At 49.0% G+C, this 138,135-nt stretch overlaps 4 protein-coding genes across 5 annotated transcripts; 3 read left to right on the top strand and 1 right to left on the bottom strand.

Annotated features, from left to right (window-relative positions):
• Positions 1 to 5,514: 5,514 nt before the first annotated feature.
• LOC309574887 (UDP-glucuronosyltransferase 1A6-like) lies at positions 5,515 to 46,227 on the bottom strand (the record flags this gene model as incomplete). Its single annotated transcript, XM_082284868.1, has 5 exons — positions 5,515 to 5,812; positions 6,954 to 7,173; positions 7,906 to 7,993; positions 8,100 to 8,231; positions 45,379 to 46,227. The coding sequence occupies 5 exons, from the start codon at positions 46,225 to 46,227 to the stop codon at positions 5,515 to 5,517; spliced, it is 1,587 nt and encodes a 528-aa protein (XP_082140994.1).
• Positions 46,228 to 49,255: 3,028 nt separating this feature from the next.
• On the top strand, positions 49,256 to 75,009 carry USP40 (ubiquitin specific peptidase 40). The gene is made up of 32 exons (XM_082285065.1): positions 49,256 to 49,313; positions 51,216 to 51,432; positions 51,666 to 51,733; positions 52,500 to 52,613; positions 53,398 to 53,562; positions 53,997 to 54,143; positions 55,528 to 55,671; positions 56,704 to 56,832; positions 57,089 to 57,190; positions 57,765 to 57,872; positions 58,525 to 58,846; positions 59,285 to 59,366; positions 60,200 to 60,371; positions 60,852 to 60,936; positions 61,700 to 61,770; positions 62,638 to 62,957; positions 63,405 to 63,531; positions 63,856 to 63,913; positions 64,172 to 64,225; positions 64,986 to 65,074; positions 65,498 to 65,584; positions 66,073 to 66,109; positions 66,594 to 66,658; positions 66,774 to 66,848; positions 67,271 to 67,397; positions 68,502 to 68,596; positions 69,745 to 69,863; positions 70,350 to 70,415; positions 70,635 to 70,845; positions 70,969 to 71,064; positions 71,805 to 71,899; positions 73,054 to 75,009. The coding sequence occupies exons 2-32, from the start codon at positions 51,234 to 51,236 to the stop codon at positions 73,157 to 73,159; spliced, it is 3,735 nt and encodes a 1,244-aa protein (XP_082141191.1). The 5' UTR covers positions 49,256 to 49,313; positions 51,216 to 51,233; the 3' UTR covers positions 73,160 to 75,009.
• Positions 75,010 to 77,457: 2,448 nt separating this feature from the next.
• TRAF3IP1 (TRAF3 interacting protein 1) lies at positions 77,458 to 107,941 on the top strand. Of its 2 annotated transcripts, XM_082284959.1 has the most exons (15): positions 77,458 to 77,630; positions 78,635 to 78,703; positions 80,587 to 80,748; positions 82,143 to 82,283; positions 82,428 to 82,898; positions 83,557 to 83,634; positions 89,402 to 89,477; positions 91,877 to 91,975; positions 93,683 to 93,764; positions 94,001 to 94,084; positions 94,398 to 94,509; positions 95,034 to 95,070; positions 95,628 to 95,704; positions 105,966 to 106,189; positions 107,624 to 107,941. In XM_082284959.1, exons 1-15 carry the CDS (start codon positions 77,508 to 77,510, stop codon positions 107,787 to 107,789), a joined length of 2,001 nt encoding a protein of 666 aa, XP_082141085.1. In that variant the 5' UTR covers positions 77,458 to 77,507; the 3' UTR covers positions 107,790 to 107,941. The 2 variants fall into 2 exon arrangements, with proteins under 2 accessions (XP_082141085.1, XP_082141086.1); XM_082284960.1 differs by lacking the exon at positions 82,143 to 82,283.
• A 20,686-nt stretch (positions 107,942 to 128,627) lies between these two features.
• Positions 128,628 to 137,211, top strand: ASB1 (ankyrin repeat and SOCS box containing 1). The gene is made up of 5 exons (XM_082285090.1): positions 128,628 to 128,685; positions 128,802 to 128,948; positions 130,660 to 130,962; positions 134,032 to 134,417; positions 135,907 to 137,211. Exons 1-5 carry the CDS (start codon positions 128,651 to 128,653, stop codon positions 136,038 to 136,040), a joined length of 1,005 nt encoding a protein of 334 aa, XP_082141216.1. The 5' UTR covers positions 128,628 to 128,650; the 3' UTR covers positions 136,041 to 137,211.
• The last annotated feature ends 924 nt before the right edge of the window (positions 137,212 to 138,135 follow it).

Here is a 138,135-nt window from a genome sequence, read left to right as displayed (position 1 = left end):
GGACCCTGGCCGTCTCCGGCTGTTCTTTTTCATCCCTGGAAATCCCTGCTGCAAATCAATGGATTTGCTGCCTTCCCAGCTCTTTGTGGGAAGCCTCTGGTGGATTATCAGGACACCACGTGAGGAGCTGCTTGTGAGTGCTTGGAAGAGCAGGGTTGTTCCAAGGGTTGCTCCCAACTCTTCCTCAGGTTTCTTTGGCCACCAAATCCCCCCTTTCCCAGGGCTGTCCCCTGCACCCAACCTCCTCTGAGGGCCATTTCCCCGTGCCAGCTGGAGGCTTGATGGATGGTTTTGTGGAAAAACCGTGGTAGGAGCACCTCCAGGATCACAATGGATCCCTTGGAATCCTGCCCTGGGATTTGCTGGTACTCCCAAGTTCAGCAGTCCTGTTGCAGGTTTGGGTTTCCTTGTTTGCTGGATCCTTCGTTTTTTTTACCTTAATAGCCCGGGGTGACTTCATCGGCCTGACCCCTCCCAGAGCAAGGCTGGAAACAAAGGGAGATGATGATCATCCCAGGAAATGCAGCTCCCATTCCGAGTTCAAGCATCCCCTGGGGCTCCCCTCTTCACAGCTCAGCAGGTTTCATCCACTGCGGGAATCCAGGGGCTTCTGAGCAACAAATGGCACCTTTGGGCTTTTTAGTTTTGTTATAATGGGGGGGGAAAGAAGGATGTAAAGGTGTGTTTTTCCCAAGGGGTGGCTGCTTGCTGGACTTGGGGTGGAAGGACCCTGATGTCCGAGTGGAAAGGAACAGGGCTCTCTCTGGCTGGGGGGAGGAAGGTGTGATTTTTTTTCCTCGTTTCACAGCCCCACTCGGTGTTGGGATGTTGGGAGTGACATGCTGGTTATGGTTTCCCCTTCCTCCCCCTGCCCCTCCCCAAATCACCCGTCTGCCTCCCTCCTGCTCTGCTGAAATCATCTCCAAAGGGGTTGGGATCAACCCAGGCCCCCTTCAGCACAAATCGAGTCACTGGGATGCTCCTCAGTCCCTCACCGGGACAATGAACCATAGAGGGACGCTTGGATCTGCCCCAGGGAAGCAGGGACCATGCCTCCCCCTCCCCTGAGATAATCCAGACTGGTGGCATTCCTGGGAAGAAATCTGCTCCTTTGATTCAGGCTGGTTTTTGAGGATATTAAGTAATCCAGGCAGGAGCTGGCTGGGGGGATTTGGGATTTGCTTGATGACTCGCTTTTATCATCCTAAGCAATCAGATGTGAGACCTTTCACCCTTCCTTAAAAGAAAGGGAAATGGTGCTGGGAGCCCTCGGTGGTTCCTGTCACAGCAGAGTTGTGTGACAGTGGCTTTGTGTGTGAGCTGTGACCTTGTGGCTCTGCACAACTCCCTGACAGGAGGGGGCAGCCGGGGGGGAAATCGGGCTCTGCTCGCAGGGAACAGGGACAGGAGGAGAGGGAACGGCCTCAGGCTGGGCCAGGGGAGGCTCAGGGTGGACAGCAGCAGGAATTCCTCCATGGAAAGGGTGCTCAGGCCTTGGAACTGCCCAGGGTGGTGTGGAGTCCCCATCCCTGGAGGTGTTGAAGGAGCACGGGGATGTGGCTGTGGGGACACACGTGGTTTAGCTGGGTAAAGGGTTGGACTCGATGCCCTTGGAGCTCTTTTCCAAGCTGAAGCATTCCCTGGCTCACGGAGCTGCACTCCTGCAGCTGGGGCACTTCGCTCCTCTCCGGGTTCAGCTGAGCACGTTCCTCCCGTGCAGGGAGAGTCTGTCCTGCCTTTCATGTCAGATGTTTTGGCAATCCCTTTTCCCCAGGTTTCATCCCACTCTCCTATAAATAACTCCTAGAAACACCTCTGCAGGTGAGAATTAATGCAAGGGCTCGGTGGCTGCTCCAGCTAAAAGTGCCTGGGCTTGCTGCTGCCAGCTCCCTGTGCCCCTCAGGCAGTGCCAGGGCCCCAGGCTGCCGTGGGATGGGACATCTCCAGTGCCAAACCCTCTGGAATGCTGCAGGGATAACTCTGGGGGATGATGCAGGGGCCAAGGCACGTTCTGGACCACTTCCCATGGTTGTTCCCACAGCATCAGTCCTGCACTGCTCCCCAGGCTGGACCAGCACAGCTGCCATCCCAAAGCCACTTTTTTTGTGGGTTTGGGGTGAGTTTGGGTGGTTTCTGTTCAATGAGGCTGGTGCTACTCCTGGCAGGTTGGCTTCCCTCACCCACACTCCTTCTTCAGGGAAGTGGGATGCACTCCACATCTTCCCCTGCCGTGCTTCCGTGATTTCCAGAGTGGGAAATGAGTTCCTGGCAAACCTCCCCAACCAGGAGTCGTGGCTGGGTACCAGCAGCAGTGAGTATTTACTTTCCACAAAGCCACCTGAAAGGTAGATGATAAAAGAAATAAATTAAATAATTAATTTCAGCATACAAGTGAGAGTGTCCAGGGCAAGGGACTCGCCTGTGGGTGGAGCCCTGCACAGGTAAAGAAGATGGAGTGTTCCTGTGCCTGTGGATAACCAGGATATTTATAAGGATGTATTTCTAAAAGGGAATGGCTTTCAGCTGACAGAGAATGGATTTAGATGGGATATTGGGAAGGAATTGTTCCCTCTGAGGGTGGGGAGGCCCTGGCACAGGGTGCCCAGAGCAGCTGGGGCTGCCCCTGGATCCCTGGCAGTGGCCAAGGCCAGGCTGGACATTGGGACTTGGAGACCCTGGTGTGTCCCTGGGGCCCAGGGATCTCCAGGGATCCCCACACTGTTGAGTTGGAGGAGCCCAAGATCCGCCCGGAGCTCCCATGGCAGTGGAAAAACCTCACTGTGGCCCTTGAGGGCTGGGGTGAGGCTGAGGAACCCTGTGGCTGCAGAAAAATGCCAGCAATTCCTGTCATTTCCCGTGGTGTGGCTGGTGGGAAGCAGGGAGAGATGCCGGCTGCATCCTCCCGCTGGAGCCAGGGCTGCTGTGCCCCATCCCAAACCCAAAGAGCCTCGTGGCCGTGTTTTGCAGCTGGGGTGGGTCTGAGCAGTCCAGAAGAGCTGGGAAGCAGCACTGTCTCTTTCCCAGACTTACGGGATGTTAAAATCCAGGGAAAAATAAGAAAAACACTCAAAAGGTGCCTGGGTGGGAGCAGAAATCACCAAGCTCCGGGGAGGGTTTACCTGAGAGCTCGGTGGCGCTGGGGTGGGAGGTGTTTGTACCCCCGTTCTCCAAGGGCAGCGAGGGCACTTTGGCTGCTGCTGCCTTTTCCCAGAGATTAGAAGGATTTGCTGGAAAAGCTCAGCCTGCAGTGCCTGGGGCTCTGGGAAGCTCGGGGAGAGGAGCAATGGTTGGCCCTGCCTCAGTTTCCCCTTTCAGGGAGGTGCCCCAGTCTCAGATGGGCTGTGGATGTTGGAATTCCCCAGCTCCCAGCGAGGGAAGCTGGGCTGGAGGCTCTTGCCCTGGTTTTTGGCTCTGTATGGCCCCAGTTAAGGGGCAATAAGAGGGGACATCATCCCCTGATTAACCCTTCCCCTGGGAATGGGGGCACCGAGCTGTGCTGATGATCCAGCTCCTTCCTCTCCACCAGAGCCACTTGTCTCAAGTGCTTCGGCTCCCAATTGGCTCTGGAAATGCTCTCCTAGCAGCAGTGTCCATATTCCTGGAGCACAGGAGGATAAACGAGTTCCTGGGGAGTTCCAGCCACCCTCCCGGGCTGGCTTGGAGGGAAGTGTGGCCTTTTCCCTGCTCCTGCCTATGGATGATCCCAGAGTGTCCTCTGCTGGGCACAGGGGTGCTTCTCCAGCCCCGGCCCCACACGTCCTTTCTCCCAGGGAAAATAAAGAGCAGGATAAAGCAGCGAGGGTGAGGAGAGCGAAGGGAGGGAGAGGAGGACGCCTGGTTTCTGCTTGATTTCCTTCGGCTGTGTTAAAAAACGAAGTAAGTCGTGGGATGGGCATTTTGCTACTTGCTTCCTTTTAGTTTTACTTGCCCTGCACAAGGGGGTTGGAGCTGCAATTGGGGTATTTTAATGGATTTTTGTTTTCTTATTTGTGCTGCTCTGGTCTGAAATCAGAGAGTTTTCCCCTTGCCCACGCAGAGAAACTCACTGGGTTGATGCAGAGCCAGTTTGCAGCAGGGCACTCGGAGAACTTCTCCTCAAGAGCATTTTAAAGTGGTTTTTGTTTTGGCACTGGATGCTGCTGGGAGCCAGGGATGCTCAGAGGGGACTGAAGGCACCGTGACTGTGCTGTGACAGCACTGAGAGGTCTGGCAGGGTCTCCTTTCCATGCTGTCACCAGAACCACGGGGACAGCCAGAGCTGTCACCTCAGGAACGTGTGGAGCTGCAGGAGCTGCGTTTTCAAAGCAGGGCAGCCCTCACACACCATGGGGGGTCTGCACACCCCAAAGAAAGGTCTCCTTCTGCTTGTGGTGGGCAGGAGCAGGGGCAGCAAAGCCACAGTGCTGGGTGGGGTGGGTGTCCAGGAGATTTGGGGACAGGCTGAGGACGGAGACCGCCTCGAACTTCACAGCTTCCTCTGAAATTCCTGCTTTTCCAAACAGCCAGAGAAAAGAGCAGCAGCAGCAGGGACTCAGCAGGACACCTGTGCTGCTCTGAGCTACTGGGATACCCCAGTTCTGAGCCCAGAATATTCACTGGGAGCTCTGGCAGCCTCAGGATGTCACCTCTCAGCATGGACCAAGTCACCAGGCAGCGGGGTAGGAATGCTGGGAAGGGGTTTTGGGTCTCAAGGCGGCTTTCACACCATGGGGGACTGAACCTGTCCCTTCTCCAGCTCTTTTTCCATGAACAAACAAGCATTTCCCCCATTTCTCTCAAGACAGACAACACAGGAGCCTTTACTTTCAGCGTTTGGGGTTTATTTGTAGGGCTGGGGTTTGGGGCCTTTCCCTGAGAATCACTTCCAAAGAGCAAATTAGTTGGGGTTTATAAGCAATGCCTACAAAGGTCTCCTCACCAGCAGGTGAGCTCCAGGTACGGCACATCTGCCTGATGGGGAATTTGGGGGAAACATCAGTGCTTCCCTGGCAGCTTCCCTGCCAGAAACCTTGGTTTTGTTCAGCGTCTTGTAAACGCACACGAAGAAGTGCATCAAGCTTGGTTTGCCTGACAGCAACTGTGAGTGTGCAATGTTTGCCTCTCCTACAACAGCAGCCACACAGAGATTTCAAACAGAAATCTCACCAGATGGTTCTCCTAAAGTCATCCAGAATCCTTCTGTATCTCTGCTGCATGTCAAGGTCAAAAGGAAAAGTCACTGAGAGTCCTCTGCACACCGAGAGGTGGAAGCCAGGAGCCTTGGATTTCACACTCAGACCTTCCCAAGTGACTGCAGCACTCCTAGCCAAGGCATTTTTAACAACCCATTCTTAATTAAAAGGCCAAAATTAGATCAGCGGAACAACCCTTCTCGTGGTGCTGTTTCAAAGGATCCCTATCATTCCTCGCCTGACAATCGCAGTGTTTCATTTATCGCAGTGAAATTTGAGCTGTTCTCTGACCCCGCTGCTGCTCTGGAGCAGGAGCTTTGGCACCTACTGCTGCTTCCAGGTGTTAGTGGGACTTGGCTTTGGCCGCCTTCCTCGTCCTGCCCTTCTTGCAGAAGCACCTGCGGCAGCAGCAGAGGCAGCACTTGAAGGAGATGAAGAGGGCGAGGAGCACCACGGCCGCCAGGAAGGCGATGACGTCCAGCGAGTGGTACTGCACCCAGTTGAGGTCATGGGCAGCAGGGCGCAGGTGAGGGGCCCCCTTGTGCCTCATCACAAACTCCACCCAGTGCACAGCCAGGTCCAGGGGGTGGATGGGCCTGTCCAGGTGCAGGTCGGAGAGGCGCTGGATGTTCTCTTTGTACCTGCCGAGAGAAGGGGGTGGGGGGGGTCAAACACGGAGTCACGGGGTGGGATGGGGTGGAAGGACCCTAAAGCTCATCCCTCATGGGCAGGGACACCTTCCACCTGACCAAGTTGTTCCAAACCCCGTGCAGGACACTTCCAGCAGCTTCTCTGGGCTCTTGTGCTACTGAGTCCCTTGGGAAGGACAATGACAAAGTTAGGGGCCCAGGAAGTGCTGTTTCCAGTGACAGAAAAAAAAAGAGGGAAAGCTTAGTTTGAGCTCTCAGCAAAACCTCTGCGGTGAAGGTCTCTGGCTGAAATGGGAGACTGGGGGTAGAAAGGCTGGCCAGCTTTTCCAGCTGCATTATTATTACTGCTGTTAGTAGTAATTGTAGTAGTATTACTGCTATTAGTGCTATTATTGCCATAAAAACTGCTTAGGAAACAATGCCAATAAGCTGCTGTTTCTCAGGAATATGATGGAGTCTCTTAGCCCTTGGCATCCTGGAAAGGGAGCATTTCCTTATGTCTGAAGGAAATCTCTGTGCTGCCTTCAAACCCCTTGGGTGTGCTGACTGCAGCGCTGTGATGTTCCCTGAAATTCCTCCTCAGTTTATCCCTGCACGTTCCTCCTGCTCTGTGCTGGGATTGTCCAGCCTTGCTGAGCCAGGCAGCAGCTCCCTGTGCTCACAGAACTCCTTATGAGCACTGGGGGGAGGAATGTCTAAGAAAACTCACCTGTGAGATAAATGAGTGATAAATACCTTAGATAAACCCTTTTCAGGCTCCCCACTGACCTGTGCCAGCACAGGTTTGGGAACAAAAGCTGTTTGCCACTTGTGTCAAAGCCCTGTGTGTCACTGCCTTGGCTTCAAGAAGGTGGCACAGTTTTTTGGCAAACTGATTTCTTTCATTGCATTCGTAGCCCATCTCCCCCTGATCCCTGCATCCTCCCCTCTCAGCCACTCCCTGTCTCCTAAAGGGGACAGCCTGAAGTTAACCCAGGGCGAGCATCAGCTCCTCCACGGAAGAAGCTGCTATCAAATCCCTAATTTTGATAAAAGAAGCCATTTAGGGACAGAGAAACCTCGTGGTAAGCTGGTAGTGAACGTGCTGGGGCCACACAGCAAGAGGGAGGAAGGCTGTGCCTCTGGTACTGACTTTTTATCGTTGATCACAGCTTTCAGGGCGGTGGAAATGTCGTTGGAAGTCATCTCCAGGATGTTGAGGGTCAGCCCTGCTCCGCGGGACTCCACTCGCTTGGCGTTGTCCATCTGGTCCCCGAACAGAGGCATCAGCACCATGGGCACCGCGTTGCAAATGCCCTCATAGACCCCGTGGGAGCCTCCATGTGTGATAAAGGCACGGGTCTTGGGGTGGGCTGTGGAGGGAAATGCAGGCTTGCTTAGCTCCTGGAATTAGTGGCTCCCAGCAACACATCCCTGGGGGAAAAACCTGCACGAAAGAGGGCCGTGGCTGGGGTAAGTCAAGGATTTGGGGCTGTTGTGAGTGTGGCCAGATGTAGGGATTGGAAGGTTGTAGACCTCTGTCTTGGTTTTGGGTAATCCTCCAAGGCTTCTCTGACTTTAGGATTAAACCAAAGCCAGGAGAGGCTAAAAAGGACGTTACCATCGATTACTTTTTTACCATCTCTTCCACGGCTGTGAATCTCTCTCACAGCCCAGCCTGGTCTCTAACCAACAAGTGCTCTCCTGGCAGCAATTCCACCACTTTAAAAGCCCAAAGACCTGTCTGGAAGTGCTCACTTGAGGACCATAAATTTCCTTTTCAGGCCAGAAGACAGGACAAAAACACAGCCAGGTGTTGAGACTGCTTAGTCAGACATTAAGACTCCCATTTCTGACTGGTACTCAAGTGTTGGAAAACCTTTCCAGACAGAGCTGTCTCATAATTCAGCACTTTCTAGCTCAGTTCCTAAAGGACAAGCCCTGGCCCCAACAGCAAAGGCTGCAAGGAAGGTTTGTGACCCACAGTGATGGGTCAGGGGGTGGTAACTCACACCTGACCCACAGACGATGCCCTTGGGGCCTCACAGCAGCAGCCCTGGAGTACCAGCACCATGCTGGAGTCAGCCCAGGTGTGCCAGACCTACCCAGGAGGTCGTTCTGAGGCAGCCACTTGACGAGCTTCACGTTCTTGGGCAGGTTGGGGGGGGCCTTGCCCGTGTACCGCCACAGGACCTGGCAAGGGGAGCAAAGCCCACGTCAGACGCCAGCAGGAGAAGGGAGGGCAGACCTGAGAACAGCGGGGAGCTGCTCTGCTGGAAGGGGAGGAGGGAGATGGTACCGTCTGAGGGACTGTTCCCAAGGCCTCGGCGATTTCCATGGCTTTCTTCATGGGAATCTCAGAGACCATGGAGCCCAGCGAGAAGACGACGATGCCGTGTTCTCCAGAGGCGTTCACCATGGCTTCAAATTCCTGCCAAGGGAAAGCAAGCCTTTAGTCAAAGTCCCTTCTCTTGTCAGAGACTGGAATTGCTGCCATGCTCCTGCAAAACTCTCTGGAAAGGCAACAAAAGAAGCAGTGAGCACAACAAAATGAGGATCAGGAAAATGAGTTGTTAGTGACAGATCTGCATCCAAAGCAGCACAGCCAGCAGGTCCAGGGAGGGGATTCTCCCCCTCTCGTGAGACCGCACCTGCAATCCTGCATCCAGCTCTGAGGTTGTCAATGTGGGAAGGACGTGGAACTGTTGGAGCAAGTCCAGAGGAGAACCATGGAGTCCACAAGGAGACAGGAGCACCTCCCCTGCGGGGACAGGCTGGGACATTGGGGCTGTTCAGCCTGGAGCAGAGAAGGTTGTGTGGAGACCTCAGAGCCCCTTTCCAGTGCCTGAAGAGGCCCAGAAGGAAGTTGGAGAAGGACTCTTCATGAGGAACTGCAGTGATGGGACAGGGAGTAATGGGTTCAAACTAAAAGTGGGGGAATTTGCGTTAGATATTGGGAAGGAATTGTTCCCTGGGAGGGTGGGCAGGCCCTGGCACAGGGTGCCCAGAGCAGCTGGGGCTGCCCCTGGATTCCTGGCAGTGCCCAAGGCCAGGTTGGAGCATCCTGGGACAGTGGAAGGTGTCCCTTCCCATGGCATGGGGTGGAACTGGACGGGCTTTAAGATCCTTTCCAACCTAAGCCATTCTATGATCCTACAGAAGAATAAGTCCTGGGGAAATAAAAATGGGCACATTTAACCCAAGTCCGGATTTAGAGCTTGTTTTCTTTTTTTTTTTTTCCCCCTTGATGTTCTTCTTTTCAGGCCACACAGCTACAAGAGAGAATTAAAATCCTGGAGAAGGCTTCTGACGGCAGGTAACTCACATTTCTAATATCTGGATTGATTGTATCTGCTTTGGGTGTGATAACACTGAACTGCTGCCAGTTTTGTCTCTATTTTGTTTGAGTGATTTAAATAATAGAAGGAGATGTAGCACTGGAAGCCAGGAACAAAAGGATTCCGATGAAGCAGAAAAAACAGCCCAAGGCTGGAGCAAAAATTCTTTGAAATAGAAAAATGTTTGGTCAAGCCAAGGAAGGAAAGGCAAAACTGGAGGAAACTGTTGCAGGCGTCAGAGTTAAATAAGTGCAATACAATGAACTAAATGTCCCTGTAAGTCTGGCAATCGCTGTGTTATCTCTGGGATCTGAGGGGATAACCAGAGAACCATGGAATGCTTTGGGTTGGAAGGGACTTTAACGATCCTCTCATTCCAACCCCCTGCCATGGGCGGGGACAACAGAGACTGACTCTGTCGGTGTATGCTCTTTTCCATATTTTTGTGGCTGTCTAGAGGCATATTTAGCCCTATTTATATTCTGTGGGACCAGTCACAGCAGTTTTACTTTGTTTTTTAAGATGTTTTTGAGTTCCAAGGTCTGACTTTCTGCTCAGAAGTGCTCCTCCTATGAGGAAACTTTTTGCAGCCCTGCTTTGGGGATATGCAGGTTATTTTAGCAGTGGTTTTAATCAGCACCTGCTCATACCTTTAGGAAATATCTGCAGTGGCCACTCATGAAAAGATAAGAGAATTAGGAGGATTTCTTAATGGAAAGAGGGAGACATCCCTTAATATGAGGAAGTCTGGCACAGCTGAAGCAAAATACAGTTGCAGTGCACAGTATTTTCCACAAAAGTAGAAGTGCTGCTCTGCTGCTGGTGGGGATTTCATTCGGGCCTGCCTGAACTCTCTGAAGTCCATGGAATCTCCTGAGCTGAAAGGGACCCACAAGGATCATGGAGTTCAACCCCTGGCCCTGCACAGACACCACAAAATCCCACCCTGGGCATCCCTGGCAGCGCTGTCCAAACGCTCCTGGAGCTCTGGCAGCCTCGGGGCCGTGCCCATTCCCTGGGGAGCCTGGGCAGTGCCCAGCACCCTCTGGGAGAAGAGCCTTTCCCTGATCTCAGCCTGAGCCTGCCCTGGTCCAGCTCCAGCTGTTCCCTGGGTCCTGTCCCTGTCGCAGAGAGCAGAGATCGGAGCTGTCCCTCCACTCTCTCTCTTAAGGAAGTTGTAGACAGGAAAAAGGAAAAGGGAATGGAAACAGACAGGAAAGAATGGAAGACAAAAAGCCCTTTTTTTTTTTTTTTTGGCGCAGGTTTGTCTGGGAATGCAGAGGTGTAGCACAAAGTAACTTTTCCTCATTGCTCAAGGGATGCAGAGGAGCAAAACGCATTCCCAGCCACTTTCATCCGGCATTATTTATTCCAGCCTGGGAGCTCCATCTCCTGGACAGAGCTCACAGCGCACCCACAGCTAAACTCGGGCCGGGGGAAAAAAACGGGAACTAACCTGGGATAATCTGTTCTCCCGAGTGCAGCCTATGCCTCCGACCAAGACCATGTTGGGCATGAGGGGCCTGGGGTACTCAAAGACGAAGTCGTATTTCATGAGCCAAACAGCGGCGTGGCCGAACAGCTCGGGCACGGTCGCCTCCCGCTGCAGGAATTCCCGGATCAAGGGATCGTAGGGGGAATAAAGGACAGAGCAGGCCAGGGAGCTGCCCAGGGTGGCCAGGAGGTTGGCCAGGCGCCGCAGGAAGGACATGCGGTCCGTGGAGCGCGTGAAGAACCGCGGGACGTAGGAAGGAGGGCTGGGACACAGAGTGGCCTGGAATTCCAGGCTGCACGGCAGCCCCCGCAGGAAGTACACGGAGGGCAGGGACAGATGTTCCGCCAGTATCTGCCCACAGGGGAAGAAGGGATCCATGAAGACGGCATCAAATTCGCTTCCCTCGAGGTACCGGATCAGCTCTTTGTCGGACAGGAGGCGTTTGCAGGAATCCAAGAACATGCTTGTAAAATTGGCTATTTTGGAGAGTTTTTCCAAGAAGGGCTGAGGTGTGAAACTCCTGTGGCCCATCTGTTTAAACTCTGCCTCCACAAACTCCCTGGTGTAGGAGACGGGGTAGGTTTTCAAGGTGTAAAGAGGGGATGAATGGATCCGCAAATTTATCTCCGGCGCAACCACCACGATTTCGTGTCCCTTGTCCCTGAGCTTCTCCACGACCGGGCGCATGCTGAGCCAGTGGCTGCCATCGATGGGTATGACCAAGAGCTTCCCACCGTCACAAGAGGCCCACAGCAGCAGGAAAACCACAGCCCAAGGGGCAGGAGAAAGAAATGCTGGCTTTGGAGAAACCATTTCCCTGGTGCCACCAGTGAAGGTTTAAACGGCGGTGAAACCGCAGCCGGGCATGAGGAATGGATTGCAGGGAGCTTCCCACTTGAATTTTAACTAAGGTGGGGGTTTAATTTTTAACAGGCAGAAATTGGGGTAATTTTTAACTGTGGGTAAATACTGGGTTTATCATCTGTGCACAGGGAAGGCTCTCAGTGAGTGGGTGCTGCGAGGTGAAGTTGAACATTTGGACTGAGCCAGGAGGGAAGAGTGACCAACAGCCTCTGGGGCTGAGAGGCTGAATGAGAGCCATGAATGGGACTGAGCCAGCAATCACTACATCATTGACATCTAGTTAATGCTCAACCCCCTGCCTTGAGTCCACTGCACTGATTGGACACGGAACTCGGCACAAATCGGACCTTTGGATTGCTCTGTGCCCCCGGAGTGTGACCAAGAAGCAAAGATTGACAGAAGTTTGATAGAGACTGGGTTGGAAAGGTTTATCTCCAGATTTGTTGCTCTATCATGGCAGTTATCTGAGTGAAAGCCCTGAGTTTACAGTAGTAAATATGTTGTAAACTCAGCAATAACTCCTGCTGTTCCACACCACAACGGTTTGAAAGCAGAATGAACCAGGAACATCTGCATTGTTTGCACAGCACGAGGCAGATCTGAAGGAGGCAGAGTAGTTACAGTCCTGAAGGCTTCCTTTCCCAACCATCCTATTATCTGCTATCTTGCACTGCTGCTTGTGCAAATCCAGAGGCAACAGAGCTCCCTCTGCCGTCTTTGCACGCCCCTAGTTTAGGGCTGTTGGCGCACATGGAATCATGGAATATCCTCACTTGGAATATCCTGGCCCTCAAGGATCATCCTGTCCAACCCGTGGCCCTGCACAGACACCCCACCAATCCCACCCTGGGCATCCCTGGCAGCGCTGTCCAAACGCTCCTGGAGCTCTGGCAGCCTCGGGGCCGTGCCCATTCCCTGGGGAGCCTGGGCAGTGCCCAGCAGCCTCTGGGGGAAGAACCTTTCCCTGAGATCCAACCTAACCCTGCCCTGATGTTCTGTGCTTCCCCCAGCTTCATGTTCTGTGGCACAGCAGAAGTGCCCGGGTATATTCACAGAGTTAATTCCACATTTCCAATTTTTGCCCAGTCAAGTCTCCTGCGATTAACTGGCATTCCACATCCCTTAGGAATATTAAATCCTGTGACCTAGAATATTTTGTCATTTACCTGCCACGTGTGTCTAACATGATGGGGACAACTCAACCTAAGCTGTCCTGGAGAGAAACCCTTCAGCAATCCTTGTGCTCATCTCTCAAAGCCTAAGATTCCCACTCCTGTGCCATCCTGGGATTCGATTGCACTCGAGCACGAATATCACGGCAGGAAACACTTAAGAAAAGCCCATCTTGGACAAGCACCAACACCACCCTCGGGGTAAGCAACAACAAACCTTTGAGAGGGGCTTCTTTTGCAGACAGTTGATGCCTCCAATATAGACCATGTTGGGCATGATGGGGCGTGGATACTCAAAAACAAAGTCGTATCTCATCAGCCAAACTGATGCTCGGCCGAACAGCTCCTGCACTGTTACCTCCCTCTGCAGGAACTCGGAGGCCAAGCTCTCGTAGTTCAGATAAAACAGGTGGCAAAGCAAAGGCTCTGAGAGCCCGATCAGGAAGTTCTTGACGCGCTCTGGGAATGTCATGTGGTCAGAACTGGATGAGAAAGTCCTGGGCACGTAGGATACAGGGCTGGGACACTGCGTGGCTTTGTAGTCTAAGGTACACGGAAGGCCACGCATGAAGTACACGGAGGGGAGAGAGAGATACTCGGCCAGAATTGGCCCACAGGGCAGCACAGGGTCCATCATGATGGCATCGAATTTGCTGTCCTGGAGGTACCTCATGAGTTCTTTGTTGTACAAGAGATGCCGACAAGCGGAAGAGAACATGTCGGTCATCTTTGAGATGTTGCTGAGTAAAACTGAGAGCGTTAACTCAAAGCTCTTTGTTCCCAGCTCCTGGTACTGTTGATCCACAAACTCCTGGGTGTAAGGCACCGAGTATGTTTTGATGGTGAAGGATTGGGGGCTTTTCAAGAGCAAGGCAGCATCAGGAACCACGGCCACGATTTCGTGCCCCTTCTCCCACAGTTTCTCCAGGACCATGCGCATGCTCAGCCAGTGACTTCCATCCTGAGGCACCACCAAGACCTTCCCACCATCTGCCAGACTCCAGAAAGCAAGGAAGAGCACAAGCCCAGCACGTACCTGGTGCCTCCACATAACTGTCGTGGGGCAGGAAGAGAAAGGAGCTGTTCCTCCTTGCTTTATTCAGCAGCAGATGAAGCAAAGTCTCCTTGCATCTCACTTATATCGTGCTGGACTTTAATGTTTATCTCTACAAAATGTTTACTGAGACAGGTTATTGGAGTTCAAAAACCACATTGCTGATAAAAGACTTGATTAAAGTGCTATCAAGGCACCTGAAGAAGCTTTTCCATGCATTTACGTTATCTCGAATGATTCAGAACAATCAGCAGGGCCACTGATTAGCAGAGGTAGCAGCTGTTTGTGGAGGGGTTTTGCTGTGTCAGGGTTGCTTCAAGTGGCTCGCTGTGCACTCGATTGTCCCAGGCAAGACTGAAGTCAGGAATCAAAATTTATGGCCACTAAACTTCTCCACAGAGCTTATGCTATAAGAATTGTGTTGCACTGTTGACATGGAAGACCTAAACCTCCAACCTTTGCTCAGGAAGGTTCACAGAGAATGCTCTCCACAGCAAGCAGGAGCTGGCATGTGGAGCAGCGGAGTCACCAAAGTTCGGGTAACACATTAACCAACCACCTTTCACCTTTTTTAGCAAAACAGTGATACAGCAGAAAACAGTTTGTGCTCAAGAGGGGCCATCAGACTTCATAGGTGAGTAGCTCGAGGCCAAACATCTTTCTGAAAAGCAATGGTGCAGCAGAGGATGTGGTTCTTGCTCAAGAGGGGCCATGGGAGTTCAGGGGTGAGAGGCTACAGGACTGAAATGGGTTTCAAAGTTCTTAGTTACAGTCCCTTTCCCAAAGTTCGGAAGGTTTGGTTGTGGTATGAGCCAAGGAAAGTCCAAGCTCATCTCCTGTGCTCACCAGAAGAAGGGGAGAACAGTTCCTGAGGTGCTTCTGCCAGTTCTATGAGATTTTTAAGACAAAAACCCACCAAACCCACATTAGAGTCCTGATCTTGACCACAGGCTACAGCTACTTGATCACAGAACCACAGAACATTGAGGCTGGAAAAGCCCTCCAAGACCATCAAGTCCAACTTGGGACTGACCCCCACCTTATCACCCAGCCCAGAGCACTGAGTGCCGCGTCCACGTCCTTTGGACATCTCCAGGGATGGGGACTCCAAACTGCCCTGGGCAGCCCCTTCCAAGGCCTCACAACCCTTTCTGTGAGGAAATTCCTCCCGATGACTGAGCCAAGCTCTTCTGGGTAGCAGTAAATAAATCAGGGCAACAAACAGCAGTTTGAGAGACCTGGACTGAAAATTTGGAAGAAGCCTTTTACCCCTGAAGTTTTGCAGGTTTGCCTGTCTGACATGGTCGATCTGATGTGGAAGACAGTCCCACTCCAAGGACTTCTTTAGATATCCAAATCAGGTTGATTGGAAGGGCATTTAAGTGCCCAATTATTCCTGAGAGCCTGGGTTGAAGCTGCAGCAAAGGATGCAATGGGAACCCAAGGTTTAGACAAAGGGTCCCTGTAACAGCGTAAAGTTCTGGGATAGGGAGCATGGGCAAAGGCACGGGACAACTTTCAAGATAAACCCAGAAAAGCTGATATCTGCAGTTTGTGCCTAAGAGAAGGGCCTGGCCAAGCAGATCTCACCTGATATGAAGGCATATTCCACGTGGATATGGAAAAACCGGATGCCAAATGTTTGCAAGTTTACAAAAGCAATACAAGACACAAGAACGGTACCTGAATAGGAGCTGGCTGGAGAAGAGAGATTCTTTTAGACCCCCCAAGCAAGCATGCCTTAACAGAGTGAACTCTGAGCAGTTTCTCCAGGCTTGGAAGATTTCTCTTGGAGCAGGTAGGAATGATGGGAGAGCTGATCCATGGAATGGCTACCTTTGCCAAAGGCACCTGAGTGTGGTAAGGATACTCCAAGGCTAATCCTAAGTGTTATTCCAAGATTAAAACTAAATGTGTCCTAAAATGGAGAGGAGGTTCTCCATGGGGCCTATCAAAGAAAAGGGATTCTTATAAGCCAGCAAGAAGGACTGTAATGTTTACAGAAAATGCACTAAATAGGAAGGAATTTCAGACATCAGTGGGGAGGTTTAGATTGGATATTAGGAAAAATTTCTTCATGGTAAGGGTTGTCAAGCACTGGAAGGGGCTGTCCAGGGTAGTGCTGGAGTCACCACCCTTGGAAGCGTTCATAAAATGTGTGGATGTGGCACTTGGGGACACGGTTTAGTGGTGGACCTGTCAGTGCTGGGGGAATGGTTGGACACTGATCTTAGAGGGCTTTTCCAACCTTAACAATTCCATGATTTGATGCAGTCCCATTCTGCAGCTGGTGAAGCAAAACTCTGCCTGTAGCTGGCAGTGGGGTAGCACTGAAAGACCAAAAACTACAGGACGTGGAGGGAAGGGATTCTTACCTGCCAGGACTCCATTTCCACATTCGTGTGGTAAAAAGATCTCAGGTAGTGAGAGGGAAGGTGAAGCAGCATTAAACAAGCCGTAAGGTGGCAGTACACACTCAGGTAGTAAAGTCAGAGTTGCAAACACACTCTTACCCTGCATAAAGGCCTCTCAAATCTCCTATTTGATACATAATCACTCCCACCTAGTTAAGTTCTGCTAACATTTCGGCCAAACGTGTATCATGTGTGAGACACTACGACAAAACCTTATAAAATGACACTAAAGAGGTAAAAAACCCCCTCAAGCCAAACCCTTGAGGCCAAGTTCAGAAGAGTTCAAAAAAAAAAAAAGTTCAGGAAAGTTCAGCAGAAGTTCATAAAAGTTGTGACACTGGATTTTGAGCAGCACACGAACACCATTTGCATGTGTTTACGAGTGCAGAGACTGAAGTCCACAAGTCCAGCCCATTCCAAAGGTGAGATTGCAGGAGAAAGTCAAGCTAAAGTACAGAGCTGAGTGCCAAGGTTGTAAGCTGGAAATGGTACAGCAAATATCCGAGCTAAGGGAATCCATGATTATCTCTCCTCTAAGCCTACAAATCCTGGCAGGCAGCCTGTACCTCTTATTGACCCCCTAAATCCCTTCTGAATTCCAAGGGTTTGTCTACAAAAAAGAAAATCTGCGGCTCTTGAGAGGCTGATTTGGGGTTTTTTTGGGCACGGTGTGGAAAAATACTCCCCTTTGTTTGCTGTAAGCTTGCTGCATTTCAGTGTTAGTCACAGGACAAATACTGGGAGAAAATATCAGTTCCCCTTGCACCTTTAGCTCTGATTTTCCAGATTTTATAGACCTCTGTCATAATTCTTTTCATAGGTTTAGCTGCATTTTATTCCATCTCTGCTTTTCTAGCCTGAGTGCCAAGTTTGAATCCTCTTAAAAACGCTCTGTTTTTACTGTGTGAGATTGGGCTTTTTCTGAGAAATCAGCCTTATCTCACCATTTTGCAAAGCAAATAGCTGAAAAACCCAACAGGAATAGTTATTATTAAAAGTAGAATCTATGATGATACTCTGCAAAAATCTATTTGAAAACACATTAAAAAAAGGCTGACATGAATCCAGCATTCATTTTAGAAGAATAAAGTAACTTGCACTTTGTTTTTCAGTGCTGGATGAAACTTTAACTCAGGAGCATCACTAGCCTGGGATATACAAGCTGGAAAAATGAGCCAATGGCAGCATCATGAAGGCCAGCAAAGGCAAAGTTCTGCCTCTGGAGTGGGATAATCCCGTGCCACAGGACAGGCTGCACTACAGCTGGACTGCAGGAGATGATGAAAAGTTGGAACAAAAATATGAGCTTGACAGTGGCAGGACAAGAGACAACAAACACAAGCTGCAACATGGAAAATTTGGACTGAATGCAGGAATTTTTGGATATAATAAGGTGTGTTCACTATGGGAGATACTTAAAATTTGACAAGACAGAGAAAGGAACAACCTGACCTGGACATGTTCTGACGGGAGGTTCTCAGACAGACCTCTAATGACCTTCCAGATGACAATGTGTGATCAGTCTATGACAAGTCAAAGCACAGAGAATCCTTCTTTAAGGAAAAAAAAAACAAAGACAGAATGGTAGAGGAAATCAGCCAGAGGATAAAGACCTCCTCAAATCAAAGTGTGTCACCGACAGCCTACTCCAATCCAAAACTGGCTTGGAGCAGAGGCACAGGACCAATGGGGAGTCTCCCAGAGCTAATTCCATATACAACACTTTCTCCACCTTTAGACTCTGATAATCCTTCACGGATACCAGAACCAGCCCCTCTGTGCAAAGCAAGAGCAGTTTGAAATCCACCTTCCTCACAAAATCCGTGCTTCAGCTTGCCAGAGGATTTCAAAGCCTGCAAGAACAACAGGAAAAAACAGAGCGTGACCCACCTGATTCAGCTTCTTGTAAGCACAATTTACTCCACTAATCAAAACCATGTTGGGCATCAAGGGTTTTGGGAAGTGCAAGACAAAGTCCAGCTTCATGAGCCAAACTGAAGCCTGGCGGAGGAGATCCGGCACGGTCACCTCCCGCTTGAGGAATTCCGAAGCCAGTTCTGCGTAAGGTTGGAAGACAACATCGCAGAGGAAAAGGTTTGGGATGTCATAGAGCAGATTCTTCACACGCTGGAGGAAGGTCATGCGGTCTGTAAGGCCTGTAAATACTCTGGGGATATAGGAAGGGGGGTTGGGGCACTGGGTGGCCGGATATTCCAAACCACATGGAATTTGATGCAGGAAATACACGGATGGCAGGGAAAGGTGCTCTGCCACTATCTGCCCACAGGGGAGAAAGGGATCTGTGAAGACAGCATCAAACTTGCTCTCCTCAAGGTATCTGATGAGCTCCTTGTTGTGGAGTAAGTGGGAGCACGTGGCCAGGAACACAACAGAGTTTTTTTTTGCCTGTTGATAAAGTCTAACAACTCTTTCCAGAAAAGATCCTCCTTCAAATACCTCCTTTATTAATCCTTGGGGAACTTCATCCAACTCTTCCTGTGTGAAGGGCACTGGGTACGTTTTCATCACAAAGTTCTCCGATGGTTTGATGTGCATAGTGACTTCAGGTGCCACCACCACCACCTCGTGTCCCTTCTGCTGGAGCATTTCCAGCACTTCCCGCATGCTGAGCCAGTGGCTCCCATCCACCGGCACCACCAGGAGCTTCCCAGCAGCAGCCAGACCCAGCAGGGACAAGAACAGGACCACAGCTCGTGGAGAAGCTCTGAGCCCTGGGGCCATTCCTGCAGGGAACGGGCGAGTGCCTCCAAGGAAGGAAATCTGCAGCAGCACTGGAGCACCCGAGACCGCTCCGCGCTTTTAAGGAATCTCTGCTACCGATTAACTTCTGATCCTTGTTTTATTTGCTGTGTGGTGAATGTGTAATCACTGGTATGATAAAAGGCTGCAGAACAAGCAGCAGAGTTCAGGTAGCTGATAAATGTGGGGGTTGCACCAGATACGCCCAGTGTTTCTCTAATAAAGCCTTTGGCACTTCTGTCACCTTTGGGCAGGACTTGTCAAGCCAACTTAGCCCCTTGAGACTCCTGGAATTTGCTGTTAGTCCTCACTCAGCCATCACCCAGCCAAAATTCTCCTAGACTTGCCTGCAAACAGAGACACTGCTTCTCAGCCTGAGAGCCCCCAACCTGCCACATTCCTCAGGATTCCAGCTTTGGAAATACCCGTGTGAGGAAGCGGAAACAGTCACCGGCAAAGAAAGAAGTGGCGAGGCAACAAGGACAGAAGCCGGAGGTGCATTTCTCAGTAAACACCAGAGCCGACTACAACAATTCGCTAATTAGGGATTACACCTGACTGCAAGGCTTTGACAGCCCCACAGACTCGTTCATCATTCCCTAAGAGAGTACCAAGTTACACAAACTTACACAAAATGGCTCTTTACACATGTAGAGCCCTCTTTAGAGGTGCAGAGGTGCAGCACAGCTGCCTGCAAATGCAAAGGGAGAGAAAAATTCATGAGCATTCACTCAACCCACCCAAAACAGGAACCCAATTCCTATTGCAAGACAAAATTTGAGCCTCCTGAACACAGAAACCAATCAAGGCACATATTAAAAACACACCCACCTGAGACAGCTCCTTGTGAGCACAGTTTACTCCTCCAACTGGAATGATGTTGGGCATCAAGGGTCTAGGATAGTCTAACACAAATTCCAACCTCAGGAGCCAAACAGAGCCCTTCCGTAAGAGATCCAGCACAGTCACCTCCCGCTGCAGGAACTCCGAAGCCAGTTTTGAGTAGGGTTCAATGGCAAAATCACAGAGAAAAAGGTTTTGGGTGTCAAAGAGCAGATTCTTCACCCGCTGGAGAAAGCTCATGTGGTCTGTAAGTTGTGAAAATCCCCTGGGCACATAGGACGGCGGATTGGGACACTGAGTGGCTTCAAAATCCAAACCACACGGGACTCCTCGGAGGAAATACACGGAGGGAAGTGAAAGATGCTCTGCCAGGATCGCTCCACAAGGTGATACAGGGTCTGTAAGGAGGGCATCGAACTTGCTCTCCTCAAGGGACCTCATGAGCTCCTTGTTTTGCAGGAGATGTTGACAGCTGGCAGCTATCATATTACTGGCTCTTTTCATACCTTCATACACGTTAAGAAATCGTTCCAAAAAAGATCCTTCTTCAAATGAAGTCTGTGAAAACGCCTTGAAATTTTTGTCCATCTCTTCCTGTGTGTAGGGGACCGAGTACCTTTTCATCACAAAGTTCTCCGATGGTTTGATGTGCATAGTGACTTCAGGTGCCACCACCACCACCTCGTGTCCCTTCTGCTGGAGCATTTCCAGCACTTCCCGCATGCTGAGCCAGGGGCTCCCATCCACCGGCACCACCAGGAGCTTCCCAGCAGCAGCCAGACCCAGCAGGGACAGGAGCAGAACCACAACTCGAGGAGATGCTCTGAGCCCCGGGGCCATTCCTGCAGGGATCAGGTGAGGGCCTCCAAGCAAGGAAACCCCCAGCAGGACCAGACCCCACTCAGCGCTTTCAAGCAATCTGTGCCACAGCCCAGCTGTGGATCCTTATTTAATGTGCTGGGTGGTAAATGTTTAATCCCTGATATGATAAAAGGCTGCAGAACAAGCATGGAACTCGTGCCAAGTCCACAGAATCACCAGGTAACTCTCCTCTGTCTCTATCAGGGGATCAGTCCAGAGTGCCCTAAAAAGGAGGCAGAGGTGGCTCTGGGACTGCACTTCGGATTCCTTCCCTCTGGCTGGACCTTCTGCACGTGTCACATGCAGGAGATGACACATGGACATCACCATTCAGCCCAGCAGAGACTTCTCCATCACCCCAGGCAAGGCCTGTCCCCTCTCCCTGTCCCTTGGAAAACTCCAGGCCAGGAGACCCAGACCCCACGGCAGCTGTGGGACAGCTCTTTAAGAGGGTTTCTAGACTGGGAAGACACAAGAGATTGGAGGATGACACCAGGTTTCTGAGAGGAGGTTTATGAGCACTCTTTGAGGGGGACTTTCCACACAACAATTCAGGGCCTAATTCTGGCTTTGTTTTTGTCACTGACAAAGCACCAGTGGTGTGCAGCAGTGCTGGAGTTGTGGCAATGCTCAGGTGGCCAATGCCAGAGTGTACAGGAGGATGTCTGTCAGATGTCACAGCTGCCTCTGCACTTGGGGATTGGTGGAATTGACACAGCAGCCTTGTGATCCCAGCCTGCAGCACACCAATCCTAAGGAACACGAGTGAAGAGAAAGCCAGGGCAGCAAAAGAACTCACACAGCTCTCCAGGATCACCACTGGAGCAGCAGAGGAGGCTCTCCAGGTGGAACTGTGCAAATGGCTGATTCAGCATCAGTGGGACCCAAAGCTCGGCATCATCACCAAGGCTGCACCCAAACCCTCAGTGCCAGAGAAGCAGAGCTGGATGTACCATACCAGACCTGCTCCAGGCATCAGGGCGGGGCTTTGGGGCCAGCAAAATGTTTTTCAGGGACTTCCCATTGGAACTGCTCATTACACCAATCCAAAACTTTGTCCTACTGTCCACAAATTCAGATGATCCCTTTTGCTGGTGGAATCAATGTCCCATCACACATGACTCTGGTGTTTCCCTTCAACTGAACACCCTTTAAAAGCCAGAAGGAACAGCTGCCTACCCAGGAAGGGGAAAGTCAGGAAGAAAGAGAGTGAACAACATTTCCTTTCATGAGCATTCACCTCACGCACCCAAACAGGAACCCAATTCCTATTGCAAGACAAAATTTGAGCCTCCTGAACACAGAAACCAATCAAGGCACATATTAAAAACACACCCACCTGAGGCAGCTCCTTGTGAGCACAGTTTACTCCTCCAACTGGAATGATGTGGGGCATCAAGGGTCTAGGATAGTCTAACACAAATTCCAACCTCAGGAGCCAAACAGAGCCCTTCCGTAAGAGATCCAGCACAGTCACCTCCCGCTGCAGGAACTCCGAAGCCAGTTTTGAGTAGGGTTCAATGGCAAAATCACAGAGAAAAAGGTTTTGGGTGTCAAAGAGCAGATTCTTCACCCGCTGGAGAAAGCTCATGTGGTCTGTAAGTTGTGAAAATCCCCTGGGCACATAGGACGGCGGATTGGGACACTGAGTGGCTTCAAAATCCAAACCACACGGGACTCCTCGGAGGAAATACACGGAGGGAAGTGAAAGATGCTCTGCCAGGATCAACCCACAAGGTATTACAGGGTCTGTAAGGAGGGCATCGAACTTGCTCTCCTCAAGGTACCTCATGAGCTCCTTGTTTTGCAGGAGATGTTGACAGCTGGCAGCTACCATATTACTGACCCTTTTCATACCTTCATACACATTAAGAAATCGTTCCAAAAAAGATCCTTCTTCAAATGAAGTCTGTAAAAACACCTTGAAATCTTTGTCCATCTCTTCCTGTGTGTAGGGGACCGAGTACATTTTCATCACAAAGTTCTCCGATGGTTTGATGTGCATAGTGACTTCAGGTGCCACCACCACCACCTCGTGTCCCTTCTGCTGGAGCATTTCCAGCACTTCCCGCATGCTGAGCCAGGGGCTCCCATCCACCGGCACCACCAGGAGCTTCCCAGCAGCAGCCAGACCCAGCAGGGACAGGAGCAGAACCACAACTCGAGGAGATGCTCTGAGCCCCGGGGCCATTCCTGCAGGGATCAGGTGAGGGCCTCCAAGCAAGGAAACCCCCAGCAGGACCAGACCCCACTCAGCGCTTTCAAGCAATCTGTGCCACAGCCCAGCTGTGGATCCTTATTTAATGTGCTGGGTGGTAAATGTTTAATCCCTGATATGATAAAAGGCTGCAGAACAAACATGGAACTCGTGCCAAGTCCACAGAATCACCAGGTAACTCTCCTCTGTCTCTATCAGGGGATCAGTCCAGAGTGCCCTAAAAAGGAGGCAGAGGTGGCTCTGGGACTGCACTTCGGATTCCTTCCCTCTGGCTGGACCTTCTGCACGTGTCACATGCAGGAGATGACACATGGACATCACCATTCAGCCCAGCAGAGACTTCTCCATCACCCCAGGCAAGGCCTGTCCCCTCTCCCTGTCCCTTGGAAAACTCCAGGCCAGGAGACCCAGACCCCACGGCAGCTGTGGGACAGCTCTTTAAGAGGGTTTCTAGACGGGGAAGACACAAGAGATTGGAGGATGACACCAGGTTTCTGAGAGGAGGTTTATGAGCACTCTTTGAGGGGGACTTTCCACACAACAATTCAGGGCCTAATTCTGGCTTTGTTTTTGTCACTGACAAAGCACCAGTGGTGTGCAGCAGTGCTGGAGTTGTGGCAATGCTCAGGTGGCCAATGCCAGAGTGTACAGGAGGATGTCTGTCAGATGTCACAGCTGCCTCTGCACTTGGGGATTGGTGGAATTGACACAGCAGCCTTGTGATCCCAGCCTGCAGCACACCAATCCTAAGGAACACGAGTGAAGAGAAAGCCAGGGCAGCAAAAGAACTCACACAGCTCTCCAGGATCACCACTGGAGCAGCAGAGGAGGCTCTCCAGGTGGAACTGTGCAAATGGCTGATTCAGCATCAGTGGGACCCAAAGCTCGGCATCATCACCAAGGCTGCACCCAAACCCTCAGTGCCAGAGAAGCAGAGCTGGATGTACCATACCAGACCTGCTCCAGGCATCAGGGCGGGGCTTTGGGGCCAGCAAAATGTTTTTCAGGGACTTCCCATTGGAACTGCTCATTACACCAATCCAAAACTTTGTCCTACTGTCCACAAATTCAGATGATCCCTTTTGCTGGTGGAATCAATGTCCCATCACACATGACTCTGGTGTTTCCCTTCAACTGAACACCCTTTAAAAGCCAGAAGGAACAGCTGCCTACCCAGGAAGGGGAAAGTCAGGAAGAAAGAGAGTGAACAACAGTTCCTTTCATGAGCATTCACCTCACGCACCCAAACAGGAACCCAATTCCTATTGCAAGACAAAATTTGAGCCTCCTGAACACAGAAACCAATCAAGGCACATATTAAAAACACACCCACCTGAGGCAGCTCCTTGTGAGCACAGTTTACTCCTCCAATTGGAATGATGTGGGGCATCAAGGGTCTAGGATAGTCTAACACAAATTCCAACCTCAGGAGCCAAACAGAGCCCTTCCGTAAGAGATCCAGCACAGTCACCTCCCGCTGCAGGAACTCTGAAGCCAGTTTTGAGAATGGCTCAAAGGCAAAATCACAGAGAAAAAGGTTTTGGGTGTCAAAGAGCAGATTCTTCACCCGCTGGAGAAAGCTCATGTGGTCTGTAAGTTGTGAAAATGCCCTGGGCACATAGGACGGCGGATTGGGACACTGAGTGGCTTCAAAATCCAAACCACACGGGACTCCTCGGAGGAAATACACGGAGGGAAGTGAAAGATGCTCTGCCAGGATCAACCCACAAGGTATTACAGGGTCTGTAAGGAGGGCATCGAACTTGCTCTCCTCAAGGGACCTCATGAGCTCCTTGTTTTGCAGGAGATGTTGACAGCTGGCAGCTGCCATATTACTGAGCTTTTTCATATGTTCGTACACTTTAAGAAATCTTTCCAGAAAAGATCCTTCTTCAAATGAAGTCTGTAAAAACACCTTGAAATCTTTGTCCATCTCTTCCTGTGTGTAGGGGACCAAGTACCTTTTCATCACAAAGTTCTTTGACGGTTTGATGTGCATAGTGACTTCAGGTGCCACCACCACCACCTCGTGTCCCTTCTGCTGGAGCATTTCCAGCACTTCCCGCATGCTGAGCCAGTGGCTCCCATCCACCGGCACCACCAGGAGCTTCCCAGCAGCAGCCAGACCCAGCAGGGACAGGAGCAGAACCACAACTCGAGGAGATGCTCTGAGCCCTGGGGCCATTCCTGCAGGGATCAGGTGAGGGCCTCCAAGCAAGGAAACCCCCAGCAGGACCAGACCCCACTCAGCGCTTTCAAGCAATCTGTGCCACAGCCCAGCTGTGGATCCTTATTTAATGTGCTGGGTGGTAAATGTTTAATCCCTGATATGATAAAAGGCTGCAGAACAAACATGGAACTCGTGCCAAGTCCACAGAATCACCAGGTAACTCTCCTCTCTCTCTCTATCAGGGGATCAGTCCAGAGTGCCCTAAAAAGGAGGCAGAGGTGGCTCTGGGACTGCACTTCGGATTCCTTCCCTCTGGCTGGACCTTCTGCACGTGTCACATGCAGGAGATGACACATGGACATCACCATTCAGCCCAGCAGAGACTTCTCCATCACCCCAGGCAAGGCCTGTCCCCTCTCCCTGTCCCTTGGAAAACTCCAGGCCAGGAGACCCAGACCCCACGGCAGCTGTGGGACAGCTCTTTAAGAGGGTTTCTAGACTGGGAAGACACAAGAGATTGGAGGATGACACCAGGTTTCTGAGAGGAGGTTTATGAGCACTCTTTGAGGGGGACTTTCCACACAACAATTCAGGGCCTAATTCTGGCTTTGTTTTTGTCACTGACAAAGCACCAGTGGTGTGCAGCAGTGCTGGAGTTGTGGCAATGCTCAGGTGGCCAATGCCAGAGTGTACAGGAGGATGTCTGTCAGATGTCACAGCTGCCTCTGCACTTGGGGATTGGTGGAATTGACACAGCAGCCTTGTGATCCCAGCCTGCAGCACACCAATCCTAAGGAACACGAGTGAAGAGAAAGCCAGGGCAGCAAAAGAACTCACACAGCTCTCCAGGATCACCACTGGAGCAGCAGAGGAGGCTCTCCAGGAGGAACACTGCACAGGGCTGATTCAGCATCAGTGGGACCCAAAGCTCGGCATCATCACCAAGGCTGCACCCAAACCCTCAGTGCCAGAGAAGCAGAGCTGGATGTACCATACCAGACCTGCTCCAGGCATCAGGGCGGGGCTTTGGGGCCAGCAAAATGTTTTTCAGGGACTTCCCATTGGAACTGCTCATTACACCAATCCAAAACTTTGTCCTACTGTCCACAAATTCAGATGATCCCTTTTGCTGGTGGAATCAATGTCCCATCACACATGACTCTGGTGTTTCCCTTCAACTGAACACCCTTTAAAAGCCAGAAGGAACAGCTGCCTACCCAGGAAGGGGAAAGTCAGAAAGAAAGAGAGTGAACAACAGTTCCTTTCATGAGGATTCACCTCACGCACCCAAACAGGAACCCAATTCCTATTGCAAGACAAAATTTGAGCCTCCTGAACACAGAAACCAATCAAGGCACATATTAAAAACACACCCACCTGAGACAGCTCCTTGTGAGCACAGTTTACTCCTCCAATTGGAATGATGTTGGGCATCAAGGGTCTAGGATAGTCTAACACAAATTCCAACCTCATGAGCCAAACAGAGCCCTTCCGTAAGAGATCCAGCACAGTAACATCTCTCTTGAGGAACTCCGAAGCCAGTTTTGAGTAGGGTTTAAAGGCAAAGTCACAAAGGAAAGCATCTGGGATGTCAAAGAGCAGATTCTTCACCCGCTGGAGAAAGTTCATGCGGTCTGTATTGTCTGTAAATCCCCTGGGGATATAGGATGGCGGATTGGGACACTGAGTGGCTTCAAAATCCAAACCACACGGGATCCCTCTTAAGAAATACACGGAAGGAAGTGAAAGATGCTCTGCCAAGATTGCCCCACAGGGCACGAAAGGGTCTGTAAGGAGGGCATCAAACTCATTCTCCTCAAGGTACCTGATGAGTTCTTTGTTTTGCAGGAGATGTTCACAGAGGGAGAACGTAAAGTTAGCGATCCTTTTCGTACCTTCATATACTTTAAAAAATCTTTCAAAAAACGATCCTTCGACAAATGCAACATTAAAAAATGCCTGGAAATCTTTTTCCATCTCTTCCTTTGTGTAGGGAATCGAGTACATTTTCATCACAAAGTTCTTTGATGGTTTGATGTGCAAGGAGACTTCAGGTGCCACCACCACCACCTCGTGTCCCTTCTGCTGGAGCATTTCCAGCACTTCCCGCATGCTGAGCCAGTGGCTCCCATCCACCGGCACCACCAGGAGCTTCCCAGCAGCAGCCAGACCCAGCAGGGACAGGAGCAGAACCACAACTCGAGGAGATGCTCTGAGCCCCGGGGCCATTCCTGCAGGGATCAGGTGAGGGCCTCCAAGGAAGGAAACCCCCAGCAGGACCAGACCCCACTCAGCGCTTTCAAGCAATCTGTGCCACAGCCCAGCTGTGGATCCTTATTTAATGTGCTGGGTGGTAAATGTTTAATCCCTGATATGATAAAAGGCTGCAGAACAAGCATGGAACTCGTGCCAAGTCCACAGAATCACCAGGTAACTCTCCTCTCTCTCTATCAGGGGATCAGTCCAGAGTGCCCTAAAAAGGAGGCAGAGGTGGCTCTGGGACTGCACTTCGGATTCCTTCCCTCTGGCTGGACCTTCTGCACGTGTCACATGCAGGAGATGACACATGGACATCACCATTCAGCCCAGCAGAGGCTTCTCCATCACCCCAGGCAAGGCCTGTCCCCTCTCCCTGTCCCTTGGAAAACTCCAGGCCAGGAGACCCAGACCCCACGGCAGCTGTGGGACAGCTCTTTAAGAGGGTTTCTAGACTGGGAAGACACAAGAGATTGGAGGATGACACCAGGTTTCTGAGAGGAGGTTTATGAGCACTCTTTGAGGGGGACTTTCCACACAACAATTCAGGGCCTAATTCTGGCTTTGTTTTTGTCACTGATGAAGCACCAGTGGTGTCCAGCAGTGCTGGAGTTGTGGCAATGCTCAGGTGGCCAATGCCAGAGTGTACAGGAGGATGTCTGTCAGATGTCAGATCCCTTTTGCTGGTGGAATCAATGTCCCATCACACATGACTCTGGTGTTTCCCTTCAACTGAACACCCTTTAAAAGCCAGAAGGAACAGCTGCCTACCCAGGAAGGGGAAAGTCAGGAAGAAAGAGAGTGAACAACAGTTCCTTTCATGAGGATTCACCTCACGCACCCAAACAGGAACCCAATTCCTATTGCAAGACAAAATTTGAGCCTCCTGAACACAGAAACCAATCAAGGCACATATTAAAAACACACCCACCTGAGGCAGCTCCTTGTGAGCACAGTTTACTCCTCCAATTGGAATGATGTGGGGCATCAAGGGTCTAGGATAGTCTAACACAAATTCCAACCTCAGGAGCCAAACAGAGCCCTTCCGTAAGAGATCCAGCACAGTCACCTCCCGCTGCAGGAACTCTGAAGCCAGTTTTGAGAATGGCTCAAAGGCAAAATCACAGAGAAAAAGGTTTTGGGTGTCAAAGAGCAGATTCTTCACCCGCTGGAGAAAGCTCATGTGGTCTGTAAGTTGTGAAAATGCCCTGGGCACATAGGACGGCGGATTGGGACACTGAGTGGCTTCAAAATCCAAACCACACGGGACTCCTCGGAGGAAATACACGGAGGGAAGTGAAAGATGCTCTGCCAGGATCAACCCACAAGGTATTACAGGGTCTGTAAGGAGGGCATCGAACTTGCTCTCCTCAAGGGACCTCATGAGCTCCTTGTTTTGCAGGAACAGCTCACAGCTGGTGACCGACAAATTACTGAGTCTTTTCATATGTTCGTAAACTTTAAGAAATCGTTCCAAAAAAGATCCTTCTTCAAATAAAGACTGTAAAAATGCCTGGAAATCTTTCTCCATCTCTTCCTGAGTGAGGGGGGCTGAGTACTTTTTCATCACAAAGTTCTTTGACGGTTTGATGTGCAAGGAGACTTCAGGTGCCACCACCACCACCTCGTGTCCCTTCTGCTGGAGCATTTCCAGCACTTCCCGCATGCTGAGCCAGTGGCTCCCATCCACCGGCACCACCAGGAGCTTCCCAGCAGCAGCCAGACCCAGCAGGGACAGGAGCAGAACCACAACTCGAGGAGATGCTCTGAGCCCTGGGGCCATTCCTGCAGGGATCAGGTGAGGGCCTCCAAGCAAGGAAACCCCCAGCAGGACCAGACCCCACTCAGCGCTTTCAAGCAATCTGTGCCACAGCCCAGCTGTGGATCCTTATTTAATGTGCTGGGTGGTAAATGTTTAATCCCTGATATGATAAAAGGCTGCAGAACAAGTATGGAACTCGTGCCAAGTCCACAGAATCACCAGGTAACTCTCCTCTCTCTCTCTATCAGGGGATCAGTCCAGAGTGCCCTAAAAAGGAGGCAGAGGTGGCTCTGGGACTGCACTTCGGATTCCTTCCCTCTGGCTGGACCTTCTGCACGTGTCACATGCAGGAGATGACACATGGACATCACCATTCAGCCCAGCAGAGACTTCTCCATCACCCCAGGCAAGGCCTGTCCCCTCTCCCTGTCCCTTGGAAAACTCCAGGCCAGGAGACCCAGACCCCACGGCAGCTGTGGGACAGCTCTTTAAGAGGGTTTCTAGACTGGGAAGACACAAGAGATTGGAGGATGACACCAGGTTTCTGAGAGGAGGTTTATGAGCACTCTTTGAGGGGGACTTTCCACACAACAATTCAGGGCCTAATTCTGGCTTTGTTTTTGTCACTGACAAAGCACCAGTGGTGTGCAGCAGTGCTGGAGTTGTGGCAATGCTCAGGTGGCCAATGCCAGAGTGTACAGGAGGATGTCTGTCAGATGTCACAGCTGCCTCTGCACTTGGGGATTGGTGGAATTGACACAGCAGCCTTGTGATCCCAGCCTGCAGCACACCAATCCTAAGGAACACGAGTGAAGAGAAAACCATGGCAACAAAAGAACTCACACAGCTCTCCAGGCTCACACCTGAAGCAGCAGAGGAGGCTCTCCAGGAGGAACACTGCACAGGGCTCCTGCCAGCATGGGAGGGACCCAAAGCTTGGCGTCCCCAAGGCTGCACCCAAACCCTCAGTGCCGGTCAGGCTGTGCTGAACGTGTCAAATCAGTCCTGCTCCAGGCAGGAGCTGGTCACATTGCTGGTGGAATCAACATCCTACCACAGACCTTCACCAGCTGACCCTGGTGATTCCCTTCAACTGAGCGCCCTTTAAAGGCCAGAAGGAACAGCTGCCTACAAAGGAGGTGGAAAGTCAGGAAGCAAGTGAGAGAAAAACTGTTCCTTTCATGAGGATTCACCTCACTCATCTAAAATGGGAACTCACTTCCTATCGCATCAAATAATTCCACCCTCCTGAACACAGAAACCAATCAAGGCACAAATGAAAAACACACCCACCTGAGGCAGCTCCTTGTGAGCACAGTTTACTCCTCCAATTGGAATGATGTTGGGCATCAAAGGCCTTGGATACTCTAAGACAAATTCTGACCTCAGGAGCCAAACTGAAGCCTGGCGTAAGAGATCCTGCACAGTCACCTCCCGCTGCAGGAACTCCGAAGCCAGTTTTGAGTAGGGTTCAAAGGCAAAATCACAGAGAAAAAGATCTGGGATGTCATGGAGCAGATTCTTCACCCGCTGGAGAAAGCTCATGCGGTCTGTAAGTTGTGTAAATCCCCTGGGGACATAGGAAGGGGGTCTGGGACACTGAGTGGCTTCAAAATCCAAACCACACGGAATTCCTCGGAGGAAATACACGGAGGGAAGTGAAAGATGCTCTGCCAGGATCGCCCCACAGAGTACGACAGGGTCTGTAAGGAGGGCATCAAACTTGCTCTCCTCAAGGGACCTCATGAGCTCCTTGTTTTGCAGGAGATGTTGACAGCTGGTGACCCCAAAGTTAGTGATTCTTTTAATACCTTTGTATGCTTTAACAAATCTTTCCAGAAAAGATCCTTGTTCAAATGAAAAATGAAAAAAAGCCTGGAATTCTTGCTTCAAGTCTTCCTGTGTGTAGGGGACCAAGTACCTTTTCATCACAAAGTTCTCCGATGGTTTGATGTGCATAGTGACTTCAGGTGCCACCACCACCACCTCGTGTCCCTTCTGCCCGAGAATGTCCAGCACTTCCCGCATGCTGAGCCAGTGGCTCCCATCCACCGGCACCACCAGGAGCTTCCCAGCAGCAGCCAGACCCAGCAGGGACAGGAGCAGGACCACAGCTCGTGGAGAAGCTCTGAGCCCTGGGGCCATTCCTGCAGGGATCAGGCAAGTGCCACCACAGAGGAAGATCCCCAGCTTAGTGATTTTAAGCGATCTGGTCGCTGGTTTTTATGGATGATCTTTAGACTTATTTGCATTTGGTAAATGTATAATCATGGACATGGCAAAGATGGCAGAAAATCTTTTAAAGTTCAGACACAAATCAGGACAGGATCTGCCCTGGGAAACACCCTCCTCTTTGTATTGGAGGAACACCAGGTTAGGAGGAACACTGCCTGGTTACATCAGGAGGAGGTCAGGAAGTCCAAGGTGCAGCTGGAGCTGAACATGGCAAGGGGTGAAAACAACAACAAGAAGGGCTGCTACGGGTCTGTCAGCCAGAACAGGAAGGTCAAAAGAAGTGTATCCCCCCTGAAAAGCAAGACTGGGAAACTGGTAACAATGGACAAGGTGAAGGCAGAGGGACTCAAGAACTTTCTTCCCTCTATTTTCACTGGCAACCTCTCTTCCCACACCTCTCAAATGGACAGACATCAAGACGGGGCTGGGGGAGCAAAATTCCCCCACTTAAGAGAAGATCATGTTGGTGACCACTTGAGGAACCCAAACATAAGGGCACCTGATGACCCAAACATATGGGACCCCATGAGATGCATCCCAGAGTCCTGAGGGAATGGGTTGATGGAATTGCAAGGTACTCTCCATGGTATTTGAGAAGTCCTGGCAGTCAGGTGAAGGGGAAAGTATAGGTAAAAAAAGTCAGGTAACTGGGAAAAGGGAAACATTGCACCCACCTTTAAAAAGGACAGAAAGGAATCCCCTGGATTAGTTCCTGAACTACCAACCGGTCAGCCTCAACTTTGTGCCTGGGAAGATCATGGAACAGACCCTCCTAGAAGCTTCTAAGGAAATGAGGGATCCTTCAACAAATTGTCTGCTCAAAAGAGCTAATTATCAGATCATTAATTTTCCAAACAAGAATTTTCAGTATAAAATCATCCCTCCCCTCCTGCCAGTCCATATAATTTTCTATTTGCAAAAGATTAGAAAAAATATTAAAGCTTCACATGGGAAACAGTCTGGACTCTTCGTCTGTTTTATATCATGACACTGAGGAAAATGAAAAATTGGCTATCAAAGTTCATTTCCCTGCAAGGCCTCTTTTTGGAAGGATGAAGTAGGGGCTGGAAGGAGGAAGGACACGGGCATGGCTTTGGCCAGCTGTCACTAAAACTGAATTAGCAACTCAGAAATACCATTTTAGATGAGTCTGGGAAGAGTTTGCCCCTGAGCCATGAAAGCAAACAACATTAATGAACAGGCAGGATTTGCAGACAAGCCCTAATAATGGAAATTATTGCACAGAAGCAATTTTGACAATAGAATCATTTAGTACGGAGATCAATAGCCTACACCAGAATATTTTTAAGGACATTTATCAAACTACTGCAGCTCTAGGCACACCCTTTGTAGGGAAACATTTGGGAAGGCAGCATAAAGCTGTTGCAGATGCAGCTGCTGCCAGAGCAACCAGAGCATTATCTACCACTTGGTGCATTATGGTGCTTCATTTCTAAATTATGAACGGGTGGGTCTATTAAGCAAAGAGATTCCCTGCTTTTAAAAATCAATTGTGAAAGCAAAACCAATTCATGTACAGAATTACAGACGCACAAAGCATTAAACATTCATGTAGTTTACCACGGCAATCACTGACCTGAGATAATGGCTTTTTCTCTCCGCAGTTTAGACCTTCAGTAAAAACTATGCTGGGCATCAATGGCATGGGATACTCAAACACAAAATCCATTCTTCCAAGCCAAATGGATCCATGGCATAAGACCTCCTTCAGTGTTACTTGTTTGTGAAGAACACTGGAGGCCAGAAGTTCAAATGGCAAATAGGCAAAACTGCCAAGAAAGGTATCTATGGACTTCAGAACTGAGTTTTCCACATGCTGGACAAACGTCATGTGGCCTGAGCTGTCCGTAAACGTTCTTGGGACGTAGGAAGGCAGGTCTGGGCACTGAGCAACCTGCAAATCTGAACTGCACGGAAATCCCTGCAGAGGGAAAACAGACGGGACAGAGAGATGCAGAGCCAGGATTTGTCTGCATGGTACAAGAGGATCCGTGAGAACAGCGTCGAATTCACTGCTTTGGAGATACTGCATCAGATCCCTGTTGTGCAGCAAACTGCCGCAGGAGGAGGTGTAGAGATTGGAGATGAGCCGGACTTTCTCAAGGAGAGCAGTAATTCTTTCACAAAAAGGTTTTCTCTCAAACAGATCATTCCCGAGGGAGTGCACGCGTGCTCTCATCTCTTCCCTGCCTAAGGGCACTGGGTACCTTTTGAGGGTGTGATATTCGGATGCCTCCACGCTTGAGTTCACTTCTGGTGCCACGGTGACAATTTGGTGGCCTTTCTGGCTGAGGGCCACCAGCAGCGAGCGCAGGCTGAGCCAGTGACTCTCATCCATGGGCACCACCAGCAGCTTCCCACCGCCGGCCGAGCACAGCAGGGACAGGAAAAGCAGAACGGAGGCTGAGGAGCTGTATTTACCCACAGGAGCCATGTTCCTAGAAATCCAAACAGTGCATCCGCCCCGACCTAGCAGCTTTTAAATACAGCCACAGCTCCCTGCCAGATTTCCACATTCCCCCTTAACGACCCGGCTGCTCCAGCAGAACCATTCACTGGTAACCATTTAAGGCATTGATGAACCATTGAAGTGATAAATGAATTTGGGTTGGGCAGAACTGGGCTGGGTATGTGAGGCTCCCTTCCGCTTCAACCTGTGCTGATTGATGTTAGATTGAAAGTAAAATAAAATTTTGGCTTTGCCAAAATAAAACCCCAAGAATAGAGCTGGCACTTGAAAGTAACCAGGCTTGCTGAAAGCAGGTATAAAATGCTTTATTTCTTTCCTTCTTTTTGAGAAGCATTTTACAGCTGCTCTGAAATGCTTGGCGAGTTTATGTTTAAAATTATACAACTGTGCCACTCTACAGCACAGTATCTGTGTAAACCCTCAGGAGGAGGCTCTGGGATTCACACACGGCTCAGCACTGGAGCCAGGAACACCACCAGGTACGAACTGCATCCACTGGAGGAGCAGACGGCTTTGCATCAGTGAAGGAAAACCACTGAGCTGATGCCGTCACGCACAACACTCCTTGTTCTCACCCTGATCTATCTCTCTCCATCATTTTCTCCTCTCAGGAGCAATAGGAAGAAATCAGGAGTGAACAATCAGTATTTCCACAATAAATATATATTCCTGCTGGACTATGATCTTTACACCCTGGGGAAAAAAAAAAAAAAAAATGAGAGAGCCTTGCCTGCGGAGAAGAGTTTGGTTCCAAGCTGGAGCTGCTCCATGGCTTTGCCCGCAGGCAGGACGTCCTGCTGCTTTCCCAGAGGATCTGCCTGGCATTGTTCCTGAGGAGCTGTTAAGCAGCTCTGATGGACAGAACAGACTGGGGAAAGCACTGCCCTGATAAGAGGGGCTCGGGAACAACTTGCAAGAGACTTCTGTGAGAAAGCAGAGCAACAGAAACAAACAACTCAGTGCTGGCATCAGGGACGTGCAGGAGTGAAGCAAAGCCCGAGGGTAGGGCAGGTTGGCTCTGGGGAAGGTGGAGAAAGCAAATCTCTTTTCTTGTGAAGCTTCTCTCCTTCATGTTCACAAAAGCCTAAGAATCTGAGGGAAGAGTAAGAGAAGAGTGGTGATAGCAGGAGGAATCCATTCCCGAGGGCTCTGGGAAGGCTGGCAAGTGAAAAAAGTTCGAGGGAAGACGAGAGGAGAGTTTGTTGATTTTCAAGTAATGTTCACAAAGATAAAACTTCATCCTTTTTAGGAAACCAAGTGATTTATTGGTGAGACAGCAGGATGACACTAACTACAGATCCATCATTGCTGAGGAGAGTTCCCTACTCCTTTATCTCCTCTTCCACCTAATCCCTGGCTGACAGCACAAGCAAGCACAAATACACATTGCACGCAGCTAATGTACATCCTGAGCACCACTGAGCTACTCAGGGGCTTTTTATACCACGGATTCCCCAGCAACCATCCATCAACGTTTCCCCATCCAAACTGGATGCCTCCTAAAATTGCAGCTGAGATTTCAGCTCTTTGTCATGGAAAGCTGTTACACCAAAACCTACACACAAAATATGAGCTTTTGACTCAAAAGCTGCAGGTGCATAAAATAGAACGTGATGCTCTTGCACATCACACAGTGAGTTACTTTTCTGACTAGATAAGCAGCTAATGGTCTTGGAGAAATATTCTCCTGCCTTTTACGTGAGGCAAAGAATTATTGGAAGAGCTGTTATAACTCACCAGCCCTTTTTTCTTGCCTGAGGATTTGTGTGCCTGATTTTGGCGGGAATTAAACACAACACAGCACATGACGGCCTCACCAAACAAAATCCCCATGTTGAGCAAACCCAAAGTAAGGAGGTGGAACGACATCTTGTGCTCCTGGCCTGGTTTTTATGTGGATTGGCTGTACAGAAAGTCTTAAAATAAATTATGTCCTTAGGTAGAATCTCAGAATGGTTTGGGTTGGAAGAGACCTTAAAAACCATCCCTTTCCACCCCTGCCATGGGCAGGGACACCTTCCACTGTCCCAGGCTGCTCCAAGCCCCAGTGTCCAGCCTGGCCTTGGGCACTGCCAGGGATCCAGGGGCAGCCACAGCTGCTCTGGGCACCCGGTGCCACGGCCTCGCCGCCCTCACAGGGAAGAATTTTTTCCCAATATCCCATCCAATCCTGTCCTCTGGCAGTGGGAATCTATTCCCCTTGTCCCATCACTCCAGGCTCTTGTAAATAGTCTCTCTCCAAGAGAGAGATGAGATACATCCCTATCAAATACCTCATTGGATCATGCAGGTGTGTGACTGCCACAACCCTTCCCAGCCAGCCACTGACCTGAGATAAGGGCTTCTTCTGCCCACAGTGGATGCCTCCAATGAAAACCATGTTGGGCATGACAGGCATGGGATACTCAAAGACAAAGTCGATTCTCTTCAGCCAGACAGATCCATGACTTAAAAGCTCTGTCATTGTCACCGGCTTTTGGAGGAACTCCGAGGCCAGCTCTTCGAACGGAGCATAGGCAATACTGCAGCTGAAAGACTCGGAAAGGGCAATCAGGAAGTTCTTCACCCTCTCGGAGAACGTCATGTGGTCCGTGTAGACCGAGAACATGCGTGGGATGTAGGAGGGCGGGTCCGGGCTCTGAGCCGCATGAACGTCTATGGCACACGGAACCACCCGCAGGAAGAAAACACTGGGGATGGAGAAGTGCAGGGCAATGATCTGCCCACAAGGTGACACGGGATCCGTGAATATGACATCAAAGTGACTGTCTCCAATGTACTTCATCAGCTCCTGGTTGTACAGCAAGGACTTGCAGGAAGCTTGAAACATGGCCCCGCTCTTCCGGTAATCTCCCAAAACCTTCCAGAATCTCACCAGGAAAGGTTCTTGGCTGAAACATCTTGCAGCAGTGGAGTGTATGTGTTCTTCTATATCCTCCCTCTTGAACGGCACAGGGTAGGTTTTCATCTTGTAGAAATCCGAGGAATCAATCAGGAGCGTGCTGTCTGGTGCCACAACCACGATTTCATGCCCTCTCTTGCTCAGCTCGACCACCACTTTCCTCATGCTGAGCCAGTGGCTGCCCTCCATGGGGATCACCAGCAGCTTCCCGGCACCGGCCGGGCTCAGGAGGGACAGGAAGGGGAGAAGCAGTGCCACCAGCATGGCATGGGCTGTGCAGAGAGGAACCCTGGCACAGGAGAGGCCGGGGTGCTTTGCCGGCTTTTGTAGCCGTCCTCCACCTCTGCCCTTCTGACTCACCTCCCATTTCAGGTCCGCACACCTTAGCACGCAACAAGGTCGTGGCAAGTAATAAATGATTATGAAAGGTTCAGAGAACGTTTGGACTTCAAAGGAGGCTTTGTGTGAGCCAGGAAAGGTGTGTCACCTTCACACACGCCAGGCTAAGGTTATTAGGTCAATGCCACCTTCTTCCCTCAGCAGGAAGGGAAGAAGGTTTGTGGCACTTCTTGCCACTGATGCCTTAGGTTTTAACTTTTCCACTTTTCACATCCTGTACTGCCTGGTGTGTGACTCTGAAGTTTCTCATAGCCTGTTGACTTCTGCTCTCTCATGCCAGGCAGACATAACAAAGCCTCTCCAAGGACACTCAGACTGTCCTAGACCCAAAAGTATAAACCAAAAGCTTCTAAGGGGGGCAAGCGGAGGGAAGATTAAATTATTAAACTGAAGCTTTAATTGGAGAATTAACCCTGCTATGAAAATGAACCAAACTTAAAAAGTGTGAAAAGCTCATGACCTGTTGACCATCTTGGGGTCCATTTTGGCAGTAGACTCTGGCTCCCCAGGGGGTACCTTTGAAGGCCTTTCAAATAAATACCTCTTTTATTCCCTTACTCCTGTCCAGTCTCTGTTTCTCTCAAGGTATCACCACCAGCCCATCACCCCCAAGGTCTGACAACAAAATGCAGGGAAAATCCATGGAAAAAAATGCACCCACGGAGTGGGTGGGCAGAAACACTGCTGACCACACATGGGAGGATTGAGCCTATAAAGAGAGCCCTGAAATTACTCTTTTCCATCAGTGCCACTGAAGGCTGACAGAGTTGTCACAGACTGAGGTAATTTAGCATTTTTGAAAGCATTTTCTTTTCTAATGAAACTGATGAAAGTTGTACAGTGAAGCATAACTTATAGTAAAGATAAATATGAGAAATCAGTGTTGCAATACCTGGATTTTGGTTTTGTTTGGGGTTTTTTTCAGTAGCCAAAACCAGTTGGCACCCTTGAGAGAAATTAGTTTTTCTTTATGCAAACTTGCATTTTTTCGAAGATAAGCAGCCAACAGAAAATCTTTCCTCATCTCCCTATATACCTTTCACCTAACCCCTTATCCTATCAGGTATAAAATGAAGTTGCAAAAGAGCAGTTCACCCTTGTACTGCAGATAACAAAAACCAACACCACCTTCCACAAAGTCACGAGTCATTCATGGCCAATGAAGGGTCAGTTCATGATGCCAACCCCGTGTGTCCAGATCCTTCTTGGTTATAAATTGCTGGGGGTTTAATGCTGGTGTTTACCGCCCATAAAAGTTTATAAGCAGGTCAATATGGGAAACAATTTCCTTCTCCAGTGTATTCCAGGCTCTTTGTCCTTGCTGGAGCTTTCTTTCCCATGCAGTTTCTGCATGTTCCTTCCTAAGCCTGGTGGGAAACCTGGGACTTTGCTGAGAAGCTGCCCTCCAAAAGGAACAGCAGCTCCATCACCCACACTGATCCCAACATGGATTAACTTAATGGGAATTTTCAAGTAGCTCAGAGGAAGGAGATGTACAGAAGATCGTCCACAACCTCAGACAAGGCTGCCAAATGAACACTGGAATGTTGGTACACAAAAGCCCAAAGAGAAATTTAGAGAAGATATCCATACCCAGAAAAGCTTAAAACCTAATTCAATAGCCTACAAAAGTAGGGGAGGATGGAACTGAAGATAATTTCTTTTTGGGATTAGATACTGACACCTTGACAATAAAGGCAGATGGAAAGGAATCGATCTGGTTGATGGCTGTGATAGGAAATGAGTAAAATCTTCAGTCCTATAACCTCCATTGTGGATGAAAGGAGAAGGGATATATGGAAGTATGGACAGACAGTCCATGAGACAGCTGGGAAAGGAGGACACCAAAATTCTTCGGTTCAACAAAGGATCTTATCATTTCCATAAAAGCTACACGTCACCTAATTAAGCCCGATAAGGCTTTAGGTTTGCCAGGATGTGATATAATCTGAATGCTGGATACTAGGAAATAACATTTCTGCATCATGCAGGATTTCTCTCTTTAAGCACCAAGCTGTTGTCAGTCAGGATTTGATGTAAGGATGTGAGTGACATCCCCTGCCCAGGATGGCAGGGAGTTAGAATGAGATAATCCTGAAGGTCCCTTCCAACCCAAACTGTTCTGCCATTCTATGATACATTTACATTTTTGCCCTTTCAGTATAAAAACGGAATTAAAGTTTGTACCTGAGACAGTTTTTTCTTCTGAGCACAGTTAATCCCTCCGATAAATGCCATGTTTGGCATCACTGGTCTCGGGAACTCAAACACAAAATCGTATCTCATCAGCCAGAAAGATCCACGGCTCAGGAGTTCTGTCGCTGTCACTTTCTTTTTGAAAACCTCATATGCAAGTTCTTCAAAGTTATCATAGAGAGGCTTACAGTAAAAGAGCTCCAGCAGATGGACCAGCATGTTCTTCACCCTTTGGGAAAACGTCATGCTGTCTGAATTATCCAGGAATAATCTGGGGACATAGGAAGGAGGGCTTGGACACTGGGTAGCAGCAGAATCCATCCCACAGGGAAAGCCCCGCAGGAAGTAGACGGAAGGAATGGAAAGATACTCAGCCACCAGGGGCCCACACATCAGGATGGGATCCGTGAAAATCAAGTCAAATTTGCTCTCTTTCAAGTACTGCATCAGCTCCTCGTTCTGCAGAAGGCTCTTACAGTTGGTGAAAAAGACTGAGGAGATTTCTATCGTGCTTTGATACGAGGTGAGAACAACATTCAGAACAGATTGTTCAATAAAATGAGCATTAACGTAGGTCTTGAGCACTTCACCCAAGTACTCGTCTGTGTAAGGTATTGGATACACTTTCACTGTGTAGTTCTGAGGCTCCTTTGACTTCATGTACAGACTGGTTGAGGGTACAAGCACAACCACTTCGTGCCCCTTTTGCTGCAGTTTCTCCACTACTGGGCGCATGCTGAGCCAGTGACTCCCATCCTGAGGTACCACCAGGATCTTTCCACCTTCAGCCAGGATTAAAGACGATGTCAGGAGGAGAAATATCCATGTACCACGGTAACAAAGAGCCATTTCGGTGGCAGTGAATCAGAGAGCTCTGCTCCAGACAGATCCACACAGTCCCTTATATGACAGTCCATGCAACTAAGCAGGGAATTTATTTGCCACAGAAATTAATATTTAACTTCCCAGTACAGTTGTGGTTAGCCTGCGACATTGCAGATGTTTGTGGAAGGGAAAGGAAGCCACGTCCTTTGTAAAACATTTGTACTTTCTGTTAGTGTGTAAGCTTGGAAGTCTGTCAGTACATGACACTAAGAGCAGGGGTGTCATGTTGTAAAAATAATTGTGGTTAAAACCATTGACCTGGTAAATAGTGGGTGAGAAAATAATAAAAACACACCCAGCAGAATGGCTGCAACTCCATTCCTGAGGATGTTAAATTCCCACCCACTGGAAGCAGCCAAACCTGCACCTCTTACGAATATGTCACAGCCACCAGGATGCACCACGAAATCGCAAATCCGAGGAGAACATTCCTGATTGGCTTTCTTCCTCCTGGTACCACACCAAAACAATGAACTAATTGATGGATTCAGGGCGAACAAAGGGAAAGGAGGCCGGCACAGGGACACAAAGAAGGAGTCTTGGTCTTTTGAAAACCCTTTTCACGTATTGTGAGCAAGACAAAATCCAGGAGGAGGTGTGATACCTTATACTAATCCCACTGGTAGCGCACACACACACGGAAATCCCCCCCAGGCAAACCAGGCTGCTGAGCTCTCCTCCTCTCGCAGACACAGGTGAAGCAAACAACCACATCCAGGTGCCTCCGGGACCTCTTCAGCCAGGAGCTCCTTCCCTCTCCCACATTCCCTTCTGAGCAGCCCAACTTTGATGAGGAGAGATCCTTTCCAGATTAAATTAGCCAGCAAGTCTGTTGGACCTGTGGGTTTGAATCCACTCACAAGGAGGCAAAAACAGTCCCTGAAGTTCACCTTTCCTGAGGGAGGAACTGATTGCTGAGGTGTTAAGAATAAAATTAGGTGCTAACAGCCCTGCTTGGGTTTGATTAGGGTGGTGTGACCCCTTGCTTGCTGCCATTCGCTGCAATTCCCTGGAACCCTGCAGTGAACCGAGGCCCTCAGGGCTTTGCTGCAGGAATATTTTGTCTTTGAGCGAGTAAAAGCAATGCCAGAGCGAAGTCTTTTGGGTGGTGCCAAGGAAGAAGTCCTTGTGGTGAAAAACTATCATCAGCACAAAGTTTTTCCTGTTCTTTTTTTAAGTGGTGGTGGAATTCCCAGCATCCTCAGTCTGGAGAAACAAATCCTTACAGCCTTAGGCAAAGGGATTTTTCTCCTAACACCCAGAGGGTGCTGGGACTGCCCTGAGTAGCTTCACTCTGTCACACTGGACAGGGAAAACCAATTTCTGGAGACGCCCAACACAGGAGAGGTGGGAGAGGGCACAGAATGAAAGCAGGAGACTGAAGAGATTTACAAAAATTTCTCAATAAATGCAGGAAATCTGGATGCAAAGGGTTTATTGCAACTGCTGTGACAAGAGCTGACCAAATGAACTTGGAAGCTGCTCCTTGGTGCATTTTTTACTCTGGACTCAATCTGATTTTCAGTAGCAAAACCAGTTGGCTGAAAACAGCCGAAACAAATTCATTCCCCTTGACTATAACAGAAACAGTCTCGTGACAGGATGGCCACACTTTCTTACGGACTCCACAGACTCCCTACTTTTTGTACCAGACCATCAGAGCAAAAACCGTGGGAAAAGTGAGGCAGCAAAAGAAAGGGCAAGAGAAATTAGAGATGAAGGGAGGACAGACAAAGAAAGGAGGAAGTTCTTATATTAACTCAGGATCAGCTGAGGTCAGATCTAAGCTGGGTAATTATTATTGAGAAAATTAACGGCCAGGCTCATTTTTTCAAGGCAACAGGTAAGTTTATACGTGTTTGCTTTTCATTATGAGTAGCAAAGGGCACCTGGACCCCTCTCAGCTCGGAAGGGTGTGGTGGTCGTTAACAGCTCCCGATTTATGTGTAAACAAAGAGCTGAGGAACTGAGGATTCTGAAGGTGAAGGCCCGGTATCTGCATGGAGGAAAGCTTTCCCCACTGGATACTAAAGGACACCAAGGCTTGGGTGGGCCGGGACTGCAGGTGCTTTCCTCTCAGAAGTGATAAAGCTTGTGAGGGTTATTCCAGGGAGCCTCTTGGAGCTGGTAGGGAGGGATGGAGCAGCCTCTCCAGGCTTATCCATGGAGGAATCCTCGTGTAATTGAACCCAGACCCTTTTCTTGGTGCTAAGCAGTGTGTGGCAAATGCAGGTCGGTGGCTGCTGATGGGAATCTGCCTGATCCCCCCTCAGGTTTTTCGCAGTGTGGAGATGCACTAACTTCAGGGGAAAAGCAAACGGTAAAAGCAATTATAGGAGTTGGAAAGGAATCGAAATTTTTGTGAGAGCAATAAGCAAATCACAGAACACAGATCATTTCCAGGGCAGTTGTGTCCTAAGCCATAAATAGAAACCTTGTGAAAAAGAGAGGATGTGATCCTGAAATTAACGGCTGTATCCTCAAGGAAGGGTGACACTGAAGGCTGCTCAGGTAACTTTCATTGGAACATTTCCTAGCCCTGACTTCTGTAGGGAAAATACCAATTTATTTGATATTTGTATATCTGATACTCTGACAAGCTTTCTAGGTTTTTGTGCACAGACCTCTCTCAAATATTGTACATACCTTGGAGAAGGTGTTCTAATTCAACCAGAAGACAGAGTTCTTGCAGAAAGGGAAACTGAGGCAGCAGCTCCCTCTGATAGGAGGGGATTTTTGTTGAAAGAACTGTGTTTTACAGCTTCCTTCAATATCTCTTCTGTAAAACATGGGAGATGCAGGGAACGAGAGGAAACGAGGCGACAGTGGGATGAACTGCTTGGATAGAGCAGCACTTTCAGGCTGATTCAGTTTAATTGCATCTTTGGAAGGACCAGGTAGAAATGTCTCCTTATCAGAGCTTCCCAGGTGCCGCTGGCTCTGGCTGGAGGGTTTTAAAACAGGACCTGTACTCTTAAGCCTTGTGCTGGAGGGAAAAATTTGTTTATTCAGTAGCACTTTTCATTACTTGAGGAGCTACCTACTTAAACCCGGGGTTAGTTCAATGTTTTCAGTTCAGCAGTTGTTTCAGTAAGTATTGGGAGGTTTGGGTTAGAAAGAACCAGGGAGAACTTTGGAAGGTGGCTGCAGCTTAAATTCCCGAACTGAACTTTGCTTTGATCGAATCATGCTAACTTTGCTTTGCTGAGCTGGCCAAGAAAGCAACTTTGCATTGACCCTGGCTAAAGATGAGATTGTCACCAGCGTGTCTCAGGGCTCACAGTTTGAGTTTATTTGCAATGTCACCACCAGCCTTCAGGTACTTCTGGAGTCAAGATATTGGTTCTGATTCCTGCCAGCCTTGTGTTAAACTTCGTTCACTTGAAGAGTTGGCAACTTGGGATTTCTCTGCCTGTTAACGAAGGTGTAATTGCTGCCGAGACAGACGCCCATGCAAAGTGCAGGACAGGAGGAAATCAGCCTGAGGCAGCTTAGCCAAGGTGTAAATGCAGTTTGTGTTCCCCCAGGCCCAGCCCTGTGGTCTCCTGTTCCCCCACAACCTCTGCAGTGATCCTTACGGAATTTAGGATTGAATTCCCAGCTGGATACGACACGTAGGGCCACTTCTGCACAAGCGTGAGCTCCTTCAGCTCAGAGCAGCTCCTCCACAGGAGCACGCTGATACAGTGGAGAGGAGCTCTTACCTGGAATGAGACCACAGTGCTCCATTCCCCTGCCTGTGGAAAACTCTGGAAGTGGTGTAACAGAAAGGAGTGTGGATTCCTTGTCTGATAAAGAATCTGCATTTTGAATCTCTTCTTCTCTCTCCCTCTCCCAGTAATCCTTTTTCTTTTCTTACCAGTTGAGCAACGGGTTCAATAGGCTTTGGGGAACTATTTGTTCTCCTAGGATTATGTTTCTGAACAGTAATGAGCAACCCAGGGCTTTACCAGTGTGTGTGAATAGGCAGATTTCATTTCTCCCTTTGACTCACTTTACTCTTGTTTGCACTCTGCTGCTGGGCACTATTCAAAGTAAAATAGGAGAAATTCCCCTGCTGTCTGTAGAAAGCGTAGCTAGGAAAGGAGACCGAAGAAAGGAGAAATGCAGAAGATTTTTCCAGGTGTGGAACATGTGATTTTCACCTAATGGGAGTGTGAAGACAGGAGCCGGCAGGGATAAAACGAGGGCGAGATGTCTCTGCCCTTGTGGCAAAGTTACAAACTCTTTGCAGCTCTGAGATCTTCAGGATATAAAAGCAAAGAGTCACATTGTGCAACCAGCAGGAATTTGCATCTTAAATCTCAAACGAGTGCCACTCTCAAGAGCCCGACGTGAGAGGATGCCTTAGATATAATATCATTCTAATATTCTACTTTATAATATTATTCTTTGCCTTATTTATCAGGTTCGGAGGGCTCTTCATAAGGCTGTCAAAGAGCACAAAAGAAATCTGAAATAAGAAAGAAAAAGCCCACCCCTTCAGCTCAAAGATATAGTGCAGAGATATTGTGTGGCCGCAATTCAGAAGCGAGGGAGCAATTTCCTAGGAAAGAGATTTGTGTCCTGCTTTGTGCCTGGAGAGAAATGCCCGGTGTTATCATTTTAGAGATTACACGGTGACTATCCAAATAGATTGAGATTTCTGGATTAGCTTTAAAAACCCTGCAAAAGAATTCTGGTAAAAGCAAATGTCAAGGAATAGATACGAAAATTTATCCGAGTTCTGCATTCAAGCGTCTTTCACCAAATCCACGACTGTAAGGTTATTTGTTGCGATTTCAACGTGACATTTATGTTTCACCCCCACAAACAGGAGTAACTTAGCACAGACAGCCTGTTTGGAAAGAATCTGTCATGAAAATACAACTAAAGTGAATAAACTGATGCTGATGAGCCTGGAGTTAAAAACAAAAGATGACTCTTGGGTTTTTGGTCAGATGAAAGAAATAGATGTCAGGTTCCATTAAAATGAAATCAAAACTGGATCTGGTTGGTGGATAACACACACTCACTGAGGACAGTAATTTCCATCTGGTAGATGAAATCCCTTTTTGTTGGTTTTGTTAGAAAACCCTCATTAATTCAAATAAATCTCTATCGAGGTACTTTGATTTCAGCCTGTGGAAAACAACTGCCCAAACCTGGCTGAATTAAATCATTACCAGAAATTTAAAAAACAAATCAATAGCGATAAACTTCCTGAAACAACACAGTGGCTTTTCAACGGAAAATGTACAGTTTGGAGGAGAAGGAACATTACCTTAGGCAGTGGTTTCTTCTTGGCACAGTTGATCCCCCCAACAAAGACCATGTTGGGCATCACTGGCCTGACGTAATCGAACACAAAGTCAAACCTCAGGAGCCAAATGGCAGCGGAGTTCACGATGTCCATGAGGGACATGTCCCTCTGAAGAACTTCTGAGGAAAGCTTGAGTGCTTCTCCATAGAAACCATTGCAGTAGTCAAGCTCCAGGAGGGAAATCAGGGCGTTTTCCACCCTCTGGAAAAAAGTCATGCGGTCCGAGTTGAAGGTGAACAGTCTCGGGATGTAGGACAGAGGGCTCGGGCACTGCGGGGCTGCAAAGTGCAGGTTGCACGGGAATCCCCTCATGAAGAACACAAAGGGCAGGGAGAGATGATGGGCCAGGATGGGCCCGCACATGAAGGCCGGGTCCGTCAGGATGGCGTCAAAGCTGCTTTGGTTGAGGAACCTCAGGGTCTCCTGGCTGCGGAACATGTCCTTGCACTGCCCAAAGAAGGTGCTGAAAACGTGCACCGAGGCCTTGTACAGTGCCAGGGCATTCAGGGGGAAAGGCTTCTCTGTCAGGTGCGTGGCGACGTATTCCTGAAAGGAGTTATCCAGCTCTTCCAGGGTCTGTGTCACCGGGAACGTGACCACCTTGTAGGCCTGCGTCGTCTCTATCTGCCAGCTCACCTCGGGAACCACCACCACCACCTCGTGTCCTCTCTCGCTCAGCTTCTCCACCACTTCCTGCATGCTCAGCCAGTGGCTTCCCACCATGGGCACCACCAGGAGCTTCCCTCCGTCCGAGAGGCCGGGCAGGAGGAGGAGGATGGAAATCCAGGCACAGCAAAGCCTCAAAGCCATGCTGCTGTGGCCACAGTAGGGGCTGTGGAAGAGAGTCCTGCAGGTTGTAACCTGAAGATACTTTGGAAAGCAACTGATGAGTGGATGCTTTGGAAAGCAACTGATGAGTTGTACTTTGTGATAATCCTTTAGTTAATGATTCACTGCTTTGAATTGTGGGTGGTTTACTGTTTTGCCTTCTCCCTCCTCCCTTGGAAAGCCAGATTCGGTGACCCTCTCAGTGCTGAGTCACTGGTGTTCGATGAGCCCTTCCACCTGCTACTTGGATCCCTCAGGACTCCTTGTCTTTGTTGTGTCTCGTGTTTCACCTTGGCCAGGACCCAGGGAGGCAAACTGGGTGTGAACAACTCTCAGCACAGCAGTAACAAATGAAAACAGCCTCTCTGTGCTGGAGACACAGATCCTCAGAGGATTCCTCCAGGGATGGAGCAGGAGACCCTTAAGGCTCTTGTGAGCCGGCAGGAATCTCCTCGGTGCCAGGGACACCACGAAGAGGTGCTGAGAGAGGCTGGCCTGGCAGCTGAAGCTCAGGTTCTCCCTTTACAGAGCTGTTTCCCAGCCTGGGAGGTGGCCCTCAGGTAGCTGAAAACTCCTCCCCACAGGACTAAGCACTAAATGTGTTTTAGCAACCAGAGGAGCCTCAGGTTTGAGATCTGACTCAGCAAAGGAGCAGGTTCCGCACAGATGAGATTTCCCAAGATCCATCAGCCTCACAGCATTGCCATTGATGCCAAAACTAAAAATAATGCACCCCAGGATATTCAGAGCCATGCAGCTTCCATCCCTCAGGCACACGACTTATCTCCCTTCGTGCCACAGTCTGTGCACCAAAATGAACTGCATTGTTTTCCTCATATCAGCCTTATTTCTTTTCCCCGTTTTACCAATGTCTTTAATTATTTCTTCACATGGAGAAACTACTGGAAAAGTGGCAGAGAGCAGTTTTCTTTCAGAAAATAAAATATTTGAGCTTTAGAGTAGGGGGGAGAAGCTCTGAGGTAAAAGTGACTAAAATTCTCTCTGAACCTTTCATTATAAACTGTAAAGAAAAAGCATAATAATAATAATAATAATAATAATAATAATAATGATAGCTACTAAATATATTGAGATTTTTATAAAGCACACTTAGGGCTGGTTGTTGGGGAGCAGACCAATTTAGCAAGCAGCATTTTCTCACAGAAAAAGGTTAATTTATGTGTTCTGTGATGGCACCCCAGCTGTTTGCTGAAGTGGGGTGAGCAGAGGGTTGGCAGGGAAATGTCCCGCCCTCTCTCCTGATGCAGGATGATTTTTCCATCCAAACCTTCAGCCTCAGGAGTGGGTGCAAAGGCAATCCCAGGATGGGTGAAGTTAATCAGTACCTCAGTTTGTTTGTGAACTTGCCAAAGGCTCCCTCAGTGGGCCTGGTTATCCCAGGTTATCTCAGCCAGGAATTCTGGATGAGCTGGACTTTGCTGGGTTCAAGGCAGGGCGAGGTAAAAGTCACTCCCTGCTTACATGTGAGCAAGGGGACAGTGGGAACACTGGATTTGGGGCAAAAGTCACAAATTTGGAGGCAGCCCTGTCCAGGGAGGGGCAACAGAGCTGGGGAAGGGGCTGAAAAATCTCCTGAGCTGAGGGAACTGGGGGTGTTTATGGAGAAAAGGAGGCTCAGGGGGGACCTTGTCGCTCTCTACAATTCTCTTGACAGGAGGTGGGTTGGGATTGGGCTCTTCTGCCATGTCCCAAGGGAAAGGACGAGAGGAAATGGTTTCAAGGTGCACTGGAGTGGGTATTAGAAAAAAGAATTCCCTGGAAGAGTGGTTAAGCACTGGAAGAATTTGCTCAGGGTGGTGGCGGAGTCGCCGTCTCTGGAAGTGTCCATGAGGAGCCTGGATGTGGCACTTGGGGACGTGGTTCGGGGGTGATGATGGCAGTGCTGGGGTGAGGGAGGGACTGGGTGATCCTGGAGGTCTTTTCCAAGCTTGATGATCCTGCCAGGTGCAGGGTGGGCCATTCCAGGCTCAGGAGGGAGTTGTTAGGGTAGCTACAACACACCTGCCAAGGCTGGAATAAATCCATGGCAGGAGGTCCCAAACCCGTCTAATAAATCCATGAAAAGAAAGTCTCAAAGCCCTCTAATAAATCCGTGGCAGGAGATCCCCAAATCCCTCTAATAAACTCATGGCAGGAGATCCCCAAATCTCTCCAATAAATCCATGGCAGGAGATCCCAAACCTCTCTAATAAACCCATGGTGGGAGGTCCCAAACCCCTCTAATAAATCCATGAAAAGAAAGCCTCAAATCCCTCTAATAAATCCATGGCAGGAGATCCCCAAACCCCTCTAAAAAACCCATGGTGGGAGGTCCCCAAATCCCTCTAATAAACCCATGGCAGGAGATCCCCAAATCACTCTAATAAATCCATGGCAGGAGATCCCAAACCTCTCTAATAAACCCATGGCAGGAGGTCCCAAACACCTCTAATAAATCCATGAAAAGAGAGCCTCAAATCCCTCTAATAAATCCATGGCAGGAGATCCCCAAATCCCTCTAATAAATCTATGACAATAGAATCCCCAAGCTCCTGTAGTAAATCCATGAAAGGTGAACCCCAAGACCCTCTAATGAATCCACAGAGGAGATCCCAAAATGCTTTAATAAACCATGGCAGGACGTCCCAAAACCCCTGTAATAAATTTATGAGAGGAGATCCCAAATGACTGTAATAAATCCACGCCACAAAACAACTGTTTGTTTGAAAGAAGGAGCTGGTCTTTATAGAATCCCAGGATGATTTGGGCTGGAAGGGACCCTAAAGCTCATCCTGTTCCACCCCGTGCCATAGGAAGGGACACTTTCCACTATCCCAGATCGCTCCAAGCCCTCATCCAGCGTGTCCTGGAGCACTTCCAGGGCTGCAGGTCCCACAGCTTCCCAGGACGCCCCCTGCCCTCACGCAGGGGAAACTACAACTCCCAGCATGCCCCGCGCGCTTCCAGCCCTCCCCGCGGGCCGCCGGTCCCGGCGTGCTTTGCGCGGCGCCACACAACAAACATGGCGGCGGCCGCGGGGCCGTGGCCATAGGGCCGGGCCGGGCCCGGTGAGTGAGGGGCTCGGAGGGGCTGGGGATCGCCGGCCCGGGGGAGGCTGCCGGGCTTGGGGGGCTCCTGGCATAGGTTTGTTAGAGGGGCTTGGGAGTCTCCTGTCATGGGTTTGTTAGAGAGGTTTGGAGGTCTCTGCCTGGATTATTGGCGGCTTCTGGGGTCTCTTGGCATGTATTTCTTAGGGGGATTTGGAGATCTCCTGCCATGGGTTTATTAGGGGGGTTTTGGGTCTCCTGCTATGGGTTTATTAGGGTGGTTTTGGGTCTCCTGTCATGGGTTTATTAGGGTGGTTTTGGGTCTCCTGCCATGGGTTTATTAGGGTGGTTTTGGGTCTCCTGACATGGGTTTATTGGAGGGGTTTTGGGTCTCCTGCCATGGGTTTATTAGGGTGGTTTTGGGTCTCCTGCCATGGGTTTATTAGGGTGGTTTTGGGTCTCCTGCCATGGGTTTATTAGAGGGGTTTTGGGTCTCCTGCCATGGGTTTATTAGGGGGGTTTTGGGTCTCCTGTCATGGGTTTATTGGAGGGGTTTTGGGATCGTTTGTCATTGATAACTTAGAGGGGTCTGGGGATCTCCTGCCATGGATTTATTAGAGGATTTTTGGGATCTCCTGTCATGGATTTATTAGAGGATTTTTGGGATCTCCTGTCATGGATTTATTAGAGGATTTTTGGGATCTCCTGTCATGGATTTATTAGAGGATTTTTGGGTCCCCTGTCATGGGTTTACTAGAGGGGTTTGGGAATCTTCTGGCTTTACTAGACCACTTTGGGACCTCTTCCATGGGTTTATTAGAGGGGTTTGGAGATTGCTGCCTGCATTTATTGGATGGGTTTTGGGGTCTCCTGTCATGGATTTACTACAGGATTTTGCATCTCTTGCCGTGGATTTGCTGCGGGATTTGGGATCTCTTGCCATGTGTTTAGTAGAGGGTTTTGGTTTCTCCTGCCATGGCTTTGTTAGAGGGGGGGTTGGGATCTCTGGCTGTGGATTTATTGGAAAGATTTGGGGATCTCCTGCCGTGGATTTATTCCAGCCTTGGCAGGCTGAGGCCCTGTGCTCTGAGGTGTCCCTGCTCTGTGAAAGCACTGGGCCATCCAGAATTCCTTGCAGGCGACATTCCTGTGTGGTTTTTAAGGAAAGCAGCGCTCGGAGGATCCAGAAATAAGGAGCGAGGGAGGATTTGGCACTCAAGTGCCTCTCTGGAGCATTGGGTGGGTGGTGTCTCCTGGATATATGGCCCTTTTTTGGGATAAACAATCCACTCAGGAGCTGCTGGGCATTCAGGGAGGAGAATAATCTGAATGCTGAAGTGCAACAGGCCTGACTGGAACCAGGAATGAAGGCTGGGAGACAGCTTGGAATGAGTGCCAAGGCCAGGAATGACATCCAGCAGCTTGGGAGGAGGGGCCTGTACAGAGTTTTTAAGGCAGTCGAGGGGTAAGAGCTGCATTCAGAGGAGGAAAAGCCAATGCAAAGTCATTTATTTCCTATTTATGTTCACTGGGAAAGCGAAACTTTAAAGTCTTTCTGCTTTAATGTCTCAGGTGAAGAAGTTCCAGGGGTTTGGAGGAGGTGGATAAGGATAATCCAAGGAAGGGGCCAGTTCACGTGTAGGAATAAAAAAGAACTTTGTGCAAAATGGAACTGTGGTGGGTTTGGTTCTGGTTTGTTCAGACCTGTGGTAACAGAAATGCTTTTAAATCAACCTTTTTTGTTACATTAATTTACACTTCTACGTGGAGCTGGCACTAATTTTTAAAATAACCAGGAAAAGAGGGAGAAAAAAAATAAACAATTTCTTCAGTCAGGGCTCCCGGGTTCACCTTGGAGGATTTGAGGTGGGCGGGTTCAGCTGCATTTTTTTGGTGGTAAATGCTTGTTTTATCTTTTTAAAGGACTCTTCTGCCTTCACGATGTTTGGGGACTTATTTGAAGAGGATTTTTCCTTTATTTCGAACAATCATTGTGGGAAAGGGAAGAAATCCAAGCCCAGAGAGTCTGAGCCTCCAGCTCCCAGGGATTCCACCAACCTCAGTGGCATCAAAAACCAGGGTGGGACCTGCTATCTCAATTCCCTTCTGCAGACTCTGCTTTTCACACCTGAATTTCGAGGTGAGGGGCTCAAAACCTTCTTAAGATAACGCTGGGGTTGGTATTTTAGTGAGAGTCGCATTTCTGGTGATTTGTTAAAGAAACATAATGAACTCAGGTAATTTTGGGGTACATTTCACTTCAAATAAATTATTGCAGAACAACATCGTAATGCCTCACGTTGAAACACATTAAATTTTTAAAGAGGGGATGTTTTCTTTTTAAATAATGATTTTTTTTTTTTCCAATTGCAGAGGCTCTGTTCTCCCTGGGACCTGAAGAACTCGGGACTCTGGATGACAGCAGGAAACCGGATGCAAAGGTGTTGGGAATTTCCTTGTCTGCCACTGTCCGATGTTGATGTGGAGGAATATGGTTCCAATTGGTGGGAAAGTTATGAAAATGGGTGAAAACCTGAATTTGATACTGAGAGGTAGTTTGGGCTGGCTGATACTGGATTTTCACACAGTTCTAAGCTTTCATTGCCATGAGGTTTTGCTTCAGCAATCAGATATTGAATCTGTTGCTGCTGAGATGTTCTCCCTCCTGTCTCATTCCACCCCACCACCAAGCCCTTCAGGAGAGCTGGAGAGGGACTTGGGACAGGGGCTGGAGGGACAGGACACAGGGAATGGCTTCCCAGTGCCAGAGGGCAGGGCTGGATGGGATCTTGGGAAGGAATTGTTCCCTGGGAGGGTGGGCAGGCCCTGGCACAGGGTGCCCAAAGCAGCTGTTGCTGCCCCTGGATCCCTGGCAGTGTCCAAGGCCAGGCTGGACCTTGGGGCTTGGAGCAGCCTGGGACAGTGGGAGGTGTCCCTGCCTGTGGCAGGGGTGGAATGGGATGAGCCTTATGGTCCCTCCCAACCCAAACCATTCCAAGGTTCTGCTTGGCCGTGTAAGGTATGGCACTGCAGGTTTTTGGGAACAAAGTCTGACTTGGTGTGAATTGAGTAGCCTGTGGTCTGCAAGTGATAGACAGGGGTAGTTTATCACCAACTTTGTAGTAAATTGCTTCTGGTTTTGTTGAAATGCCTGGTTGGAAGGCTGTGTCTGAAGTGCTGGCTGTGTCCTCTCCTTGCTGTTTCCAGGTTCGGATAATCCCGCTGCAGCTGCAGCGCTTGTTTGCTCAGCTCCTGCTCCTGGACCAGCAGGCTGCATCCACCACAGACCTCACCGAGAGCTTCGGCTGGAGCAGCCATGAGGTGCCAATCTCTGTCCCAACACGCTTCTCCCTGAATGGAGATGGGTTTTGGAAGTCTGGCGTTTAGGAAATACCTTAAAATCCCTCAAGCTGTGGAGGTGACTTGGACTGGGTCAGCTCTTGCTGTATCCTGTTGGATCTCCACGTGGAGTCCATGGCAGTTATTCACAGGAAGGAGCAGAAGATGATTGTTCTCTTAGATACAATCCCAGTTGCTTTTCCTTTGTTTTTGCAGGAGTGTTTTTCCAACAGGCTTCTTGTCCTTAGATACTTAGATTCTTACCCAAGTTGAACTGTGTTAGTCAGAGATTAATCTAAATCTAGGGAATGGCTTCAAATAGAGAGCAAGTCAGTTTAAATGGAATTTTTAGAAGGAATTCCTCCCTGTGAGGGTGGGCAGGCCCTGGCACAGGGTGCCCAGAGCAGCTGGGGCTGCCCCTGGATCCCTGGCAGTGTCCCAGGCCAGGTTGGACATTGGGGCTTGGAGCAGCCTGGGACAGTGGAAGGTGTCCCTGCCCATGACAGGGATGAAGTAAAATGAGCTTTAAAGTCCCTTCCAACCTAACCACTCTGGAATTCTGTGGTTGTACCCAAGTGAAAGTGTCTTAGGTGGGTTGTAGCATAACCAGATTAAAAATAACAATAATAAAGGCAGTAGTTGATTACTCAAGGAGGAAATGTATGAGTAGTCAGTGAGACTCTGTGACACTCCGTATATGTTGGTTTGAAGCCCTAAGCCAAGTGCAGCCCTGTTTGATTCCTTCCTGTTGGGTTTCCTCCTGCAGGAGATGAGGCAGCACGATGTGCAGGAGCTGAACAGGATCCTGTTCAGTGCTCTGGAGACTTCCCTCGTGGGGACGTCGGGCCACGACCTCATCAACCGCCTGTACCATGGCATTGTTGTCAACCAGATTGTCTGTAAGGAGTGCAAGAACGTCAGTGAGAGACAGGTAGAGCCAGGGATCTTCCATGGTGGCTTCTCTTCAGTCTGTTGACTTCAAATGTTCTTGTTTTTAAAGTCCAGAAATAATGTCATCTTTGTTGGATCCCGGTAGTGAGTGTTGGACTTTTAAGTTTCGTCTGCATTTTCTAAACCATCTCCATCTGGGGTAAAAGCCCAAATGTTTTGCATCTTCTGAGTTCACAAGCAGTGCCTTTGGTGGTTGTAGTTAGCAGAGAGCTGAGGTAACAACAGCAAACCATATCTTTGCTCTTTAATGCTCTTTGTAGTTAAAAAAAAACCCAGTTTTTAAAATCAATTTCTCTTCTGTGAATGTATGAGGCGTTTTCCCCCATCAGCTGTGATGAATAGGATGAGTATCTTTCTAATCACCACAAACTTACAGCCCTCAGAACCTCATTTCTTGTTGTCCTTTCTGCACAGGAAGATTTCTTAGACCTCACTGTGGCAGTGAAAGGTGTGGCTGGCTTGGAGGAGGCCCTGTGGAACATGTACGTGGAAGAAGAATACTTTGAGAAGGACAACTTGTATCGATGTGGAGCCTGTGATAAACTTGTTGAAGCTTCAAAGGTAACACCTTGGGGTGTGATGATGCAGGGTTAGATGGGATATTAGGAAAAAATTCCTCCCTGGGAGGGTGGGCAGGCCCTGGCACAGGGTGCCCAGAGCAGCTGGGGCTGCCCCTGGACCCCTGGCAGTGTCCAAAGCTGGGTTGGAGCAACCTGGGATAGTGGAAGGTGTCCCTGCCCATGGCAGGAGGTGGAATGGGATGGGCTCTAAGGTCCCTTCCACCCCAAACCATGTTGGGATTCTGTGAAACCTCAGCAGAGATGTCAGGAAAAGCTCCTGTGGCTTATTTTCCAGCTATTGCTGCAGGTTTTTATGTCTGCTGCACCCTGGCTCTGGGCATTGTGGAGGATTGGCTAAAAGATAAGTTAGAGCATAAAATAAAAACAAACAGATCCATGCAATGAGAAAAAAATCATGGGAACTGACTCCTGGAGAACCCAAATGAGAGAGAAAAAACAATGAGCAGCTGTTGCTCTGTTTTTGGGGAGGGAAGCAGACTCAGGCTGTTGGTGCACTCTGCCCTCATCCCAGCAGCAGAGCTCCTTGGCCTCCTGCAGGAGGAGTGAAGGCCAACCCCTGCAGCCCTAAGGGTGTGCAGGAAGTAGGCCAAAGGGAAGCCAAGGACAGGCCAGGGTAAGTTGTATCAGAAGTGCTCATCCATGCAGGGGGAGAGTGGGAACTCTGAATTTTGGTAGGAAATCATGTAGCTGGGGGTTGCCAGGCTGTGGGTGCAAATGGAATCTTTGATTCAGGAGGTTTCTTTAAACCCTGTGTGTGTTCCTGGGGCCTCCCTGTTAAGGCTCTGCTGGTGGAGGAGAGGGTGGAGACATTGGAAAGGCTCAGAAACTTGGCCATGGAATCCACACCTGCAGTCAGAGGTGCTACAGCATGGCTGGTTTTACTTCTCACAGGGGTTCTCTCTGTGCTCACACATCAGGTGGTTGGATCTGGATTGATACCCTTCCTCACTGAAATGGATTCTCCTGGCTCTCCTCCCTCGAAGGTGCTCCCCTGACCAATGAGGGAGACTTCAGCTCCTGGTTGTTCTGTGCCTGCCTGTGTAGAAATGTGGGCTATGGAAATGTCATAACTGACTAGAATGTCACCAATGTCCTTTATTTGCTGTGGCAGGACCAAATATGGGGCTGGTGATCACCAATCAAGGAGGATGTGGGGCTTAGCAGGGGGAAAGATCTGGATTGCTTTTAGGTTGTGTAGTTGGAAGAGAAATTGAAAATTAATGAAGGCATTTTAAAGATGAGGGCACTGATCTTGTCTGCCTGGTGATTACAAAGCTGTTTGGAAAAGGATTTGTCCACAGCAGCATGGAAGCACAGTTCTGTTCTAACCCTGTGCTTCAAATGTCTTTTAAATCCCTTCCCAGTCTGCTAAGCTACGCAAGCTGCCTCCCTTCCTCACCATTTCCCTGCTGAGGTTCAACTTTGACTTTGAGAAGTGTGAGAGGTACAAGGAAACGAGCTGCTACACATTCCCCATCCAGATCAACCTGAGGCCTTTCTGTGAGCAGGTGGGTACTGTTTACATTGGTTAAAAGTTGCTGTATGCTCAGCAGAGAGCCCACATCTCAAGGAGAGGTTGTCTTTTACTTTGCATTTTGTCAGGGCAAGGTGTTTGTGGAACTTTGTGGTGTCCTCCTCCACTTTTGAGCTGAGTGGGAAGTACCTTATAGCTACAGGGGGGGAGGGTATAATAAATACCCAGAAGTTATCTAACCTTTTCTTGACGGGAAGATTATTATCTGGAAATGGAAATTGAAGTGTATTTTTGTGTTGTTATTCTCTGATAACATCCTGTATAAATTGAGCTATATGTGCTTTATTTGCCTGTGGTTATTCCATTTTTCTCAGGAATCTCTGTTTGCGTTCCTAAATATGATTCTGGTTATAAACTGAGCTGTGCCATTGCTTGATGACAAATTTTGGCCCATAAACAACATAATAGAGGCACTGTTATGGAACAGACGTTTTTCTTCTTGAAGTGTTGCAATGCAAGCTTGGAAATTTCTCAGTGTTTGCATTTGAGGAAGCTTTTTTTTCCCCCCTCAGTTTTCGTGTTTCTAAGTGTTGCTTCTTTTTGCTCTTCTCTTTTAAGCAAAACAAGCCTGGTTGTGAACAAACATTGAAATTGAAAATATTTTGGATTTCCAGTGTTGTTCAGCATCCTGCTTGTTTAATAACACAGGCTGCCCAGAGCAGCTGTGGCTGCCTCATCCCTGAAAGTGTCCAAGGCCAGCTTGGACGGGGCTTGGAGCACCCTGGTCCAGTGGAAGTTGTCCTTGCCCAGGGCAGGGAACCAGATGAGTTTTAAGGTCCCTTCCAACCCAAACCATTCCTTGATTTTATGATTTGTCAGCCTGTGCCTTGCTCCATGGCTTGTGTCAGTCCTTCCTTGCGTCCCCAGCCCTGAGAAGCCCCTTCAATCTCTGCACATGCAAAACACACACTGAGAAATGTCTGAAGTGATGCTGAAGGTGTAAAGCTGTCCTTGAGTGAGAGACTGACCTCTGCTATTGTGACAATTATTGTTTTTCTTTTTAAAGACTGAAATGGATGATTCAGAGTACATGTATGAGCTCTTCTCTGTTATTATACACAAAGGTGGCTGCTATGGAGGACACTATCATGTTTATATCAGAGATGTGGATCAGTTAGGAAACTGGCAACTCCAAGTAAGTCCTGAAGGATTTTCTTCCTTGCTTTAGAGGTCGTATTTTGCAGAAAAGTGTTAAGAGCTAGTGGATGAATGTGCATCCAAACTTAACTAATATTTTAATGAGGCTTTGTGTGTCTTGCCTCATGGAGAAGGGCAGTTTATCAGAATGTCCTTCACACTCCTCAGTTGTGCATGATGATGTCAGCACGGAATAATCCGACCCTCTAATTGTGTGTGAAACAACAATATTTGTGAGTGTCTTTCTTCCCCAGGAAGAAGAGGATGGGCTGATTGAAGATAAGGCTTTAAGAGACACTGAGAATGGCAAAGAAACAGAAAATCCATTGGCAGTCTTAAAAGGGATTTTATCAGAGGTATGGTATGTAAGGAGTTCATTGCTTTGGCTGTGGAACTAGGGAACCTTCGAGGGGTTGCTGTTGGTGAGAGTGGGCAGGTTTAAGTGTCCAGAGCTCTTCTGAACCTGCTGTGAAGCATTTAAAACTTGACTTTAATAGTGGCTCTTCATAGAGAAAAAGCTCCTTTTGGAATATTTCTAAAGTTGCTCGCCAAAGCTGTTGCAAAAGGAATCCCAGAATATCCTGAGCAGGAAGAGACCCACAAGGATCACTGATCCAACCCCTGGCCCTGCACAGACACCCCAACAATCCCACCCTGTGCATCCCTGAGAATGTTGTCCCGGAATTCCTGGAGCTCTGGCAGCCTCGGGGCCGTGCCCATTCCCTGGGGAGCCTGGGCAGTGCCCAGCACCCTCTGGGGGAAGAACCTTTCCCTGCTCTCCAACCTAACCCTGCCCTGACACAGCTCCAGATGATGCTACAGCAGCTTATTAAAAACCAGGAATGATTAAAGCACTTTAAAACTGGCTTCTTTGTGTTGATCCTGTGACTTCTGTAGCCTTTGCTACCTCAGTTTTTCATTTCTCTGTAGGAAGAAGCTAAACAAATCCCCGTGGATCAGTTAGGGCAGAAATTACTGGAGAAGAAAGGGGTGTCCTGGAATAAGAAATACAGAAAACAATACGGAGCATTACGAAAGGTAATCACAGGTTTGTTGGTTTTGGTTTTAGGTAACTTTTATAATCATTTCTATTCCTGTTGAATAGTCAGTAGGATGACAATTGAGAATACGGGCCCTTGGATTAGCATGTGCAGGGAGAGGTTTGTAAGGTGAACTAGCAGGCTGGGAAACACAAGATTCCCAAGGAATTGTCTGCCTGAGAGTTTGTGTATTTTTTTTTTTCTAACTCCATGATTTGCCTATAAAAAATTAATCTGAGCTACAGAAATGAGGATTTGAAAATGTATCCCACTTTTTGGTTGGTTGGAGTATGTCCATGAAATTAATACTCCAGTAAAACCTTGTTTTCCAACTGTATTTTATGATGTTTTAAGAAAAATACTTTGGCATTTGTGTTGTAGGTAGGTGGAAAACTGATGTTTGCCTGTTTTCTGAAGGGAGCTACCTGCAGTTTCCACAACAACTATTTAAATGTAGGTGTGAAGTGTGGATGTGAGGCTTTTGCAGAGATAAACTGAGAAAATACACGAGGAAGCACCATAAAATGAGGGTTGAAGTAATAATGGGATGTGTGTTTTCACTTTGAGGAGAATCAGGTGAAGCAGCCTAATGCAGGCTGCTGCATTTAAAACTTGGCATCTTCTTCATCCTGTCCTTTATTTCCTTTCAGTATTTGCAGAATCATCCTCAGATATTCCAGCTGAGCCCTGATGGAAATAGGGTAGGCCTGAAGGAAACCCACAAGCTCCTGTTGAAGCTGGATTCTCGTGGACGAGATCTCCAGAGCCCTCCCCAGAAGAATGACGTCCAGTGGAACTGTGAGAAAACCCCCCCAAGGCCAAGGGCCACTTCTGCTGGGTGCCACTGGTTTGACCTGAATGATTCCAAAGTCCAGCCCATCAAGGAGAAGGATCTTGAGAAACAATTCCAGGGTAAAGAGAGTGCCTACATGCTGTTCTACAGAAAAGCTCAGCTGAAAAGGCCTCCTGAAGGTACACAAAGCTCATCTGGACATTCTGGGGGGGGGGCTCTTGGGCTTTTTTGTCCTTTCCAAGCTTTTTTCCACCAGTTTTCCTTGTAATGATCATTTGAAAAAAGATTTAAATGAAGATACAAGGAGGTGGTGACCTGTTAATTGGCTCCAGTTGACTAATTTATTTTAGTATGCTCCAGAAGTAACAGCAGAGCACCAGCTGAAACAAATACAAGTTGCTGGTAATGGCATTTATGTGTTAATTTCCCTTAAAGAAAGATTGATTGGAAGGAGTAAAAGCATTTGTTTGTTCTTTATATCACCTTGCAGTTGAGTTTTCTCTATTATGAACATAATTTCTCTGGGTTTCCAGTGATTATTGTACTGTAATGTCTCATCTTGATCACTTTTCTTGTTTGCCAAACCACATTTTGAGCCTGTATTTTTTTTGTTGCAGCACGAGGAAATCCAAGGTACCAAATTCCTGAGCACCTGCTGAATGAAATGAATGCTGCTAATACAGAGCTGCAAAAAAAGAGGTATTTTGGTGTCACTGTACCCATCTGAAGCAGCTTTTATCTGCAGGACTCCCAAGGGATTCAAAAGGAAAGAAACTCATTGAGCAGAGTCATAGGGGTTAATTGAAGAACAGAATTTCTATGTCCACCTTCTGCTGGTTTCCCTGTTAGCAAGCATCCCACAGAATTTCAAGGGAAACGTACAGTTTCAAATTGTACCATTTTCTGGTGCAAATCACTGCAGTTCTGGGGAGAGAGTGGAATGCATTATCTTACTTGTGTTTATAGAGGGAGTTCTCCACTGGGAGAAGGGGAAAGGACTTGGTTTACTGTGAATGAACCAGTAAATTTTTGTTCTTTGCCAGAAAAGTGGAGGGAAGAGCTTGTGGTATTCAGGTTGGACAGAACTGTCCCTTGTGCTGAGGGACACGAGTGCTGATACTCCTGAATCACAGTTAAGATACCAAACTACAGACACAAGAGTGACAGGTTTTATGGAGTGTTTCACACGAGACTGTAGTTGTCCCATCCCTGGCAGTGTCCCAGGCCAGGCTGCACAGGGCTTGGAGCACCCTGGGATAGTGGAAGGTGTCCCTGCCCATGGCAGGGGGAACTGGATGAGCTTTCAAGCCCTTCCAACCCAAACCATCTGGGGATTCTGTCTGAGTGAATTCCACTGCTTTATTTTTTTAAATGTTTGCTGCTACACTGAGCTGGTAGAACCAGGTATGGTATAAAGGAGGGGAGGGAATGTGACAGGGAATTTAGCCCTGGGGGGATCAGCTCCAGGACAGCTATACAGAAACATCTGTTTGATGTTAAGTTCACCAGTTTGTTGTGTTGTTCTCCCAAAGAGCTGAATGTGACTCAGCAAGCAATGGCATTGATTTACATCTCCACCTGAGCTCCTGCTATAAATTCCACAACGGGGCTTTGCATCCTTCACTTTCTTGGAAAGAGAGTGTGGTGGATTTGACTATTGACAGGAGGAGAACACTGGGAGACCTTCGACAGGCAGTGTTCCAGGTACCTGCACTACATAAACTCAGGCTTCATTTTAATTGAGCCATTGCAACATTTACAAGTGTGTTTATGCTGCAGTCTTTGTGTCAAGGAGGTATTTTCAACAGTAAATGGGGTTTAGGAGGCTAAATATTTAATATGGGCTTACCCAGGAGGAAAGAGTGGTGTGGGGTCTGGTTTTGAAGCCATGAAATTGCTGGAATTTTGACTACGGAGACTTCAAAATTCACACGAGCTAATGAATTAATTTGGGCAGCATGTGCATGGCCATGGATTGACACTTTGCAGAACTCCAGGCTTACTCTTGATATTTCATTTTGTGGCAGATTTGTCTTTGTCTTTTCAAGGAGTCACCAATTTAAGTTGTCACCAAGTGAGCTTGGGAGGCAGGCTGTGACAGCTTTCAGCAGATTGTCATTTGGAATGCTGAATTACTGCTCACTGTTATTTTATATAATCTTTCTGGTTACTTTTCCCAACTAGATGTTGGAATCTTGGGAAGGGGACATGGTTCTCAGTATGGCCAAGCCTTTACCAGCAGGATTACATCTGTACCAGGTTCTTGATGGTAAGAGCACTGCATGCAATGCTTCCATGCTTTTGCTGTATTTTAATTCCTGCAGACATCAAAGATCTCATCTGTAAACCATCTTGGAGATGTGTAGTACTGAACACTCTTCTAGATCAGACTCATGTTGAGTTATTTAAATTATTGATTTCACTCTTATTAGTGGAAATGAATGATTTTGAGACTTTGCTGTGAAATCTTTGGTGTGAAATGCAGTAAGACTGCAGATCTTAAGCAAGTTAAGCACATTTGCTGACAAGAATGTTTCAGTCTGTAATTTTGCCCTTGATTGGCTCGTGGATGTTGCTTTCATAGGATTGGAGGAGAGGATAGAAGAGAGGAGCCAGGGTGACGTCAAAGGAAAATGTAGGTTAGACTTTAGTGAAGTAGGAATTTTGTAAAGGGAAATGCTTGCATAAAGAGTTCATTAATTTAGTAAGGGTACATCAGATTTTTAAATCATCATTTTTGTCTCCAGCTTTGCTTTGTTAGGCAATTCTAAGTGTCAGTCTTTAAAAACCTATTCAGTAACTTTAAAATTTTATGTTCTCTGTGGTCAGCTTCAGAAAATGAGTGTTGAACCAGAACATAACCCAACTCTCCATGAAGCTGACATCAAAATATAGAGACACTCAGAGCTGCTCTAGACATTCCTCCCCATGCTTGTGCAATTCTTTAAGTGTAGTGACTTTTGAAAACTTGCTGACCCTGTCTGTGTGTTTTGTGGGGAGCAAGAACTTGAGGATTTGCTCCTGTTCTTTAGGAGATGAGCTGACCCTGGATGGCATTGGGCTGGCTGATGGAGCAGACATCTTCGTATGGAATGGCAAAGAGGTAAAGGAACCAAACAACTCCTTCCTTGTCAGCTCTGAAGAGAAAAGACTGCGTGCTCTTGAAATCCTGTGCTCCTCTTGTAGTTTCCCATCTTCCTTTTAATATTAAGGCTTTTGCTTACCCTGGAAGTGGTTATGAAACAGCATTTTATTCTGGCTCTGTAATGGAATAAAATGCTACATTTAAACATTTTTTACTGTAAAAATATCCCTTTTGTTTCAGCTTTCTCAAAAACAAAAAGACCCCAAACCAAACAAAACCAGCCAAACATGTAGTAACAGTTGTTTTTGTCTTGGTTTGGTTTTTGATACAGTTTTTTCTATTCCAGCTTTGGTGTCATTAAATTTCCTTCAGCAAGGAACTGTATTTATTGCTTAGGTTGAATATCAGAAAGACCAAGTTTTAAAATGTAAAGTCACCATGTTCAGTCACATTTGGGTAATTCTTTAATGTCCTGAGGGGCTAAATTCTTGTGGTTTTGATTTTGCCAAGTGTCCACTGGTTTTCCAGCTGCTGTCACCATGGAGTGGTTTGGGAAGGGACTTAAAGATCTCATTTCACTCCCTGCCATGGGCAGGGACCCCTTCCACTATCCCAGGTTGCTCCAAGCCCTGTCCAAGCCTGGCCTTGGGACACTTCCAGGGATCCAGGGGCAGCCCCAGCTTCTCTGGATAGCTTTGTGCTTTCTCTTCCCAGCGCCTGTGGGTTCCTCTGGTTGGTTGTTCAGTAAGGCTTTGGTCAGAGGTGGTTTGTTTGTGAGGGGAGAGCGTCCATTTCTTGCCCCAGTTTTCTCTCTGCCCAGTCTGGGCCAGCCCCACACAAAGCTGGCATTCCTTTCTTCCCTCCTTCTTTCCTTCCCTCCCTCAGGTTGGAGGCACAAAGGTGCTGACGGGCCCTGACCATGAGCCCGTGGTGCTCAACGTCCTTCGCTTGGCCGAGCACAACGAGGGCGGGAAGGGGCAGCACTTCAGCGAGGCCCAGCACGTGTTCTCCTGCAGCACCAGCCTGGGCCAGCTGCACTCAGCCTTGGCTCCAGCCGGAGGCATCATCCTCAAGAATGGCTCAGGAGCAGAGGGAGAAGCCAAGAACTGGGAAGTTTTCCGTGAGGAAGACATGAAGGAAACAGTCCGAAGTGTTGGCCTCAGGGATGGGTGCTCAGTGCTGATCTTAGACAGCCATGACCAGAGGTAACCTTTTTTGATTGTAATTAAACAAAAAAAGCAATTTTGACAAAACCTTTTAGTTCAAATCATGCTAACAGGATAGATCCTTGTAACTAATTATCCCTTGGAGCTTACAAATATGAGTATTTTCATCTTAAGATTTGGAGACCAGGTATTTATCAGCTAGTAGATTTTTCTTGCCCTCAAAGTGCAGCAACAGTCACATTCTTTGATTTACACTTGTAAAGGGGAAAAACACCGTGACAACAACTCACACTCAGTGAATCCAAAGCTGCCAGGGGCAAATTTGTGGTCTCATGACACTCTATGCTCCCTGAGGCCTCTGCTCTGTGTGATGCCATCAACTTTAACACCATCCACTTATGTGGGAGCTGTGCTGGTGAGTGGTGCAGCCCTGCCAGTGTGCAGTTTCCCTGTCTCTGACTGTCCTTGCACCGCTGATTCCCACAGCTTTGTCAACGTGGCAAGTGGGAATTTGACTGCCTTCACCTATGACATCAGCTGGCTCCAAGTGAAAAACTTCTGTGGGGTGGAAGAGGAGGAGAAACTCGTTAAAATCACTGCCACTATTGAAACAGTAAGGACTCTGCTTTCCTGGACAGCTTGGCCCAGGGATTAAGTTTTTCCCTGGTGAAAATAGTGCTGAGCTCAGAGCTACAGTCCCTGGGCTGTGTGCAGGTAGCTTGAACCAGTGCAGTGTTCTAGTGTCAAACACTAAAACACGGAATGATCTTTGGACCACCCTGTGAGTGGAAGTTTGAGGTGGTGTCACTAACCAAAGCTAAAAGAGGAGGGAAGGATGATTTGGTGCTCTTTGTGCACTGGCACTTGGACAGGCAGGGGTGTTGGTGGCATTCCTGGCTGGAGGTGTTAATGTCCCTTTTAATGTCCCTGTCTTTAGGTGATGTCAGATATCAAAATGAAAGCGATCCGGGAGCTTCAGCTGGAGGAGGAGCTGGGTAAGTGTTCAGCTGCTTTATCACTCTGGTAATGCTACAATGTCCTGGCTTTTTAGTGGGTTTAGTGGTAGAGTTTTCCTTTCAGCGAAAGAATAAACGCTGAGACTGTTGATGGAGGCTCCAGGAGATGTCACAGTGGCCTCTGAGACAAACCTGCTGTAATTAATCTGAAAGGTGTTACCTGTTGAAATTCTGAGCCAAATTTTTTCCTACTTGAATTTCTTAATACTTCTGTCTTTCCTGCCCTTTTTGCTGCAGCAAACGAGAGCTGTCTTAGACCTGTTAGTGGCAATGGGAAACTTCTGTCTCCAGGTAAATTGATTTATCTCATCGCTGTTCTGTAAGAAATTCACTGGGGAGATTTTAAGCCTCTGTTTGTCCTTTCCTGGGAGAGAAGTACCCACACTTAACTCTGCTGATTTCTAGTCTTAACTGAACCAGTTGTGTGGGGGGGGTTCCAGTTTTAAGGTTAATTAACAGTGCCAATACAAAGGTAGAGATTAAACTTAAATGTTGAGCTTGGTTTTATTCCTTACATCCCTAATCCACCTGTGCTCCTGATGGGCAGAGCTCACTGGGAAAGGACCCCCAGCTTTGTTCCTTATAAACTAGGGCCTCTCCAGAGGAGAGCACCCAGGAGAGTTTGGGAGCTGGAATGTGTGAAAGAGGAGGGAAGCTGGGTTCTTCCAGCTTCCTGAAGAGGAAAAGGCTTGGAGGGAGGAGGGGTGATTGCAGTCTTGAACTCCTTAGCATGCAATCGTAGAGAAGGCAGGGACAGATCCTTCCCAGAGGAAAGGATCAGACATGAGTTCCAGCAAGGGAAATTCCAGCTGGTCTGGTGGTGGGGAAGGGGATTCACGGTGGGAATGGTGAAACCATGGACAAGGAGCCCTGGAGAGATGTCCATGCCTTTGCTCTCCTCATGGGACACTCACTGATCTGCTCTCAGAGTTGTGCAAGTGAAACTCTCCAAAGGGCACCGAAGGGTTTCAGCTTGTTCTAAAGATGATAAAATGGATGTTTTTCTAAGCAGCAGCTGCTGATGTTGTCCCTGTTTTTGTCCTTCCCGAAGTGCCTGAGGATTACACAGTCAAGGAGGCAGAGCTGAAGATGGGAAGCTTGCTCGGGCTGTGCCGTGGGAAAGCTCCAGCTTCCACTCAGGTACAGCAGTGTGGGATGGGAGGAGCCTGGTGCAGGGGCTTTCCTAAAGAGAACAAGGGGAAAAAGGGGGATATTGCTCTTGGAATGTGCAAGTTGTAAATACCCCAGAATCCCAGAATGGTTTGGGTGGGAAGGGACCTTAAAGCTCATTCATCCCACCCCTGCCACGGGCAGGGATGCCTTCCACTATCCCAGGCTGCTCCAAGCCCCGCTCAGCCTGGCCTTGATGTGCAGGAGGAGTAGTTGTGCATTTCTAGAGACCAGGGGTGGCTAATGAGGATCTGCTGATGGCCATAACTCAACTCTCTTGGCTTTTTGTGCCATTTTAATGCTGCTTAATGACATTCTTGCCACAGGAATTGTTTTTGCACTGTACTTCTACACTCCCATATTTATTCTGAGAGTTTGCATTTGGATTTTCAGCTCTTCCTGTACTTCATGGTTGGGAGTGACCAAAACTGCAGCCCTGAGATGGAGATAGTTGTGGAGGAGACTGCCTCTGTCAGAGAGGTAAGGCTGGCTGCTCCCAAGCACCTGGACAACATTCCTTACACCCTTTGCCTTGCACAGAACTGGAGGCAGAGGAGTTGGGAAGAGCCGTGCACGGAGTGAAGGAAGCTCTGGCTGCAGCCAGCCCAGCGGTGTTGGCCAATAATAGCTGGAAAATGTTGAATTTGCAGCTTTGGTTTTTTTTTTAAAAGGTGCATCTGCAAACTCTGGGGCAGAATTTGTTCAGGTAAAGGAACAAACTTGACAGCACAGGTTTAATTTTTTACCAGTTTGGGAAAGCTGCCTCAGCTGATGTGGTGAATTTCTTGCCTGAAAACCATCTCTTCCATGAAGGGTTTAATATATGGCCCAAATACATCTTGTCTATCTCATTGTTTTAAGAATTGACCATCGCTCTTTATGCCAGAAAATTCTAACATAGATTTGCTAAAAGATTTATTTCCCAGCCTCAGCGCTGACACAACTCTCCTCCATGTTTATTTTTTCAGTGTCTCAATTTAATGCTGGAGAAATCTGGATTATCAGGTTGGTTGTGTTGTTATTTACATATTTTTAAAAGGAAATTTTATCATTTTTAGGACAGCTCTTCCTACCTCTAGACCTTTGTAAGTTTTTCAATGGTCTGTGTGTTGTTGTAATGTGAGGAGGGGAAAGAATTCTAAACATGAGATCTTTATAATACAGTTTTTATTTTAAAGAGCTTGTTGTAAATTCGAATGATAATTTGACACATGGGAATTGCTTCTTTTTCCTCTGAAACCAGGCAAAAGAATTAGGTAGGTGAGGAAGAAAAATCGATGCAAATAAAAGATTATTTTCATATAGCAAAAGATCTGGGGAAAGAGGTGAAAGTGATAATTCATTTAGTCAGAGCTGTGTTTAAAAAGCAGATTAAAAAAAAAAAAAAGAAAAAGGACCCTTAACACTTCATAAGAGTTCTGTAATATTTTCCCAAACTGGCATTAGTGACTAATTAATTTTCTGTGTGTGTCTTTTTGGGTTTTGGTAGGTGACAATTGGCATTTGAGAAGGCTTGACTGGTGCTACGAAGCAGGGGAAGCATTAAGTCAGGAAGTAAGAGGATCCTGTTTCAGTCCATAGGTTCTTTGCTCCATGTCCCGTGGAGACTTTCCCTGAGGAGAAAGGCAGGTGTGGACTGACATGGGCCCTGTGCTTTGTCTTCCTGCAGAATGCCACCCTGAAGGAACTCAACGTTTGCAGAGGAGACACTTTGGTTGTAACTGAAGGAAAGCTTCCAGAAAAGGTAAAAGGAGAGCAGGCAGTGGCTGGATGCTTGGAATCCCAGATCAGTTTGGGTTGGGAGAGACCTCAAAGCCCATCCAGTGCCACCCCTGCCATGGGCAGGGGCACCTCCCACTGTCCCAGGCTGCTCCAAGCCCTGTCCAGCTGGGCCTGGGACAGCTTCTCCCTTGTAGAATTGTAGCATCGTTATTTTTGCACCACCACCGTGCTCCCCACTAAATCCCATCCCCAGGTGCCACATCCACACATTCTTTGGACACTTCCGGGGATGGTGACTCCTCCACTTCCCTGGGCATTTCTAAAACAGGCAGCCTGTTCCCAAAGCTTAGGTTTAAACAAATCTTTCCTCTCTTCCTGTGCTGAAGGTGCAACTTCTCCTTGTCTGCACAGAACACTTGAGCCACCTGGTATTTTCTGTTGCAGGGTTTCCTGAAGATCCCCATCTGGTGGCTGAAGCCTTCAAGCCATAAGAAGCATGGAGAGAATGCACAGGACCAGGTGAATGGGGTGACCTGGAAGATGGATGCTTTGCAGGTGTCTGCTGCAGCAGGTGAGCTCGGCCAGGCTTTGAAAGGAATCATCTGTGGTTGCTCTTGGAGTCAAACCCACATTTTAATCCAAAGCCTTCAAATCCTTCTGAAACCTAGGAGGAGCTGCATGAGTTGCATCAAGGTTATGGTGAAAGGAGCCAGATGCAGTTTTGGACATAAATGCTGGATAATCCTGATGTAGGGATGTTCCTCAGCTGGATTTGCTCAAAACCCCACGAAATTTGGTAGCAGGGGCTCTTCATTTGTCAGTCTCTGTAATGAAGGCAGCATTGGAAAGCATCTCCTTCATGAGCACAGAGGTGATTGGCTTCAAGTGCCAGACTGCTGAGGGCACATTTAATTCCCTTCAGGCTGTGCTGCTTTTTGGGAAGCTGTAAAAGGAGGGATGGGTAAAGCCTGCATAGAATAAAAGACCTTAAATGCAGTGTTTTAACTGTTTGCACTCCTAAAGGTCAAATGCAAATCAAAAACCAGGCAGGGCAGGAAAATCAAGTGAGGGTTGAGAAGGGAGAAGAAAATGAAGTGGAAATAACAGAATTGGAAAATGGAGAACAAATTGATTTTTCATTTTGTATTAAAAGTAATATTCCTCTGGTGCTGAGTTGTGCTGCAGGGCAGGACCCCTCTCCTTGCAGAAGTTTTCTTTGTATTTTTCTCCTTCTGTCTCAAAGCTTTTCTGAGTTTCACTTTCTCCCCTGATGATTTCAGTAGTGGAGCTAAGGGCAGTTTAACTTTGCTTGCAGCAGTTTTAACTGATAACTAGCAGGATTTATCAACGGGAATAACTGTTCCTAGCTCTGAAATTTGCAGTATAGGATCTGTATAGGAACTGTTTGGAAACTGTCAGGGTGTGTTTCACCTGCTGTATATGCCCACGGCAGGAGGTTGGAATGAGGTGACCTTTGAGGTCCTTTATGACCCAAACCAGTGTGGGATTCCTTGATATTGTGGTTTTTTTAAGTGGATTCCAAAATGCTGGAGGTCAGGCCCCTTCCCTAAGTGAAATGTGAGCATGAAGTGACTGTTACCTCTCAGGACTATACAAATCGTGTTGATTCTTCTGTTATTTGTTTCTTCCTCCTCCCTCTCCCCCCCCTTCAAAGCTCCACCAGAACCCACCCACACAGGCCTGGATCTTTGTTATGCTGGCAGGATAGAGATAGCAGGAGAAGCCTCTCTGGAAGATCTGAAGATGCAGGTTAGATGCTCTCCTGTGTTGGACTGTGCAGCAGCGCTGTGATCACTTGAGCTCTATTAACAGCTATTCTTTATTTCCTTTTCCCTTGTCTCCAGTCTGTTGTGCCATGGCACTTATGCCATGGCCACTGGTAAGTACCAAGAGCAGCTGGAGCATGTAGCTCAGACACTTCCTTAGTGTCCCTGTCCTGTGGCCTGGCCTGCGGGAGCCTCGTTGCACTCAGCTGAAACTCTGCCTTGCAGCCTTTCTCTTTCTTTCACAGTGTCAAAGCTCTCCATGGGAAGCACACACATAACAAGCACCTCCTCAAAAGCCACTTTGCCATTTCCACATTGTTCCTGTATCAGTTTTCTGCATCTTTTTTTATTTTTTATTTTTATTTCTGTATGTGGAACCTGATGAATAAAGAATTGCTTTGGGGTGCACAGGTTTGTCAGCCAGGAAGGTCTGGCTCAAGTTTCTTTGGCCAGAAACAAAAATATCTTTGTATGGTTTTAATACACTAAAAACCAAACCGAAACAAACAAACAAAAAAACCCAGTAAAACACCCCAAATGAAAAAACTAAACCCCAAAACCACCCCAAACCCACAAAAATACATAACCCAGTCCTGTCAAAGGGCTCTGTGTGGTTTAACCAGTTGATTGTTCTACTCGAACTGCATGGGGAAGGATCTCTCACCTGGTTCTGCTCCATACCAACACTCATTTTTTGGGTGGGACTTCAGTTTTGGGCGCTCTGCCAGGCTACTGCTGTGGAAAACTGTTTGCAGCTTGAGCAAGGAGAACTGGCTGAGCATGGGAAGTGTTGTGTCCTTGGGAAGGGCTTAGAGGAGCTCAGCACTTGGCCAGAGACTGGGGCAACGATTCCAACAGCCTCATTCCCTCCCAGTTGTTCAAATTTTGGTTAAAAAAAAGAAATTTGGTCCTTTGGAAATGGAAGTTGTGTTGAGAATTGTTGAGAGGGAGGGAAATCCAACTCCCTCGGAGGTTGAAAAGTGAGTATTTTGGTTGTAGCCACAAGCAACAGCTGGTGTGGAATAAATCTCAATACCTTGCCCTCTTTTTTGAGAGTTAGTCCAGTGGTTTTCTGTTTTCCCAAGGAGACTTGGCTGCTAAAGTCATTGACAAAGTATTTCTGGTTTTCAGGCTCTGACCTTGCCCTGCTGCCAGGAGCAGGTTGTGCCCCTGCCCTCGTTCCTCAGAGCTTGGACAGTGGACAGCAGACGCCCCGGGAAGCTCCTCCGGGACAACAAGCAGAGACTCAGGTGGGATTCCTGGGGAATGTGCAGCAGGCTGGATGTGGGATGCATTGTGGGGAGATTCATCAGCTCAGTTTGTGTTGGAAGGGACCTCAAAGCCCATCCCATCCCACCCCTGCCATGGGCAGGGACACCTCCCACTGTCCCAGGCTGCTCCAAGCCCCAGTGCACAACCTGGCCTTGGGCACTGCCAGGGATCCAGGGGCAGCCACAGCTGCTCTGGGCACCCTGTGCCAGGGCCTGCCCGCCCTCCCAGGGAACAATTCCTTCCCAATATCCCATCTAAACCTACCCTCTTTCAGCTTAAAGCCATTCCCCGTGTCCTGTCCCTCCATGCCTTGTCCCCAGTCCCTCTGCAGCTCTCCTGGAGCCCCTTTAGGCCCTGCCAGGGGCTCTGAGCTCTCCCTGGAGCCTTCCCTTCTCCAGGTGAGCACCCCCAGCTCTCCCAGCCTGGCTCCAGAGCCACATAGACAATCTCTGTTCTGTTGGCAGTGACTACAGGCTGGGTGCCAGAGTGGAAATCTGCATAGAACCCTTGCAAGAAGAAGAGAATTTGGGGTAAGAGCTCAAGATCCTTGTTTCTCTTATTTCTTTCAGCTCTGCGTTTGAGGGGAGCCTTGACTGAGCAGCTTTGAACTTCAGGGCTCTCAGGATGTGGGAAAACCTTGGAAGTTGTTTATTGTTTTCCACAAAGTGAGGGGAGGGCAGGAGGGAGTGAAAGCTGGGAATTCTGAAAGCATGGCTCAAAGAATGTCTGTTCTCTCATCCTGCTGCCAGCCCCCACGAGCTGCTGCTGCGAGTCCAGATGGGAATACCAGGAGAGAGGGACTACTCCGACTCCCGGGATTTGGTGTGGGATATCTCCAAGGAATGCACGACCTGGGCTCTGAGGCAAAGAGTGGCTTCTCACTATTGTCTCCCTGTAGATAAAATTGAAATAGCCAAATACTTCCCTGAGAGATTTGAGTGGCTGCCAATATCTAGCTGGGTAAGATCTGGAATGACAGAACCCAACAGTTGTTGGAAAGGAGCACATGTTGGTTTGGGCTGCAGTTCCTTAGGGATTGTATTGAAGGAGAATTCCAAACTCTTCTGCTTTGGTTTTATTCAGACACAGCAAATCTCCAAGAGGAAAAGGAGGAAAAAGCAGGAGAGTTTGCAGTCAGCACCTTATCACCTCAAGGATGGAGACATCATTGGGGTGAAGGTAAATTACCTTGGATTTAATTATTCACGAGGATTAGGTTCAGACACTGTCCCCCTTGCAGTATCTTCATTTCTTCCTGGTTTTCTCTCATGCTGCTGCATTTCTGAGGGTACTGGGATGTGGCTTTGGGCATTGCATTGTGTTGATAGGACGTTTCTTGCTGCTGTTGCTGCTTTTTGTTTTTCTCCTGGATCTTTTTTCTTGCCCTCATTTTGTTGACTTTTTTTGTTGTTGAAGTTCTGAGTAAAACCCAAGGAAATGCCCTTTAAAAATCCCATTATAGATACAAACCTGTTACATCTGATGTATTACTGAACTATGACAGTTCTGGTTTATGGTGTAAAAAGGAATCACCCAGCACTGAGCTCTGAGCTAGCAGTAAGGCTTAGTTAGAAGGAAAGAATATTCTGGCTGGGTTTTAGAGCAGTAGGAGAAAAATGTGATGTCCTGTCCTGCTGCTTAGGGAAAAAATCCATCCCTGGAAGTGTCCAAGGCCAGGTTGGACAGGGCTTGGAGAAAGCTGGGATAGTGGAAGGGTTCCCTGCCCATGGCAGGGGTGGCACTGGATCATCTTTAATATCCCTTCCAACTCAAACCATTGCAATTCTAATTAACTTGAAATTAATTGGTGCAAAACTAGTCAAAAGAAACAATCTGAAAATCTATTGTGTCCGTTGAGGAACAGCTAGGAAATAGTTTGACCTTCTGACTTTGATCTCTCAAAAACTTTTTCACAACAGAACCTTCTCCTTGATGACACCAAGGACTTCAGCACCGTGAGGGACGACATTGGGAAAGAGAAACAAAGGCAGCTGGCACTGGAGAAGAGGAAAAGGTAGTGAGTGTTTAGTTCATTTTCTTTAGTGACACTAAACTGTGCCACAAATCAAGTCCCTCCGGATGGGAGAGAATTTTCTAAAAGTCCTTGCAAGGAGTTCCAAAGAATAAACAGAGACTTTTCCTTTAGTTTCAATGCTTCCAATAGTTGTTTATTAAGTCTTATCAGAGGAACAGAGCCACTAGCGTGACCCAGGTACAGCATAGAGCACAGAAAGCAGGAGTGAAGCCTCTCTATCAAGATTTACACAGCCTTTTAAAGATATTTTAACCAATGGTTACTAAAAACGTGCATTATTTTCACTTTCCTACCAATTATTCAGTAACATGGGCAGGAACTGCGGAATTCTCTATCCAGTCAATCCAAACTACTTTTACTGTAGAACGTGGAGTAGTAGAAGAAGGAGAAGAAGGTTTACAGAACAGCAATAATCCTCCATTTTGATCTTTTTTACTCTTATCTATTTACCACAAATAGAAGCCCAAAACCTCTAAATTTTTCACCCTGCGACAATCTTACATAGTAGCCTATCACCTAATTCACACCACTGTATTTTCTAGTTCTTATCTGACTGTTGGTAATTTTTTCCAAGGTTTGAAGCTAAAACAGCGTTGTTCAGGGGGGTAAGAACCCTTAAAAACAGGCAGAGAAATATTCTCGGCACTCTGGGTTCCTACACTTTAGGAACATGCAAAGTGTTTGCTGCTTTTCAGAGCAGCTGGGGCTGCCCCTCATCCCTGGCAGTGTCCAAGGCCAGGCTGGACATTGGGGCTTGGAGCAGCCTGGGACAGTGGAAGGTGTCCCTGCCCATGGTGGGGAGTGGAATGGGATGGTCCTTAAGGTCCCTTCCCACCCAAACCATTCCATGGCTCAGACTAATTGGATAATTTTTGAGGCCAGCGGTAGCTGGGTGCTGTCAGAGCACACAACTTCAGTAATCCTGAAGGGAGCACTTGGATAATTCAAACTCCTGGCTCTCAGTGTTCCTACTCTGAGCCTCGTGGCTTTTTCTCCTGGAGCACACTGTGGAGATGAAAATGAGCTCCTTGGCACAGGTTGTTTTACAGCTCCCTGGAACTCAGGGTTCAGGCCAGGCTCACCCTGCTGAGGCTCAGCACTAAACATTTAACCCCGTCATTTCTGTTTTCCAGCCGCCAGGAGCGGGTCCAGGATCCCTTTTTCCCTGAGGAGAGGCTCCCCACGAAGCCCCGGAAACCAGAAGTGGCTCTTTCCATCAACGTGGGTGTGTTCAGATAGCACCAGGAGCTGCTGTGCCCACACCACCCTGTACTAACCTGGCCTGCAGGACCTCAGCTCCAGCAGCAAGAGGGGCTTTCCCAAAGTGTCTTCAAGAATCCCTGAGGAAAAACTGGGTGTAGGATTTGGGATAACTCTGATTTTCTTCTGCTCTCTCTTGGGGAAGTGCTTTAAGGTCCCTTTCTCAGTGTGGTACTTACTCTCAGGCTGAGTAAATGCACTTTATGTAGGAGGAAAAGGATTAATACATTGTATAACCCCTCGGTGACTCCTTTGTCATCACCCTAAATGCTTTGTTGGGTCAGGTCTGACCCCTTGCACCACCACTACTGAGATTTAATGCAGTCATAATCATCTCTTTTTAGAGTTTTCTCCCAGCTCTGATCACTGAAGTTACTGCTGATACCAGAAATTGCTTTTCTCTCTTCACTTACAAACCTAAGTCTGTAGGAGCTGGTGAGACCTGAGAATGAGGGAAATGTGGAAATCTCTGAACAAAGTGAAGGAAATTGGCTCAAAAAAGAGCAAATCCAGGATCTGTCAAGATGTAGAACCTGGAGACCTTTTGTGATATGGAACAACAGGGAGATAATCTTACATTTTTGAAGTTTCCAGGGCTTGTTTTGTTGCCCATAAACTTCATTTTGCAGTTTCTAGGGCAGTTTTTTTGGCCCTAAACTTCATTAACAGACAAAAACGGTTGGAAAAAATGGACAGATCTGATGTTTGATCTTCAGTGGGTTTTACTGTACTCAGGAAGAAGGCCTGTATTTATTGTCAGTTCGCCTCTTCAGAGGAATTTCCCTCATTTCTCCTCCTTCCAGCTGTTCTGATACTCTGTTACATTGGAGAACAGGTTTCTCTTGGTGTCCTGAGCTGATCTCCAGCCTCTGTGGGAGCAGGGGGTGTGAGCAGCTCAAAGGTTCTGAAGTATTAACTCCTAAGTGAGCCTGATTATCCTTAATTAAATCTGTCATAATGAGAGGACAAAACACAAGCTGCTTTTGGGGGCTGCAGGAAATATTTGACCTATTTGGTGTAGATTTTGTAGTAGGAGCTGCCACTTCAGCAGATTCCTCAGATTTTGGCAAAGGTGAGATTTTTCGTGTACCTTTTGTAGGTTAACAATATTCTGGTGTTTTAGACAACAGAAAGATCAAAACTGACACTCAGCCATCAGCAAGAAGGTGAAAAGCACCACGAAACACATGATTATTATTTATTTCTGTGCATATCTTTAATACTCAGCAGGTGCTCCTGTGCTTTTTGGAGCTGATTCTCTGCTGAAGGGGCTGTTCAATGTCCTCACTCACTTGAATCCTGAAAAATCCCAGTTTCATGGACACATTTTCTGCCCCATGGGAGGGCAGCTGATGTTTTCCCTTCTCCATTTGTGTCGCCTGGGTTTACAGCAGGGATCAGAGGTGCTGGTTCCAAAGGTTTGTGTCACTGGATGGTTCCAACCCAGTGGATTTATTTGCTGTCACTTCAGTTCCTCTGGTTCTTGCTGGAGAGCCGGACTGAGCTCAGCCTTCCCTCTGGTTTCTCCCTGAGAACACCAAGTTTGGAGAAACTGAAATGCAAATTCCAAGTGGGAATTTTGTGCCTTTGTTCAAGTGTAATGTAGCAGCACCTGCACTGAACCAATCTTGGATTATTTCTAATGTTGGCTCAAAATGCTTTTTTTTTTTTTTTTTCCTTAAAACTCGTGTGGGCCATTCCACAGTGAAAGACTTCATGGAAAACGGGGCTGGGGGGAGGAAACACCTTTGGAAAATGGAGTTGTTGTGACTCCATGGGTTCTGATGGTTATTTGCAAAGTGTGGAAAAGCTTTCATCTTTATTTTTCAAGTGTTCTTCACAAAATAAAATGTCATTTCTATCTGCCTAGTTGGTTTGTCTGTCGATGTCTCACTGGTTGGGCATGGCACAAACTGGTTTCTGACATCATTATTAATTAGCTTTAATTTTCCAGTGTTCCTGAACCAACATTCCCACCTCTGGGTGAGGTTTCCCCATCCCTTGTGGCTCTTGTCTTTTCCTGAGGCTCCTGGCTCAGGGCTCTGAGTGCAGGAGCAGCTTTGCTTTGTCTCACGTTTCCAGTCACTGTGGAGAAAGCACTGGAGACACTTGAGGATGGCTGGGAAGATTCCCCCATCGGGAAGAATCAAATTAAATTAATCAAATTAAAGCCACTCTGGAGCCCCAGACTCATAAAAAGTCTTGGGAATGTTTTTTATCCCAGTTTTAATGAGTAATTTTGACTGGTTATTCTGAGCAACAGATTTTGAGTGAAACTGGCAATTAGCTTCTAGAAAATATTAAGCCACTTTCTGGGAAATTAATTATTTTTAGGGTGTGGTTTTGTTTTGTTTTGTTTTTTTTCTCCTTGGTCATCTGGCTCATCTCAGCTTGCTCAGACCTTGGAAAAAAAACTTTAGAGGACCTTGCAGTCCTCTAAATGTTATAAAAGTGGGCAGCCAGGAGACCGGAGTGGAGAGCCAGCAGCCCTTAGGAATTATCCCCGTTCTCATGGACTACAGGTGTTTAAACCTTGGTTTAAAGAAGGTGCATTGATTTATGAAGCAATCTGTCCGGGCTTTATGCAGGTTCCTTAGGGATTAGATGGGATAGTGGGAAGGAATTCTTCCCTGTGAGGGTGGTGAAGCCCTGGCAAGGGCAAAATCTGGGGTATAAGCTGCTCTTTGTAGAGATCCAGCCCTCATGAAAGTTCCCTTTTCAGTTTTGGCGGGGCAGAGGGGATAGATCCACGCTAAAACTCCAGGAATGGTTTATTCCATGGCTTTAACAGGATCACAGAGCAGCCAGAGTTGGAAGAGACTCACGAGGATCATCAAGTCCAAATTGCTTTTGCTGCTGCCCAGTTTATTTCTGATGAATTAAATCAAACTAATGGCTGGAAAGTTCTGAATCCCACCCTTGAGGAGGAAGCAAAGCTTGGAGCAAAAGGCAGCTGATGTCTATTCCTGCTTGTAGTGGTGCTGAAATGCTCCAAGCAGGTTTCTGTGCCTCCCTTCAGATCCACAGGGATTGATGGAGATTTGATGTGCTCCTAGCTTCTGGTTCTTCAGTTAAATGGAGCTGTGCTTCCTCAGGGTGCCTCTGCAGGAACCATGAGCACAGCAGAGGCCAAATTTAAAGTCCCCCCTGAGATTCCTCCTCAGGCATCTCAGATGCTTTGTAGAGAGTCAGTGGAAAAACCCAGATAAACCACACAAATCCAAAATAAACATCCCTCTTCCCCAGAGCAGCTTCTTCCCAGTCTTTGTGCTTCCTCTGAGACTTCTTCCGATGCCCTCGGATGTGGAAGCTGTCAACACCTCCTCTTCTTCCCAGGATCACCAGATCCTGGAGTCAGAGCCTGTCTGGGAACCTCATCAGCAGTGGGCTGGGGGAGAGGTAAAACTCACTTCCCTCGAGCACCTGCTGGCAGGAGCCCAGGTGTAATTACCCAGTGGGCATGGAAGTGGCTGCTTCCCTTCTGCTGGAAAGATGGCCTTGCCTGTACTAAGACCAGACAGATTTGCTTTGTAATGTCTCTTTTTATTCCCAAATCTGATTCTTATTTAACAAAAGGATGTGGGTTGGAAAGGAATGGGTGATCCAGTGCCACCCCCTGCCATGGCCAGGGACACCTCCCACTGTGCCAGGCTGCTCCAAGCCCCAGTGTCCAGCCTGGCCTTGGGCACTGCCAGGGATCCAGGGGCAGCCCCAGCTGCTCTGCCCACCCTCCCAGGGAACAATTCCTGCCCAATATCCCATCCATCCCTGCCCTCTGGCACTGGGAAGCCATTCCCTGTGTCCTGTCCCTCCATGCCTTGTCCCCAGTCCCTCTCCAGCTCTCCTGGAGCCCCTTTAGGCCCTGCAAGGGGCTCTGAGCTCTCCCTGGAGCCTTCCCTTCTCCAGGTGAGCACCCCCAGCTCTCCCAGCCTGGCTCCACCCTTGGAGCATCTCCCTGCTGTCCTCTGGATTTGCTCCAAGAGATCCCCGTTTTTCTTGTGTTGGGTCCCACGGAGTCACAGTTTCGTGATAAAGCAAAAAACCAAAGAACAACTTTTCCCGACACGCTTCCCCACGCCGCGACACAGCATTTCTCCCTAGCACTTTTTCTTCGCTGGGAGCGGCGGGAGGAGCTGTTTTGGGGCAGTTTCCGGGGTTTGTTTTTTTAATCCCCTCACGGCGGAGCGGGGCGGGCCGGTTGCTATGGCCGCGGTGACCCTTAGCAACGGGCCGCGCGCACGCGCCGCGCGGGGCACGCCGGGAGCGCCGGGCCGGGGCCGGGCGGGCCCCGCCGCGATCCCGGTTCGAGCCCCCGCCCGGCCCGGTCATGAACGAGGCGGTGTCGCGGCGGACGCGGGAGACCCTGGGGCAGGTGATCCGCAAGCCGCCGCTCACCGACGCGCTGCTGAACAAGCCGCCCTTCCGCTACCTGCACGACCTCATCTCGGAGGTGAGTGCGTGGGTGTGCGAGTGGGGAACACCCGCGGGACCCTCGGCGCTCCCCCGGCACCTCCCCGGGCTGGGTGGCACTCGCAGGCGGCTGCTGCGGGGGATGCCCGGAGCGCTGGGTAAAGCACGGGGGTTTTGGGGCGCTGAGTGAATTTGGGGGGCTTGGGGGTGGGAAAGGCATGTATAGTGGTAGGAAAAGGGGTTCACGCTGGTAGAGGCGGGGTTAGGTAGGGTTTGGGGAAGGAATTGTTCCCTGGGAGGGTGGGCAGGCCCTGGCACAGGGTGCCCAGAGCAGCTGTGGCTGCCCCTGGATCCCTGGCAGTGCCCAAGGCCAGGCTGGACATTGGGGCTTGGAGCAGCCTGGGATGGTGAAACATCGCAGAATCCCAGAATCACTGAGGCTGGAAAAGCCCTCCAACTTGTGAGTCCAAGCTGTGCCTGATCCCCACCTTGTCACCAGCCCAGAGCACCCAGTGCCACCTCCAGGCCTTCCTGGGACACCTCCAGGGATGGGCACTCCACTCCAAGGCCTGAGCACCCTTTCCATGGAGGAATTCCTGCTGCTGTCCACCCTGAGCCTCCCCTGGCCCAGCCTGAGGCCGTTCCCTCTCCTCCTGTCCCTGTTCCCTGGGAGCAGAGCCCGATTTCCCCCCCGGCTGCCCCCTCCTGTCAGGGACTTGTGCAGAGCCACAAGGTCCCCCCTGAGCCTCCTTTGCTCCAGGCTGAGCCCCTTTCCCAGCTCCCTCAGCCGCTTCTGGGGCTCCAGCCCCTTCCAAGCAGATGTGGGCATCAAGGTTAAATATAGAATTAAACAGGAGGGAGGCCTGAGCTATAAGCAAGGATTGAGTCTCATTCCAGAGCACATTCAGATCTCAGAACTTGCTGTAGAAATAATTCTAAATAAGGTGCCATCACCAAGTCCAACAGATTTCCTGCTGCCACACGAGATTTATTGAGCAGAGGCTTTACATGTTCTTAATTTATCCCATTCCTTCTGTTTTTTAGGTGATCAGAGTGACAGGTTTTCTGAAAGGACTTTACACAGATTTCGAGTTGAAGTCAGATAATGTCAAGGTAGGCATGAGACTTCCTTATTTATCGAGCTCTGAGTGTTCTTTGCAACTTTGCCACAAGGTTCTTCTGGTCTTTCCTGTGTTCAGTATCAAGGACCTGTTGCTCTTTTTGTGAAGAGGCTGTAAAAGTTGCTGCCTGTAGGTGATGGTATGCGTTCCATGGGGTGAACACCTATAAACTTGTGCACAGATAGGTTTCAAAGAGTCTTATGGTCTCTCAAGAGAATCCATGGCCCTAAATTTATTACTTTATATATTTGTGTTTGTAGAAATACACACACACACACATATACATATGGTATATAAATATATACATTAAATATCCTTGTTAATATCCCAGGACTCACCTGTTAGGATGTGCATTCCCCAGTAGCTTTATTGCAGTGTAAAACTGGCTAATTACTGAAAGAGGAGGTTATTATTATTACTGAAAACTCTTTTTCTCAGGTCCAAGGATGACTTTACTCTCTGTTTGCTGCTTTCCCTTGATTTTTGGCTGGGCTGATGCCGAGTTCTCCAACTCCCAGCCTGATTTGGGAGCTTTGGTTGCTGATTCCTGGCAAACAAGGCAGTGTTTGTGTGTTGCCACATCCCTTGGTGTTTGTTTAACGTAGCAACTGAAGAGTGAGCTCTGGGAGCCTGACTTCTCATCCCTCCAGCCAGTTCCTGCATGTTTTAGTCACTGATTAATGTGTGTATTTACTTCTGTGACTGCTCCTACCACTGTCAGGATAACTAAAACGAAGTTATTTCTATCTGAATTGTTGCTTTTTGTTGGTACTGTCCTTGTTGACCCAAGAAGTAGCTTTCCCAGCAGCTCCTGAGCAGGTGTTTGTTGCATCTACGTGCTGCTGCCTCTCTGAGAATTTCTCTCACAAATTCCTTTCACAGTTTATGAGTCCAAGGGGTTTTCCAGAGAGCTCAGGCAGAGAAGATCAGAATCCTGGAGTGTGGGAGAAAATGTCTCAACCCTGAGTTCCTCTTCCCAAAACACTGGTCAGGAGGAAGAGTCAGCTGCTTGCTTATCTGTGATTTCTCTTGGAGTTGTAGAAGATCAGGAGAATAATTTTTGTCTGAGTAATCAATAGGAGAGAGCAGTAAGGAGGATTGAAATCATGAGGATTCCTTAACTGTGGGGACTTCCTGTGAAAGAAATTCACCTCCTGTACCAGCTGCTTTGGACATCACTGTCTGGGTGTTTATCAGAGGAGTTCATCTTGTTAAGTCTAATTAAACTTTGTTCCCATATAAATGGAAAATTAGATCTCAGGCTTGATCTTAAAAGTTTTCATATCAGCTTTATATATATATATATGTATACACACACGAGAAGTTTTATATTCATTTGTATTTATATCCATCACATCTTCTACCACTTGAAATTAGGGAAATAACCTTTTTTTTCTTTTAAATCTACCCAGTAAAAATCCCAGCTTCGTGGCAGTTGTTTGTTTTAATCCATTTGGAAGGGGCAAAGATGGGAAGTGCTCTGACTCTGGAGGCTCTTCCCACTTGTCTGTGCATGAGCTTGCAGCAGAACCCAGCTGTTTTTGGGAGAGTCGCCCTGGATTTTGGGATGCCACTGGAACAGCTCTGTTAAGCTCCATTGGCACACAAAATTTTCCTTACATGGCTTTCCTTTTTAACAGGCTGGTAAATAGTGCTGGGCTGGCTAATACTCCTTGAATTTTATAACATTTTATTAATAAACTCCTGGGTTTTTTCCCACTGAGTGTTCCACTTCACACCAGGATTTCATTCTCTGGGCCAGAAACCCTCCAGTAAGATTTCACTTGGTTTTACTTTATAAAACTGAAAGAAGTCTGCTAATTGTGAAGATAGAAAAATATCTCTTGTTTTGTTGCTTTTTTTTTTTTTTACCAGGATAAGGATTCCAAAATCAACTTCCTTCAGAAGGCCATCGATGCTGTGGTGATGGTGACAGGAGAGCCACTGTCAGTGAAACCAGCACGAGTTGTGGCTGGGCACGAGCCCGAAAAAACCAATGAATTCCTTCAGGCGATTGGGAAGTGTTGCTTAAATAAGGTAGGACAGAACTATATAGATTTTATGCACACAGGGAATTATTTCCAGAGCTTATTTGTGATGATGTGGGTGAGGGGATCGAGGGCACCCTGGGGAAGCTGCTGGGCTGTGGATCTGCTGCAGGGATCTGCACAGCCGGGATCCGTGGGCTCAGCAAGGCCAAGGGCCCGCTCCTGTCCTTGGGGCACAACAACGCCGTGCAACACTCCAGGCTGGGGCAAGAGCAGCTGGAAAAGGCCCTGGGAGTGCTGGGGACAGGGCTGAACACCAGCCCAGGTGGGCAAGAGGCCGATGGCCCCTGGGCTGTGCCAGCCACGGTGTGGCCACAGCCCCAGGGCAGGGCCCGTCCCCTGCCCGGCCCTGCTGAGGCCCCTCGGGGCCGTGTCCAGCTCGGGGCCCTCCGGCCAGAGGGACCCTGAGGGGCTGGAGCGTGGCCAGGGCAGGGAAGGGAGCTGGGGAGGGGCTGGAGCCCCAGGAGCGGCTGAGGGAGCTGGGAAGGGGCTCAGGCTGGAGCAAAGGAGGCTCAGGGGGGACCTTGTGGCTCTGCACAAGTCCCTGACAGGAGGGGGCAGCCGGGGGGGAAATCGGGCTCTGCTCCCAGGGAACAGGGACAGGAGGAGAGGGAACGGCCTCAGGCTGGGCCAGGGGAGGCTCAGGGTGGACAGCAGCAGGAATTCCTCCATGGAAAGGGTGCTCAGGCCTTGGAGTGGAGTGCCCATCCCTGGAGGTGTCCCAGGAAGGCCTGGAGGTGGCACTGGGTGCTCTGGGCTGGTGACAAGGTGGGGACCAGGCACAGGTTGGAGTCGATGGCCTGGGAGATGTTTCCAACCCAAATGATTCTGTGCCTTAATTACCACTCTGCTGTTATTAAGTGCACATTGGAAACATTTGGTCGCTCCTTAGTAACAATAACAGCAGACAGAGAATTGATGATGTTTAGCAGAGTTTGAGCCAGCTCCCCACACAAATGCATTCTGAATATTAAGGCTTTCAATGTTCACTGTTGTTCACTTTATTTGTTCGTCATTTAACAACATTTATTACGTTTGAAGCACAAAATGAAGCTTCAGAACCTTTAAAATTTTGGGGTACAGACACATTAATTATGCAACCAGTTGCTCACCTTTATCTCCTTTCAGTCAAATCTCTTAATTGTGGAATGAAAGTCATTTTTCCACTGTGCTTTTTTTGACTATGGAAATACAGTAATGGAGAAATCTGGTAACTGGTTGAAAACAACTGCAGGGGCTGTTCTTACACAGAATTATTGCACTCTTACATGGAATTATTATGTTCTTACACTGAATTGTTACATTCTTAAAATAATAATTACTACATTAATTATTTAATGAAATAGTTTACTCCTCTCAGTGGTGTCTTTCTGTTCCTTGCAGCTGTCCAGTGATGCTGCTGTAAAAAGGGTCTTGGCAGGGGAAAAAGCTGATGCTAAAGGGAAGCCTCCACCCTCCAAACCTCGAGATAAAGAAAGCAGAGAGCCCAAAGCAGAAGAACAAAAAAGTCATAGGGTTAAAGAGGTAGAATTTGCATTTTTGGGGGGGTACAGGGGTACCATGGTTTATTTGCTTGGGGTTTTTATAGAATTTTTGTGTTCTTGAAGTGTCTCTGTGGTTGAGTTGCCATGTGTTGGAATTAACTTTTAGTGTTTGCTTTCTTTTTAGAGCAGGAGAGACACTGAAATTAAAGACAGAAGCCCAAGCAGAGACAGAAAACCCAAAGGAGATTCGAAAGAGAGCAGAGAAAGAGAAAAAGAGAGGGATAAACAGAAGAATAATGAAGAGAGGCACAAAGAACATGAAAGAGACACCTCAAAGGAAGGAGAAAAACAAGAGAGGGAAAGAAGCAAAAGCAGAGTGACCAAGCAAGGAAGAGAAGCAGAAAAAACCAAAGGAAAAGGAGACACAGAGCGAGGAGATGATCTCGGGCATGAGAAAGGACAGGAAAGAGAGAAAAGACATGAAGGAGGAAGAGAAAAGGACAGACTGAAAGGACCCAGAGACAAAGATAAGGGCAGGGACAGAGAAGGAGAGAAAGACAGAGAGAGGGGAAGAGATCGGGACAGACAAAGGGACAGAGAAACAAAAGATGGGGAGCTTTTAAGGGACCATGGAAAGGAGAAAGCAGAGAAGAAGGTAATTGAAAGGTTATTTTGGGGAAGAACTTTCCCCACACCGTGGTTGGGACTGTGCTTGTTCCAGTGGCCTTCCATGTTTGTATTCCTGCTCATTTAGCAGGAAGGGGCCTTGTTCCAAACCCCTGCCATGGCAGGGACACCTCCCACTGTCCCAGGCTGCTCCAAGCCCCAGTGTCCAGCCTGGCCTTGGGCACTGCCAGGGATCCAGGGGCAGCCCCAGCTGCTCTGGGCACCCTGTGCCAGGGCCTGCCCACCCTCCCAGGGAACAATTCCTTCCCAAGATCCCATCCAGCCCTGCCCTCTGGCACTGGGAAGCCATTCCCTGTGTCCTGTCCCTCCATCCTTTATCCAAGTCCCTCTCTGTCTTCCTTGTTGGCTCCCTTCAGGTGCTGGAGGGCCTTTCAGAGTTGGAACTGGATGGTGTTTAAGGTCCCTTCCAACCCAAACCAGTCTGGGAGTCAAGGATTCAAAGTCCTAAACTGCCTCGAGAGCCACCTCTCCATTGCCTTTCATTTTGTTGTTCTTTTATCTTCCCTTCCTCTAAATATTTCTTAATTTACCTTTCTATTGTCTTGGTAGAAATTCAGGATTGATGGGCACCAAAATGCTTCTCTTAGGAGGGAGCTTGGATCTAAACCAGTTTCATTTCTTTCCAGCCCACAGATTCTGAAGAATCCACGCTTAGAAAACCACAGAGGCCAACCAAAGACAGCAAGTGCCAGCCAGACACTGAGGTGAGTGGTGGAGAAGGTAGGAATATTCAAAGTGTTGCATTTTCACTTGGGAATCTGCTTGAAAACAACATGAGGTTGAAAGGTAGGTGGATGGCAAGTTTTAGGGCTGGAAAATGAAATAAATGCTTCCTTGGGGTTGGTTTTTTTTAAATTTATTAAAAATTTCTCTGAGTTTGAACCAAAAGAAAAAAATCTACTCCAGTTATTTCATTTTCTAGATTTTATTTCTGTCTATTGATATTTTGGACACTTCTTAGGATCACAGACTAGTTTGGGTTGGGAGGAACCTTAGAGCTCATCTCTTCCAACCCCCTGCCGTGGGTTTTCTCTGCTCCTCAGAATCTTTCCTGGAAAGCTGATAGGGCTTTGTATTTATTTTTGGATTTTAGCAGAAGTTACTGTTTTGGAAAGAAAATGAGTCCACTGATGTTTCAGGGTCCACGTTTTGCAGCTGGAAGAGCAGCTCTGCACAGAAGCTGCTGCTTGTGATACCACTGTGCCTCCATCTGCTGCTTCCCCGTGGCCTGAGGCAATTTGGGGGAATTATGGAGCCATATGGCCAAATGTTTAAAGAGGGAGACTTCAGTAAATGAACCTAAAGCAGCACAGGCTGAGGGAAAACCAGGCAGGATCCCAAGTCTAGCAGGAGTCTCTGGGCCCACTGACATCATCGTTGTCTTCCCTGGGAGATGACAAATTTATAGCTCTTCCTTGGCTCAAATCCAACCCAACTCTTTAAGTTACTGGCACTGGGAGGGAGAGCTTATAAAAGAGGGTTTTTTTTTTTTTTAGCCTCCAGCAAATATTCATGGCCAAGTCAAACTTCCTGCAAATTGGGTCTCTAATGGAAATTCTGAGCCTCATCCCAAACTCTGGTCGTGCTCTTGGGCACCACGACAATGCAGCGGGGCAGTAAAGTTTCATTTCCCGTCCTAAGTGCTTTTGGGAGGCATTCCAAGGCTTTGGAATTGTTACCTGAAGTCCAAATGGCATTCTTGCCTCTGCCTGCTTGTGTAACAGCAGAGGCTGCTCGTTTTTGAGGTGATGAAAACACAAACTTCAGAGCAGAGCGTGGCAAGGGTCATCATTTTAAACCTGTGGAAGAGAGAGATGAGATGAAAATGTGCCCAGGGAATTTTGGGAGCTGAGATAGCTGCACAAGGTGATTTAGAGGAAATTCCAGCAGGGAAATCATTGGAAATTGCATCTCCTGGACTAGGGTTGATCTCCTGGTCCTCACAGGAGTTTCTCAGCCTTGATTTTCAGGGATTTACCCTGATTTCCAGGAAATTCCAGCAGGAAATCGTTGGAAATTGCATCTCCTGGTCCTCACAGGACTTTACCAGCCTTGATTTACAAGGATTTACCCTGATTTGGAGGAAATTCCAGCAGGGAAATCATTGGAAATGGCATCTTCTGGACTAGGGTTGATCTCCTGGTCCTCACAGGAGTTTCCCAGCCTTGATTTGCAGGGATTTACCCTGATTTGGAGGAAATTCCAGCAGGGAAATCATTGGAAATGGCATCTCCTGGACTAGGGTTGATCTCCTGGTCCTCACAGGAGTTTCCCAGCCTTGATTTGCAGGGATTTACCCTGATTTGGAGGAAATTCCAGCAGGGAAATCATTGGAAATGGCATCTCCTGGACTAGGGTTGATCTCCTGGTCCTCACAGGAGTTTCCCAGCCTTGATTTGCAGGGATTTACCCTGATTTCCAGGAAATTCCAGCAGGGAAATCATTGGAAATGGCATCTCCTGGACTAGGGTTGATCTCCTGGTCCTCACAGGAGTTTCCCAGCCTTGATTTGCAGGGATTTACCCTGATTTGGAGGAAATTCCAGCAGGGAAATCATTGGAAATGGCATCTCCTGGACTAGGGTTGATCTCCTGGTCCTCACAGGAGTTTCCCAGCCTTGATTTGTAGGGATTTACCCTGATTTCCAGGAAATTCCAGCAGGAACTCGTTGGAAATTGCATCTCCTGGACTAGGGTTGATCTCCTGGTCCTCACAGGAGTTTCCCAGCCTTGATTTGCAGGGATTTACCCTGATTTCCAGGAAATTCCAGCAGGAAATCATTGGAAATTGCATCTCCTGGACTAGGGTTGATCTCCTGGTCCTCACAGGAGTTTCCCAGCCTTGATTTGCAGGGATTTACCCTGATTTCCAGGAAATTCCAGCAGGAAATCATTGGAAATTGCATCTCCTGGACTAGGGTTGATCTCCTGGTCCTCACAGGAGTTTCCCAGCCTTGATTTGTAGGGATTTACCCTGATTTGGAGGAAATTCCAGCAGGGAAATCATTGGAAATGGCATCTCCTGGACTAGGGTTGATCTCCTGGTCCTCACAGGAGTTTCCCAGCCTTGATTTGCAGGGATTTACCCTGATTTGGAGGAAATTCCAGCAGGGAAATCATTGGAAATGGCATCTCCTGGACTAGGGTTGATCTCCTGGTCCTCACAGGAGTTTCCCAGCCTTGATTTGCAGGGATTTACCCTGATTTGGAGGAAATTCCAGCAGGGAAATCATTGGAAATGGCATCTCCTGGACTAGGGTTGATCTCCTGGTCCTCACAGGAGTTTCCCAGCCTTGATTTGCAGGGATTTACCCTGATTTAGGCACCGTGGCTCCGCTCGAGTCACGTGGCAGGGAAACAAATGCTTTAAAAACAAGGCAAGCAACTTTTCTGTGCACATGAGGGATATTCAATGACATTTTGTGGTCTCTGCTGCAGAACTAAGAAATTTTCAGCATCTCTCTTTTGCTTTTTATATGTATTTTTTCTATAGATAGTTATAGAATGTATATATCTATATATATTCACTATTACAGAAGTGAAACAGTTTGAGGCAGTACCCAACAAGTCAACCACTGTTTTTTCCCCTCAGGATTAACCTCTTTACCTTCTCTCTCTGCATTTGCTTTAGAAAACAGATCAATTTAGGCTTTAAAAAAATAAATTCTGCATGTACAGCAAAGCTGTCACTTAAAGTTTAGTCCCTGGCTTTGTCTCAATGCTCTTAGGAGCCTTAATGAGATTTTCTCTATTCATGCAAATCTCAGTTTTTCTTGCTGCTAATTATCAGAGGCTGGCTTTCAAATCTACTTAAGGCTGACCTTTTTTTTGGTAGCTGAAATGTATTTTTCTCTTGCTAAAGCAACTCTGTGTGTTACCCGGTGTGCAGGAGTCATCACATGGGTATCCATAATTTTCTGGAGCTAGAAGAAAGCAGGGATAAGTAGGAATTAAGAGACATTTGGCTACCACATGGCAATCAGAAGCTGCCTCAAGGCTGGCTCCTGCATCCCACGCTTTGGGATTAGGGTTGAGTCGTGTTCTGTTCGCTCTCAGTCCATCTCAGGGAAAAATCAGATTTGAAGTGGCCTCTTGGACCTTCTAAATAATGAAGATCGTTATTATTTAGACTTGACAAGAGGTGGGGGAGGTCACAGAGCATCTGGTGCTGCAGGTGGCTTCAGAACAGGTAAATCACTTCCCCCCCGAGGCCAAACACCTTGGAAAAGTCTCTTCCATGTTTCCCGTGGCAGCTGGAACTCTTGGCTGAGGCTTTCTGTAATATCCTGTCACTTCTGGCCTCTTGCAGAATGGGTTTGATTTTTGCCCTGCAAACTCTGGAACTGGTCACTTGGAGCAGCCTCTAAGCCCTGCCTAATGAACTCCTGTTCCCCTTGGAGCTTATTTAGGTTATATAATGAAGCTGTGGAATGGAAAAAGACAGCAGAGAGAACCATTCCATGGAAATCTGCAGGATATGGCTCAAGTATTTCTGTTCTGGAGGTGGGAATGTCCCCCTCTCTCTGGTGTCACTACACCAGAAATCCATCATTTAAACTTAGGCTTTAAAAACAGCGATTTTCCTCATCTCTTTGTGTTTGAGAAGTTTTAGTTTGCAGAATCTAACACCAATTGAACATCATCTTGTGAGACTTTAGGTGAGGCAAAGATAATTGATGGATATTTTCCTAATAAGTCTTACCAGCACAGCCTTAAATTGGCCTTAGCAAGTGGAGATCTTTCCTTGTATGTGGTTTTATTGACATAAAACCATACCTGCACACTTTATATTGTAGAGGTGGAAAGATACCTCCTGGCACTGTGGATTTAGGTAGAAGAAAAACACTGAGGAGAGTTGATGGAATTAAAATTGCTTTCACAGGCTTAATTCTTATTTGTTATTAGAGAACCATCAGTAGAGCTAATGAATCAGAGGAGAAAATCACAGTGGCTGATTTTATAATGAGCCCTGAAATGGCAGTGAACATTGATTTCTTGTGTCTTGAAGTGAAATTCAGCCTGTTTGAAGGTTAATAATGAGGGCAAAGCTGCAGCCTGGATGGTTTGCAGAAGGCTCTGGATCCTCTCCACGTGGAAACATAATTACTCAGGTCTGGGAAGCGTGCACGCATCCATCAAGGGTTCCACTGTAATGTGTTTTTTCCAGGATGGTGTGAGATGAAGTGCAAGATTTCCCTTTAATGGCTCCAGTGGCTGCTTTTCAAAGTCTTGAAGGGGAATAGCCTCTTTTATCTCCCTTTGGAAAGCCCCTAATCATAAATATTGAGGGATTTCTGGTTGTGTGTGCTGCCATAGTGAGTAAACGTCAGCTTTCACCCTGCACCTGCTGCCAGGCTGCACATGTGGCTCCACAAAAACTGTTTGTAGCCACTACCTCACATAAATAAATGACCAAATCCCCTCTTGCAGCAGCCTCAGCACCTATTCCCAGCTCCCTCCCCACCTGTGCTAATAATGACCTCACCCAAAGAGCTGCTGGGGCTGAAGCGTGCCAGATGTGCTCCTGCTGGTGTAGGAGCTTTCCTTTCCCTCCTTTCGTAGTGTTGGGCTTGTGCAGGTAATTATGAACAATTAAAATTAAGATGAACCACTTCAAGACTGGAATTCTGTCTGGTTTTCCTTAGAACGTGCCAGAGTTTCCTGAAGAGGAGGAACTCTTCCTTCTGCTGGAAGGTGTCCCTGCCCAGGGCAGGGGGTGGAAGGGAATGAGCTTTAAGGTCCCTTTTCCTCAGACCATTCTTTGATGGCATAAAAATGGCAGAATTTGTGATTCTCTGGTTATCAAGGTGGACATTGGAGGCTGGATTTGCTGATCTTGGAGGTCTTTTCCAACCAACAGGGCTGACAAAGAATCTGGGATGAAAACTGCAAAAAAAAAAAAAGCACATAAGGAAGGAAATAAGGAAATCCCAGGAGGTGCTAAACATATTTCAGGATGCTGGATAGGAGGCTTATTATCCAGGGTTTTTATCCAGGGAAGTTGCCATTTGAGTAATGGACTGTGCAAGCCTGGTAGTACAACTTGGAAATCCTTGCTTCTGTTTTGGAATGGAATCTAGAAAGATTTTGTGGCAGGTTGAAGAGGAGCTGTGTGTCTGATGCAGCTGAAGCTCAGAGGTGATTGTAGGAATCTTACTCATCATATTCCAAGCCCAGCACAGGTGCTCTACGACTTCCACAAGGTTGGATACTCTTAGTTCCCAGTTGGGAGTTGTTTTCCCATCAAATAAGAAAGAAAATAGCTGGCATAGATCCAGGAAAAAATTCCCCCACAGACTTGGAGGGAAGTAAACCCAACATAAACGTGTGGATCAATTCTTAGGTTAATATTTGTCCTGTAGCATACTTAGGAAAGCAACACAAGGAAGGAAATTTTAGATATAATGACATAATTTTTAAATCTACTGTTATATAAATTTCTGGGCTTTTTTTTGTTTGTTTGTTTTTCCAGAATGAAAGTCCTGCAAGGATATCAAGGCAGCCTTCAGCAAAAGGATCAAGGCATCGCTCCAAGCCCGGAGGAGAAGGTAACCACAGGGAGGATATTGGTATTTCTATCAAATATGCTGCAGGCTTATTGAGTAGGAATAGAAATACTGAAATATCCCTGTTTGTTATTGTCAGGGTTTGGTTTGTACTCCCAGCCTGCATTTGTGAATCCAAGGAAATTTTCCTGCCTGGATTTGGGATATAGGAAGTGAGATTCAGTTCAGTTTGCTCTTGTTCCCCGTGCATGCTGCAGATATAAATTCAGCCTGCTTTTGGTAATTTCTGTGTAATTACTCTCTAAATGAGCTTTTGGACTTGTCTGCAACTATTTCTGACATTTAACATTTGGTAAATGTTGCAGCAGAGCGAAGTGAGGGTTTGAGCCTTGAAATGGTTTTAATTGGGTTCAACAAACAGTTGGGCCAGGCTTTCCAAATAAAGAAATTATTTCTCTGTGGAGAAGGGTGCTTCCTTGCAATCATGTCACCAACTTTTGTAGTTAAACCTATTAAATATTGTACTTACACACTGACTGGAAAGTAGATTATCTTCAGAATACCCCAAATATATCCCAGACATCAGGAAGAAAGGAATCTTAGCTGAGCACTGCCATCCCTTTGTGTAGGAAACGAAGAGGAGGAGGCTGGAGAAATTCCTGGATAAGGAATAAAAGTGGCTGGTACCCAGAGCTCAGACAGCAGCAGTGGAACTGCAATTCCTGGCTGAATTTCAGTGCCTTTCCCCCGTCCTCTGAGTTCAGTGATCGATCCTCATTTCCTTTCAGTGCTTCGTACCCCTGGTATTTTAATTCTAAAGAAGTCACTGTACATAAACCACTTTAATGTCTCTGTTCAGAAGATTTAGTGACACCTGTGAATTGATACCTGTTAAAAACAGCCAGTTCTGGTTACAAATTGGTGCTGTTTAGACTAATGAAGATCTTCATACACTTAATTTGCCAATCTCACTATTACTAATTTCTGTGAAGGGATCGTGGTGCTGAGTGTCTTCCCAAGCACCCATGGTTTCTTTGGATTCCTGGTTTAGGTTTCCATGTGTCTGAGGCAAAATACTGGAGTTACATCAGTCCTGCTTCCAGGATAATGAGTAGCCCCTGTTTGGGCACCTTAAATACCTTGGAAAAAGCCTGGCACTTGGGATCTGAATGTGTGTTCATTTAGGAGCTTCATTCAAGACGGTGCTAGAAAATTGAAATTTTTATGTCACATCTCCTGTGCTGTGAAGTTGGAATCGTTTGGCAGCTGAAAAACCCTGTCTGGACTCCATTAAATGCAGCCTTATTTTACTGCTTAGTGATCCTTAGCTGATCCTAGAACTTCTTTTATTTCCCAAGATTTCAGTATTTGTTTTATATGGCACTAAACTGCACTGTCCAGACACACCCCATTTAGGGGGATGTCCCTTCAAAACCAGGATCCAGTTTTCCTGATAAATGGAATACAATGGATGAATTCCCCCATGCTCTGGCTTTAGAGTGGATATTTCTAAAAGATTAATGTATTTATAGATTTTTATATTTTAAAATGTTATTTTTATATTTTTATGTATTAATATATTTATTATTAATTATTATATTATTATAATATACTACTATATTATAATAATATAATAGTATTTAATTTATGGGGTTGTCCCTTCAAAACCAGGATCCAGCTTTCCTGATAAATGGAATACAATGGATGAATTCCCCTGTGCTCTGGCTTTAGGGTGGATATTTCTAAAATATTAATGTATTTATAGATTTTTGTATTTTAAAAATTTATTTTTATATATTTATATATTTATTATGGTATTATTATAATATATCATTATCTTATTATATGATAATAATATACCATTAGATTGTTACAATATTTATATATTTTTTATTATAAATATTGTAATTATTCATAAATTTAATAATTATAAATGATAATATGTTTTTATATATTTAAATATTTCTGTACTGAAATACTCCTCTTTTCCTGAAGCAGCACTGAAATTTTAGTTTACCAGAGCCAGGAATATTTTGAGGCATTACCCCTCTTTTTGTTCTGGCACCGTGGAGCTGCCACAGGTGAATAATGCAGAGGGCAGGAAAACTTTCTGGAGCTATCCTCATCTATTTTGCACAGTGGTGATGATCAGAGCTTTCTGTTGTAGCTAATATTAATTGGGAATAAATCAGTGTACAACAGGAGGGAATGTCTCTTCTCCATGGGCAGATAAATTAGAGATTTATGCTGAATATTTCAGCTTTCAGGAGTTCAGTCAGCACTCATTTAAAAAGTCTTTGTGCACCTTGAATGTGATTTATTGACACTGAAGAGGGTTTATTAAACTAGAAAGAAATCCTAGCAGGTATTTAGCCTGGCTTTTTATTTTGAATTTTTATTGGCTCTTGGGTTTCATTTGCCTATAAACTGGTTTGTTACAGGAGCTGTGGACGCGAGGAGTGTGGCAGATGGGATTTCAGAGGATGGTGCTGCTGAAGTGCAGGAGAAAAATGAACCAGGCCTTGCAGAAAGACAGAAAGGTAGGGAAAGTTAAAATGTGACTGCTATGGAAAGTCCAACTGGCGTGTTTGGGGCCAAATCCATGCAGCTAAATGATGTAAGGAGGGTGATTTATGCTTAATCCAACTGCTGCCGTGTGTTTTAATCACGCCTGATTCGTATTCTGCTTTGAAAAATGGCCCTCCCCTCATAAAGCAATTCCTTCTGTTTTCTTTCTCCTGTTCTTCTGTTTTCTGAGAGGCAGTGTCCCAAGGGAAATGCTGCACCTGAATCCCTTGGTGACTTGTTCTCTGTAAGAGGTGAATCTCTGCACGTTGCCTTTTTGTGCAGCTATTTGGGAGTCTCAGTGTTTGCATTTTATAGGATTCCAGAGGAAAGTTCCATCCCTGCCTTCTTACTTCTCCATTCTCCCCCCCAAGCTGGATATGGCACCCAAGACATGGATTTTTATCCAGCTCCAGCATCCCTGGAGCCATGGAAGCAAAATGCAGGAGGAGGAGCTGGAATTGCAGCAAAAAGCTGCACTTTGCTTCTCTGCAGCTGCAGATGCTTGAGCTGGTTGGGAGGATGGATCCCATGGACTTGGGAAGTGTTCCCAGCCCACCTCTGGCCCCCAGGGCCTCGTGGCTGTGGCAGCCAGATGAAAGATGGATGGATGGCCAAGACATTTGTGTGACCTTCCCCAGCTGGGAGAACTTCCATGCTAATTCCCTTTCATCTCCTGGAGCTGTCTTGTCCTGTGGAATGTATCTGGGATGGAACAGAAATTGATGTTGTCATTGGGATGGGTGTCAGAGAAACACCCCCAGGTTCAGTACTGATTTGGGTTGCATCCCCTGGGGGTGTAAGAACCAAATATTGTGAATCAGAAGAATAATGAAGGTTGGCAAAGACCTCCAGAATCCTCAAGTCCGACCTTTATCATCGAGTTCAACCTTGATTTTATTGACTGATCTTGATTTTCAGCTTTGCTCACCGAGGCACTGTAAACCCTTCATTTTTTAGGTTCAGGACCTTTAAGGTCCCTTCCAACCCGAGCCATTCCATGAGCCCAGGATTATAAAACATTGTTTATTAGCTGAAATAAACTGATTTTCCTGGATCTTTTTGAGCATTATTTCTGCCTGCTTCGCTTATATTTCGTTGCAGAGCACTGAGGCTCTGTATCCCAATTTTCCTGACCCTGGGAGAAGTTCCCAGGTTCTGGATGTAATTCCTGTTGTGTGCTTCATGCCTAACTCAATCAGATTGCAGAATAAGTAGAACTTTTCTGAAAAATCAGTGTATTTGTTATTTCCAAATTAATTTGCCAGACAATGACGAAAGACCAGCATCAAACATAGTTAAAAACTTTTAACAGAAAAAAGTGTTTTTAATAAATCAAGCCCTTCTCTAATGCTTTTTTGCCCTTTATGTGATGTATTATAGAATTTTTAAACATAATTGGGCTGAGTTTAGATGCTTTGAGTAGACTTTACTCAAGGAGTAGCCACCACCTCAACCAAGAATCCCAGCAGGGAAAAATAAGAGGTTAAGGGAAACAAAGGAATTGAGTGAGATGATGTCATTTTCACAGAGGAGGGAAATTCACAACGGTAAGAAACTTATAAAAATAAAGAAATTTAACTGTTCTATTCAGTGCAGTGCTAAGATTCAGAATACTGTCATAAAAAAATGAGCTTTTCCTCACCAGCTAAGCCCTGATTTTATGTTGTTTTGTTTAATAGAAGGAGAAGCGGAGAACGTGGCTCCTGAAAAGCCTGAAAATGGGGAAGTACCTCCTGACCCCCCTCCTCAGCCTGCCCAAAGGTGTGTTTTTATCCTTTCTTTTCTTAATCCATAAACTGCTTCCCTGTCATGTTATTAAAAAGAGGGCTATTGGAGGAGAACATTGCATTTCCTCCGTGCGCTCCATAAGGATGGCATTACGGATAAGGGGACCTCGCTTTTTAAACCCCAGCTGGATTTTCTGGGTGCTCAGCCAAGGTTTGTGGTGTTGTGTCACTCGTTAAAGTCACTTTTCCCTATTCCCACTGTTATTCCAGACGGATTCCCCGTCCCAGCAGCGCGAGGCCGGCTCCTCCCCGAGTGAAACGTCAGGAGAGCACGGAGCTCCTAATCCCAGAAAGGTGAGGGATGTGGGAGATGCAGAGTGGGTGTTCCTCAGAGCACACCCCTCCCAGCTCCTCTGGGCAGCACCAGCTTGGGGTGGTCACCTCGTGCTGGGGACACGTGGAGTCCCCATCCCTGGAGTGTCCAAGGAACACCTGGATGCGGCACTCAGTGCTCGGGGTGGGGATTGCTCACAGGCTGGACTTGGAGAGCTTTTCCAGCCTCAGTGATTCTGGGATTCTGTGATCTTTGGATGGCTTTTAGTTGAGTTAACACTGGAGAAATCTCAGTAACTCCATTCATTCCCATTTTTCCTTGTGTCCCTGACAGGAGCGGGAGCGCTAAAACTGCCCCACATGTGATCAGGGAGCAGCAGGTGTCTGATGAGGAGGACGAGCAGTTCGTGGTGGAGGCAGCAGGGCCCCTGCCAGAGATGCCAAAGGTCTGCTCCTGTTGCAACTTACTCAACCTTTTTCCATGTTTTGTTTGGAATGTCCAGCCTGGAGAAGAGAACAACCCAGGGAGAGCTCAGAGCCCCTTGCGGGGCCTAAAGGGGCTCCAGGAGAGCTGCAGAGGGACTGGGGACAAGGCATGGAGGGACAGGACCCAGGGAATGGCTTCCCAGTGCCAGAGGGCAGGGCTGGATGGGATATTGGGAAGGAATTGTTCCCTGGGAGGGTGGGGAGGGCCTGGAATGGATTTTCCAGAGCAGCTGGGGCTGCCCCTGGATCCCTGGCAGTGCCCAAGGCCAGGCTGGACGGGACTTGGAGCAGCCTGGGACAGTGGAAGGTGTCCCTGGCCATGGCAGGGGCTGGAATTGGGATGGTCCTTAAGGTCCCTTCCCACCCAAACCATTCCATGATTCCATGGCTTGTTGAAGTATCCTCCAGCTGAGTATTTTTGAATAGTTCCACATTCCAGCAGTGCCAGCTTTTTGCAACTAAAGCTCTCTTCCTGCATGCGTAGGAGCCAGAAGTGGAGCTGCTTGAGGACCAGAAGCATGGTACGTTTGCTTTTCTCTGCATTTATACAGATCTAGAATGGAGCACTGGGTTTAAACCAAGTGCTGAGCCCTTAAAATGCTGAACAAAGCAGTAAAATCCCTCCTGAGGGAAGGGGTTTGCAACGTTTGCAGGAAAAACAACTTATTTACCCAGGCTTGTTTTCCTGTGCAGCTGCATTTACAACTGTGTTAAGGACACGTTTTCTATGCATCCTCAGTGTCAGCAGGATTTAAAATTCTGCCTAAAGCTCAGAAATTAATGTTTCTTCAAGTGTCAGGTACAGCTTGTCAGCTCTGAGATACGAGGTTGGCTTTAAAGACTAGTTCTAGAAAAGCTTGGGAGAAAAAAGGTCAAATAACAAACACCTTAGGTGTCAGTGTTTAAAATACCAAATAAAATGCTGTTCATGTTGCTCTAAAAATGAAAAAAAAATTGCATTAAAAATTAGTTAAGTCTGCATTAAAAAAACACAGCAGTTGGGTTTTGTTTTATTGTCTGAATGTTTAAAACTGTTCTGTGGCCATCAGTGCTTAGAAAAATCCTGATTTTTCAACAGGTGGGCTGGTGAAAAGGATCCTAGAAACAAAGAAGGATTATGAAGCATCCCAGAAATCATCACAGACCACAGACAGGGTGAGGTGGCAATGGCCTTCAGAGAACTGGGAGATTAAATGTTGCAATTGTGACCTTTTTCTTCACTTCAAATGTGTTTTATTCCATTTATGATCAAGCTTTTCTCTGTCACGTCTTGTCTTGCTTTTGGGATTTTTTCTCCACAGTTGAGAAAGGGAAGGTAGGTTTTGGTTTTGCTGGTTTTTTTAGGGTTTTTGTTGTTGTTGTTGTTGTTTTGATCACTTTTGAAGTGTGTGGGGAGGATCTAGCAGTGATCACAAACCAGAAGGAAAAGGTTGGACCCCTCATATGTAAGTGTCTTCCTGTTACAACAGAGAGCTCTGGCTTTGCAAAGCTCCTGGTGTGAGAGGCAGCAAAAGGCAGAACATTGGGATGGACTTTCCTGATCCCTTGACCCCATGGAAAGTTTCTAAATCCATTTGGATATGCTGGTGAGAGGCACTGAGGCAGTGCAGGGATAAAAGTCTCATTAAATTAGACAAGTGTGTCGTGTTTTGGGGAGGTAAATGCATTTCATGAACTCTTACATCTTCCAATCACATTTCTTTTCATCTTAATTCAGTACTGTAGGGTTTTCCTACCTGTATGCTTTTCAGGAATGGTCTGTAGTGTTTGAGTCCAGCTGTTCACAGAGCTCTATGAAATCAGTGGTGACTCTTGAAGCCTGGACCTCTTGTCTGCCTGTTTTTGCTCTCCTGTCTTTCCCAGCACGTTGAGGAAGTTGGGATGGCAGATCTGACTCTTGGGGGAGTATCCTTCTTTCAGGGGTTTGGGGTTGGCTGAGATCCATGAATTCCTTCCATGTATTGCAAGGGCTGTGGTTGACGAGCCCAGGTAGGTTTAGGTGGGAGATTGGGAAGGAATTGTTCCCTGGGAGGGTGGGCAGGCCCTGGCACAGGGTGCCCAGAGCAGCTGGGGCTGCCCCTGGATCCCTGGCAGTGTCCCAGGCCAGGCTGGACATTGGGGCTGGGAGCAGCCTGGCAGTGGGAGGTGTCCTTGCCTGTGGCAGGGGTTGGAATGGGATGGGCTTTGAGGTCCCTTCCAGCCCAAATTCCTCTGGGGTGATTCTATGAATAAAGAACCAAATCCTTCTAAAAAGAGGAAAACACCTTTAGATTGGTGTCCAGAATCTGTGAGGAGCAGTTTTAGCTTTACCCAACTTGCTGAATGACATCCAGTTATTATAAATGTGCTTCTTGTGGTCCCTGTGATCACTGAAACACCTCTGCCACTGGGGACATTTGCCTGCTTGGAGAAAATCTGCCTTTAGAGAATGGTTTGGAGACAAAGAAGGGCTCCAGGCTGATTCTGCTGTTGATGCAGCAGCTCCAAAGCTCATTCCCAAGCTGGCACCTGAGACCAGGCCCTGCAGCTGTCCCTGTTCCCGGGTTTATAACTAGATGGTGCTGTTGGATCATCAGTTCCCAGGCTCAGTGTGGGAAGAGCATTAGGAATTCATCAGTGCTGGCTCTCAGCACTCCCTCACCGTGGGCTCTCCTGTTTGCTGGTGTCTCCTGTCCAGCACTGGGCATGGAACAGGATAATAGAGGGAGGATTTACACAATCACATGGATTTCAAGCTCAGGAAGCTTCCTCTGGTGTCCGTGCTAAATTTTCTGGTTGGCTTTTTTTCTTTCTAACTAAACCAGTCCCTTTTTAACCCCTTAAATATTTTTAAATGGCCAATTGTGACCCTCTACAATAACCATTGAGTCCCACTGCTGGTTTTCAGCCCCTAAAACATCCATTCAGTGCTTGTTTGTCTTTTGTTGCACTTTTGAAGCCCTGCTCTGTGTTAGCAGTGCCCAGAATAGACAACTAATTCTGGAAAAAAACCTGCTGACTTCCTAGTCCATCACATGGAAACTTGCCCAAGCTCCTGGAATTCCATGGGATCGCCTATCCAAGCAGCTGGCTGCTACTGCAGGAGGTTTCCTTGCTGCTACTGCTTTTCAGATTATGGGGTGGAAGTGGTTGGGATCCAGACAGGAGTGTAGTTTTCCTGAAATTGTGATCCAGAGGGAAGTGTGGTTCTCCTGAAATTGTGATCCTGAAGCTGTGATCCAGAGAGGAGTGTGGTTCTCCTGAAAGTGTGATCCAGAAAAGAGTCTAGTTCTCCAGCTGTGATCCAGAGAGGAGTGTGATTCTCCTGAAATTGTGATCCTGAAACTGTGATCCAGAGAGGAGTGTGGTTTCCCTGAAATTGTGATCGTAGTTTTCCTGAAATCCTTGTGATCCAGAGAGGAGTGCAGTTTTCCTGACAGCAGAGTTGAATGGAGAAGATGATTAAAAATGCTCAGAGTGTGTGACAGGCACTTGCCAGTTCAGAAAACAAGAGCTGAAGACATGGCTGAATCTGGGGAATTGATTTTAGAGGATGGAGTTGCTGTGACACAGCAGTAAAAGTAAAAAAAAACAAATTTCCAACATGGCCTTGCCTCTGGGAATGTTTCCCTGTCTATTTAATTTGTTTTCCATCAGTCTCTCCAGGAGAAATGTCTTCTGCATCAGGATGCAGCTGTATCCCAAACTGTGGTGTGCATCACAGAGTAAAATGAAGGGTACTGCTGCATTTTTGGAGTAAGGTATCCAAAAATCCAGGGAATACTTGAAAGAAAACTTTGGGAAATGTCATCTGCTGAAACCATGGTCTATCTGTCACTAGAATGTTCATCTTCCCTCATTTTATTGAATTATTCAATACATCCAAAAGAAATGAAATATTTTCCTGCTTCTATTCATTAGTCTTTGAAGCCTTGATCTTCTGCCAGTTGGGAAAACGAAGAGGGGAAAAAATAGGAGCCTGAGTGCTGGAACTTTTGGTTAATCCATTATCAACTCCAGTACTCAGCAAAAAAATGATCAATGCATCTGCCTGATTTATTGGGGGTTAATCAGCCAGAAACGAGGTGAAGTTGGTGGATTAATACTTAATCCAAATGTAACAGTGGTGCCCTCTCAGGGATGTTTCACACCTTCCAGCTGCTGATGGCTGAGAAACATTTATTTATGTTAAAAACATTCCTCCAAAGCCCTTTCTGTGCTGTGTTGCCCAAACACGCATTTGATTTTTGAGGAGTTTTACTAAAGGAAAAGAAGGAAGAAGCAAAGAAAACTGGGACTTTCATTGTCTAGGTTTTGCATGTGCAGAAACTTACAATAATATACACCATTTTGAGGTCAAACAAAGAGGTCATTCTGGAAATACACAAGATTTTTGCTGCCTTGATTAGCTGTGTTCAGCCTAACAAATTCCTAAAAAAAAAAACCTCCCTAAATGTATTTGTTTGGAATCTAAGCCTCTAATGTTAACCAGAGTAAGAAACAGATGTTCCATTTTGTATTCCACTTCATTTATTTGATGTGTGGAAAAACATAGGCAGGTTATTAAATAGCTGAAGCAAGTGGGATAACAGAATTCCCATCTTTGCACTACCAAAAGGGCTTCAGAAAAGCAGCAGCCTGGAGGCTTCTGGGAGGAACAAGTGGTATTGAATAGCTCAGCACCTGGGCAATATTAACTTGAATTACCAGTGTGATCCACGCTGCACTTCAGAGCTTGGGACAAATCTAATCAGTGCTGATTCTGTTTGTTTGAAGTGCTGCAGGTCATTGATTTTTGCATTAATCCCTCAGCTGCACAGCTCTGGGAGTGCCCTCCCAGGCCGTGCACTTCATGTGCTGTGTTAACCAGCTGCAGCCAGAAATCCCATTATTTATCTGACTGATTCCCACCACAGCTTGGTGTGTCCTCGGGAATGCTGACAGGGAAACGGAGGAATCACCTGTGGAAGGGTTTTCACCTCTGTGACATCTCTGGTGATGATGGTGTGGCGTGAATCCAATGAGAAGTCTCTCTCCCAGTTCCTCAAAAATAGGATTTTTAACCCAGCAGCCAAGCACCACAGGAGCTCACATGGAGGCAGTGTGTGCTCCAGGGTCCTTACAGTGCTCCCAGCTCTCAGGGACCAAAAATATGCTCTCCAAGCAGTCGTTGTGTCAAGCTGTGAACACAGGAGCAGGGCTCTGGCCACTCTTGGGATAATCCTGGTGCCAGGGCTCCTTTGTGCCCCAACCCACGGAATTCCTGTCCTGTGGGTGCAGTATAAATCCAAGTGAGACAGCAGATGGATCTGTGAACACAGAGGGTGTGTAAAAGTGGTGGGGCAGCTGTTGTTCGCCCTCAGGAGAGGGTGCAGTATGTAAAGGACACAGCACAGGGCCTGTCACGGCTTTCAAGGAGCTGGGGCACAGCCTGCAGGGAGAGAAGTTGTTTAACACAAGGAGCAGGTTTATTCCCAGTTCTTTTTCACCAGGAAAGGCTGCTTTTCCAAGAGGAGGAGAGTCTGGACACAGGGTGTGAGTTCAGCAGTGTGAGGAGAAAGGGAAGGCTGGGCAGGACTGGCGTCGTGGCGTCGTGGGTGAATTAATGGGATCTGCTGTCGCTAATTCCAATTGGAATCGTCTCCTGGCTTGTCTCCTCAGGCTCAGGATTCACAGGGCTGGAGTCCCTCTGCTCTGGAGCCAGCCTGGGAGAGCTGGGGGTGCTCACCTGGAGAAGGGAATGCTCCAGGGAGAGCTCAGAGCCCCTTCCAGGGCCTAAAGGGGCTCCAGGAGAGCTGGAGAGGGACTTGGGGACAAGGGCTGGAGTGCCAGGACACAGGGAATGGCTTCCCAGTGCCAGAGGGCAGGGATGGATGGGAGATTGGGAAGGAATTGTTCCCTGGGAGGGTGGGCAGGCCCTGGCACAGGGTGCCCAGAGCAGCTGGGGCTGCCCCTGGATCCCTGGCAGTGCCCAAGGCCAGGCTGGACACTGGGGCTTGGAGCAGCCTGGGATGGTGGAAGGTGTCCCTGCCCATGGCAGGGGGTGGAATGGGATGGGCTTTGAGGTCCCTTCCAAGCCAGACCATTCCATGATTCCATGATTTTGCTTTGTGTGCTGAATACTGCCCCAAATACAGGAGATTTTGGGAGCTGACTTCTTCCCAGGACAGGCTGAACGTGAAGGAAAGCAGGGTGGGTGTGTGGGCTGGGGTGGGTGTTCAGTCCAGCTCTTTTTTAGAAGGATCAAATATGAGCTGGGGGGAAAACCACCACCCTCCAAAAAAAAAAAAAAGGAAGGAGGTTTTAACAGCCTTATTGAAAGAGCCATTCTTTTATTTCCTTGTGGAGCCTTCCAGCTCAGGAGCAGGTCAGACTGACTCTGGTAAAGAACATTGTGTCTCCAACTCCTTGGCCTGTGCCTGAACCCCAAAGCTGGCATCAGCAGAAAAAGCATCCTGTTCATTTGAAATGCTTTAACATTTACTGTTTCCCCCCTGGTTCTGTGAAAGAGTTTCTTACAGGGATCCCTGGTGGATAGTTACAATCCACTTAAAACGCAGACTCTGTAAAAACCAGGAAAAGAAAACAGCCTTTATGATCAAAAAATACATTTTATACAATAAAAAAAGCGCCCCACCTTGTTGGTTTTGCACTGAATATATCCCAGTTCCTTGTCCAAAATGAAGTTTCTGCCCTGTCCTGTAGAAAGAGGTGGGGGGGAAATGGTGGAGCTCAATAAAACTGTGATTACTTGGGTCTGTTTTCCTAGTGGGACATAATAACAGAGTTAAAAGGGGCTGTAGAAACTATTAAAATGCTTGATGGATGTTTGTACTAATTCGATTCATATTTAAAAAACTGTTAATTAAAAAAAAAAAACCAAAGGAGAAGGTGTATAAAAAGAAGCAAATGCTGTTTCTCGAAATTCTGCTGGTTTCTGGAGCCTTGTTGATGATTTCCCCCTTACTGATTAAAAACGAAAATCCCTCCTTTCAGATTTCTCAGCTCCCTGCACCCGAGTCCACATTGTGTTCTGCTCACGTTGAGGTAATGGGAAAAGCAGCCTTTTTTCCCAGGAATCCAAGGTAAACATTTATCTTGGTGCCTTATGAAAAACACGAAGGCAAGGAAACGTGTTGGGCCTACAGAAGCGATCCAGCCTTTTCTATGGGGATAATTTATTGATTCTGGGGCTGCAGTGAAAGGGGAGTTGGTTAAGGTGTAGGGCCTAATGAAAAAGCCTGGAACAATTCGGATCCTGGCCTTTTTCTCCCGCCTGGAAATCTCCTGTTACGCGTTCGTGCAGAGTGAGCAGAGGTGGCATTCAGGCCTCGTACCGCCCACGTCGCCGCGTTCAGGAAACCATCTGCCATAACTCCAGGGGATTCCAGAGGTTTTAACCCATAACTGGGACTGTGGGGCTGGGAACAGGCACTCATGGGTTTTTCTCCCCTTAATTATTTCAAATCAGCATTAGTTGGCGAAGCTGGAGAGTGTTGTGGTGATAACTCTGAGCCCTGAGCTGCAGGACGTGGAATCATGGCTGGATTGTCCAAGGACAGCTTGGATGGGCTTGGAGCAACCTGGGATAGTGAAAGGTGTCCCTGCCTGTGGCACGGCTTGGAACTGGATGATCTCTGAGGTTCCTTCCCAGCCAAACCTCTCTGGGATTCTGGGATCTTGGTAGCACAGGCGCTAATGAGACAAAGAAATAGTGGATGGTGATTTTCTACCTTGTGGGATGAGGGGCACAGTGTGCCAGTTGAGCTCCTGTGCCTTCAGCCTGGGAAGTCTCTCTTGGGAGGTAAATGTTTCTTGGGTTTTTCTGGAAACTTGGGCGTCTGACACCACTTCAGTATCATATAGTAAGTGTTTCAAAGACACTTATTAATTGTTAACATTTTTTTGGTTTTATTTTTAAACAAACCTATTTATGCACCTGTTTGTGTAGTACTTAATAGATTTTTATTCCAAGTAGTGTTGAAAAGGTTTTTAGTGGTGGTGTGTTTCAGTTCTTGCAATGCCAGTTGGTCTTGGTGATCCTAAAGGGCTTCTCCAACCCAGACAATCCTGTAATTCCATGACTGACTTTGGATGGGATAATATTTTCTCTTTTCAATCTCACTTTTGAAGTATTCAACTGCACAAAGAACATGCTGGAATTACAGAGACACTAGAATTAATTTTCAGTATTTACTAATACACTTTCAGGGCTGATTCATCAAAAATATTCCAAGGTTTTTTTTGTTTTCACTTGAGCTTTTCAAGCAGTTGTGTATTTTAGCCTGGAATATTTCAAACTGTGAGCTGGATCTGTGTTTATAGACCTGTGTATTTATAGATCTGTGTATAGATTCATTGGGTAGGTAAAGTATATCATTCTGGTTTGCTCCTTTACTGAATCGTGGCATTTTCATTTCTATTTTAATTTTGATCCTATACTTCCCTGTGGAGGGAAGTGTGGCTGCTTGGTCTGTCTAGGTATTGAAGAGGTCATGTCAGCATTACAAGGGTGAGAAATGGAATTTTGGTTGGGGAAGACCTCCCAGGCCATTGACTCCAAGCTGTGCCTGATCCCCACCTTGTCACCAGCCCAGAGCACCCAGTGCCACATCCACGCATTCCTGGGACACCTCCAGGGATGGGCACTCCACTCCAAGGCCTGAGCACCCTTTCCATGGAGGAATTCCTGCTGCTGTCCACCCTGAGCCTCCCCTGGCCCAGCCTGAGGCCGTTCCCTCTCCTCCTGTCCCTGTTCCCGGGGAGCAGAGCCCGATTTCCCCCCCGGCTGCCCCCTCCTGTCAGGGACTTGTGCAGAGCCACAAGGTCCCCCCTGAGCCTCCTTTGCTCCAGCCTGAGCCCCTTTCCAGCTCCTTCAGCCGCTCCTGGGGCTCCAGCCCCTCCCCAGCTCCGTTCCCTGCCCTGGCCCCGCTCCAGCCCCTCAGGGTCCCTCTGGCCGGAGGGCCCCGAGCTGGACACGGCCCCGAGGGGCCTCAGCAGGGCCGGGCAGGGGACGGGCCCTGCCCTGGGGCTGTGGCCACACCGTGGCTGGCACAGCCCAGGGGCCATCGGCCTCTCGCCCACCTGGGCTGGTGTTCAGCCCTGTCCCCAGCACTCCCAGGGCCTTTTCCAGCTGCTCTTGCCCCAGCCTGGAGTGTTGCACGGGGTTGTTGTGCCCCAAGGACAGGAGCGGGCCCTTGGCCTTGCTGAGCCCACGGATCCCGGCTGTGCAGATCCCTGCAGCAGATCCACAGCCCAGCAGCTTCCCCAGGGTGCCCTTGATCCCCTCACCCACATCACTGATAGAGATAAAAATACAGAACAGACTGGGCCCAGTACTGAGCCCTGGGGAACAGCACTGGTGACTGGTCCCAGCAGGATGTGGCCCCATTCCCCACCCCTCTCTGGGCCAGGCCATCAGCCAGTTCTTATCCCATAAAAACTGCACTTATCCAAGCCATGGGCTGCCAGCGTTTCCAGGAGAATGCTTTGGGAAACATTGCAAAACTTGGCATTTGGAAAATAGAAATGAAGCAGGTTTTCACACACCAACCCTCAGGTAATGGCCTGGCTGAGTCTTCTCCCTTCTGAGAGAGCCGTATGTGAAATAAATTCCTTATTTCTTGGCTGAGGCCATGGATAATGGATGGCGGGGAGGAGAGTGGTGAGGGTTTGGAGCACTTAGGAGATGAAAAACAAGGCAATGGGATGTCTTCCTGGGAAGCTGTTGGATCTGATACAACTCTGCTGATGGACTGGAGGTGTCTTCACTTCCCAGTCCCGTGTGGAAAGTGCAGTGCTGTGGATTAAGCCTTCCCTCTGGCTTTGGTGGAGCATAGAGTAGGAAAAGGAGTAGGAGAGCAGAGTCGGGATAGAGAGAGAAGGGTTTGAAACGCTGTGAGAACACAGCCCTTCCATCCTAAAGGACAGCAAAGGCATGGATGGCTCCAGAAAAGCTCTGGATGCCGTGGTTGGTGTGGTGTGGGGTATTGGAACAGCTGCTGCTGTGAGGGCTGAACGTGAGGGAATTCGGGGCCGCATTGTGTTTAACAGCTCAGCCGGCACTCCTAAAGTGACTTGGGAAGCGAAGGGCACAGGTTCAGCAGCGTTTGTCACCTCAGCCCAGTTCCTAATGAAACCACTGGAACATAAACTCCCAGTAAGGTCAGAAATCCCAGTGTTCTCCTGCTCCACGTGTGTGGCGGAGCACGGGCAGCAGCCCCGAGCGAGGCTCAGCCTCGGGATCTTCAGCGAAGTGTTCTCCTCAAACACATCTCCTCTGTGTCACCGCGTCCTGCAGCCAGCCCAGGGCTGCTGAAATGTGCTTGGCAGGAGGCCCTGCAGCCTCCAAAAGCCAGCTGAGCAAACAGGCCCGGCTCGCACAGGAAGCCAGGCAGTTGGGAGGAGGGCAGGAGGGGACACAGGGATGGATTCCCTGTCCCATCCTGTCCCAGCATGATGGAGGAGTGCGCTGCCACCTCTGTGTGCGCCAGGAATTGTGCCTAGGGATTGGCTCACTCTCTGCTTGGGGTGGCAGGGAAAGGCCTTTCTAGTTTCTTGGCATATAGTAAACCACCAAAATGACTTTAAATATCAAGCTCTGTGTGTCTGGGTTTGGGAATTTGACCTGCAGGAGGGCTGGAAGGAAAGAAAAACGAGGTTGTTTTTTCTTCATGGGGGAGAAAATCCCCATGGGCTTTTCCTTAATGGCTTTGCTGGAATAAGATTATTCCAGTGTATTAGCAGTGTGGCATCACTTTGCTCTTTTTCCAGCATCCTTCTGCTCCTCCTGGCTTTGCCACTGGAGCAAACTCCGTATTTGAGTTGCAGTGAGCTGAGAGGCCTCAGGAGCTGCACCGCAGAGACTCTGCTGGCTGCACATGAGGGAAGTAGCACAAGCCCAAATTCCTTTGGAGTAGTGGAGTTTATGGAGGCCACACCTGCAGCGTGCATGGTTTTACAGCCGTGAACAGGAGTGCAAGGCAGGGAATAACCAGGGGCTGTTTTAGCTCTGAAGTGCTGTTATTAGGAAATCCAGATATGCACAGTGGAGGGAGAGAAGCATCTCGAAGGGGCTGATGCAGAGAACTCAGAGGAGGCTGTGCCCTGGAGCTCCCACACAGCTACAAAACCTGCTGCTGCTTTCAAAGGTTGCCCAGAAAGCTGTGGTTGCCCCTGGATCCCTGGCAGTGTCCAAGGCCAGTTTGGACGGGGCTTGGAGCAACCTGGGATAGTAGAAGGTGTCCCTGCCCATGGAATGGGATGAGCTCTAAGGTCCCTCCCAACCCAAACCATTCTGTGATTCCACAGCTCTTCCATTTCAGACTGTCATAAACACTTTTCCATCCAGTTCCCAGTCTCCAAAACATCCTTCATTCAGCCTGCAGCAACAGTTTCCCCTAATTCTGATGCTTTCCCTATCCGTCCCTTCTGCTAGGAGAAGCCACTTGTCTCGGAAGCCTCCAGGAAGAGGGAGAGAGACTTGGTAGCCAAAGAAATCGAGAAGTTCCAGGTGTCCATTCAGACCGTGTGCCAGAATGCCTTCAGGCTGGGCAGGATCGTGGATTACGTCCAGGAGGACATGGATGCCATGAGGAACGAGCTGCAGGCGTGGCGGCAGGAGAACAGGGAGCACGCGGAGGCTCTGCAGAGGGAGCAGAGGTGAGTGTGGCCAGGGGGGCTGGGGGCGTCTCTTGAGACGGAGTTTAGGGGCTCTTAAAACTTGCAAACAATGTAAATATTGAACCCAGAGCAGGAGTGGGTTCCTAAATTCCAGCCTGCTCTTTGTGCCGTGGATTCAGCGTGTTGTGGTGTGAGTGAGAGATTCTCACCTCTGTGTCTGTACACTCCCTGAAACACAGAGCATCCCTTCCAGTTGTGGGTGCTGTGATCCTAAACATGAAGCAGAGATCAGTGTTTTTGGAGCCATGTTTGGCCCAGATAGATTTGCTGCTCCCTGAATCCATGTGCTTCATCCCTGCAGAAGGGGGATTCTTAGCTGAGGCCTCTCCTGGTACACAGCAACGTGTTAAATGTGAGCCCCAAATCAGAGCAGTGAGGCATTTCCAATCCTTCAGGACAGGATTACAGAGCAGCAGCCATGGAGAAGACAACGCTTCCCACGTGTCCTGGGAGTGGGAAGCTTGGCCTTGTTTGCTTTGCTTCTGTGACAGACAGCTGCAGGATCCCAGTGGGGGAATGTCCCTGCAATTCCTAGCCATGCCTTTGGTGGTTTTTGTGGTGGAAATGAGAGGAAAACCAAAGGATTTGGAGATGTGGAGTTTAGCTGGTGAGCCCTCGAGTGACTGGGTAATTCAGAATGACAGCAGGCTCCTGCAGGCTGCCGTTTCCTGGCTGTCCAGTGTTCCTGAAGATTGGAAAAATTACTGAAAAATTATGAAGGGGGCACATCTGTTTGAAAACCATTTCCTCATTCATTTAAGGTGCAGCTTGTGGTTCATTAGGGTAGGATTTATGAAATTCCCCGTTAGCGTGGCATTGCCTGTCCTTGTCAGCAGCTCCTGATGGCTCTGTTTTCACATCATGGAATCATGGCATGGTTTGGGTTGGAAGGGACCCTAAAGCCCATCCCATTCCCCCCCTGCCATGGGCAGGGACACCTTCCACTGTCCCAGGCTGCTCCAAGCCCCATCCAAGCTGGCCTTGGACACTTCCAGGGATCCAGGGGCAGCCACAACTTCAGAGCTGTAGCAGAAAAACCTGATGAGCCAAGATGTGATTTTTGCTGTTGAATTATGGGTGATCTCCCCTGAACAATATTCCCCTCTATCCATGTTATTAGCTTTGTCTTTGTGCTTCTTATTCCAAACTTTCAGGAAGGGTGGGAACAACTTAAAGGCCAGGTTGGATGGGGTTTGGAGCAACCTGGGACAGTGGAAGGTGTCCCTGGCCATGGCAGGGAGTGGGGCTGGATGGGCTTTAAGGTCCCCTCCAACCCAAACCATCCTGGGATTCTGAGATTCCATGGAATACTTTGCAGCCTTTCAGCTATTGAAATGTACTTCCTTGGAGGATTAAATAACCTGAAGCAGCAGAAAGTTCCCAACAACATCCTGCTCCTCGTGTCTCTTCCAGCATCACAGACAGCGCTGTGGAACCGCTGAAAGCTGACCTGGCTGAGCTGGAGCAGCTGATCAAAGACCAGCAGGACAAGATCTGTGCTGTAAAAGCAAATATTTTAAGGAACGAAGAAAAAATCCAGAGGATGGTTCTGAGCATAAACTTGTCTTCAAGAAGGTGAAGAAGAAGGAAAAGAGAGAATTTAAAGAGCCTTGGGACTCACTGACATTGCTACCAAAAAACCAAAACCCAAATAGCAGATATGCCTTGTTCAGATGTAAAATGTTTAGGGACCAGGACCCTAAAAATTCTATTAAAAACCCCAGTATTGCATTGATTTTTAGATGTTGATATTATGCAGGATAAAATGAATGCTCAGGTTGCAGAGCTATTAAAAGAACTTGTTTCTTTAACTGTGAGCTGCTATTTCTCACTTCCAGAGCCCCCTTTCCCTCCCTGGCCATTTCTCCCTTCATCTCCTTCTCATTTTCTCCCCTGAAATTCCCTCTGAACACACTGTCCTGGTAAATGGGTATTGAAGAATTCTTTTTCCCCCTTAAATGTTCCAAACTCCTGCAGGTCAGAAGGTTCCTGAACCCTGTTCAGAGCTATCAAGAATCTGATTAGGACCAAGTGAAAACGCAGTTCGAGCATCACCACGTAAGGGAGCTGAAGTGTTTTATCTGCACAGGTGTTAATTCCATTTTTATTGCATATGTTCATTTGGAAAGGATTAATTTAAGTACCTGTTTCCTCCCCAATGCATGTCCTTGTAGCTTTTGCTACGGGAATAATCCCACTGATTTTTGTTTAGTGAGCTGCAGATGTCCGTGGCGTTCTCCTAACGACCTCTGGAGTGTTCTGCCCATGAGAGTCCAGCTTTAGTGATTCCTAAACCTGCAAGGAGTATTAGTGCAGACACAACTGTGGGACTCTGTGCTGGGTGCAGCCCCCAGCAAGGCTGTTTCCAGGGACTTTATGATGTTGTTTGGATCATGGATGAAGTGTTAGTGGCCTTGTTTTTCCTTCTTTCATTGGTGTATCTGGGGTTTTTCGGGTTGGGTTTTCTTTTTTTCCTCCGTGGTTTCTTTATCTGGTGTCTGGACCTAAAAACCCACCAAAAGATCATCATCATCACGTGAGTATTTAGGGTGTTAAATACAGACAGGAAGGGTGGTAGGCTTTGCTGTGGGGGGTTTTGGGGGGGGCGTGGAGAAACATTTGGGGGCTTGGGAAGGAAGAGGAGAAATTTTTTGATCTCTTGTAACAACAGCCTGCAACTCTGAGCTCTTTGTGCTTGCATGGCCTTTTTTCAATACCTGAACTGCATCCCGGGTCTCAGCACACGAAGGAAAAGGGGTTCAGGATGTCCAGCAGCACCCCCAGAGCCCAGAAGTGTTGGTGAAAGCTTGTGGGGTCACTTTTCCCTTTAAATTCTTGGACTGTACAGTACGGGCTTTGGTGGGATTGCTCACGCTCCTGCTGAGCTGGTGTTTGTTCCTGTGAGCTTCCCACTGCTACAAGGGCCCAGAGAGATTTGTCACCTGTCCCCCAGCCTTTGTCACCCCTTGGTCCCCTCCCATGCCCCCCTGCATGCACAAAATCCAGCGTGGTGCTGCTGGAGCGCAGAACTGGCAGGAAAGCGGGCTGGGAGCACCAGCAGGTGTTCTCCAGAGACATGCAGGGATTTGTGGGTTAAACAGGGTTTGATCCAGGACTTTTCCTTTCCCTCAGCTGCTCCATGAAGTTCCCCTCAGCCTCGCCTCGTCCTGTCGCTGCTGGTGGCTCTGAGTGGCCTTTGCCTGGTGACATGGCCCACGTGTCCATGTGTCCTCGTGTGTCCTTGTCCCTTCTCAGGGTGGGAAGCTTGGGCTTGGAGGCCCTGATTTGGTTCCCGGGAGAACTCAGGGATGACTTTTTGCACCTTTACGTGCCCATTTTCTTGTGCTTGCTGACCAAATATCCCTTCAAACCAGATCTGCTTGGTATTAAGGTTTAATAACATTTTAACATCTCACGGCCTTAACTCCCTCTGGATTTGTTCTGTTTTCCAGGGATGGAACAAGGCCTCGGAGCTGAGGCAGGTTGAGGATGCAGCACGGAGAAAGCAAACGGAGCAGCTGTGCCTGGAGAAGGGGAAAGGGAGTGTGTGTGTGTGCACAGCTTGGGCCTGGAGGTTGGGTTTCAGCCCGTGGGTGGTTCATTAGCAAAGGAAACTCCGCTGGAGCGATGGTTTGGGATTGAAAGCCCTTCTCATTGTCAGCCCCAGCGGCGCTAATGGGGCCTGGCAGTTCTGGGAAGCAGGATTTGTGTTTCACCACGTGCCTGACATTCCTCCCCGTGCTGCTCCGGACGGGGCTGCCAGCCCCGCTGCCTTGGGGCCGGGAATGGTTCTCAGCTGCAAACGTGGGGCTGGTGGCAGGATGCCAAAGTGGGATGTGGGGAAGTGAGGGACACTGGGGTGACAGGAGCTCCCCAGGCCAGGAGGACTCAGGGACAGAGGAGGCTGGAAGGAAGGGGGCAGGGGGGTGAGCTCGGAGGTCTCCACTGGAGCTCGGACATCCGAGAGTGCTCTGGGAGTTGGAGGATGTTCCCGAGGGTGGGAATGGCAGAGGTTTAGTTTTGTGTTCATCAGGACGAAGGAAGACAAGCCTGGAGGGCTGAGGTGTGTGACATGGGATTTGGATGGAATTTAGGTACCAGAGGGTCCAGCTGGGGTTGTGAGGGCCCCTCTGCTCACCTGGGACCTCACCAGAGACACCAATGCCTGGTGTCCTGAGTCCAGCTACACTGCTCATCCAGCTGCTTCTGCATCCAGCTGATTTCTTGAGCTTTAGGACCTGAGGGAGTGGCTGGAGCTGTGCCAGGGCAGGATCAGGCTGGAGAGCAGGGAAAGGTGCTTCCCCCAGAGGGTGCTGGGCACTGCCCAGGCTCCCCAGGGAATGGGCACGGCCACAAGGCTGCCAGAGCTCCAGGAGCGTTTGGACAGCACTGCCAGGGATGCCCAGGGTGGGAGTAGTGGGGTGTCTGTGCAGGGCCAGGGGTTGGATTCCATGATCCTTGTGGGTCCTTTCAGCTCTGGATACCCTTACCCCAAATTCCCACTTCCCTGCAGTGTCCCCAGCTTGCCCAGGGCAGAGCTCACTCTCGTTGTGGCCCTGCTGGGACACAGTCCCACTGGGAAATGTGTGGATGTGGAATGGTGTGGAAGGTTTGTGCTTTGGCCTCAGAGGTGAACTCTGAGGGCTTTGTGTCTGCCCAGGCCGTGGCTCCAGGCTGTCTGCTGACCTGGAAAAAGAGTTTTACCTCTGCTCACATCTCATTATCCTCACCAGCGTTGCTGGTTTTGCCTTGAAATCAGGAATTTCCGATGTGTGTATCCCAGAACATCCCATCTCCCACTCAGCCGTGATGTCCTCAAGTCCAGTCTGGGTTTCTCACTCCCTTGAGCTGGTGCCTGCTCTCGCTGGCCTTGCTCCAACAGTTTTGCTTGAAATGTGAAATATTCCAGTGATTTTTGGGGTTTTTTAAAATATTTTTTTCCCCAAAGCACCTTGGATCCATCCTCTGGGGAAGGAACCACCGCAGCCTGATGTTGCAGAAGAAGAGGGCAGGACCATGGCTGTGTGAAGTTGTTAGAAGGATTTTTGGGAATGTGTCCTTCTCCAGCAGGAGAACCAAAGGGATGGGTTTGCACTAAGATTTTACTTATCTCAAATGGCTGGACTCTGCCTCAGATAAATTTGTGCTCTTCCCTCCTCCCAGATTTACCCTAGTGGAGGTGAGCCAGTCTAGCACAAGGGATGGGTTTGGGATCTGCCAGCCACGGAGTCCCCTTCAGCTCTTGGAGAGCCCCAGGCACCCCCCACAACTCCCTGGAAAACTCCCTGCAACACCAAGGCCCGTCTCCTCCCTGCCCTGTTTTGTGAAAAAACACGGCAAAGTAACATTTCCGTTTTCCAGGGAGAAATTTAATTAAAAGGAATTAAGAGGTATGGTTTATAGTTTAATTTAACGTGATGAAAAAAGGATTAACTCCCGCCCCCTCCCACCCAAGTCCACGAGACGACGGCAGCCGTGAGCCACGGGAGGGAAACGCTGCCCAGGAGCACAGGGAGAGGAATTCCCCCCAGATTTACAACTTGTGAGGCCGAGGTTGCTGGGGTCAGCCTTGTTTTATGCCCTGCTGGCTCCCACAGGCTTGGCTTTGTTGTGTGCCCGGGAATGGGCTGGGAATGGCTGGGTTTGGCTGCTCTTTGCAGGGCACTTGTGTGCTCAGGTGCCGGCTGGGTCACTGGGGCTCCTGGCTGCGTGTGTTCAGGTCTGTGGGGAAAGTGGGGTTTTCCCTCCCTGTTTTCCCCTTTTGGGCATCTTTCAGCTGGCGAGGAGCATCAGGCAGTGGGAATGGGAAGGGTGTGGCTGCAGGGACATGGAAGTCACAGGGTTCCCACCCAGCATCATCCAGCCAAGCTCTGCTTGGAGCTCCCTGCTCCAGCCCTTCTCTGCCACAGATGGGACACGTGGGACATGCGGGTGGCACCTCTGGGAATGCATCCAGCCCTGGAGGACCGTGCCTGCTGCATTACCTTGTAGAATCCTGGAATGGTTTGGGTTGGAAGGGGCCTTGAAGCTCATCCAGTCTTCCTGCCATGGGCAGGGACACCTTCCACTACCCCAGGGTGCTCCAAGCCTGGCCTTGGGCACTGCCAGGGATCCAGGGGCAGCCCCAGCTGCTCTGGGCACCCTGTGCCAGGGCCTGCCCACCCTCACAGGGAAGGATTTTTTTTCCCCACTATCCCTCCATTTTAGTCTCACTCTGCCTGCACAGGATCAGGCAGAGAGGAAAAGGAGAAACTTTTAAAACACCCGAAATAACAGATAACAGCCCAAATCCAGACACAAACAGAAGGAATTTCCTTTCCCTGGGAAGGACAGCAGATCCTGCATGGCCAGGGCATAACAGGACCTGTCCTCTCTCTGAAGTACATTTTGGGAGGTCTGGTGCAATGCCATGAAAGGGAATGGCCCCTGCTTTCCATCCACGGAATATCCAGGGTTGGGAGGGACCCACAGGGATCATGGAGTCCAGCCCCTGGCCCTGCACAGACCCCCCACCAACCCCACCCTGGGCATCCCTGGCAGCGCTGTCCAAACGCTCCTGGAGCTCTGGCAGCCTCGGGGCCGTGCCCATTCCCTGGGGAGCCTGGGCAGTGCCCAGCACCCTCTGGGGGAAGCACCTTTCCCTGAGATTCAATCTCACCCTGCCCTGGCCCAGCTCCAGCCGTTCCCTCAGTGAAACTGGGTGAATCCAAGCAATAACTGCTTTTGTTTGAAATGCTGATTATGGACATAAATTCCTCCCTCCCTGACAGGCCAGAAGAGCCCAATCCAAGTGAGCGGGATACAAACCACGAGGACTTCTATGGATTTCATGGAAAAGGCGTATTTGAACAGAGCCCTTTTTGTTTCAGGGGACTGAGTGGGTCTAGAAGGAAAGGGATGGGAAGTGGGACAGGAGCTGCCCAGAGTCTCCTCATTCCTGGGCTGGCAGCCTGGCCACAGGGATTGCTTCCTGGCCAGCAGCTTTCCCTGGGATCATTGGTGGCAAGAGGTGCTTCATTTCTCCTGTGGTTTCAGGTTTTCTCTGATTTCTGGAACAGCATCTGCTGCTGCTGGAGCCCGAGTGTCGGCTGAGCTCGGGAGGAGCTGGGGATCCACGTCTGGGAAGGAGAAGCTGTTTGGATAAGCAGCAGTCGCTCCGAGCTGGAGGTTCCAAGCTGCTCTGGCTTTAACCTCGGCAGCGAGAGAGGAAGTTTTCCTGTCCAATTCAAATAATCTCAGCTGCACTTCCAGTGCACGTTCGGGCTGGGAACTGCAGTGAGCCTGAGGTGGGGCCTGGGCCAGCATGGGGGGCAGGGGCGCAGGAGGGGACAGTAATGACCACAGGTGACGCTGATGGAGTGAGAATGAGCAGCCAGAACAGAGAGCTGGGCTTTCATGGAATCCCAGAGGGATTTGGGCTGGACGGGACTTTAAAGTTCATCCCATCCCATCCCACCCCTGCCACGGGCAGGGACACCTCCCACTGTCCCAGGCTGCTCCAAGCTCCATCCAACCTGGCCTGGAGCACTTTGAGGGATCCAGGGGCAGCCACAGCTTCTCTGGACACCCTGTGCCAGCAGCTTTGTCTCATCACATCCTGCTAAAGGCAGACAAACAGCCCTTAAGCATTTGTACAATGCTATTTTATTTTATATATATATATTTTAATATTTTATTTTATTTTATTTTATTTTATTTTATTTTATTTTAATCTGGAGAGGTGGCAGTAGGAAGGTAAAGAGCCCGACATGCTCCTCTCCACAATACCCAAGCTATTCCCCTGACCATCTGTGGTGGGTTCCTTAAGGAACTGCTCCAGTGTGGGTCCCCTTTCCATGGGGTCAGTCCTGCAGGAACTGCTCCAGTGTGGGTCCCCTTTATCCATGGGGTCAGTCCTGCAGGAACTGCTCCAGTGTGGGTCCCTTTATCCATGGGGTCAGTCCTGCAGGAACTGCTCCAGTGTGGGTCCCCTTTATCCATGGGGGTCAGTCCTGCAGGAACTGCTCCAGTGTGGGTCCCTTTATCCATGGGGTCAGTCCTGCAGGAACTGCTCCAGTGTGGGTCCCCTTTATCCATGGGGTCAGTCCTGCAGGAACTGCTCCAGTGTGGGTCCCCTTTATCCATGGGGTCAGTCCTGCAGGAACTGCTCCAGTGTGGGTCCCTTTATCCATGGGGTCAGTCCTGCAGGAACTGCTCCAGTGTGGGTCCCCTTTATCCATGGGGTCAGTCCTGCAGGAACTGCTCCAGTGTGGGTCCCTTTATCCATGGGGTCAGTCCTGCAGGAACTGCTCCAGTGTGGGTCCCTTTATCCATGGGGTCAGTCCTGCAGGAACTGCTCCAGTGTGGGCTCCTCTCTCCATGGGGCCACATGTCCTGCCAGGACCCTGCTCCAGCACAAGCTTCCCACGGGGCCAGAGCTTCCTTTGGGCATCTCCCAGCTCTGGTGTGGGATCTTCTTTCCTGACAGTTGCCCTTGGAGGAGAGGTCTGCAAGGAGAGGCAGCGTTATTTAGGTTGGAAAAGATGCAGAGCCCTTCCTGGGATGTGCAGCTCGATGTACAGGAAGGTTTATTTGTTCTGGTCCCACTAAGAGCTTTATTCCTGCTTCTTGTTGCTCCTGGCAGGGCGGGAGCTGAGTAGAAGTCCCAACAGTCCCAAACACAAATGTCCTGACAGGAGAGCAAAGGGGGATCAGTTCTGGAGGGCGCTCCAAGAGACCTGGGTTTAAAGTGAGCACAGAACCCCAGAATGGTTTGGGTTGGAGGAGACCTTAAAGATAATCTTTTTCCAAACCCCTGCCATGGGCAGGGAGGGATACTTTCCACTAGCTCAGGTTGCTCCAAACCCCATCCAACCACGATCCTGAGCAGCCAGGATGGGGTGAAGCTGCTGAGCAGGAGAGTCAGTGGAGAATTTCCAACAGTGATGGGCTTTTGGTGTGAAAACTGTGCCTGTCCCCACACATGGGTGGAGTGGGATGAGGAGAGGAGAGCAAGAGATGGTCTCGGCATTCCTGACGGGATCCTGGAGCCAGGAGGAATTCCAGGCCACCCACCACAGCTTTGTGCTGCTCAGGTAGCCTGGGAGGAAGGGAAGGTGTTCTCCTCCAGTTTCAGCACTCCCGAGCTCCTGGCATTCCAGGGAAGTGTCAAGAAAGGGCTGGTTTTATGTTTAACCCCATTGGGCTGTGAAGTGGGAGCCCCCATTAATGGGATCCTTGTCTTTGGAGCGGGGTGGGAGCCCCGGGTCCCTCACACCCAAAGACTGTTCTATTGTGCTGCCTCCAACGCTGCCGGTGCAGCCGCCGGGAGCCGCGTGGGAACGCGCCGAGAGCGCCGGAGTTTGTTCCAGTGTCACTTTCTCAGGTGTCAGGGGCTGTGTTTGCTCTCCGTGTGTGACTGCCGAGGGCTCCGGGAGCACGGGACCACCCCAAGGCATCCAGCTGCTTCCAGAGGTGCGAAACGTGTGGGAGCTTCCACTGCCACCCTCGGCATCTGCTGCCACCCGGGCTGGGCTTTGTGGCATGGCTCCTCATGGGAGGAAAGTGTGCTTGGAGCGCCTCCAGAGGGGATGAGCCCTTCCCAAATTCATGGCGTGATGGCCATGCAGGGCCTGCAGCAGAGGAGCTGGTGGGCAGGAGGTTCTGTTGCACTTTTGGGGAAGGGTTGGGCTATCCAGGGCAGATGTCGGTGCCCAGTTAAGTCTGAAATGTGCCACGGAGGGAGCAGGGTTTGTGTGAAGTGTCTGATGCCCACTGGGGTTCACTCCCAGCTCCTTCCCAGCACCTGGCCAAAAAATTTGTCCTTGTTTTGTGCCATTTGTTAAATCAAATAGGAAAGTGTGGGCCTGGCACACCTTTACCTGCCCTAGGTGACTTCCACACGCTCCCAGTGCTCCCAGCAGGGATTAATCAGCGTGCACACGTGTTTATATGTGGTCAGCTCCCACTCCTTTTGATTGGATATTGGGAAAAATATCCAGCCTGGGCTGAACTGTGTCTCAGCACTGCGAGAATCACAGAATCCCAGACTGGTTTGGGTTGGAAGGGACTTTAAACTCATCCAGTCCCACCCTTCCACTGTTCCTGGGACACCTTCCACTATCCCAGGTTGCTCCAAACCCCATCCAGCCTGGCCTTGGACACTGCCAGGTTATGGATTTCCAAGCCAGAGCTCGGAGTGAAGACTTGTGCCACCAGGAATTAATCCATGGAGGCAATTAGTGGGACAGCTCTCCAGGGCAGGAGGAGGAAAACGCTGTTGGAGGCAGCCAGAGCCCTGTTTTGGGGTCGGGACTGTTCTGTTTGCCCTGTCTGGGGCTCCAGGGGGGCTTGGGACAGCGTGCTCCAGTGCCAGGAATGAGGATGGGCTCAAAGAGGAAAAGGGATGTGTTTGTCAATGCCAGGGAGAGCAGAAATGGCTCAGGGAGGCTGAGACATTATTTCTGGAGCAATGGAAAGCTTTTTAAAACAATTTCCTGGTTACTTTGACTGCTTGATCTTCTAGCCTGCTGTTATTTCTTTGCATTGGTGCCCTGAGGATCAGGGAGTGAAAAATCCAAGGAAAACCTGGGATATATTTCCCAACCTGTGCCAGCTTCTCCCCCAGACCCCAGCAGCCCTTTGAACCTGCCCTGGTGGCTGAGAAAGGCTCCTCCTGACCCCAGGGCACTCTGAGCCCACCCATAATTAGTGATGGACTTGCCAGCATGAGAAAAAACCTCCATTTTTTATGGAAAAGCTCCATAAAGAGAGGCTGGGGCAGGGCCTGGCCATGGGCTCTGGTGCCAGAGGAACCACAGGCTCTGTGCCACCCATGGCCCGACAGCAAGGCAAGGAGAAGCACCTCATTTTCAAGTCTTTGGGGTGGATCAGGGTTCTCATGGCTGGGCTCCAATCCTTTTCCTGCAGTGTTTGTGGCAGCTCCCAAGCAGAATTTTTTTCCTTTGAGCTCCACAACAAGAAGTGTGGTGAGAATTTTCTTTTTTTGGGATAGGGAAAGTTTCTTGCCTGGGGCCAAGCGCAGCAATGTGGAACGGATTTGGATCAAACTTACTTTTTCTTTTGGAATTTTATTTGAAGGAAAAAAAAAAACCCAATCCAAAAAAAACCAACAAACCTCAGGCAAGAGCTGAAGCGTGGAAAATTTCATCCCAAAAGGTGGACGCTTCGTGAAAGTATGAGCGTGTGAAAACAGGTGGTTAAACCGAAATGGTTTTACAGATTGGAGTACGGAGGGTGCTACCAAGAACCTGTTATAAATCCTGGAGTGAACTCTTCCTGAAAGGCAGAGGTAGGAGAAGAGGCCATCAGCGAGTAACCTGAGCCACTCCCGAACCCACAGGCGGCTGCAGAACCGCGGGAGAAGCCAAGGAAAACGGGGAGAGGTTTTCGGAGAGGTCAGCAAGGGAGCCAAGCCCAGGCACAGGCTTCAAACGGAGGCTCCCAAACGATACCCCCGTGATGGGATATGGCTGGGACAGAATTTCACTGGCAGCACCTGAGCCAAGACCTGCTCGAGTCAGTGGGAAGCTCCTCAGAGGGTTGGATCGGGGCCTGAAAAGTGCAGCCAGCAGGAAAAATGTGTAAGGACAGGGCTGCAGCACGTTGCAGGGTGGAGGGAGGGAATGATTGGTGAGAGGACAAGGGGAATGGCTTTAAACTGGAAGAGATGAGGTTTGGATTGGATATTGGGAAGGAATCGTTCCCTGCGAGGGTGGGCAGGCCCTGGCACAGGGTGCCCAGAGCTGGGGCTGCCCCTGGATCCCTGGCATGTCCAAGGCCAGGTTGGACATTGGGGCTTGGAGCAGCCTGGGACAGTGGAAGGCAAGGGGATGGGACTGGATGATCTTTATGATCCCTTCCCACCCAAACCATTCCAGGATTCCATGATCTGTGAGTGGAAGCCCAGTTTCCCAGTGAGATGAACGTGCCCACATGTGTGTGTTTGTGCTCTGAAGGATGCTTGACTCCATTTTCTGCTCTGGCAGGCTTTTGTCTTCACACACAGGTTGTTCTCCTGTTTCCCTTCACACACAAATTGCTTTCCTGGGCACTCGTGACACAAAACCGATCTTGTTTTTCCCCTTTTGTCTTATCCCTCTGCACAGAAATGCAGTGCCCTCCACAAGGTGCCCCAGCTCATCCCAGTGGTTGCCACAGAGCCCTGCCAAGCAAACCTGCAGTGGGCAGCATCCAGCGGCCCTGCTGGAGCTCAGCAGGGAATGAGATGCTGCTCCCAATCCCCCTGGATCACCGGGAACGAGCTGATTTCTGTCGGGTTTCTCCAGTGTAAGTGTGATTATGAAGTGTTAGGACACACAGCCTGCAGAGTTTTACGGCTGGGTCTTAAAGGGATCAGCAAAAGGGGAAAAAAACTAAAGTGGGGCTTGAACTGGAAGCCAGGAGCGTGGTCAAATTAAGGAGTGCAATGGTAATTAAAACCCCCGGAGAGAAGGAAGGAGGAAATGACCTAAATCCCAGCGCTCTCACGGGGCGGGACAAGCCTGGGACATGGGACACAAAGCCTGAACACCCCCTCTGTCCCCTGCCAGCAGGGGGGTGTCCTTGCCTCGCCAGGAGAGCCAGCAGGGAGGTACCGGCCGTGGAGAAAGTTGTTTGAACCCTTTGGTGCATGGAAGCCCTCAAAGAAGGGCTCGGCCAAGGTGGAGAGCTGCAGCCTGCTGTGCATCCTAAGGATTTCCATGATTTCTCCTCACTTCAGGCACTAAAGCTTTCCACTGTCTACAGAGGAAATTGGTTAAAAGCACAAACCTGAGGTGTCCCCTGGAGTCAGCGTGAATCTGCTGCAGAGGGATGGGATGTTCCAGCCTTGGGCTTCACATCCATCTGGAGACCTCCAGGCCTTGCCCCAAGATTGGCTTTTTCCTTCAGACCAGCTGGGAAGTGTTTAGGAAGTGCCAGCCTTGCTGTTCCATGTTTCCTCTGTTCAACATGGCACCTTCCACTCTCCCTGAGTTTTAGGAGTGGGTTTATTTCCGATATTGGGAAGGAATTGTTCCCTGGGAGGGTGGGCAGGCCCTGGCACAGGGTGCCCAGAGCAGCTGGGGCTGCCCCTGGATCCCTGGCAGTGTCCAAGGCCAGGTTGGACAGGGCTTGGAGCAGCCTGGGATGGTTGAAGGTGTCAGGGTGGAACTGGATGGGCTTTAAGGTCCCTTCCCACCCAAATCCCTCTGTGATTCCATAGTTCTCCTGCACTGTTGGCCTCCAGCACTTCCTGCACATTTCCCACGTGTGTCTGGCAGTGGAAATGTGGCAGCAGATTTTGTGGCACCGAAAGCCAGGCTTTCCCCAAATTCAAAATGGTCCTTACAGACTCGTTTGTGGTACCACTAATGCACTGTCTGGCGTGAAAAGTGGAAACATTCTGTCACCACAAGGAGGAAGGAACCGGGGTAGGGTTTTGTAGCTGGCAGAGCTGACCCTCCTCGCTCTGCAGATGGAATTGCTGAATTCCTGGGATTTTCTTTTAAGTTTTTTGCCTTATGCCTAAAATGGGCTTTTATTCATGGACTTGAAAGCCGTGGGGATGTGGCACTTGGGGACGTGGTTAGTGGTGGGCTTGGCAGTGCTGGGGAACGGCTGAACTCGGTGGTCTCAGAGGGCTTTTCCAGCCTAAACAATTCCATGATTCCATGCACAAACCCAGGCTGTTTTTGCAGTCCTGCAGCCTGGGAAGGCCAGCCGGGTCACACGTGCTCCCTCACCAGCCAGGGCGTACACTGGGCACTCTGGAGTGTCCAATTCCTTGTTGTTATCTAGAGCAAAAGCTCCTTTTGCCTCCCTTTGGCTGCCTTGGAAGCCAGGCCCTTTTCCTCAGGTGAGGGAAGGTGCTCCTGGTGCAGTTCCCAGGGGATCAAGATGAAGCTGGAAGGTGGAACAACAGCAGCAAGCCCAGAAAGGAGGAGTTTGAGGGTGACAAAGGGGCTGTGGGCTGCAGTTCCCAGCGTTGTCGCTTCCTAAGGGAAAGAAATAAACACTGAAACCTGAGCAAAGCCCCTCCTGGAGGATACATTTCCTGGGAACTCTCACTTTGATGGCTGGGAAATCCATAAAGTTTTTCTCCTCGGAGCTGGGAGACTCCAACCAAGCCCTTGGTTAAAGAAATGACAGTAAAAATAACTCACAAACACAACACCCACACCTGGAGCAGCCCCGAGGGTGAGGTGCCTCTTTTGGGGGGGTGTCTGTGACCCCCCTGAGAGGGAAATCCAGTCAAGGGGGAGGAGGCCAGGTCCCATCAAGATATGGCTCACAAATCCATCAGGAATTTCATTTCAGAAGGAGATACCAGGATTTTACCGTGGCTGTCAGCAGCATTCTCCAGGTCACGCTGCTGCATAAAAGAGAGTGTTAGAACCTGGGACTTAAACTAAACAGATTTCCTAGAGGAAACACACACAAAATTACTTTGCTTCTAAAGTTACTTTTATAGACATTTTTCCCCGAGAAATATTTCTCCCTGGAAAAATAAATTCACAGGATGTAATTAAAACAGTTCTGTGCATGCACGGGGCTGGCCCCCTTTAAGTGCTTCACCAAATGCACCAGCGAGGAAAGGAATGAAAGGCAGCTTTGTTGGAATCTATTAATGACAATCTGCATTAATTAGAAAACGAGACATTGTTCTCTTGGTTTATGGCTCTGAAAATGGCTGGTAATAAGGCTGAGGCTGCAGTGCTCAGCTTTTGGCTTCTCTGTGCTGTTGTAAGGCCTTGAAAAATTCAAAATAATCTTTGATTTGTCAAATCCTGAGCTGATGAAGGCAACGGGAGTCAGGTTCCATACTCTTGGATTCTGGCAATAACCAGGTGCTGGTGGCTGGGGGTTTGGGGTTTTTTTTTGCTTTTTTGCCATTTTCTTTAGGTTTAGCTTTTAATTAAACTGAGGAAAGGAAGAGCGAACTGTGTTGTATTAGAGCTTAACTTCTAGTCCTTGAGGGACAAAGCCTTAATAGGTTTGTATGGATCCCTAATTAGGGATAATAATTATCTCTGCTCCTCTGCCCCAGTGCAGCCACGTGCAGTAAAACCACTCACCCCGTTTGCAAACCTTTCTGAGTGCAGAACCAAGTGCAGAAATAAAGCATTCTGTGATTCTGAAAGCTAAAACCACACCTTTCTAGCAGTATTTGAAGGTTTTATTGCTATATTGCTGTCCCAATCACAAGTAAAACGTTTTTATGTCCTTCAGGCACGTCTGGCTGTATTTCCCGTGTCTCTCAAGCACAGCAGGGTGACATTTCTAATGCATCTCCACTGCACGACCTCTTTTCGAGTGGAGAAATAGGAACTTGAGGTCATTTGATAAAAGAAATGTTGCATCACCGGCAGGAGAGACACTGTAAAAAGGATCATCAGAGCACTCAGTGTTACTTTTTCGCAGAATTTGGGTTGGAAGGACCTTAAATACCATCTTGTTCCATGGGCAGGGACACCTTCCACTATCCCAGGTTGCTCCAAGCCCTTTCCAGGCTGCCTTTGAACACTTCCAGGGATGGGGAGTCCACAAGCAACTGATTTTTGGTAACTAAAACATTTTAAGCAGCGTCCCTGGAGCGACTTCCAATTAAAAAGAGAGACAACATAAGCACAGAGAAGTTACCTGGAGTACCTTGAAAGAGAAACCCCTTCCCGGGGAGGGAACATGTGGAGCTGAGGGTTAATTTTAATTTCTCAATCAGCTCTGCCAGGCTGGGATGGGAGCGGGGCAAACGAGCGGGGAAATGTTTTCTGTTCACACCCCGCCTCGGAGGTGGCCAGCACGCAGGGCCCGCTGTGAAACAGGCAGGAATGCCGCTGCCTGCAATCCCGCTCGGGATTCCTGCGCCCCTCCTTCCCAAAGACACCTTTCCTTCTCTCTTTCTTTTCTTTCTTTCCTTCCTTTTCTTTCCTTCCTTTTCTTTCCTTCCATTTCTTTCCTTCCTTTTCTTTCCTTCCTTTTCTTTCCTTCCTTTTCTTTCCTTCCTTTTCTTTCCTTCCTTTTCTTTCCTTCCTTTTCTTTCCTTCCTTTTCTTTCCTTCCTTTTCTTTCCTTCCTTTTCCTTCCTTCCTTTTCCTTCCTTCCTTTTCCTTCCTTCCTTTTCCTTCCTTCCTTTTCCTTCCTTCCTTCCTTCCTTCCTTCCTTCCTTCCTTCCTTCCTTCCTTCCTTCCTTCCTTCCTTCCTTCCTTCCTTCCTTCCTTCCTTCCTTCCTTCCTTCCTCAGGGAACGGTTTGGAGCTGCAGTGCACTCGCGTTGCCCCTGTGGAAATCACGGCTAAAAATGACTTTGGGGGTTCTTTTTTTAGCGCTGGGCATTTAGTAGGGCGGAGGTGGCTCTTGCTTTGTTTGGTTTCATGAAATCCCCCCTCAGCAGAGCAGCCCAGGGGCTTCTTTTCCCCCTTTTTTGTTTCTCCTAGGGCTCCTTTCAATAAATACACATCCGCTGCAGCCTGGCTTAATGAAATTGTGCAAGGCACTTGCAAGAGGAGGATGTTTATTTTTCTCTGCTGATTCACCGAGGCTGCTCCAGGTCCTGTGTGCCCGCAGAGCTGCTCCATAAAGGGACCCTTGTGCCTGGGGCAGCCCTAAGTGCCTGCGCTCACTCAACACTGGGATCCTCTAGCTGTGAAGCAGGCGGGTGGGCAGCTGTAATTTTCAGGGAATTTTGGGGAAAAAATGTGTGCTGAGAGCACGGTGTTAAGGTGGGAAAGTCAAGCACTTGCAAAGGCAGAGCTGCCTGGAGAGCTGGCTTAATTCATCTGTTTATGTCTCCTATTTTTGCACAGTCCCCTGCTTGCTGTATTTTCTCCTTTCTGACAGAATTTGTCCCCTCTGTGCTTCCTCCATGGGGATCCGACACCTCCATGGAGCTCCTGATGCCTGTTCCTGGCTGGATGCACCTCCCAAAGCACCTGCTCTGAGGGAATGTGCAGGTGTAGATGCTGCCATGGGCTTCTCGATGAGCCTTTTGTCACTAATGGAGGTTTCTGACATGGTTACTCAGTGCTGATCACACCACATTTTGCAGCAGACCTCGTTTAAAACCTCACTCCCGAGGCACTGGGAGCTGCACCCCTGGGCATGGATCTGGACTGCCTTGATTGGTTGGACTGGATGATCTTTAAAGGTCCCTTCCAGCCCAAATTGTTCTATGATTTCTATGGAATATTCACTGGTTGATTGGTTGGACTGGATGATCTTTAAAGGTCCCTTCCAGCCCAAATTGTTCTATGATTTCTATGGAATATTCACTGGTTGATTGGTTGGACTGGATGATCTTTAAAGGTCCCTTCCAACCCAAACCATTCAATGATTTTGATGAAATATTCACTGTTTGACCTCTCAGTGTGTCAGAAACGCTGGTTTGGGACACTGTGGAGCCTGGCAAGGTGCAGCATGGATGGACTGATGTGGAAAATTTGGGTGCATTCCAACGGGCAGGAGTTCAGGGGGACTCCTGTTCCCTCGGAGCCTGGCACTGAACATCCACAGAATGTTCCAGTTCTTTGTCTGAGACACCTTCAGCCAAAGCCACCAGGCAGAGGACATGCCATGACAGCAGGAAGCGTTGGGAAATCAGGAATCTGGGCTCTTCTGATCCGTAATTCCTGATCTAATTGATCTAAATCAAATCTAGAACTGGCTTTGCAAGGCATCACATTAAAAACAAGCCCCGTGTTTAGTCCTTTCATTTTAGCCTTCCCATTCATGATCCCAACATTTCTACCCTCAGGGTATTTTGCAGTGAAAGCTAAGTGCCTTTTCCAGCACCTCCAGCTCTGCCTTCCATGACATGAGGGGTAGGAAACCTCCATCTTCCCACTGAGGAAGGAGCACTGGAATTGCCTCGGATCTGACATTTTTTTGCCTAGGAATTGTTCAAGGTCTTTAGCTATGGTGCAGTCAAAGAATCCCAGAATGGTTTGGGTTGGAAGGGACCTCAAATCCCATCCAGTGCCACCCCCTGCCATGGGAGGGGACGCCTTCCACCATCCCAGGCTGCTCCAAGCCCCGTCCAGCGTGGCCTTGAAGGTGGCTTTGCCGAGGGCAGCGGGATGAAGTGGACAATGGCCACGCTCAGGGGGAGAGGGAGGGACATGGAATCACAGAATCCCACAGGGATCATCAAGGTCCAACTCCTGTGCATGCTGGAAATGAGCTTTTCTCCTCCCCAGCTCTTTTTTTCTCTCCCCTCTTGCTTTTCCTTGAGCTATTTCTTCTGACAATTCCACGCAAGTGCCGAAAGAAGTTGTTCAAGTGGCAAAAACAAAGAGGGGGGATGAAAAAAACCCTTTCCATTTTTATTTTCCCATCAGAATCTGAACATTTTCTGAAGAGGGGAAAAAAGAACCAACCAGCTGAAAATATAAATAAATCCCTTTTGTCTGCAAATCCCTTGGTGGGAGTGGGGGAGGTTGGGCTGAAACGTTCCTGAGTGACTCATTGCTGGGCAGCCCTTTGCCATGGATGGAAACTTGTCCTCAGCAGATTTTGTGTTCTTTTCTAACCTGCCTGCAAGGAGGTGTTTCCCTTGTGGACTGAGGTGAAGGAGTCGCCTGCTTCTCCTTTGACATTCCCACATCTGCCATCAAAGGATGGCTGTTTCTCCTGGAAAACGGGGATAAAAACTCCATCGGTGTTTTCCTTCCCTGCCCCAAACTGTCGATGATGACGGCCCTGGGAGAGAAAATAGCTGCAACTGTGCTTGATCCATGAGCTGGGAACCTGTGGCTGGATCCTGGCTCCTGACGGAGACAGGGAGACACTGAGCTCATGGATTTGGGTTCTTCACGCTCCTGAGGTGCTCCCACAGGACAGTGCAAAAGGATTTCCAGAGCCTTTCACGCTCTTAAGGGAAATAAGTGACAGGAAAAGAAGGAGAGGAAAGCAGGGAATCCTGCTCTCTCTCCAGCGATCCCATAATTTAACTGGGAATAGTGAAAGGGATGTGTAGGGCAATCACTGCCCTGTTTCCTTATCCACAGGCCCCCTCTGGGCAAGGCTGAAAATCCTAACCAAAATTCCAAGGGTCAGAGGTGGTGTGACCCACACCCCTCTGGGCACAACCAGTAGGGAATACTCCCTTTTTTGGGCCATTTTTCCTTAATGGTGTTAATCCTGGTGGTTCTTTACTCAATTTTAGCCCTTTTCCCTCGCTGTCAGGACGGATTGTCCCAGTTTCCTTGGGAGCAGCAGGGAGACTGTTCAGCTCTGTCTCATGATGATGATGGGTGGGATTTTCTAGTCCCTGCCTTTCTGTGGTGTTGCAGTTCAACCTTCACTCCACACCCTCTGCTTTCTCCCGGTCAGGACTGAAAGAGCAAAGTCCTGGACACCTGATGGAAGGTTAAAATTCAGCTGGCTGATGCATCAGTGCTGCCTCTTTTCCCTCAGGACAGATGTATTCAGGCCCATTTGCAGCAGAATTAACTTCCTGGACTCCAAGCAACCTTTCTGTTGTCATCTTTGTCCTAATGACATCCTGGATGCTGGAATTCAGTTCTCCTCCCATCTCTCACTCCTGTTTGCTGTTGTTAATGCACGGCTTCATGTCCCCTTCAGGAACTACACCAATTCCCCAGAAGAACGTCGGGCTCTGCTAAAAACGGGGGGATCAGGGGATTTTTTCCCCCCCACCTCTTTCCCCACAGATGCATTTATCACTAGGGCAACTTCACTTGAGAGTTCACTACAAATTCAAGCCGATGGCTTAGATCCAGGCAGGCAGAAATGTTATGGACTGAGCTAAGCGTGAATTACACTTCTGGTCACGACATTTTTTCCCCCCCCCCTTCCTTCCTTTCTTTCTTTTCCTTCACTGTGACCCTGGCACTGAAGCAGTTACAATTGCAAAGTATTCCATAATGCAGCTTTTCTTCTGCTGCTTGGAAGGTCTGGGAGGAACCTGGGTGGATTTAAAAGGTGTGGTGCCCCTGGAAAAGGGCGTTGGAGGTGGTGGTGGTGGCGGGACTAACCACTGGTTTTAGCACCAGGTATAAATCATCGTCCTTTTCAGGCAAGACTCCCAAGATGTCCATGTTTATCCAGGAATGAGAAGGGAGGGAGGCACATTTTCTCCTCAGTCTGGCACTAAATGCAACCACTGGCTTCATTCCAGGGAGTAAAAGCTGTGGATTAAGAGGAGTTCACCCCTGCCCCCTCTTCTCCCCTCGTCCACGTTCAGGTGAGGCAGAGTTTCTCCAGTGGCGTGGGAGATGGGAAGGAAGGAAGGATGTGCAGCCAGGAGCAGGGTCCTGCAGGGAAGGGACTCTGGTGGGGCCCCAGTGGATGGGCTGATTCCTTTCTGGGGATCCTGTTTCCAGGAGAAGGATGGATGAACTCCTTGTTTTGTCTGGAGCACGGCTGGGAGAGGATGGCGAGGGGAAGGATGTGTCTGCCCAGGAGGGGCAGTGAGAAATGGTCGTGAATGTGGAGGGGTGGTTGAGGGATCCTCTGGAGCAGCAGGAGGAGTTTTATTTGCTTTGTTTATTTATTTATCTATTATTATTTTTTTCTTGAATTTTACGGGTTTTTTTTAAATTTCATTGCTTCAGGGTTAGGAGCTGGAGAACAGGTCTTGCCCAGTGGGTGAGGCAGAGTATGTTGGACAAGCGGCTATTTGGAAAAAGCATTTCCTGGCTGTTCACCAAACACCAGATTTTTGCAGATTTCCACTTTCCCATTGCAGCCACACAATAAATTGGCAGAGTTCAGTGCATTTGCCCAGGGGATTCCTCTCAAACACCTATGGATTCCCAGAGCTGGAGGCTGAGTCCGCACAGTCACTCCCTCTCAACACCACTGTACAAGAATTCATCAGCACAGCTTGGGATGGGCTGCTTTTCAGGTGCATTTAAGGAAAAGTGAAAACAAGGAGAGAATAAAAGCCTGGTTCAGGAGATAAACTGCTGGAAAATATAGTGGGATATGGTATGTAAGAACTGAAGGAACCTCGAACCATGAGCAAGCAACTGCAGCTTTGTCTGTCCTGTTTATCCATCACTTTATTCCTCTCTAGGGCTCGGCTTTGCCCACAGGGATCTATTGCAAGTAAACAGTGCTGCATCCTCTGCTCCACTTTCTTGCCTGTCCACACTTTCCCTGCAAAAGAAGAGAAGAATCAGCTCCAAATAAAAAAAGTAAAAAAGCCCATGGACCAACATGGTTTTTCCTCTGGATGCTCCCCTGGAGCTGGAGGAGCTCAATGAATGTATTCCCATTAAATGTGTAAGGGATGTAGCAGGGAACTGGGATGTGTATGGCTGCTTCCCTGTCTGGGAGTGGACACGAAGTGGGGCACACAGAGCTTCGGGATGCAGCTGTAAATTGGAGTTAGAAACCAAGGAAGGAATTCCTGGCCCTGGGTTTGCCTCATCCAGTGGCATGAGGGCTGCAGGCAGGGGAAGGTGGCAGCGCTAGTGGACCTGAGATTCCCATCAATCCCATCCCCTTTTGGTCTTCCAGCAGGCATAGGGAACGGGTTCGATTTGCGGATTGTGCCTCTCCCCTCCGTGTTCCTCGAGGCCAAATTACAGCAGTCACAGGGTACCATGTTTGCAGCCAGAGCCTGGCGCCTGTGGAGGGATAGCCTGCCACAGAGCAGCAGGAGTGGGGATGGATGGATGACCACCACTCCCTGCTGCCTAAAAAGTGTCCAAAAAAGGCCACGAAGTTGGTGAAGGGAATAGAGAGAATGGAGATGGTGAAGGGATGAGGAACAGCTGAGGTCAATTGGCTTGTTCAGCTTGGAGAGGAGGAGGAGAGAGAGGAAACCTGATCATGGCCTGCATCTTCCTCCCGAGGGACAGCTCCGATCTCTGCTCTCTGCGATAGGGACAGGACCCAGGGAACGGCTGGAGCTGTGCCAGGGCAGGGTTAGGTTGGATTAGGGAAAGGTTCATCTCCCAGAGGGTGCTGGGCACAGCCCCGAGGCTGCCAGGGCTGCAGGAGCGTTTGGGCAGCGCTGCCAGGGATGCCCAGGGTGGGGTTGTTGGGGTGTCTGTGCAGGGTTGCACTCGATGGTGCTCGTGGATCTCTTCCAAGAGAAGATCGCGGAAGCTGCGCTGCAGGAAAACCGATCAGGAAAATGACCAGGAACGGGGAGAATATGACCCCATAAAAGCTGCGGGACACTGTCCGATCCCTATCCCGGCTCCCAGCCCCTCAGCGTCCCGCTGTGGCAGCCCCGCTGTGCCCGCAGCGGGAGGAAGGAGCCGCAGCTCCCTGAGGGGAACAGGCGGCCGGGCCGGCTCTGCCCGGGGCGGGGCGGGGCGGGCGGCTGAAGGAGGAGAGGCCGGGAACCGGCCGGGCCGCGGGGCCGGCGGGGAGAATCCACCTTAACGGGAGCAGGAAGCGAACGGGCACCAATCAGGCCGGGAAGGGAGGCCGGGAAGGAGGGACCGGGGGAGGGACGGAGGGAGGGCGAGCGGGGCCGGCGGGGCGCGATGGCGGAGGGCGGGGACCCGCCCGCCCCGGGCAGGTACCGTGGGCAGGGGGGTTCCCCCGGGGGTGGCCGTGCCGGGAGGGGCCGGGGGACAGTGGGATGACCCCCCTTTGCCAGGCCGAGGGTTCATCCCGCTGTGTGCCTGTCTCCAGCGCAGGTCGCAACCTGAAGGAATGGCTGCGGGAGCAGTTCTGCGACCACCCCCTGGAGCACTGCGAGGACACCCGGCTGCACGACGCGGCCTTCGTGGGGGACCTGCCCACCCTGCGCAGCCTGCTGCAGGATGAGAGCTTCCAGAGGTGGGCACGCAGCCCTGGGGACACGGCCCCGCCACCTGCCAGCTCCCCCCGGGCTGCTCCCCATCCCACCCGCTTCCCACGGACCTTAAAGAGCATCCAGTCCCAGCCCTGCCATGGGCAGGAGCACCTGCCACTATCCCAGGGTGCTCCAAGTCCCGTCCAACCTGGCCTGGAACACTTGCAGGGATAGGGGTTTTTATGGGAGAGGTGTCAGGGAGGATGCTTCACTCGCCGTCCTCACAGCTGCGCCTTTTGGGGACTCCCATCTCACCCTTTTTCTTGTGAGAGGTGTCAGGGTGCTCTGCTCGCTGTCCCCACAGCCTACACCTTCTGGGGACCCCCATCCCACCCGCTGTTTTTGGGGGACGTGTCTCCTAGGATGTTCGCGCTGTCCCCACAGCCTGCTCCTTCTGGTGACCCCCATCTCACCCCATTTTTTCATAGCATGGTTTGGGTTGGAGGGATCTTCAAGCTCATCTTTTCCCACCCCCTGCCATGGGAAGGGACACCTTCCACTATCCCAGGCTGCCCCAAGCCCCGTCCAACCTGGGCTTGGACAATTCTAGGGATGGGGGTTTTTATGGAAGAGGTGTCAGGGTGGGAGGATGCTCCCCTTTCCCCCGGATCGTTCCCCTGGTTTCCCAGGAGGCAAATCTCACACCAGCTCATGAGGCTGTGGCAGCTGTGCATGAACTCTTTTCAGATCGGGATAGGAATGTGATACCAGGAAAATGGGAGCCTACGGATAATGGGAAAAACATACAAAAGGGATTACAATCAACTATAAACCTGAAACACCCCATGTTACAAAATCTGCCCAGTGCTAACCCTGTGACTGTGGGGATAGTTAATTAATTTTCCTGCACCGTGGAGAAATCTGCTTAGAGTGCTAAATGTCTCCCAGCCTCAAAAAAAAGGTGTTGTTTCAGCAAAAAATGAGAATGAGCCAGCCCTTCTTTCTGCTACCTGGGCAGCTGGGGCTCTTGAGACCCTTGGGCTAAGATTTTTTTAAAAAAAAGCAGAGTTTGACAGGAAGAGGAGGGTGGGGCCCACAGCTCAATTCCACAGGTGATGGAGTGAGCAGAGAAGTGATAACTTCGAATTTGGAGGTAGATGTGGACCTCAGAGCTCATCCCATTCCACCCCTTGCCATGGGCAGGGACACCATCCGCCATCCCAGGCTGCTCCAAGCTCCATCCAACCTGGCCTTGGACATGCCAGGCATCCAGGGGCAGCCACAGCTTCTCTGGGTTACTAGTTTGGGACATTCCCCTGTAAAAAGGGACGAAAGGGAGAGGTTGGGTTTTTTTTAGGTGATTTTTGAGGCAGGGTTTGTGCAGGTGTGCAGCCCCTGGCACAACTGAAGCCCGCCATCCAAGCACGGCTCTGCTTCGCGCCAGAATCTCTGGCTATCACCAGAGGTTATTGACAGGAGCTTGCTGGGGCTGCTAAAAGTGCCAGAAATCAGAGAATCATATCCTGAGCTGGAAGGGACCCACAAGGACCATTCAGTCCAACCCCTGGCCCTGCACAAACACCCCGACAGCCCCACCCTGTGCATCCCTGGCAGCGCTGTCCAAACACTCCTTGGGCTGTGGCAGCCTCGGGGCCGTGCCCATTCCCTGGGGAGCCTGGGCAGTGCCCAAGCTCACAGGGGGCACCCTCCTGGAGGGGAGGGGGCTTCCCTAACTCCGCGTTTGCCCCGCTGCAGCCGGATCAACGAGAAGTCGGTGTGGTGCTGCGGGTGGCTGCCCTGCACCCCCCTGCGCATCGCGGCCACCGCCGGCCACGGCCCCTGCGTCGACTTCCTGCTGCGCAAAGGGGCCGAGATCGACCTGGTGGACGTCAAGGGGCAGACGGCCCTCTACGTAGCCGTGGTCAACGGGCACCTGGAGTGTGCCAAGATCCTGCTGGAGGCCGGCGCTGACCCCAACGGCAGCCGGCACCACCGCAGCACCCCGGTGTACCACGCGGCACGGGTGGGACGCGCCGACATCCTGCGGGAGCTCATCAGGTCACAGCTCGGGGCCGGGAGGGGCTGGGCACAGGGCTGGCTCTCCCTTCTCCTCTTCCCTTGGGATGCCTTCCCTCCTCGCCTGGCCACAGCCTCGCTTGACCTGGAGAGGAGAGGGAGGAGAGGTGCCCAAAGGGACCATCCTTGGATTTCCCGTCACTTGGCCTTAGCAACAAGTCTGCTCCCACGTATTCCAGTCCAAGCCCAAGAGAGGAGTCTCCAGTTCTGAGCCCACTGTCCAGTCAGATCCAAACCTTGCCATCCCCCCTGCAGCAGCCATGCCCCTGACGGGAGTAATGAGGGAGGTGATTCCCCCAAAGAACCTCCCTGGGTGTTGGGTTTTCCCTCAGGAGACTCCCTTGGCAGCACCGGCCCAGGGAGTGGGCTCAAGGTGTAGCAGGAGGCTGTGGGAGCTTGAATTGCTCCTTCTGTGGTGTGCCCTGATTATTCCTCCTTTGAAATTGGAGGATTTTTGTCCAAGGGAGCATGCTGGACAACTGGCCATTGATGCCAAATAATAAGGGATCATAATGGGAAAGTATGGGTTTTAGGGAGAAGCAGTGAAAGAGAAGAAAATGGAAGGAATCCCTTGGATGACCTCAAATGCTAGAAAATAACAAAAGGATTTGAATAGGAAAAGATTCAAAATCCTTGGGGATTTTCTTCCTTTTTTGGATTTTCATACAAGTGCAGCTTTGAGGAGGAAGGGGGGACAATCCCCCCGGCTTGCTCCTTTCCCAGCAAGCTGAGAGGAGCATGTTCCCATCAGCACGGGCTTGTTGGTACAGGGTTCAACTCGCTGCATTCCCAAAAACCTCCCCTGCTCTCTCCACCCAGGCAGGGTGAAATGTAGCGAATGGTATTTCAGCAGCACAGGGAGAGCTGATGCCTTGATTTATGTGTCTGCTCTTTGGGATACCTCGCCAGCAATATTAAAAGCAAGATTTTGGACAACTTTCAGGATTAAAAATTAACTGGAGGTTGTCCAATCTCTTTTTATTAGGCAATGTCTCTCCCAAGGCTGCTAAGCTAATACCAAATTGTCAGATTGCCCAAAATTTCAAATGTCTCAGAGTAGGGATTTCACAGGTCTGTGCAGAGTTACTTAGTGAGAAGTGCAGCCTTTATGTTACAGAGATTTTTGACATGTTGGATCGGCAGGATCTGGCAGGGCAAGTGCAACGAGGAAGACACTTTTCCTGAGACAGGAGGGAAGATTTTGAGAGAGCCTGAAACCCAGTCAGGTTTGCTGCTCATCTGCTTTGAAAATCCTATGGTAGCACCATTGGGATCCCTGAGCATTCCTACAAGTGCTGAACCATGCGAGAGGTGAAATGCCATCCATGGGTTTCCGTGGCGTGGCTGTGGAATCCATTGGGGGGATCCATTTTATTGGGAGGCTGATGGACATATTTAGGGTTCTAATGCCAGGGTATAAATGACATTCCTCATAATTTGGGATCATGCTCTGGTGGGATCTGCTGCTGCCTGCAGTGGAACTGAGGGTGGCAGGGATGAGAGGATCCTTTTGCCAGGCTAAAACTGGGAAAAAGAGAGCTGCCAGATCACCCCCATGCCTCAGGTGCATGCCTGACCCTGCTAAAAGTAGAATTTGGGGGGTTTTCTTTGAATTGAGGGTTTCCACTGAGAATTTTGATGGTAATAATGGGGATAAAAAGGACTGAAATGAAGGGAGATCTGCTGTCTGCTCAGGAGGCAGTGGCCTTACAACAGCCCTGTGGAAATCCTACAGCAGCATGGATAACTGTCCAAATGCTTGTTGGACAAAATAATCTGATTTTAAAGGGAAAAAAATACACTTTGTGCCATTTGCAGCTCCGAGAGGAGTCTTTCAGCCCTTGTTTTGGGTGTGCTTAATTTAAATGCAATTCTTCCCAGCCTCAGAACTGGAGGATTTGGTTAAATATTTGTTAGGTAGGGAGCAGTCCCCGCTGGTTTCAGTGAGCACTGTGCCTGCTTTGGGGCAGGATTTGTCCCCAAAGGTATTTTCCTTAGTTTTATGAACTCCTGGAAGGAATATAATGCTATCTAGGAAAAATCTAAATCTCTTGAGTGCTCAGTTTGCAATGTGGGGAGAGGGATTGGTGGGTGAAGGAACCTTTTTTTCCCTCTGTGGGTAGAACGGACAGCTTTGCAATGAAAACCAGCTACTCCTTAGGGATTGTGTTGTCTTCCTTCTTCTTCCCATCCAAGCTGCATGGGAGGTAGATGGAATTACTGTCCCCACTGCCTGGAGGAATCCCCAGCAGATTCCAGCCCCTCAGGGAGCAGGGGCTTGTCAGGGATGTTTCACAGTGGAGTGCAGATTCCATTTCCCTGCTGTTCGGGATCGAGTGCCTGGATTGCTGTTTTGGCCCGTTCTATCCTGGTGGGGAAGTTATTGCAGCATCCCTCTTCAGTGGAGTCATCTGGAAACATCCCTGCTCCCCAGGCAGCTCGTTAGCATCCAGCATGACGTGGTGCTGGCTCAGGGCTGAGCCATCCCTGGTGCCAAGACGTGAGAAGAGAGAAAATAAACTAAAGGTTCCTGGGTTGAGATAAGGAATGGGAGAGATAAGGAAGGGGAGAGATCACTCACTAAATACCATCACAGGCAAAACAGGCTCGGCTTGGGGCTATCAGTTTAATTTATTCCTAATAAAATCAGAGCAGGGTAATGAGAAGTGGAATAAATCTTAACACACGCCTTCCCCACCCCTCCCTCCTTCCCAAGCTCTACCTGTTCCCCCTCATCCAGCATGGGGGAAGCTTTTCAAAGAAGCCCTTTAGGCCCCCACTACCAAAACCTGCCCATGCAAACCCAGTCCCTCAGGGGGGCAAGGATGTTGCTGTTCCTCCTCTCTCCCAATCCTGGGCTGCTGTGGGCAGGGAAACATCTTGGCTTCTGGGAGATCAGACCGTGCTGGATGCGTTGTCCCCACTCGGAAGTTCTGCCGGACCCACCTGAGGGTAGGGATGGGCGGGTTCCAGAGGTTCTCACTCTCCACATACCCTTCAGCCTCATCCCTTGCCACCATTCCCAACCCTCCTTCCCTCTTCCTCGAGCAGGTACGGCGCGGACGTGGACGTGAATCACCAGCTGGCGCCGCGTGGGCCCGGGCAGGCGCTGCGGCCGCTGACCACGCTGGTGGTGTGTCCCCTGTACATCAGCGCTGCCTACCACAACCTGCCCTGCTTCCGCCTGCTGCTCCAGGCGGGAGCCAACCCGGATTTTAACTGCTGCGGGCCCATCAACGTGCAGGGCTTCTCGCGGGGCTCGCCCGTGTGCGTGCTCGACGCCGTCCTGCGGCACGGCTGCGAGCCGGCCTTCGTCCGCCTCCTCATTGACTTTGGAGCAGATCTCAACCTCGTCAAGGTGGAGGCCTTGGGAGGTGAGGCCACGGGGAGGGTCAAGGTGAACCCCGAGGCGCTGGAGGTGTTCAAGGAAGCGAGGGGTGAGTGGGTTTGAGGGCCCGGAGCGGCGCTGCGGATGCGGGAGAGCTCTTTGGAGGGGTTGTTTGGAAGTGAAGGTGCTGTGGGGGTGGTGGGGTGGGTGTTGCTGTCCTCACTTCAAGGACCTTCAGCAGCTTGATAAGTGGGGTCTAAGAAGCTGACAAACGAAGCATTCATGACTTCACGACTCCCTGTTTTTCCCCTGTTGCACTTTGTACCTCCATACGGTGTTTTCCTCCCTTGAGTCCTTCAGCAGCCCAACCTTTGTCTGTAACTCCACCTTTTTCATCTTTCTCAGCTCTTTTCCATTGCCCACCCATGTAGGCAAGGCTTAGGGGTCCTATCCGAGCTGGGCTTTGGATCTGTGGATAGCCAGTGGGATCCATTTCTCCAAAGCCACACAGGTGTGTCCCAACCTTTCCTGTGTGACCCTGAGCTCTGGATCCAAGAGGGAGTTTAGTCCGGACAGGCTGCTTGGAAGGAAAGCCACAAATGGTGGTAAAAAGGGGCAGGAGGAAGCTCAGATGGAGGTGAAAAAATGTGGGGAAGAGTGCAGCACCTCGGAAACCCACCTGGTGAAGGCCATGGCTTTGCACCAGGGGTGGAAGTGGGGTTTCCCTCTTGAACTCCAGAGGAATTTCAAAGGGATTCAGACTGTGGGATGCAGCTCACATCCCCAGGTTACTCAGCTTTGCATGGGCCTGGTTTTCAAACCTGCCTGGGCTTCTGCTGAGAGAGGCTCACATAAGCTGGAGTTCCATTGGGCCTGGGTTTAGGAGGCAAACGGGACTCCTCCAGTGGAGCATGTGGCATAACGGGGTGGTGCCGTGGAAGTCCGGTTCCTGAATCAACATGGGCACCACCATCCTCTTGTCCCTGTGCTGGAAGAGCTCTCCAGGGACTCAGAGGAAGCCCTCGAAAGATGGGACAAGGCCTGAGCTGGCTGTCAGTGCTGTTGTTTCACAGGGGATGGGTGAGAGAAAAAATAAGATCTACGTCATTTTAAAATGATCCAAATAGAATCATGGAATATCCTGAGTTGGGAGGGACCTACAAGGATCAAAGTCCAACCCCTGGCCCTGCACAGACAATCCCACCTTGTGCTTTCCTGGGAGTGGTGTCCAAATGCTCCTGGAGCTCTGGCAGCCTCGGGGCTGTGCCCATTCCCTGGGGAGCCTGGGCAGTGCCCTGACCCTCTGGGGGCAGATTTTTTTCCTGATACCCAACCTAACCCTGCCCTGGCACAGTTCCAGCCGTTCCCTCAGGTTCTGCTGTGGGCTGGGCAGTGATGGCCTCCATGGTCACGAGCCCATCCAGCCTCCAGCTGGCCCTTCCAACCTGCCTGTGTGGCAGCTGCTCCAAATCCAGAAGGTTTGGCCTCCTCACGAGGCAGGATCTGTGCCCCCTCAGCTCCCATGCAGGGCCTCGGTGTTGCTGTTCTCCCTCTCTCTTTCCCCAGTAATTCTTTCTTCCCTGTGTTTTTCCTTGCAGGCCGCACCCGGAGCCTCTTGTCTCTGTGCCGCATAACTGTACGGAGAATACTTGGCAAATCCCGCCTGGATCTGATCCATAGCCTTCCAATCCCAGACCCCATTAAACAATTTTTACTCCACGAACACAGTTAAAGGGCGACTGGCTGCTTTTGGGGACAGTTGGACTTGGGAAATGAGTGCCCTGACGGAGCCAGGTGCCAGTCCTGCCCCTTTCCCGGAGTGCACCTGATTCCCTGCTCCTGTGGATTTTTTCCCCCCCCTGCTCCAGATTTAGGGTGCAGTGATTCTGTGTGTCTTATCTCCCTGGGGAGAGGCTGCTAAACGTGTGTGGGTGTTGCTGGAGTAAATACAATATATCCTGTAGCTGTTGGCAAATGTGTAACCTCTGTTCCTGATCTGTGTCACACACACACGCCTGGGGTCTCTGTGCCATTTCTGTGTGGGGAAAGTGTCCCTACTTTCCTGCCTTTCCTTTCCCACCACAGCACATAAAACCAGAAGTCCCTACCTATGTTATATTCCATAACCCATGGTGAGACAGAGAAAACCCTCCTGGATCTGATGCCTTGAGAGGCCTCCTAGAAACAGACTGGACAGGAGTAAGGGAATAAAAGAGGTATTTATTTGAAAGGCCTTCAAAGGTACCCCCTGGGGGCCAGAGGCTACTGCCAAGAGGGACCCCAAGATGGACAACAGGTCATGAGCTTTTCACACTTTTGTAAGTTTGGCATTTGCATAGCAGGGTTAATTCTCCAATTAAAGCTTCATTTAATGATGTAATTCCCCTCAGCTTACCCCCCCTTTAGAGACCTTTTGGTTTATACTTTTTGGGCCTAGGACAGTCTGAGTGTCCTTGGAGAACAGGCCCAGGGAGGCTTTGCTATGTCTGCCTGGCATGAGAGAACAGAAATTACCAGGCTACAAGGAACTTCAGAGTCACACACCAGGCAGTACAGGATTTGAAAAATAGAAAAGCTAAAACCTAAGGCATCAGATCCACTTAACAGGTTGGTTTTGTTTCTGTGTGGAAAAGGGAGAAAGAAGGGGGTTTTTTTGAGGAGTTGGGGGATTTTGTGCTTCCAATCACAGTGTTGCATCCAGCAGCCTGGGCTCCTTTGATTTCCAGTGCCACGAACTCGCAGAAGAGTCATTCTGCAGGGAAGTCCACAGCTTTTTGTTGGGATGTCAGGGTCAGCCAGTGACATGGTCAGTGTAGAGGAATCATTGTTGAAACAGCAACTTTAGAAGGATAGAGATGATGGTGCCTTAGGATCTTGGGAAAAATCTCAGGTGGTAATTGGTACTTGCTTTTACTTTACTGATTCAAGTAAAGCCCCTGTGCAATAAGTTTATTTTCTTGGGTGATTTTTCTTTGCTAGCCCTTCTTCCCCATGCTCATCCAGCTGGCAAAGGTAATTTTCCTGATGTGACCTTAAAGATCAGAGAATCCCAGCCTGGTTTGGGTTGGAAGGGACCTTAAAGCTCACCTAGGTGCAAGTCCTTGCCATGGGCTTTCCACTATCCTGGGTTGCTCCAAGCCCCTATGGATTTACCCCGTAGACCTCGACACTGGTTCCAAAACATTCTTTTCCCAGAGGCATAAATAAATGCTAAGCAACCCAAAGCAGAGGGTATTTCCAGAGCCTCTCCAGGTGAGATGCAATGCATGTGGAACTGGGGGCAGGTGAGGAGGGGCAGCTCTGCACCGTTCCCTCTCCAGGCCTGCAGCTGGTTTCGGTTTTCCCGGCGCTGGCAGCGCGTTCCCTGCGAGTTGTGCGCCTGGCTTTATAGAGGTGTGAACATGCCTGGGAGATGCAAACAGGTTGTAAAGCCTCTTGGCACCTGGCTGGGGGATCCATAATGGTTTGCAGGAGCTCTCCGTGCTGCCGAGCTCCAGTATGGGGAGGCAGAAAATGAGATGGGTTGTCTTGAGAAAATGCCACGGGAGAGCGGCTTTGGGGTTGGCTTTTCCCTGCGGGTTTTTACTTGGTTTGTAAGTGGGGCACCCAGCTGGGGTGAAGGAGGTAGGATGGATGTGGGGAGAGCTGGAAGGACACCCAAGGATCATCCAGCCCAGCTCCTGGTCCCACACAGACACCCCAGAAATCCCACCCTGAGAGCGTTGTCCAAACGCTCCTTGGGCTCTGTCAGCCCTGAGGCCTCCCTGTTCCAGTGCCCAGCCACCCTCTGGATGGTGGTTCCATCTGGAATGAGCTACAGTGAAATG

The sequence above is a fragment of the Coloeus monedula genome (assembly GCF_965178545.1).
Source record: "Coloeus monedula genome assembly, chromosome: 7".
Taxonomy (NCBI): Eukaryota; Metazoa; Chordata; class Aves; order Passeriformes; family Corvidae; genus Coloeus; species Coloeus monedula.
Note: the sequence above shows the minus strand (reverse complement) of the source record. Positions and strands in the feature narration are given on the sequence as shown.

What these genes read in the sequence shown, in the direction of transcription:
- TRAF3IP1 (XM_082284959.1), top strand. Translation starts at nt 77,508, where the DNA reads ATGAACGAGGCGGTGTCGCGGCGGACGCGGGAGACCCTGGGGCAGGTG. An exon ending in TGCACGACCTCATCTCGGAG is followed by an intron (nt 77,631 to 78,634) that starts GTGAGTGCGTGG and finishes TCTGTTTTTTAG; the next exon opens with GTGATCAGAGTGACAGGTTT. An exon ending in AGGAGAAAGCAGAGAAGAAG is followed by an intron (nt 82,899 to 83,556) that starts GTAATTGAAAGG and finishes ATTTCTTTCCAG; the next exon opens with CCCACAGATTCTGAAGAATC.
- USP40 (XM_082285065.1), top strand. Translation starts at nt 51,234, where the DNA reads ATGTTTGGGGACTTATTTGAAGAGGATTTTTCCTTTATTTCGAACAAT. An exon ending in GCAGGAAACCGGATGCAAAG is followed by an intron (nt 51,734 to 52,499) that starts GTGTTGGGAATT and finishes TGCTGTTTCCAG; the next exon opens with GTTCGGATAATCCCGCTGCA. An exon ending in TTAGACAGCCATGACCAGAG is followed by an intron (nt 62,958 to 63,404) that starts GTAACCTTTTTT and finishes TGATTCCCACAG; the next exon opens with CTTTGTCAACGTGGCAAGTG.
- ASB1 (XM_082285090.1), top strand. Translation starts at nt 128,651, where the DNA reads ATGGCGGAGGGCGGGGACCCGCCCGCCCCGGGCAG. An exon ending in ATCCTGCGGGAGCTCATCAG is followed by an intron (nt 130,963 to 134,031) that starts GTCACAGCTCGG and finishes TTCCTCGAGCAG; the next exon opens with GTACGGCGCGGACGTGGACG. An exon ending in GGTGTTCAAGGAAGCGAGGG is followed by an intron (nt 134,418 to 135,906) that starts GTGAGTGGGTTT and finishes TTTTCCTTGCAG; the next exon opens with GCCGCACCCGGAGCCTCTTG.